This window comes from Polyodon spathula, chromosome 4, assembly GCF_017654505.1.
Source record: "Polyodon spathula isolate WHYD16114869_AA chromosome 4, ASM1765450v1, whole genome shotgun sequence".
NCBI lineage: Eukaryota > Metazoa > Chordata > Actinopteri > Acipenseriformes > Polyodontidae > Polyodon > Polyodon spathula.
In genome coordinates, this window is record NC_054537.1 from 52252339 (window position 1) to 52396517 (window position 144179).

Sequence of the window (144179 nt, forward strand, 5' to 3'; positions counted from 1 at the left end):
AATCCATAGGTGGATGAGACTGTCTGATTGGTTTATTAACGCTTGGCACCAAAGTTGCCAAATAACCTCCTCATGATCTTGCTGCCAAGAACTAAGGTAAATACGTCATCCACTGTCATTGGTTAATTTCGAGAATATTCAAATTTTGTTTAGTTGCTGTGACGAGACTGCTTGCTAATGGCACGCTAGTGGACTGAGTAAGAGTGATTGGAATGCATGCGCAGTGGATGAAAAGCACATGAAATAAGTCCTGTTTACTGAGTATCGACATTAAAATAAGTCCTGGTTACTGAGTACCAGCAGAATTTCACCCCTGCTGTAACACAGCCCAGTAAAAGAACTTTAGTGCTTTTACCCAATAGCTCTACCCAAATTGACTCGCTTTGGTTTGAGATAAATTGATGTGTTTTACTTCTAGCTCATCCCTAACATATAGAGCTACACCTCCTCCTCTCCTATCCTCCCAGTCTTTTCAGAATAGTTTCTACCCCTGTATGTGGAATTCTTCTCGATCTTCAGGACTAAGCCAAGTTTCTGTGATTCCAACAGCGTCATGCTCTTCAGTTGACATGTGTGCTTCTCGTTCTAACAACTTATTTGTGATGCTTCTGGCTTTTAGACATAGACATTTCATTTTTGATTCTATGCACCTTTAGCCCAAGCAAAACCTGATTTAGCCCTAACTAGACCCATGCCTAGATGTAATCCTTTCTTTTCTGTATTATAGCATTGTGTACACCTTTTTACAGTAAATAAATAAATATAAATATATATATATATATATATATATATATATATATATATATATATATATATATATATATATACACACACACACACACACACACACACACACACACACACACACACAGCGGAATGCAATTGACAACAAAATTACTGTGGTTAGTTTTAACAAGAACAACATACTGTCTTTACAGCAATACTATATAATATATACAGTATTCACTTGTTATACAATAGTTTGCTGTTCCAGCAATAATCTGTATTAGTGTGTTGTTTGCAAGGTTTGCAGCATATACATTAATTAGTGTTGTACAAGACCCATGTATAACAGTTATAGCTGTATAACTACAAATGTCACTTTACATATTTACATAGCTGTATAACTAGAAGTGCCACTGTATTGCTTTGTTACCTCAGCCTTGCAACCATTCTGAGTGGTTCCGAGTTCTGTTGCTCTGAAATTAACAAGCTGTCTCCCATCTTGATAGCACGCCTATTGTTTTGTCATGTTGTGTTGCTTCCTGGGTTTTAGAAAGCATGTGATTGTGATCTTTTTTTTAAAACTTGCTTTAAATGTATCTTTTGCTCACAAGGATCCACAGCTATAGAGAAAAGATCAGATGGTTACAAGGCATGTTGGGTAGATCAGTAGGTTGTTTCTTGGTGTAGAATTGCTGCTCATATGTCTTCTTTCTTCTTGTAGTTTGTCTACTTGTGTGTTCGGATCATGGGCACTGTGATCCCATCACCAAGCGATGTGTGTGCTACCCTTTCTGGATGGAGAATCTGATTCGGCGCTACTTTGGTGATGGGGAGAGTAACTGTGGTGAGTCTCAGGTGTAACATTTATATTTTTTTAGCGTATTTGGCAGTCCAAAATCCTCCCTAGGGTTCTGTTAAAAAATATATAAATTGGGGACCTCACATGTACTAAGTCCTGTGTACTGTTAGATATATAAGGATCATTCGCTTGATCTAAGCCTTTGTTTAAATCATTAAAATAGTTTTATTTTATCCCAGAATTAGTTTTGTCTTGTTTATAGTGTTGCAAGCTGCAGCAGAACTCTGAATACAACAGCATTCGGGCACAGGAATATCACGTGAGCACGTCCAGCGATCTTTTAAAAATCTGCACGAGCACGGAATAATGGGTGGATACATAATTCTGTGGGGTATTGTTACAGAAATCTGTGTAACACCTGTCAGAACAATTTGATTCTGAGATACATGCCTCGTTTCGAATGTCAGTGAGTGAAGTTTTTCCAGTCAAATCTGTATATGTTAATTAATAAATAAATATAAATAAATAATAGAAAAGACATAGGCACCCCCCCCCCCCCCCCCCCCCCCCCCCCCCCTCCCTTGAGCTTGGGCCCTAGGCACAAGCCTAGTTTGCCTATGCTTTAATCCTGCCCTGGGAACAACAATGCGGCAGCCTGCACTCTTTGCCTCCATATGTTGGAGGACTCTGGAAATCACAGCATTTTTTGTCCAGAAATCGAACTAGAGAATATTGAGCTTAGTATAGGGGAGAGTTGAGCATAAAATGTCTTAAAGAATTTGATGGGAAACCCATCCGGCCCAGGAGACTTGCCAATTTGTAACAAGCTGATTGCTCTTTTTTGAGGACTAAAGGTCAAATTCAGTCTGTAACGCTTCTTGTATGAGAAAGTGCGACTGTTATTAATTTGCGCTATATAAGAGATTATCTGCCCTCGCAAATAGACTTTCAATGTATCCCATAGAACAGTGCTTCCCAGACTTTTTGATTGCTGACCCAAATGAACACAGAAATAATGAACCCATGACCCAAAATCAAAAAGCGACATTTCATTTATTTGTAACTACACTACCCTATATAAGCATTCATGCTTTGATAGTTTTACAGGTTGCTACAGTATTTGCTTTTATCTAATTAATTATTAGTAAAAAATGGTATTAAACATATTGTAGCGTTTTAGGTTCTTGGGATAGAAAGGCTGAATTGAATGCAAAGCATCAAGCCATTTATTTCTTTACAACAATGGTTATGAAAATAAAAACATTAAGTGGGGGAAGGGAACTGGAAGTCAAAAAAAACAAAAATAAAATGATTATTTATTTCTGTTAATTTCTCTCTTTCCCACTCTCCCTCTCCATCCACACACACTCTTCACTTTCCCGCTTATTTTCACACACACCCTTGTATCCCCTTGTGGTCCGCACCCCTTATGCCAGACCCCGCTCCCCATGTCTTTTGCACCACTCCTGCAGCCCATACCCCTATACACATACACACACACACACACACACACACACACACACACACACACACACACACACACACACACACACACACACCCTGCAGCCCTGCACACACACACACAGCACGCACCCTGCAGCCCTGCACACACACACACAGCACGCACCCTGCAGCCCTGCACACACACACACAGTAAGCACCCTGCAGCCCTGCACACACACACAGCACACACCATGCAGCCCTGCACACACACACAATTACAGAATTTAATTCATTTAAAACATACCTGGGATATAACTAGGGTTGCTATTATTCGATTTTTTTTTTTTTTTTTTTTTGTCATATCGACGACTAATATCAACGTTTATTTTTTATTTCAGCACTGAGGATTCGCTATGAATTAATGGCAATGAATGAATGGTGATGATTGCTGTTGCAGATTTATGAACTGTGAAGGGCGCTCAGGGCTCGATGACTGTGGAGGGCACTCAGGCCCAAGTGAAAGATAAATATGGTCGGAGGTCTCATCCGTGGGTGCCCAACGGCTACCTGCGCAAGGCCAGCTGGAAATACATGAACATTTACATGCATCCCAGTGCCTCAGACAGGAAGTAGCTATATGCCACCACCCCCTAAAAAGACAAGCCCGCCAAGCCATGAATGGAGAATAATAAATAATGAACGCGCTCCACAGTGGCACTCTGCCACCTATCCCCCAAATATTGAATTTAATGAAAATCAGCAGCTGAGACACAGCCCATCCCACAGAGCATGACTGCGCCGGGGGAGAGAGCCCAGCCTCTCCAACCCGACCACTCACACACAGAAATAAATACAAACCTCTCATCACTCGGGTAAGGAGAAACCCCCTACTCGCATATTTTTTTTATTTTTTAGAGGGAAACAGGAAATCCGTGGCTAAGGGCAGCCCTTTCTCTAAGCGGTCAGCTCCCATTTCGGCCTCCCAGCCCTTGACTGAGCAGCTGAAACAAAAAGAAGCGACATGAAAGAATAATACACAGAGCTTTTATGCTTTGCAGTTACATACCAGTTTACATACCAGGATATTTTCTTCATCTCCTGTCCCACGTTTCTTTACAGTTTTCAGTTCAAAGTCAGGGTATTCTGCACAATACACATTTAGTGTTTTCCTCTTGCACAACATTTTTGTCAACTGTCACCGTATAGATTGCAAAAGCTTACCTGCACCTTACCCGCTCATTTCAAAGTCGCATTGAATGACAGACACTGTAGCTGGCAAGTGAAAGTGCACAGTCAGTGCTGGACTGATGATTGACAGGCATTTAAACGAATTAGAGCAGTCTATCACATCTTCAGGCAATAAGATATGCCTGAACAGGGTGAAATGACAGTGACAGTGAAACCACAGTACAAACAGGCCACTGAGTTGACTGACAGCGACGCCTAGCCATTCAGAGCGGAAATGAGATGGGACAGAAAATTGCACAAACTAGAGATGATTTCTAAATGATTATTTTTGGTAAGAAAATAAAAAATAGCAAGTGGTTTTACCAACATTTATCATATATAAATCTATTTCAGTTGAACATTTAACAAGCTTTGCTGATTAATATCGAAAAGTAGCAAGCCTAGATGTAACGTACACTCTGATATAAAGAACCAGTATTGTGGAGTCAAATAAAATCGTATTAAATCCTGTTTAAAGTACGTACTCTGATAGTGCATAGTTCATGTTGTTACGCACGCACCACAGTGGTCTGTGCTGCGCATATTGCGTACTCGTAGGCCTACTTATTGCTGTTTGAACTTGACCTTGCTCTCTATTACTGTAATTTATGCAGTATTATCATGGCCAGCGCTAAACAATCGTCAGTTTCACTTAAGGACAAACTGTACATTATTGGAGAAATCTTAAAGGAATGAAAGCAGGTCAGAATTATGTTATCAAAGAGCTCAAGTTTAAAAAGTAGCAGTTGTTGAGGCAATCGTCTAAGACCCTGCCCACATTAGAGCAAAAAAATCGACAACGAGTTTGTGGCAGAGCAAAGCTCTGCCCTTTAAATTGGCAGGGATGGGGTTAACTTCCCCTACCTGCCTGGGTTTATTATGTTCAGGTGGCTGGGGTTGATTAGTTGATTAGGTTGATTAACGATCAATCAGCGCCCAGCCACCTGATATAAAAGGAGGCCTCTGCTTCTCATTTGGGAGAGGGAGCTGAGGAAGCAGGTTGGTTTTTTTTTGGTTGTTTGGAGAGCTTGAATCCAGTGAAGGCATTGCCCAGCCTGGAGATTGTTATTTTTGTAAATTTTGCTTTTTGTCTTTCTTTGTGTTTAAATTGTTTTGTTTTGGCCCTTGTGCCCTTTCATTTTGTGTTTATTTATAATAAAAGTATATTTGTTGAACTGCAGTCTGTCTCTGGGCCTCTATCCACTCGCCAGCCTGCCACAGAGTTCAAAACCGATTTACCTGAATCCTAGCCCAAGTATTAGAGCATCCAGATTGCTGTAATGAAACCGAGTTAGTTTAACCTAGCTGTTGTTGAAAAAACACTTCGCTGGATGACTGTATCCTAGAAACCACTGTAATGTATACACGTTCTTCTTTCTTTTTTCTCCCCTCGTAATTGTTGTTGTTTATTTTCATTGAACACGGGAGCAGAACGGAGGAGCTACGAGAAAATGTCTAAGCAATTAAAAGGGGAATAATTTGTATGGGGGGAAAAAATGCCCATGCCATAGTAAATAAGTTAGATGGGCATTTGCACAACAGGAAAATCTGGGGCGGATAAGACATTCTTTAATTTAATTAATTCGAAATAAAGACCATTAACTTGCTAATATGTGATGGGATCTAAAATCATTTAAAAAGTGTTTTGAACACATTTTACGTTTTGTGTACTACTGTACATTAGCATATCTGACTGTACCAATGGAATATGACAAGAATAAATCCTCCTGTATTTTAATTCGGGCTTGTCTTTTCTTTATTCTCGTCTCATGTAACCAGGGGGATTAAGGCAACGTACTACCGCAAAGCACTAGGGAATATCAGAGGATACTGTGTAACCAGTCTCGAACACGGGTCACATCCAGATTACAGTTAAACTAGTTTATCTAGCCCAGTTATGGCGATAACCGAGTTCGAGACTACCTCTGAGTAGGTTTCAAACTCAGTTGTTGAACTCAGTAATGAACTGTGTTTAGTGTGGATGCAGATCGCTTTAAGCACTTTTAAACAGGCTTTGAACTCTTAACTCGGTTCTAAAACACTGATGTAGCCAGAGCCTAAAAGACTTCTTAAAATAGTGTACAGGCAATGATTACTGTACTCTACCTGAACTGACTGTTTGTATGGTAATGTTTATTGACTTGTTTATTATTTTTATTCTCAGTTTTATTATTTCTATAATTTATTATTACTGTACTGTATTGTTTTTTTTTTATTAATTTGTTTATTTTACTAATTACAGTGCAGTATTATTCATTACATTAATTACATGTTTTTAGTTATTTTTTATAATTCATTTAGCTGACCATCTTTATCCAAATACAGACTGTTACATACTGTATAGTAATGTGTAGTACTAGTTACACGTTACATTGTTTTGTATTGTTTCTTCTGTAGTAAACCTTTATACTACATATATTCTATATGTACATTAAGCAATTTGTACTGTACTAGGTTTAGATTTTTGTGCTGATTTGGCAAGTGTGTGCACATATCTGGTTATTGCATACCTTGGTTATAACATACGTACTGTTTTTACAATCCCAAGGCAGTACGTTGTGTCAGAGCTTCACTATTTACATTACACATCCCTGCAGCTTTATTTTGAATGCTCAAAAAATATTACCACCTTTTCCTGCAACCTGCAAGGTATGCCAGCAAAAGAAGCCAATTCATATCAGCAAAGGGGTGCTTTTTTCAGTGAGGAAGACACGCATTTCTTCTCAAAGCTCAAATAGACGCTGCAGCATCTTCCCACTGGAAAGCCAATGTATTTCAGTGTGCATTAATAGCTGTTCATGATCAAATTCTAATTCACAGTACAAAGCATTGAAGCAACATGCGTTTAAAGCACTGGTCTCAATATAGTTCACAACCTTAACTGCTGTATTTAAAACATCAAGGAGTTTGTCAGACATTTTCCTACAGGCCAGTGCTTCATGGTGTAGATAACAGTGATGCCACACAGCTTCAGGGGTACGATCTTGCACTAGCTTTAAACTCCTACCCGTCATCGCCGCAGCACCATCAGTTGTAATCCCCACGCAGTTCTGCCATTCCAAACTATGTGACTGAAGCCAGTGGTTAAAGAAACAGGTCAGCCAATGACTCATTGTATGACCCTGAGCAAGTCACTTAACCTTCTTGTGCACCGTCTTTCGAGTGAGACGTTGTTGTAAGTGACTCTGCAGCTATTGCTTAGTTCACACACCCTAGTCTCGTATCTTGTAAAGCGCTTTGTGATGATGATCCACTATAAAAGGCACTATGTAAAAATAAGGATTATTATTATTATTATTATTATTATTATTATTATTATTATTATATACATTGATACATACATGCACACACAAAAATGCATAAACACATATATATATAAAGACACAAATACACTGAGTGTACAAAATATTAGAAACACCTTGCACACTCTTTTGCCCTCAGAACAGCCTTAATTCGCTGGGCCATCTCATCCCACAGATGCTCAATTGGATTGAGATCTGGTGACTGGGCAGGCCACTGCAGTAAGCAGAATTCACTGTCATGTTCGTGGAACCATTCCTGGACAGTCCTAGCCTTGTGGCATGGGGCATTATCCTGCTGAAAAAATCCATTATCAGATGGATACACTGCTGCCATGGAGGGATGCACCTGATTGGCAATGATGTTCAGATATCCTGTGGAGTTGTGCATTCTTTTATGGGTATTTCGGCACCAATGTTGTACCGGACTGTCAGTTGACTAACTGTAGCCCGTCTGTTGCTCTGCACAATTCGTGTCAGTCTCCTTTGGCCTCATTCATCAATGAGCCTTTTTCGACCACTGGCCTGCCGTTGGCTGGATGTCCTTTGGGTGGTGGACTATCCTTGATACACACGGGAAACTGTTGAGCGTGAAAAACCCAGCAGACTTGGCACACTCAAACCGGTGCGCCTGGCACCTACTACCGTACCCCGTTCGAAGGCACTTAAATCTTTTGTCTTGCCCATTTACCCTCTGAATGGCACACATGCACAATCCTTCATTAACCGGTCTCCCCTACATCTACGCTGACTGAAGTGGATTTATATAAATATATATATATATACAGCTCTGGAAAAAATTAAGAGACCACTGCAAAATTATCAGTTTCTCTGGTTTTACTATTTATAGGTATGTTTTTGGGTAAAATTAACATTTTGGTTTTATTCTATAAACTACTGACAACATTTCTCCCAAATTCCAAATAAAAATTTTGTCATTTAGAGCATTTATTTGCAGAAAATGACAACTGGTCAAAATAACAAAAAAGATGCGGTGTTGTCAGACCTCGAATAATGCAAAGAAAATAAGTTCATATTAATTTTTAAACAACACAATACTAATGTTTTAACTTAGGAAGAGTTCCAAAATCAATATTTGGTGGAATAACCCTGATTTTCAAGCACAGCTTTCATGCGTCTTGGCATGCTCTCCACCAGTCTTTCACATTGATGTTGGGTGACTTTATGCCACTCCTGGCGCAAAAATTCAAGCAGCTTGGCTTTGTTTGATGGATTGTGACCATCCATCTTCCTCTTGATCACATTCCAGAGGTTTTCAATGGGGTTCAGGTCTGGAGATTGGGCTGGCCATGACAGGGTCTTGATCTGGTGGTCCTCCATCCACACCTTGATTGACCTGGCTATGTGGCATGGAGCATTGTTCTGCTGGAAAAAACAATCCTCAGAGTTGGGGAATGTTGTCAGAGCAGAAGGAAGCAAGTTTTCTTCCAGGACAACCTTGTAGAAAAACTGATAATTTTTTCCAGAGGTGTGTGTGTGTGTGTGTGTGTGTGTGTGTGTGTGTGTGTGTGTGTGTGTGTGTGTGTGTGTGTGTGTGTGTGTGTGTGTGTGTGTGTGTGTGTGTGTGTGTGTGTGTGTGTGTGTGTGTGTGTGTGTGTGTGTGTGTGTGTGTGTGTGTGTGTGTGTGTGTGTGTGTGTGTGTGTGTGTGTGTGTGTGATTATTTTTAGTTTTTTTTTTTTTTAAAGCATTAATATTCTACCTGATCAGGTAAATAAGCACAGCCCTATGTCTCAAGAATAATAGTAACCATAGCAAAAAAGAAAACAAATACAAATGTAAGAGTTTTAGTCAAGCAATGCAAATAGTGAAGACAAGTCCAATGTTTGGAAGGTTTGAAATCAAGCCCTGTTTCGCTCCAGGAGAAGAGTGTCAGAGGCGAGATGTGAGTCTAAATTAATGGATAAACAATTGCTATATCTAAAATATACTTGTTTAGTATTGTTAGTGTTTGTTTCACTTTGGCCAGAGTGCCCTTTTATACAGATGACCATCTCCCAATTAGCAACAATTAATCAATGAATTAACTCAGGAGATGGTCACCTTCTGCACAAGGTTTTTAAATAAATAAACAAAACACAAACGCACTGCTTTTTGCCGCCATCTTAAATAATAAATAATCATGTCAGACGCCCTTCATCCGTCAGCATATAAACACAATATATTTATATACTACTACTACTAATAATAATAATAATAACAAATGAATACCTACATAAATAAATAAAATAAATAAATAATAGAATACACACAAGGGGTGCACCCCATCACAAACTTTCACTGAAAATGGAGGTAAAGATCATACTTGCAGCACCTAATTTCCCTGACCTATCATAATAATAAGCCATTTTCTATTGCATTTGTTAGTAATCATACTTTCTGACAGAACTGGCAAATTTCTAGCTGTCGCGTCGTTTCAGTGATCGCTTCTGGTGTGCACTGTGTTTTCACTGCAAATTTGTCGTGTTGCCCCAGTAAAAATCGCGTCGAGTCTGGTGTGTAAGGGCCTTTACGATCATGGGCCACAGGAGGGACTTTTCCAAGAACTTTGAGAATTAACTCTGAGATAAAGATTGTGCCTCAGCCTCTTCTGCAGTTACAGTTATACAGAGGTTTTGTCTCCGACTTCAGCATTTTAAGTCGAGTTTGATTCGAGTTGTGAAGAGTCTGTCTATTGCAGTCGTTTACTTTATGGCTTGAACACAGCGATGTATTTTCGGAAGCAATATTAAAGCAAATTTTCAATTTACAAAGAAATAAAAATGGCAGTTTAGGCTAGTTAAATGAGTGGATGTGCAGGAGCTCCTCACAGCATGACTACTGGGCTGGCGTGCTCAACAGCACCCCCCAGGCACAGATTTGTTTTAATAGGAATTAACAGGTTCTTGCTGTGAGAAGATACCACAGACATGAGGGTTTGATGTATTGACATTGACAGGGGTCACTTCAGTTCTGTGTCTGCAATGTAAGCCTCTTAGTTACTCTAAGATGACTTGAAATAAATGATATACAAGCAATGATAGCTTCAGTATTCGGAGCAAATACCAGCAATTATTCAATCCCAAAACAACTATTCATGCTGTACTTAAGAATAAATGCTTTGATTGCCAGTGTATTCATTAACATATTTCTTAATGTTTAAATGAATCATATTTTAAATGTCCTTTCCTGTTTCCTGATCTTTAGAATGGAGTGTGCTGTACGTTGTCGTTGCTACTTTTTTTGTACTCGTACTCATAATAGCAATTAGCTGGATCTACATCTGCTGCTGCAAAAGGTACCCTACTTACACTTCATCACACACAACTCATTTTATAAAATTGTAAGAAAATGCATGCTATGAATTTTGTTTTATAGCAAAAAGTTGATCAATATATTTTACATGTTTAATGTGTATTTGGACATTTTGAAGCATAGAAACTATTAATTGGAATAAAAAGTGATAATTCCCAAATTGTAGTGTTTATTTTTAGTATAAAACATTAACCTCCTTTTTTCCCCACTTCTTGTGATGTTGTCTACTAGATTCATTGGAGACTCATTGGAGATTAGGGTTATTAGTAAAGTATTACAGTAACTGTTACAAAGGCACATCACAAGTTTCTTTTTTTTTTTTTTTTTTTTTTTGCAGGCAATGTCATGCAAATGAGCTGATATATATATATATATATATATATATATATATATATATATATATATATATATATATATATATATATATATATATATATATACACAGTCTAGAATATTTAGTTGTTAGATGTAAAATGGTAAAGCAAGAAATATATGAAGCAATTTTAAAGCAATGGATAGTGCAGTCTGTATTGTAGGCTGCATCAAGCAGTTTATGCCATTTTATATCAGCCAGTAAGCTAGTCTAACAGCCACGGTGGTAGTCCTACTATCAGGTGCCTCCACCTGTCAACTGTTATAGTTAGGCGATGAATGTTTTTTAGTGCAGCAATAAAAAGTGGACAAGTGACTTTATAATATAAATATATATTTTTTAATTATTATTATCTAATGTTCTGGTGGTGTTGTATTTCAAGGAAGAGGCGAACGAAAGTAAAGAAGAAAAACAAATACACAATTCTTGACAACATCGATGAACAGGAAAGAATGGAACCGAGGCCTAAATATGGCGAGTTAAACCATTTTGTTTTTTGTGCTGGTTTTGAATGTTGGTGGTTTTTATTGGCCAGTCATTTTCAGATATAATAAACAGACTGTGCTGCCTCTCAATACAAGAGTTCTTGTAGTTTCTCTGATACTGTTACAAAATCTGAAATATAATGCATTTATACAACATTTTGATCATGGCAATACAATTGACTGCCCAGTCAGTGTGTTCAATGTTATGTTATATTGTGGGCACTATTCACAAACCTTTCACTTATGAGTGCACAAATCCAGTCCTCGAGGTTTAATAGCTATCATTCAAAAATAACTGACTAAGACCTGGAAGGAGGTTTAATTGGATCAACAAACTAATTTAGTACTGGTAGAAAAACGACCAGGAAGGGTTCTGGACCTCAAGGACTAGAATTGCGCAACAGCGAATTAAATAGTTTCATAAAAAAAAAATTAGAAAATCATTATACACCCCTAATGTAAATGGCAACCAATTGATGTTCTGATTGTGCTGTTGTCAGGTATAAAGCACAGAAGCACAGAGCACAACTGTAGCCTGATGATGTCGGAGTCTGAGTTTGAAAGTGAGCAGGACACCATCTTCACCCGGGAGAAGACCAGCAAAGGAAACCCCAAGAACGGTGTGAATAGCCCTGTCAAAAATGGAGATGCCTTCAGTTACCGTCCCAAAGATAGATGTAACACCATGTTACAAAAATGAATGAAGAGAAATGTATTTTACATGTTATTTTGTTTTGTTTTTCCCAGCAGTTTGGTTAATTAGTCACTGGATTAGTTCTAAAAGGATTTTCAGAATCATAACAAAAAAGAGTTGTATGTCTTGATTGAAATGCCTTCCCTTAAATAGCAAACTGCCATTTCAAGCCAAGCATTTAAATGAACAGACCACTTTTATTACACAGCACATAAATGGGAATGTAGATACAATTTTATTATTTTGTCAACCATGGACACCTTGCTTACCATATTTCAAAGATCAGTTCATTGAGATGTTTATTATCAAGTGGTGGATCTAATGATTGTAAATTGGTTCCACTCAGGCAAGCAAAGGCAGAATTTTCTTTAAAAAAGGCACCACAGCAACTTCGACAATGACTTCCCTTCGAGTAGCCTGAGTTGGAACTCATCAGTAGATGTGGTTTATAGTTTCAAATTTCTGTAAACGTTTGATGTTTACAACATTTGATGTTATATGAAAAGGACTTGGTTGTAGAAGCATTCTCTTCACAAGCATAAACAGGAATGGACCCGTCCTATGAATGTACTTCCCATTGCTCTATAGCAGCTAAAGGTGAAATTGCTTTATCATTCATAATTCTTTAACTCCATGACTCGGCAGTTGATGCATAGGTTATTGAAGTGCTGCATTTTTGTGACTAAATACATGATGTCTTTGGAGCACTGTACATTTGTAAGCCATGGTTATATTTCTCTGCAGAAAACTGTTTTCTTGTTTTCCTCTGAAACAACTGCATCAGTAAAATACCTGTCAATGATGCATGCATTGCACATTATTATATTGCAGTAGACGCTCGCTAATCTAAACCACTTGGGACTGGACACTTGTTCAAAGTACTAATCGCAATCTGTACCAGTAAAATGCCTTCTCTAGTTTGTTTTTAGAATCTCCCAATTTATATTTGATCAAAAATCAGCAATAGACCTTTGGGGGACCATGTAAGTGTAAGTGTTATTTGTAACTTTAACATGCTGTTAGCCATTTAACCTTGAAATGCTGACCTACACTATACTGTACATGCTTGTGTTGGGTTGATGTTTGCAATAATATTTTAATTGATCAGTATGCATTTCAGTTTGAGGTTTGGGTTAGCAAGAGTTTATTCTGCTATTTAAATAGGTGGTCTGTTTCATTGGTTGGTAAAATAAATACCTAATCCATTATGACACTAGGTGGGGAGGGGTTTAAGTAGCTGAGTTGTGTATGCAGTGGTATCACTTTTATACAGCTATTTAAAATAGTTTCATGCTTGTAGTTGGAATTGCAATCCATGTTGTACAGGGTCATCATTGAACAGCCTTTATTTAATTTTGTGTTAGAAAGTTTGAAATCATAAGAAGAGTATGCTGTATGAGAATGTATATGAAATTAACAAAAAAAAAATAAAACAGTAAATAAATTCCATACCCAAGTCCATGACTCCTTTGGTAAACTTTACACGTTCAAATTACTTACAGTATTCTCTTTTTACATAAAGGGACAGCGGTGATCAGAGAGGGGGGGTGTTAATGCTATATGTACAGGTTGACAGCTCTCCAAAGCACATGTATTTGACTTCTAAATATTCTTTGATTCTGTACTTAGACCCCTCTCTCCCAATGTCAGATTGCTTCACACCACCAAAAGGAGCTTCAGCAGCTGACAGCAACCCTTCATTCACACCGGCAAAACCTGGCAAAAAAAAACAAAACAGAAAACAAACAAACACGGGCTGAATGATTTATGCACAACTTTGTTTTACTTTTCCTCTCTTAGCCAGAGTGACCAGGAACTATGAAGCACACAAGGGCCGGGACTGCAGTTAATCTCTTTTTACACACTTCTCTAAACCAAGTCGCTTTCGTGGATAGGGTACAGATGACTAGCCTCTCCACCAGTGGCCAGGCTAAATTGGGAATCAATTATTAGGCATGTAACAATGAACTAGTGCCACGATACGCATTGCAATAAGCAGGTAATGTATGTATGCTACACAATATAAGATCAAAATGTAATGATGGACTATTTAGTAAAAGGACAAATTAAATGAAATAGGGAGTATATGTATTCATACAAACTTATTTTTTCATTCAGAAACCATCTGGTGAACTGCAATGATCTATGTTCTGAATCTGGTCTTGTATTACAATACAAACGAATATACCTTTATTACAATATGATGCATTGTGTAAAGATAGTATCAAAATACATTGTGATGAATCGTTAAACCCCTATCAATTATCCAATTTAATTTTTTTAATTTTTTTATTTTTTTATTGTTTCCACAGTGAAAAGGCCCTCAGCTGTTAAATCTGACAGCAAAATCAGGAGCTTTTACACACACCTACTGAGGCAGAATTAGCTATTGCAAGTGCTTCTTCCTGTGTTAAATCTGTAGATGTAAAACACGTACACTTTGGAGTGTTAACTATGAAAACACTGCACATTGGCATTGCTTCACATGACTGCAAAACTGGTTAGAAAAAATTACGTTTTTAACTGAGATGCAGAAAAGAGTGAAGTCCCCATATGAATCCTAATTCTGTTATTTGATGGCCAAACCAATAGGTGTGTAAGTGGTTTCTAGATGGATAATACTATTTTTTAAATAGGGTGTCACTACTCGGGGCGAGTTTAAGCACATTATGGAATTGACACTGTTCCTCTTATGCTGCACCGCAAATATCATAATTACAGTGTAAGACCGTTAATATTATGTATACAGAGGTTAATATTGTGTTTGTGATCCTATGAGAAAAGTGAAGGAAAAGGTTGTTTTAAATTTGAACAACTTTATTCAACATCCTGTGCAAAACAAGTCTCAAGTTTTTCTCCCTTAGCTTCAATAAAAAATAAAATAGTTTTGCAGGTGGATTATCGTAGCTAAAACATAAAAGTAATACAGTTTGCCAAGCACGTCAAGAAAAAAATGGAAAAAGCAGAAGAAAAGTTAGGTAAAGCTACACAGGTTTAGCAGCATAACTTTTATTAAGGCTATTTTCACTATCAGTGCAGCATCATTATAATGAAATCATAATGCTGCCTGATAAAAGATACAGTAACACAATGTTTATTGTCTTATTTGTAGCTTTACTTATTTTAATTATTGTGAAATTATTTCTGTATTCTGATCATTGTTTTGGAGGAAACTCAGAAACACAATAAGCTTTTCAGTTATGTGCATAAATCTGTTTTTGTACAAACTTTAGATGTGGAATATTGACTTTTTAGAACATTGGAAGCTTACCTGTGCAGTGCCATTTGATGTGTAGACATAAGTCCAATAAAAGATGTCTTTTTAATAGTTTTACGATACTTATTTGGGCCCTGTGCCAAAAAATAAATAACTCTGCTCTTAAATAACAGTCTGTATTAGTAAATGTTTGTGTTTTAAGCAATATGACCGATCATTTCCTAATGTTTAAAATCAACTAAACAAAGTACTTTTGTTCTGGTTTTGTTTAGTTTGTTTTGTACTTGCAGCATCACATTGTTTTGAACAAGTGATTGATCTTAATATTGATCTTACCAACTACAGCAGTGTAAAATATATTGGACAACTTTAGGGTGTTTATTTAAAGTCTTAAAATTCTGATTGTCTATAACAAAAACATTAGTGTGATTCCTAAAATGATATTTTTGTGCAATGTTTGTTATTTCGTTTTCAGAGTAATTTACAGTATTTCTACACTTGTAGTAAGATAACTGGCAGAATTTATACTGTGATAATAAAGTTACCATAATATTGATTTGACGGATCATACCATGGACATTTTATACCACCCACCCCCTAGTCCCTAATCCAAAGTTTCCCAAAAAATGATCTAAAGTAGATTTTGGGAGGTATTGTATTTTTCTGCCTGCAACAGAGGGATGCAGTTGACAACGCCACTCAGGCGTCCAGGTTTTATTCAAATAAACAGAAACAGGTCACCGCCACTAGGGAACCAGCAATGATAGCGCTAGTGCAGGAGGACATACACAGACACAGTGTAATCAAAATAACAACTCAAAAAATGCAAAAAATGTACAATGAGGAAATAGCTAAAAACAGAAGTTTGCCAAACACTGGCTTAGCACTGCTCCCACTAAAAGGGAGGTCCCGCTCCGGAACCTACTCTGTGACACACTAAAATAAATTGGGATCAAAAGCCCATAAATTAATCCCTACACAACTCACTCAACCTGGCTCTCTACAAAGCAGTGAAGCTGCACACTTGCTGAAACTAGACCAACAGAACTGGCTTTCAAGCTCCTCTTTTATACCATGTGATTGATTGATCATCAATTAGTCAATTAGCTTCAGCCACATTCCACACATCACCCCATCCATGCCAAACTTAAATTAAAAACTTTTCAACTTTATTTACAACTGCAAAAACCTGCCATATCTAGTACACACTGGTGTTCAAAATTTTATTTAAACTATACATATAAACAATACATTATTTACACGTGCAGGGCTTTTGCCCTGCCACAGTCCCCAATAAAGTTTTTATATTTTCAGAAACAATAGCTAGTGTGCAGCCCCAGTTATTAGGCATGACAATAGATAATATCGTCAAACAGGAGTGTCATTTCTCACTTGAGAACTGGCCCCAGGCGTCCAAACGTCTCCTCAGGAGTGCACAGCATGTTTGTAGTAACATTGGAGAGGAGAGTTGGCTCCATAAAAGACCCTTTGAGACGCTTCCTTCCTTTTAGCACCATGAGACAAAGCATCTGCTATCTGCTTCTCCATCTAATACAAAAGTGACATTGTATTAAACAGCGCTGAACATCAGCACTTAACAAGACCTCCTGCCAAAGAACTGCAGTGTGGTGTGTGAATGTGTGTCAGTTATATCACAGGATAAAGGAAAATACTCCAAACTGCTGGTATAGCGTTATACAGATCAATGTGTTGCAGGAATGAGAGACAGTAGTTGTAACCAATTGTGATTGCTACAGTTCACACTGATTCACCCATCACTATTGTACTCTGTTTAAGGCAGGCTCATTTTAATATCCAAGTGTTGCTATTTTGCATTAACATGACATATCTACAGCTTCAAAATTATCAGACAAATCTTGATTTGCTCCAAATCATTGGTTGAGGGAGTCAAACACATCTCTCACTTTTGCAAAGATAAACAAAAGTGTTTACATGATTAACATATTTCATTATTATTCAGAAAAATATCTAAATATCTCACATTGGTAAGCCAGTTTTCATATGCCTTTCGTTAATCATTCATTCCTTGTATTTGTTGCCTCGTGAATGAGTCTCAACATTACAGCACCATGGAACCCGAATAATACAAGTCCTTTAATCAGTTTATGTTTAGATTGACTGTCGTTCAAGTTGTTCTAGTAATTAAAATGAGTAGCGAACTATTACATAACAAGCCGTATTTTCCACGTGGGCAAATTACTATGCGACAGAGACAGCGAGTGGGAGAAGTACAGGCGTGGAAAAGTACAGAGCAGTTTAGAAGCAGTAAGGAGAAATTGCATCTTGAATTGCTTTAATCAGAAAACAGAGGACATTGGGGAAACACAGTAGCAGCTCAAAGTCAAACAGCCGCGTGTGTTTTTCTGATAACAAACAAGCTGAAACTCGGAGCAGCTGATTCAAATTCAGCGTCGTTCTGAGACACGGGCGAGGGGAGGAGCCAACAGCACAGCAGAGCAACCCAGCTATAAACGAGGCAGTCTTCTCAGCGACAACGAGTGGGAGGAGTACAGGCGTGGAAAAGTACAGAGCAGTTTAGAAGCAGTTTGAAAGCAGGCTGACAGCTGCAGAAGAAACTAAACTTAAAAAAAAAAACCCTCAACATGGTCTTCAAGCCAGTAATCTGTGACACCTGCTTGATGTGGGAAATCCGAGAAAACCCAGCGGAGCTAAACCAAGTGTGCATAAAGTGGCGCGATCCAGGATTTGCATAAACTAGTAAGTATGCTAGAAATGGAGTTAGAAGAAGTGAGACAGCAACAGGATCTTGAGGAACTGGCACACCCACAATTCATGGAAGTCTGCATCACCCCTAACAGACTGAAAGCCACCGGGGAGATAGAAGGTCAGAACAGCTGGGTTCAGGTGGGCAGAAGCAGGGAAAAAAAGAAACTTCGTCAAACACCACCACCAGCTCAATTTTTCTATAACGTGTTGCCACGAGAGGCACTCAGATCGATAAGCCAACTATACAGCTGGTCAGTGTGCAGGAGTAAAATGTTTCAAAGTGAAAGCCAATGCAGAGTTAACCCATTCATTAATCTCTACACTTATATACTGTGTATCTATGTTTGCACCATGCCTTTTAGCACCCTAAAGGGCCCGGACATAAGAGCGCTTCATTTTTTTTTTTGATGCGCAGTAGACAGTGCCACACCAGCCTGTCTACACCCAAGCTTCAGTTACCTTTCCTGGGTTTAAAAAAAAAAAAAAAAAAAAAAAGTACTTTATACTAAGCATTAGATTTTGTGCAAAACTACCCTCCCTCCTCCACTGTTGCTCTTGCCTAATGTACAAAGAAAACATGGCTGTGTTTTGGGAAGACAGCAACAGAAGAGGAGGAAGAGATTTGTACTGTACATACATTTGAACATACATTTCCACTTGACTTGAACTTCTTAAAAAGGAAATTTAGACAGTCTTCTAAAAATAACGAACCGTGCCTATTTAAACATAGTAATCACAATATGTGCTTATGCGTAGTTGTACGTGCGTGTTTGTGTGTGTTGTGTGTGGGTGTACTTTTTATTTGCATTTTGTTTGTAAACTGTCAATAATAATACATGACCACAGTATTACAGCAACTGATTATGCAGCAAAAGATCTGTCTGGTACATCTTGTAGCTCATATAGTGATATTTTTTGTTTAATAAAGACTGAATCAGCAAAATAATTAGCGCAATGTGAATAGTGTTTCCTGAATTAATTGTACATGCTAGGTTTCTGATCGATCATTGACGTCAATGCATAAGACATTTTACAATGCTATAAAATACTTACTGTATTTTGTATACTTTGAGTAAAGACGATCTTACATAGAAAAACATAGGTTGTTTTTAAAAAAAAAAAGTTAAATGTCATTACTGACTCTATATGATTGTACAGTTTGGCCTTCATGTAAGCTTGAAACTGATTTGTCCATTCGCAGTGTCCATGGAAACATAAGCCCGGAAACTAAATGCCCTCAAAGAAGGAATGTTTTACTCGGCTTACATACTTAATGAATTGTGGAAATTGTGAGAGGGGTACTACTGCAGATCGAAGACTCCTACAGTGTAGCTCTCACAGGGTAGTGCTGCGTGCGCAACTCGTAATCATTATATGCTACCTGAGCACATGTAAGGGTGATAACAAAGTTTATTTCACAGCAACAACCTAACCCTAAACCTAAGGTTTGTGGGGTATTATGGTCACGTGGTAGGGGTGTTGAGGGACAGTGAAGTACTACATAAATTAAGAGTTGCGCACACAGCACTACCCTGTGTGAGCTACCCCATGGGAGCCTTCGTTCTGCAGCTAGATACTCTTTGACATTGCTGCTATTTTCCTGGAACGAAATAAATATTTTGAATATTATTGACTGGAATTTTGAAATAACTATATTAGGTGGAAATGAGGAGGCTGGTAACAGAATCCTTTGGTCCTTTGCAGTAAGTGGGACAACATCGCCATAGACTCGCCTAGCTTTTTCAGAAAACCACTGGAGAAAGGAGGCAGAGTATGCAACTTCACCATATGCTTCTTTTAAAGATTTCCCCTAGAAACAGGAAAAAATACAATAATTAAATATAATGGTTAGCACCCAACCCAAAATACGCCCCCATCTAGATCGGAGGCATATTTCGGGTTGAGAGCCTAACATAACCATTAAACTATATTCCAGGTGTTATGTTGTTACAATATGATTAGCTCCAAACGTTTTTTATAGATCAGCATTAGGATGTTATGACACTGCCAAGCTGTTTTATAGCAGACATCCTAAATAGGTAATATTTTATAAACTTCATTACAACATTATTGTGTAATTAAACAGTAACATCCATTTTTATGTGGAATGCTCCAGTAATGGCTGGTTACACATGTGCAATGAGGTTATGCTGTTTTTGTACAGTGGGTAACAAAAGTAAAGACCAGATGAATAGATTCTATTTTATTCCCCTTACATTCTTATTGAATAGGCAAGTGATCTCACAAGTGCAGTGGTATCCGACCCAAATATCTAGTTGGTAAGATCTAACAATGCAGAATGACTGGGACCTTTTTTTTATTTTACTCAATGAATGGGTCAGGGGAAGAAAAAATGTATGTGCACTCCATATATTACCAGGTGTTATAGTGTTTACTATGGTATCTATAGCTGATTGCTCCACATTAGAAGATCTGGGTTTCCACTCTTTTTCACTTACACATTCTGCTGTTATTAACTTTGTTTTGCATTACCAGTTTGTACCAATATTTGTATACGCTAGCTTTTCATAAATAAACAGAGAATAGTACATTTAGTTCAGTCCTGAGCCTAATCACTCCTTATTATAACTTGCAATGATTCAATTAAAAGAAAATAGTCGAATAGCCCTCTATTCTGAACACCTCTAAGATAAATGGTCTTAGGGGGTGACCCTCTGACCTTATCTGATCCAGTTGCATCTGGTTGGCAACTTCAATTGGCAGCCAGTCCACAACAACTGCCATACTGGTAGAATATGTTACATATTAAAACACAAATGAACAATTAACAGGTTGAGATTTTTTCTAGTTCATGGTCAAAATGTTCCTTTTTCTTAAGCCTATATTGATAAATTCCATATTTCATGCAATCAACTTTTTAATGTATTACATTTTTACAGCAATATACCCCTGGTAATGCCAACTATTATTTAGAATGTTGCCTAAAAACAACAATATAAGGTTAAATATACTTATTACAGAGATTTATCATATGGACTATAACACTAGCTTCTTTATTAGAAATGTTTTCTCGGCCCATGTATGTAACATTACAGTTCTTTATTAGAGATGAAACTCTTAAAGTGGCCCTCTTTAGGGATAAAGATTATACTCTGGTGAACCAGATGTACTTAGAAGCTACATTATCCAGCTACAGGTAATGGACAAAAAAAATGGAAACATCTGGGTAAATGAGGGACACCAAGTACATTGAAAGCAAGGGCTTCTACACAGGTGTGTCTCATGCATTAATTAAGCAAATAACATTCCAGCATGCTTAGGGTCATGTATAAAAAAGTTGGACAGACCTGGTTGCCTATAATTACGGCTAGCATGGCTGCAATAGGAGACCTCAGTGACTTCGAAAGAGGGGTGATTGTTGGGGCGCACTTGGCAGGAACTTCAGTGACCAAGACAGTTCAATTTGCTGATGTTTCATGGAAGACATTATCAGCAAAGGGCAACAGTGGGTGGAAGCGCATACTCCAGGATCGTGATATCCATGCATTAATTCGAAGTGCAAGGCAAAACAGGCAAGGAACTGCAGATCAACAGACTGTAAACTTCAACCTGGGGTGCGAGCAGCCAGTTTCATCAAAAACAGTCCGCCGAGAACTCCACAGAGCAGGATACCATAGTTGGGTTTCAGTGCACAAACCGCTCATCACACCTGGCAATGCATGTTTGCGACTCCAGTGGTGCAAAGAGCACAGGCAATGGACTACCAAGCAGTGAAGAAATGGGACATGGTCAGATGAATTATCCTTCACTATGTTCTTGACAAATGGACGAGTGCACGTGTGGCGCCAACCTAAAGAACTCTACAGTCCTGAGAGCTTGGTTCCAATAGAGAAGGATTCTGGTGGTTCTGTAATGTTGTGGGGCGCATTTTCCTGGCATGTTTGGTTGTACTCCTTCCCTTAGAAGGCAAGGTCAATGCTAATCGCTACTTAATGGTACTGAGTGAGCATCTTCACCCCATGTTGCAGCATTTCTTTCCTGCCGGGGGGTTTGTGTGTGTGTCTTCCAGGATCAGGATGACAATGCCCCCATCCACAGAGCATGTGTGGTCACCCAATGGTTTGATGATCATGACACTGATGTTATCCATATGTCATGGCCTTCTCAGTCACCAGATCTGAACCCAATTGAGCATTAACAGGATATTCTGGAACGATGCCTGAGACAACGTTTTCCACCTCCATCAATTACGTGAGCTAATTGACTTTCTCGTGGAAGGATGGTGCCACATCCCTCCTGCAGAATTCCAGAGGCTGGTAGGCTCTATGCCACGGCCCATACAGCCCATACTGGCCGCACATGGCGGCCCAGTGCCCTATTAAGTCACTTTACATTGGGGTTTCCGTTTTTTTGTCCACTGTCTCTATACTGGGGTCACTGGGGTGCTTTAAACTTTTGCATTTTAAAAAGTCACCAAAAAGTGACGACGGAAATTGAAAATGAGATTAATTGAATCTACAAAATATTCGTTCATATAAGTGTGATATTTAACACACGTAAGTTGTTCTTGTATGCCAAACTATTATGACGTTTTTTGTTAATTTTTATGTAACAGGTATTTACTTTACCTATATTAACGAAGTTCATTTCTGACCAAATGAAACAGACAAGACTGATGCCCCACCAGGAACAACACTAGCAATTCCAGTCCAACCACTTCTTATCATAAACCTCAGCTGCACTCTGCTACATTTTATCTTTAAAGTTGTGAGATAAAACAGGGATTGTATAGCAGTTACATTCATTCCTGGCTTGACTGAGTGTATACTCACCTGAGCTTGTTACCTATACACTGTCACTAATCAAGCTCATAGTAAAACCTGGAATGGGTGCAACTGTTATGCAAGAAGCGTCGAATTTTACATATCTATAAAATTATATCAGCTAAAATGATTACACGACGTATTGCAGCATTTAGATAATAGGGGATATTTAGTTTTCATTTTTTTAAAGTTTTAAATTAATGTTTGAAGCACTGGTAACGAACGATCAACAATATTATGTTTATACCGCAAGTTCATTCAGTATATGCAGTATACACGCTTGCAAAATTGATACAGAAATAAAAGGGATATTGCACCAATTCATTTTAAAAATATATAAAGTGTAGAATACCTACCTTAGCTTCCACGACTAATGGCTGTATAGGCAGCATTGACAGATTCTTTTGCCTTATGGGGCCCGCAATCTTCTACCATGGCAAGCTTCTTGCCGGTTGCAGGATCCAACACTGGGAAAGAAGCGAGCTCAGGCACCCAGCGACCACCAGGCTTGAGCACGGTCTCTCATTAGACATACAACGCCCATCGTAGCAGATACCGCGGTTGTTCAGTAATAGTTGTAGCCACTATCGTAAAACATAAAACCAAATATGTTGTGTTGTGCTTAACTGCTCTTGCCGTTTATTCAACAATAGATCAGTACCACAACACAAGCATCGCCGGATTTGCACAACTGTGCTGCAGAAAACACATTTCTACACTGGTGTCTGGCGCAAGTCACATAATTTGCATTAATTCGTTTTTTTTTTAGCAGCAGAAACATTGTGTCTTTTACATTTGTCAGATTTATTCTTAAAAAAATTGTATCAGTTCAATCGAAGTTCAATGAGAATAGTTGTGCAGACTAACATTGCACATAAAAAACAATTTTCTCTAGTTTTATTATCCACCAGAGTAATTGCCTTAATACTGCAAATAAAAACTGTTTATTTTTTTATTTTCTGGTTTCATTGTAATCCACCAGAGTAACTGACATTAGCAAACACAAGGCACAACATATCTACATAATCAACTTCCGTTAGAAACGATGACGTCATCAATAATATTTCCACCCTTTGTCAGTAGATTTTTTTATATGTCATTTTATGCGCATGTATTGTATTATAAAAGTATAACAATAGTTTAATTACAAGTATTTCTTGCCCTTGTAAAACACAGGTCTTTCAATATGTTTTTTTACACATACATGGTTTATTTCTATTTTGCTTCCAGTCAGTTTCCTTTAGAGAAGGAAGTGAATTCAAGGTCAAAGGTAACTGTCATTCTAGCATACAGACATTTAACTCGGAACAGGCAGGAATAAAACCAACCTTACTCACAATCTCTTTGAAATAAATAAATACTCTGAGTAAACCCTCAGACTCCCCTGATGAAAACGTCCATGCATTCAGATGCAGGTTAGTAAACTACTGGCTGTGGAGGTTTTTTGGGATTTTGATGCATCGTAATGTAATGCAATGTAATGTAATGTACTGTACTGTTGTTGTTTAATACATTTCTTTCAACCGTGCTAAGTGTTGGACATGTTGGAACTGTAGTACTGAAACAATTATAATTCAATGGTAGTGCTCTTGATGTCTTAAAATAGTGTTCAAATAAAAGCTAAGTGTCATATTTCTAAACAACGACGATAGTTTTGTGGTTTGTGTGTGTGTGTTTTTACATATTAATTAATACAGGCGTATTAGAGAAGTCATAAAAAGGGGACATGTGCTTTTACAAAGCAACGAATGATACAAAGTGGTTTAATCTGCGTTTAAATACTATTCATTATTTTAAGCAAGCGTTAATTATTCTGCGTTGTGTAGGTGAGCTTGAGCTAGCGCCCGCTGGATCGATTGGGATTTAAAAGAAGCATATTTCTTTATTGTCGTCTACGAGATTTTTTTTTAACGAAAAAAATGTTTAATAAAAACATGTGCTATATCTAAATATAAGACATTAAAATAACATTGTTTGTCTTTACAGGGTTGTGTCTGCCAACGTTTTTAAACAAACTAGGTCTATCTCCTCATAGTCTAATATGAACCCTTTTGTTGTAATGTGTTGGTGACAGAGGCAGTAGCTCACTGCAGAAGAAATTCAAAACCATGGTTTGAATCCTAGCATCAAATATTTCGGTGTGGTACACATGGTAATATTGACCAAGGGTGCAATATTTCTGCTCAGTATGGGTGTTGGTGCCTGCAATGGTGCATACAGCTTAATTTACTCTTTCTTTTGTTTAACAGACTGTGTAAATACCATGTCAAATGTAAGGGCCAGGGCCAAGAAAAAGCCAGCTGCAGTGGAGCTGCCTGGAGATCAACCTCTTAGATCCTCGGGAAGACAGGTAACAACTGAATAGCAGTTTGAGCAAGTTTTTGGTTTTTATAATTTGCCTATTTAACACTATTTCCCAGGTATGTTTGCATGGGAAAACAACTATTTAAGTAATTGAGCCAAAGGCATGATCAGTTAAGCTCAATATAAAACATGGAGTGACTCAAATTGCTATGTAGTGGGACCCCTATTTTAATCTCTGTAGAATAAAGCCTGGAATTGTTTAAATTACTATAGGCTATGTGTAGCACCCCCATGTGATTTTTATAAGTAGCTTCTTAGCTTTTAAAGAAGCATGATGACATTTGGTACCTTGTGAGGCCATGTTGGTGTTGGTCAAAATCTCCTTTTTTTTCTAGTATGTGCAATAAAAAATCTGAAGATATAATGTTTAATGTCTAACCTCCCTTTTGGCTCACAAAGAGCTCATGATAGGGGTATCCTATGGGGAAGGAAGCTTCTGTTCCTACAGTTGAAACAATTTGTTTTTCATGGTAAAGTTAAAAGAAAGCAAAAATAATGGTGACAGGAATTTAAAAGCTGTATTTATGTAAATTTGAAAATAGTTATGGAATGTTCTTCTATGTGCATGTTTTTGAGAGGGTGTGGATGGTGGTGTGTGTGTGTGTGCATGTTTTTGAGAGGGTGTGGGTGGTGGTGGTCTGTGTGTGCATGTTTTTGAGAGGGTGTGGGTGGTGGTGGTCTGTGTGTGCATGTTTTTGAGAGGGTGTGGGTGGTGGTGGTCTGTGTGCATGTTTTTTTATGAGAGGGTGTGGGGGGTGGTGGTGGTCTGTGTGCATGTTTTTTATGAGAGGGTGTGGGGGGTGGTGGTGGTCTGTGTGCATGTTTTTTTATGAGAGGGTGTGGGGGGTGGTGGTGGTCTGTGTGCATGTTTTTTTGAGAGGGTGTGGGGGGTGGTGGTGGTCTGTGTGCATGTTTTTTTATGAGAGGGTGTGGGGGGTGGTGGTGGTCTGTGTGCATGTTTTTTTATGAGAGGGTGTGGGGGGTGGTGGTGGTCTGTGTGCATGTTTTTTTATGAGAGGGTGTGGGGGGTGGTGGTGGTCTGTGTGCGTTTTTTTATGAGAGGGTGTGGGGGGTGGTGGTGGTCTGTGCGCGTGTTTTTGTGAGCGGGTGTGGGGGGTGGTGGTGGTCTGTGCGCGTGTTCTTGTGAGCGGGTGTGGGGGGTGGTGGTGGTCTGTGCGCGTGTTCTTGTGGTGGTGGTGTGGGGGGTGTTCTTGTGAGCGGGTGTGGGGGGTGGCGGTGGTCTGTGAGCGGGTGTGGGGGGTGGTGGTGGTCTGTGCGCGTGTGTTTGTGAGCGGGTGTGGGGGGTGGTGGTGGTCTGTGCGCGTGTTTTTGTGAGCGGGTGTGGGGGGTGGTGGTGGTCTGTGCGCGTGTTCTTGTGAGCGGGTGTGGGGGGTGGTGGTGGTCGGTGCGCGTGTTCTTGTGAGCGGGTGTGGGGGGTGGTGGTGGTCTGTGCGCGTGTTCTTGTGAGCGGGTGTGGGGGGTGGCGGTGGTCTGTGCGCGTGTTCTTGTGAGCGGGTGTGGGGGGTGGCGGTGGTCTGTGAGCGGGTGTGGGGGGTGGTGGTGGTCTGTGCGCGTGTTCTTGTGAGCGGGTGTGGGGGGTGGTGGTGGTCTGTGTGCGTGTTTTTTTGAGATGGGGGTGGTAAAATACACCCCTGTCACAGTTGTAAATTCAAAAATAGCACGGTATGATAAAGTAAAAGACTATGACACATATCACCATTATGTAAAGAATATTATAGAATTAGAAATGATTGCTTAATCACAAAGACTGCCACACAGTATACTGAACAATGACCAACTTTTGAACTGTAGACATCTTTCTCAACATTGAAAAAGATTTATAGTTGAAGTGTGTGCCATTTAATTTGCAAAGTTTAGTTTTAGTATTTCTAAATGTAAGGATCAAACTCAAAACACGATGAGTGTTCACTATGACAGGGTTAGGCAATTTGCTGCATCAGAATAAAGAAGGAATGCCCAGTTTAAGTTGAACATCAATATATAGTACTATATTGAAGATTACTTCACATTGTTCAACATTTAAATGTTATCTTGAAAAGAAAACTGTGAAGAAATGAAAAAAAAAGTATATAGTATGTACACTAACCTGCTGAATACAGTAATTACATGTCCTTTCTCTTAAAGAATATTTAAAGTTTTCTTTGCTTTTCTCAATGTTCTTAATGCACTGGTCGAAGTTTGTGTGAAGACAGCGAGCAGGCAACAATTGCACACGTCATGCATGATTCGCACAATAATAGGTTATCTTTGAATTATCCCACCACGGTCTTTGTTTTCATTGGGAAAATAACACATTCACACTGGAGAAAGCTCAGTGTCAGGCAGCACTGTGATTGTTGTATCTTGGTCGATCCTGTTAAGTGATTGTTCTAGTAGGGCTAATTAGCATTGAAAAAGTAGGTTCTTGTTGTTGGGGTCATTAAACACTGTTCGTTATAGTGAAGTTAGCCTTTATATTGGCAAACACCTTTGCAAAAGTTTAAAACAATTTAGCTGACCTATTATGCATTTTCTTGTGGATATCAAAGAGATGATGAGGATAATAATTAAATTATTTTTTTAGGCAATCCCTGTAAACATAATTATCTGTCTTCAGGCTAAAAGGAAAGCTACTGAGACTGAGGAAGAGGATGATATTTCTGAGAAGAAGTACAGGAAGTGTGAGAAGGCTGGATGTACTGCAACATATCCAGTGTGCTTCGCTAGTGCCTCCGAAAGGTTTGTGTGGGAGGCTAAGGGTCTGATCCATTAATGCTAGGAAGGATTTTATCACCATCTGATCCTTACAATAATGTTAACACCTTGCTAATTTGATGTCCTACTTGCAAAATGCAAAGAAAAACAGTAGGTGGGTTAAAACACAGTGCCTTGACACGATAAACTGTGCTACTAACATATGAAAAATATATATTAACATTGTATTATATATATAGTATAATATATATAATATATCGCTATTATAATTATATATATCTATATATATATACTATATATATATTCTATATTTTCTTGCATAATAAAATAAAACAAGCTATGTTAAATAAGGGTGGAATTCAAACTTTAATTTGAAATTTGTTTGGAGAGTAGAGATAACACAAGCTTTTATGCAGAAACAAAAGGTTTGGACGAGTTAAGACCAGTGGAAACAAAAGCTTGATTTTATATTGAAGAAAATTATTCAAAATCCACCGCAAAAGGACCGTGATGGTAAAAATGGTTTGCATAGATGTTCTCTTTGTTGAGAAAAAGATGCTAAACTGTAAAGTTTAGCTGCAGTTAGATAAGGCTGCTTAATTGTTTAAGTTTTTGTGGTAAAGCTAATATTATATGAAGAAAATTGCATGAAAGCATCTATTGTGCTAAGAAAATATCCATAAGTTGTTTGCAGTTTTTTTTTTAGTATTACTGGTAATACTTTTAATCTATATTGTAACTATTACAGGTGTGCTAAGAATGGTTACACATCACGGTGGTACCATTTATCCTGCGGAGAACATTTCTGCAATGAATGCTTCGATCATTATTACCGAAGGTAAACTGCTTATGATATTGTTTGTTTTAACTTTACCTCATTTTCAGGAGATCTAGTTGCCAAAATGATTCGGCAAGCTTGTGAGCATGTTCCATTTTATTTGGCTGTTGTTTATTATAAGGTTTTCTGTAGTTTGATTTTAACTGATAACCCCCCAAATAAAACATCAACTGGTGGTTTATACTGTAAGCACCAAAGGAGCACCAGAGACTATGACTTAGTGTGTTCCTGTGCAGTTTACTTCAGAACTTCAGAACAGCAAGTTTGGGCAATAGCAGACATAACGGGTCGATTCACTTTTTGGGCAATATGAAAAGGTAAAAGCCTTGATAATCAGTGGATTTTGGCCATCTACAAAGACCCCAAAATGTCTAAACATTCCAAACAAAGGGTAAAAAATACACAGAAAAACAGAAGCCTTATATATAATTATTTAAAAGAAATAGTCAGAGCAAGGTTAACCTCATGAATGAATCACCAGGTATGCATCCAGTTCTGTTTCTTTATGTGAATCACATCTATGCAAATAAGATTCTTGTATTTCAGTTTACCAAATAACTATGTTTCATTCCTTTCAATCTCTGCTTACTCCAGTCACAAAGATGGCTATGAGAAGTATGCCAGCTGGAAGAGAATTTGGACCGGGAATGGCAAAAGTGAGCCTAGTCTTAAAGCTTTTATGGCTGACCAGCAGCTTCCATACTGGGTAAGTACAAAATAACTTTGTTTTATGTGAAATCGGCAACACGTGGAACTTCCAAACTAAATCAACAGAAATATTCTACTTTGTAATTTTGTAGTGTCTTAAAATGTAGGAGGGAATTAAGACTGCGGATTGATTTTAACACTATGGATTGATTTTAAAAGACAATGCATTGATTTTAAGACTATGGATTGATTTTAAAAGACAGTGCATTGATTTTAAGACTATGGATTGATTTTAAAAGACAATGCGTTGATTTTAAGACTATGGATTGATTTTAGCTGTATCATATGCAGGGGTAGATAGTTTGTTTCACTTTTAATCATGATGAGCCTATAAATACAGTATAATTGTAAATCTCGAAAAACAACTCGCTTCTAAATCTTTTGTAGTCATTTTTGTATTACTTTAGTATAAATACATGTTAATTTGGATTCATATGTTGTTTTTTTCTGACTTTATGTGAACGAAAAGACACACATTTGCCCATTTTCCCATTGGAAATAGTGATATTTTGAAATATCACTGTCCTGGTCACAAAAGCAAAGTTTATGGGGAATAATAGCCATTTTCTATACTTTTGAGGCATAAGCAATTAGGAAATAACACTTACTACCCAGGAACAAAAATTGTGTTACATAGTATAATCAACAAAAGTTGGGACACCTGTTGGAATTGTTAGCATCAACTTTCAAGGCTTAATTTACTTCCATTGCTGCAGAACAGCTGTAAGTTGTTAACCCATTACTTGTTCCCTGAAAAGGCCTTTTTGTATAACTCTGAAATGTACATTATTTTTCAGTTTTTGGTAACCTAAACTTTTTTTTTTTAACGTCTGGCAGTTTACCGCTTACCTTTGTACCATTTCATGTTATTCACTGGACTTGAACTGCTTAAATTTCAATAGAAACTGGAAAAATGGGAGTGTTCTAAAACTTTTGACCGGTAGTGTACGAAACTTGTCAATTATATTCGTGAGCCTTAATTTTTACCTCATAAAAAAGCAGGTGTTCTTGCATTTTTCTATTGTGATTAGTTTTCCAGGCGCACAAAAAATGGTTGTTACTCTTTTGGGCTTTGATCAGAAAATGAAACCAATAAATTATAAAATAGTGTCACATCTGAGAGATTTTATTTTGTAAAAGTAGTGGCTTATGTTTAATTTTTCTATCAGTTAATCAATGATTCAAAGTGGATACTAATTTCAGTGTTTTACATTGCATGGGAAATTTAGTAAGCTATTAAATTCAGTATAGAGATTTAAATTGAATTTGTTCAATGTTGTTCAGCTATTTTAAACATATGGGGCTGATGTAAGGATCCATGCAAAGTGATTTGCGGCTGCAAAACCCCCATATTGCGGCCAAAATCAGCGTTTTGCACATGCAAAAATCATGTTGGCAGCCATAAAGTGGGACTTTAACGGCCACAAAAAATGTGTCGTGTATAAAGAATGTTTTTCATCTGGTGTTCTTCACCCGCTGTGAAATTAGCACTTTGCCATCATTAATCCATTTAAATTATATTGAAATGTATTCAGATGAAGAAAAGAGAATGGAATTGGATGGGAGCTGGAATACTAAGCGGACGTATTAAATATTCTAATGAGATGTAAGATTTTTGCCTTGCACTTGGGCAATTGCTGACCCTCCATTTGCAAACCGTTGTAGAAGCGAATAATTAAGAGCTCTATAAAAACGCACACCTGCAGAGACCTGTCATTGGCTTCAGGGTAGCTAATGCGGCAACACTTGGATCTTGTTGAGGAGAGACAGGAACACGTTCAGAGGACAAGGGCGAGACAAAGAAGATCTAGCATATTCAGTCCCAGGGTAACTTTGTTTGGGATGCTGGAGGATGCGGTGGTAAGGCGTTATCGTCTCACTCCGCAGGTAATCCTAGACCTAAACGCTGGATTTGACCTTTTCATCACCTGGTTGACTGTCCTCCTGGTAACACTGACAGCATTGACTTTCTCCACTATAGAGGACCATATGGCCTCTTTGGTAGCATAAGTAATGTTGGCTGAAACTTTTCCAAATAACTCAATTTAATGCTGAGTGAACGTAAGGCCCCTCGGCTCCTCGTCAGAAAATTTATTTTTCGGATGCCAAGAGGACTGCTGCCCTTCCTCTGACATTTTTTTGTCTGGTTTGATTTTTCATGCGCCACAAGCCTCACACGGTGCCTACTGCTCTCAGTACTCCTACCTCACCTCTGGGCTGTAAGTGCGGCTGCTAAATAGCCCAATCCTCAGGCGGTGCTCATTGCGACCCTCATAATGATTACAGCTCATTATTTGTGCGTGTTGAGTAGTTTTCATTGCTCTTAAGCTTACATAGGCTGCAGTGCAAAATAATCGCCTGGCCGCAGTGCAATGTGCAATATCTTTTTGTTGTTCTCAGGTGCAATGTACAAAACCAGACTGTGGGAAGTGGCGCCAGTTAACAAAGGAGATCCAGCTTACCTCCACACTAGCAAAAACATATCGCTGTGGAATGAAGCTGAATAACGTAAAGGTAATTCCATGGGATACAGTATAGCAAGGCTTTAGGCAGACAGAGTCATCTACTCTGGAGCCCTGTCTATTATAAAGTTATACACAGAAGGGCTACATGTTTACATTTGTGGTTTTTGTGTTATATTTTTATTATAAGCTTCTATTTTGTTCAGATATGTACATAGACAGATCACTCAGGCAGGGGGGAGTCAACACAGTAGAATCCAGAAAACAAAAGATTTGACTCAAACTTGCCTTGCCCTATCTCCTTCATTCATAAACTCAAACTTTTGAAAATGTATTTTGCATCACTACCAACATTAAAAATGTGGGCCGTGTTAGTCCTAATTGTGTATATCTGTTATTTAACAGATATTGTTCATTAAATAGCATATTTTGCAAAAATGTATTTGTTTTGTTGTAGACTATCAGTGCAAATAATGCTAGAGCATAATGATGCACTTCTATTTAATAAATATTCTGTTGCAGACATTTTACAAAGTTCTATAGAATTAGATAATGGTCCTGCCAATGCAATATACTGTAGATAAAAACATTTTGTAATTACAGAGTGAAGGTCCAGACCAGTGCTGTCAGCCAGAAGATATGGTAAGCAAATTCTACATGCCTGTAGTCTGGAATTGCATATTGTAAAAGCATACTTTTATAGTTACTGAGGTTTTATGGTGAAAGAAAAATCTATTTCATTGAAATCTTGGAAGATGCTGAAGTTTGGGAGAGAAGTATTTTCATTCATGTCAGTGTTGGTGTGTATTTTTTATTGTATGTTTGACATACTAATGAAACAAAATAATGGTATTTTTCAGGGTGTTATTTATTTATTTTCTTTCAGTGTACAACAAGGTGAGATGGCAGTACAGTTTAAGTGCATGATTATCTGTGTTTTGCACGGTAATTAATTCCTTCTGTATGTGATGATAAAGGCATATTAAAATGTGTACATTGCATATTTACTGTATGCAGTATGGTGACTAATCTGTTTGTATATTTTCTATTGACTGTGTAACTTTGTCCCTGCAGAGAGTTGCTGAAGTTATTGACAGCTGGTGGCACTCTATGCTTATTCTGCCTCCCTTGCTGAAGGACAGCCCTGCAGACCCATTCCTGGCAGCATACTACCCTGACTGTGTGGGCATGAGCCCCTCCGGCTCCCCCTGCAGCCACTCCATCCATAACATGAAGGCAGAGCACTGCAAGACATTCCAGCCACAAAGTAAGGGCCAGTGTAGGACAGTTTACAAATTGGGTGTACAGTCAGTACTCGGATATAGGACACTTAGATATACATTGTTCGCTTTTTACTGTCCTTGAATTAATAAAATCAATCCCCACAGTTGTAGTCAAAAGTTTACATACCCCAATGGAAATGTATAATTTCAAAAAAATTATCAAACAAATAATAAGAACTCTTTTGTAGCAATGGTTTTGCTTTTGTGAATGAGGAATTATAGATGTCTACAGTTACTTATTTTAGCAATTTTTTTGGCAAAACAGGAAAATGAAATGAATAGCTAGTCGAGGCACCTTTTAGCAATAATAACCTCTTTTAAACAATTAGGATATTTGTCAATGAGCTTTTGGCATGATTCTTTAGAGATTTATGACCATTCTTCAACGCAAAATTGTTCCAGTTAATTCACATTCCAAGGACTTCTCTTGTGTGTGCACAGCCTTTTTTTTTAACATACCACAGATTCTTAATTGGATTTAGATCGGGACTTTGACTAGGCCATTCCAGAACCTTGTGTTTATTCTTCTTTAACCATTCTGTAGTAGATTTTGATGTGTACTTTGGATTATTGTTGTGTTGGAACATCCAGTTGTGCTAAACCAAGTTTTGTAATGGAGGGTTTCAGATGATTGGCCAGTATCTTTTGGTATGCTGTGGAATCCATTTTACCATGTATTGGAACTAAATTTATTGTGCCATTAGAGGGAAAAGGATGATATTATCACCACCATGATTGACAGTAGGTATGGTGTTCTTTTATTTGTACGCCTATCACAAAGACGGCCGCAGTGGGTGACGACAGACCAGAAACAGGAACTGACTCAGAACACAGGTTTTGGAATGGTGAAGGCGCTAATGCGCAGTTTAATTATGAAACAGACAGAAAATAAAAGGTTTGTAACAAAAACAGCACACTGCACGTGAGGCCAAAATAAATAGACAAAAAACACAAATAGACATTGACAAAAACAGGGTGGACAAGCACTACACAAAACAATTGATCTTTATAATTACGCCTCTCTCTCTCTCTCTCAACCATTCTCCACTCTCGAACACACAACCCCGAGTATGTGAAAACATGCTGCTTTTATGCAGCTGTACCGTGACTCGACTGCTACTCAATCATTCAATTGGAGTCTCGATACAACTGCACGTGAATTAATAAAGTGCAATTCCCCGTGCAATTCCCCGTGCTCACATATTATTACTTTTTACTTGCATGTGAAGTGCTGTGCAATCCTCGTGCCTAAATACAAATATACATTTTAAACACTCGTGTTACACAGACCTGTTTATATCCCGTGTACCAATGACTATACACCAACATTCAACACACCACATGCAACATATAACAAAAAATACACGCAGGGGCGGGCACTTTGTCACAACGCCTCACGAGACTTTCTGTTTTTTGTTATGACTATCAGAGTGATCAGATAGCTCTCCACCCCCCCATCACTCCACAAAACCTTTGACCAGAACTCCTATCCATCATTCAATTGTCGTTTTGCAATTTTTAAGCGATTGTCCTTGTGACTTTTTTTTAAAAGTGGGTTTTTACGTGGCCTGTGACCATTGACACCTTCACCATGCAGTTCTCGACCTGTGGTTGAAATGGAAACCCCAGTCCCACTTGCAGCCAGTTCACTTTGAATATCTTTCATAGGGTTTCCATGCGGGTCAGTTTACACATGAAATGGCGATGTGCGTGCACGTTTGGGAGAATTATTCGGGTAAGTCAGGTTTGCGGCCGAAAAAACAGCCAAAGAGGGAGAGGGTAAATCTCATTTACTCGTGTCTACACCCAGTTTAGCATGGAAACCCGCATTTCACATGTAAATATTAATGAGCGTGTTTATTCTTAACTATAAATATTTCAAGGGAGCAGGTCACTTGTTACTGTGGATTCCAAGACGGCAGAAAGTAGTGGCTTATTGGCGATTTTATGGTTAGCAGTGGTGTAGTTCACCTTAAATCTAATGTGGACGGCTTTCTTTTTTATTACTCTGTTTTGCTGTGTCTGATCTGTCATGTTGTATATTTCTTGTGGTTTACAGTTCTGTATAAAACCACTTACAATGAACTGTGTTATGCTCGTGTTCAGTCATATTCATTAGTGTCCGCCACCTCCCTTTCGAGTGCGCGCAATCCATATTTGCCCAAGCGTAATGTTGAGTGCTTCCTCAGCAGCTGTCTGCGTTCTGGACAGGTAGGGTTTCTAAGCCAGGGTAATATACGTAGCATCACCTGATCTCCTGTATTCTGTATTGCCTGAATGAAAGGTGTGTGTGTGTATATATATATATATATATATATATATATATATATATATATATATATATATATATATATATATATATATATATATATATATATATATATCTATCTATCTATATATATATATATATATATATCTATCTATATATATATATATATATATATATATATATATATATATATATATATATATGGCAGGGAGGAGGTTAAAATCCTTCCCTGCTTAAAACATGTGAGAATGCACATTTGGGTGTTTAATGGGTTCATTGGGTTATTATTAGTTATCCCCTGCACCTGGTGTATATTGTAAATTAGAGCCAGGTGCAGGGTATTTAAAGAAAGCAGTCAGTTTGTTCAGGGCTGCTGGTGTGTGAGGAGCCCAATTTTTGAAGGTGTGTAAAAAAAAAAAAAAAAAAAAAGGTAGTGTGAGAAAGCCTTTTTGTGTGCCGTTTTGTCAATGTGTGTTACAGGTAAACATCTTAGCTGTCCTGAGTTAGTTAGGTTCCTATGTGTTGTAGTTAGTGCTCAAGAAAGAGCTAGGTGTTTGTTTTGTTTATTTCTGGTTGTGTTTATTAAAAGTGCGTGTAAGCGTTAAAAAAAAATTAATTTCTGTATCCTGGGTTTTAAAGGGAACCTTGAGAGTTGGAGGATCTATTACTATATATATATATATATATATATACACACACACACACACACACACACACACACACACACACAGACATGCTCAAATTTGTTGGTACCCCTCCACAAAAAACGAAGAATGCACAATTTTCTCTGAAATAACTTGAAACTGACCAAAGTAATTGGCATCCACCATTGTTTATTCCATATCTAATAGAAATCAGACTTTGCTTTGGATTTTTTATTCAACATAATATTGTAAATAATAAAACAATTGAAAATGGCATGGACAAAAATGATGGGACCGCTAACCTAATATTCGGTTGCACAACCTTTAGAGGCAATCGCTGCAATCAAACGTTTTCTGTAGCTCTCAATGAGACTTCTGCACCTGTTAACAGGTAGTTTGGCCCACTCTTCCTGAGCAAACTGCTCCAGCTGTCTCAGGTTTGATGGGTGCCTTCTCCAGACTGCACGTTTCAGCTCTTTCCATAAATGTTTGATTGGATTCAGATCAGGACTCATAGAAGGCCACTTCAGAATAGTCAAATATTTTGTTCTTATCCATTCTTGGGTGCTTTTTAGCTGTGTTTTTTGGGTCATTATCCTGTTGGATGGCCCATGACCTATGACTGATACAGAGCTTTCTGACACTGGGCAGTATGTTTTGCTCCAGAATGCCTTGTTAGTCTTGCGATTTCATTGTGCCCTGCACAGATTCAAGGCACCCTGTGCCAGGCGCAGCAAAGCAGCCCCAAAACATAACCGAGCCTCCTCCATGTTTCACTGTAGGTATGGTGTTCTTTTCTTTGAAAGCTTCATTTTTTCGTCTGTGAACATAGAGCTGATGTGACTTGCCAAAAAGCTCCAGTTTTGACTCATCTGTCCAAAGGACAGTCTCCCTTTTTTATGTTTTTCTTTCAGAAGTGGAGTTCTCCTGGGTCTTCTTCCATGGAGCCCACTTTCGCTCAAAAAGCGACGGATGGTGCGATCAGAAACTGACGTACCTTCACCGTGGAGTTCAGCTTGTATCTCTTTGGCAGTTATCCTTGGTACTTTTTTTTTTTACTTGTGTACTCGCATGGAAACCACATTTTCACAGAAGTTCACTAGCAATCTTCAAAAACAGTACTTTACGCACAGCTAATTTACATATCAACCCCCACCTTTCCCATTCATTTGCATGACGTCAGGTGAAAAGTCTGGTTTACTCGAGTAAAATAAACTGAGCGAATGGAAACCAAAAAAAGCATTTTACACAAGACATTTTTCTCGTAAATGTATTGAGTTTAAAAAAAAAAACTTGTATTGAAACCCAATGTTTGGCAGTCAATCTCGGATTGTATTAACCTTCCTCAAAATTCTTCTACTTGTTCTTGGCGAAACAATCTTCTTTCTTCCAGACCGAGGGAGTGTTGTGACAGTACAATGAGTCTTGTACTACTTGATAATAGAAACAATAGTTGAAATTGGGATACTGAAATGGTTGGAAATCTTTTTATGTCCTTCTCCAGCTTTATGGCAGTATGACAATAAATGCTTTTCTGCTTAAGGTCCTTGGATAGCTCTTTACTTTTTCCATATTGACTTATTCGCAGTGACACCAATGATCCTATGCCAAACCCTTTTATACTCTATAAAGAATGTTCACCTACAATCCAGCATTTTCTAGACTTTTCTAGAATTAGGTTCTGCTTTGTCATATTGAAATTTCTAGCACCTTATAAACAACACTATCAAAGGGTGTAAACAAGCCCAGATTAGACATTGTGCACTAGGTGCACTTGTACAGGGCCCCTTGCTCAAAAAAAAAACAAAACACAATACAGTACGTTAACAAGGGGGCAGCGCTAGGGGTTAAGTCCTAGCTACTGTTGTTGTTATGACGCAGATTTCGGCAGGCAGGTTGTATGGGCATTGCTTTAAACCTACAACACCTTTTTAGTCACATAGGTTGTTAACATAATGAACCAGGTCCACTGGTCGTATGTTACACAGCTTGATAAAGTGTTTTTTTTTTTTTTTTCAGCAGCTACTGGTTAAAAAAAAATAAATAAATAAAAAGGATGAAGCACATAAAAGACAAAAACAATGTGTTTTTAGTAAGTCATTTTTTGTTTTACTTTTCTGTTTAGCTTTTCACCCCCTACTCTTAAACGTACAAGCGGATTGATTTTAAATTTGATTTACAGTTGGTGCTCAGATGTTCCAACGGGAATCTACTGCTCGTGATGCTAATGCTGGAAGCCGACAGGGTGACAGTACTGAATCGTTTTCTAATTTGTATAAATTATATCATTAGTTATCATTATTGCTGTCGTTAATATTAGTATTTATTAAGTTTCTGTCCTGGTCCAGGCAGGATGCAAAATATTTTACACTATAGGCAGTAAGTAACAAAAACATGTAAATGGTATGTTTGTTTCAGCAGGTACATGGCACTTAAAGGGAGCATCCCTTATATTTTTGTGTTTGTGTGTTACATGTTCCTATAACACACACACACAGAAAACGAGTGGTTGACCCTTTAAGTAAACAGCCAGTCAGGCAGCTTCTCCAGCCAGCCAGCTTCTCCAGCCAGCCAGCTTCTCCAGCCAGCCAGCCAGCTTCTCCAGCCAGACAGCTAGCTGCCAGACAGCCAGCCAGCCAGCCAGCTTCTCCAGTCAGCCTATTTAATTTTGTTGTTTATTACTATTCATTTAAAATACGTATGTAAATTAGTACAGTTTAAGGCAAATTAGTTAATAGTGTGTAAAATGTAGAAAAAATAAAAAAATGGCTGCTTTTCTGCACTTTTTTTAATTCAGCTTTTGGCTATATTTTGTAGATTGTGGTTGAGCTTTTGGCTACAAATGTCATACAGATCAGGCAACCCTGAGCACAGGATCCCAGAATAGGTTAATCCTGGCCTGGGTATGACTACTTTTGAATTGGTATTTTTGGAGGAAAAAAACTGAAATAAATAATTGTAGACACCTATTTCTTGTAACTTTTTTTTTTTCCTCATCTACAAAAGCAAATCTTTTACTACAAAAGATTTTTCCTATAGTTTGCATTTGAGAAATTTCTACAAATGTCAACTTTTGACTACAACCATATGTAACACATTTTTCTGATACAAAGCCCATCTCTTCAGTGTTACGATTGACTTGTTTAACCATCACAGCGGCTTTTTCTTTTCTTGCATGGCAAATCAGTCTGTCTTTATTGTGCACTGCACTGAAGTGCTTCCTTCTAAAACAAAGCGAAAGAGACAACACGTTAATGTAAAAGTTAAACAGTTTAGGTACTGTGATGCATTTTGAAATCTGTGATCTTTATTTGTGTTTGTGCATTTTCATTTGCAAGTGAATTGTGACATTAGGGCCTAATGAGCACTTGTGACAGGATGGCGTGTGTGGGCACGTCAGGCCAGAATGCAGGAAGCAAAACACAGATGCAGTACTGCAGTGAAAAAGCTCTGCGGCGCCGTTTATTTTCAAACAGTAAAATAAAATGAAATATTTTAACAAAAGACACTTGCTCACAGAGCACAAAAGAAAAGGTGTAAATAAAATAAATCATGAACACTAAACCTAAAACTGAATACGTCCGGCTGGGCAATCTGCTTCACTATTCCTATGTAGTTTTAGTTTTGTATCGTTTCTATCATCTCACTCTCCCGTTCTTCCTCTGAACACCCACCCCGAGTGCCCAGAGCTGCAGGTTTATATAAAGACGACCATCCTCCGATTAGCCACAAATGAATCCCTTAATTCGGGAGATGGCCACCTTCTGCACAGGTTTTTGGTTCTTTTTTTTTTTTTTTTTTTTTAATTCTGTCAGAGGAAGTGCTACTTACCTTGCCTTTGCCAGAACATGTCTAAAATAAAAAGAAAATAAAAACAAAACAATAACAAACAACAAGGCTATGTCGTCATAAATACAGTAAATACACAAAATAAATCATAATGCAAACAAATACGACACGGGCGGAGGGGGAGACCCTGTTCTGAAAATAATTAAACAATACATTTAAACAGCAGGGCTTTGCTCGGCTCACTTTTCATGTGTAGGGCTTTTTACTGCCCTGTTAAAGCACTATATTCTGCAATTTTGAATACTGCCTTTGGATACGGTTTTATTTCTGGAGACTTGTTATTTTTTAGTCTTCTGATAAATTGCATTGCATTTATGTTTAAAGCAGTTCTGTGCATGGGTAACATTTTGATTTAATGTTGCTGTAGTGTCGAATTTTACATACTACTACAATACGTACCCGATTTGAAAGTATATGCTGTATGACAGTCCATGTGTCCAGTCTTCTCTTTTGGCAAGTTATATTTTTAGAATCCTATTGTTCTGAATGAAAATACTACTTCTTTTGAAAATATAGTGCTGTACCAACAAAACCAACTGCAGTGCATCTAAATGAAAACTTCCTTATTTTAAAACAGTCCTTTCAGCTATGTATTTTTGACCTAGCATCTTTTTTGTGTTCACTGAAAAAACGTTTTTGTCTTACTGCTGTGTTATTCCCCCAACTCGTGCGCTAACAAATTTCAATGAAAAAATCAACGTCTCCCTGTGTACAGTTCCTCAAACACAAGTCATATTTTTTCTTTGTGCAAAGTGTTTGTGTGTGCAGGGCAGGGGGTTGTTTGGGTGGCAGGCGGCAGGTTACACTGTGCTAACCTACATGCATGTCAAATCAGATGAAATAATCAGATATGTGTCATACTCGTTTAACTGTCACTGTCAAATTTTTGTCGGATATGTGAGAGCTGACTGTATTTGTAACAAAACCTTATTGCTGCTTTGACAAGGCAGAGTACTGTATGTGATGACCTCAAACTGAGCAAAAATGAACAAGGCTGATTAGCAAGCAATTCTCACAAGTCCCTGTGGAAGGGTGGTGAATTCACAGAGACAGAGAAGTGTAATTGGAACACCACTAGACGCCTGGTTTTATTCAGTTTCTTTTGGTGCTTCTTTGTGTTTAGCCCGCAGAGGGCACTGTTGTCCATGGACTGCTTACCAACTATGGTAAACCGGACCACAGGAATACTGCGAGCGGTAAACAGTACAGGTGCAGGCGAAAGTAAAAATGAAAATAAAACACAATAACCAAACTACAAATAAAAGGTGCTGCACTCGGCAGTGTCACCCCAGCTGTCGCTGCCCGCACTGCTCGGGTCTCCGTCCTACTCTGCTGCTTCCTCAGCTACCTGGCACACTATTGGGGTCTGCCCAAGGATTCCCTGTTCTCTTTCTCTTTTGCGTCTTCTCTCAGTAGTTTCATTTTTTTCGTTGTCATCTCTTTTCTGTTCCGACCACAGTCAGGACTAGCCGCTCTTCCGCAGGCTCGGACTGGTCTAAAGGGACATATCTGAGGAAATGACAGACCATTCATTTATAGCCCAGCAACCCCCCAAAGCCTGCCTCCCAGCCACTCAGAGAGAGGGGAAGCCCACACACCCTCTTCCCCACCTCTCTGTGTCATTGACATGACTATCAGGCGGATTCCCCGGGGCTGCTGCCGTCTTCCTGCAGTATCGTGCATACATCAGACGGCCAGTCCACTGTTTTGGATGAAACCAATATCTTCTTGTCAGTTCTCTATATCTGTACTACTTTACAACTATGATAGTTACAGGTACCAGGTAGGGTCATTGTCCCTGTGAACATGTAGTGTGATGGCATGGTAATCTGACTCACCCTTGAGTCAAAGTTAAAAGAAAGTGTTCATTATGTTAAGAATTATTGTAAAGCCTTGATTATTTCAAAATGTTTACGTAGCTTTTAATGGCTCTTTTTGCTGTCAGGTGATATGTGCGTTTTATTTATTTCTTTTAAAAACAATGTCTCATGTATTTAGTTGCAGGACTGAGTCCATACTTTCAACCTTTCTACCAACCCAACGAGTGTGGCAAAGCTCTGTGTGTGAGGCCGGATGTGATGGAATTAGATGAGCTCTATGAATTCCCAGAGTATTCTCGTGACCCAACAATGTACCTAGCACTGAGGAACCTCATACTGGCTTCCTGGCACAGGAACTGCAAAGTAAGCTTTTCTGACAAGCTTTTGGTTGTTACAAAGAATGTCTCTGCGGTAAATGCAGTGGGATTTAAATAGTTTGGTTACAGTTTTTTTTTTTTTTTCCTTTTTTGGTGAAATTGCCAAAGCTGCTGATTTAATAATTATCAAAATCAAGTTGTCACATTCTAGTCAGTTGTGACAAAAGGGTTCAACCTTACAGGAACTCCTTGCGAAAGCTTAAGAATGTACTGCAAGTTTATTATTTCTGACAGAATACTATTAAACTGGCAAAACAACTTGCCATAGGATTAAATATAAATGTTGGCGCTGATATCCTTAATGTACCAAATTACATAAGGATAACTATGCAAATTATTTTTTTTTTTTTTAGTGACACCACAAAATGACAAAAGAACATAATTTATGGTATTATTATCCAAGTTTTTTTTTGTACTTAAGTTGCTATAAGTATAAAGGCGCCAAAATAGCAGAAAGGTGATCTCAAAGAAAATCAGAGTTCACCTGTTACCTTAGCCAGATTCAAACCCACACCTTAAGAGGTGAAAAGTAATAGAGGTAGTGAATTAACCATATGCTCCATCTAACCCCCTGGTGGGGGTGTGATTTGTACAGTATAGGCCAGGCAATGTTTTATGTTTATTTTCTTTTTTTCTGTGTTGCTTAGGAGGTTCTCACCCCACAGAAATGTGCTCCTCATATAATTGTTCGAGGTCTGGTCCGTGTACGCTGCGTTCAGGAGATGGAGAGGGTTCTGTATTTCATGACGAGAAAAGGACTCGTCAACACAGGCATTTTAAATGTTCAACAGCCTCTGCTTCCAAAAGAATACCATAATGTATGTAGCAGCTCAATAACATAGATTGTATTAAAAAACAATTAACAAATAGAAAGGCACATTATTTTTAATGTATATGTGCTATTTATTCAGACTGTATGTATATGCAGACACATTTTGCAGACTAATGCCCTCATCAATTTGTTTTGTTTTGTTTTGTTTTTGGTTTTGTACCACTTCAGTTGCTTCATTCCTCTTTGGAAATGTCCCTTTGCTTTGGCACTTCAGAAATAAAACATTAGTTTACCTGGAAAATTGAAATGTTTGTCAAAGATTTTTGTAAGTTTTTATTAATTTTTTTCCACAGAAATCAGTAATTGTTATTGGTGCTGGTCCCTCAGGCTTGGCCGCTGCCCGACAGCTCCAGAATTTTGGCATACAGGTAAACAAGATTTACATTACACTCCGACCTTGGGGGCATCATGCATGCAGTTTATTAGCAGCTATGGCCAATCTAATACATTTAGAGCTGTCCAAAGTAACGGTCTGTGCATGCATATCATGCATGCATATATAATATATACAGTGCATTGCAAAAGTATTCAGACCCCTGACCAATTCTCTCATATTACTGAATTACAAATGGTACACTGAAATTTTGTTCTTGTTGATATTTTATTTTTAAACACTGAAACTCGGAATCAATTATTGTAAGGTGACATTGGTTTTATGTTGGGAAATATTTTTAAGAAAAATAAAAATCTGAAATATCTTCCTTGCATAAGTATTTAACCCCTGTGCTGTGGAAGCTCCCAGTTTGCACTGATGAAAGAAATTGCCCTAACGAGGACACAATTACCTTACCATTGGCCTCCACCTGTGAACCATTAAAGTTGCTGTCACATTTTCTGGATAAAAACCCCACTGTTGAGGTTCATTGGTAAGGCTGTGAATCTGAAGGAAAATGAAGACCAAAGAGCATTCTACAGCAGTTGGAGATAAAGTAATACAAATGCATAGATTAGGAAAAGGGTACAAAATAATATCCAAGTGTTTGGATATCCCAGTGAGCACAGTTGGATCAATAATCAGGAAGTGGAAGCTGCATCACACCACCCAGGCACTGCCAAGAAAAGGCCGTCTCTCAAAACTCAGCACTCAAACAAGAAGGAGACTTGTGAGAGAAGCCACAGAGAGGCCAACAATCACTTTGAAGGAGCTACAGAGTTCAATGGCTGGGAATGGAATAATGATGCACCAGTCAACCATATCAAGAGCTCTGCATAACACTGGCCTGTATGGGAGGGTGGCAAGAAAGAAGCCGTTACTCAAAAAGTACCATCTGAAAGCACGTCTGGAGTTTGCCAGAAAGCATGAGAGTGACCCAGCTGCAGATGTGGGAAAAGGTTTTGTGGTCAGATGAGGGGGGGGTGGGGGGGGGTGTGGGGGGTGGGGTGAGGGGGGGGGGTTGTGGGGGGGTGGGTGGGGGAGGGGGGTGGGGGGGGGGGGGGGGGGTAGGGGGGGGGTAAGGGGGGGGGGGGGGGGGACCTACCTCCCGTCCTCCTTCTCATCCACTCACCCCACCTGCCCCGGAGGGGGAGGGGGGGGGGGGGGAGGGGGGGGGGGGGGGGGAGGGGGGGGGGGGAGGGGTGGGGAGGGGGGGGGGGGGGGGGGGGGGGGAGGGGTGGGGGGGGGGATGGGGGGAGGGGGGGGGGGGGGGGGGAGGGGGGGGGGGGGGGGGGGGGGGGGGGGGGGGGGGGGGGGGGGGGAGGGGGGGGGGGGGGGGGGGGGGGGGGGGGGAGGAGGGGGGGGGGGGGGGGGGGGGAGGGGGGGGGGGGGGGGGGGGGGGGGGGGAAGGGGGGGAGGGGGGAAGAGGGGGGGGGGAGGGGGGGAGGGGAGGGGGGGGGGAGGCAAGATAGAGCTTTTTGGCCAAAACTCAAAGCGCTATGTGTGGCGCAAAGCTAACACTGCCCATGCCTCAAGGCACACCATCCCTACAGTGAAGTATGGTGGTGGCAGCATCATGCTGTGGGGATGCTTCTCATCAGCAGGACTGGGCATCTTCTTACAATTGAAGGAAGAATGGATGGAGCAAAATACAGGAAAATAATGCAAGAGAATCTGCTTCAGTCTGCTGAAAAACTGAGGCTTGGGAGGAAATTCACCTTTCAGGAGGACAATGATCCCAAGCACAAGGCCAAAGCAACATTGGAGTGGCTCAAGAACAAAAAGGTGAATGTCCTACAGTGGCCCAGTCAATGTCCTGATCTCAATTCCATTGAGAATCTGTGGCACTATTTGAAAATTGCGGTCCACAAGCGTCGTCCAACCAACCTGAATAACCTGGAGCAAATCTGCCAAGAAGAATGGGCCAAAATCACTCCAACACTGTGTGCAAAGCTGGTACATACTTACCCCAAAAGACTTAAAGATGTTATTGCAGCGAAAGGTGGCTCTACCAAATATTAATGTGTGGTGGTTGAATACAAGATATTTCAGTTTTTTATTTTTCTTAAAAATATTTCCCAACAAAACCAATGTCACCTTTACAATAATTGATTCTGAGTTTAAGTGTGTAAAAATAAAATATCAAACAGAACGAAATTTCAATGTACCATTTGTAATTCAGTAATATGAGAGAATTAGTCAGGGGTCTGAATACTTTTGCAAGGCACTAATATATATATATATATATATATATATATATATATATATATATATAAAAACACGGCTATATATATATATATATATATATATATAAACAGCATCACATATATATATGTGTGTGTGTGTATATATATATATATATATATATATATATAATATATATATATATATATATATATATATATATATATATATATATATATATATATATATAGCGTATACCATGGCTTGCATACTAATGAGCCACTTCACACTAAAAAAAATCACTACTCACCAATACATTCTAAATTCCATGACAAACGGCCATTTTTTTAAAATTTTAAATGAGTGGCATTTCAGTTATTTCCTTTAATATATTTGGGGATGAAAATCCACATAAATAAAATAAGTGCTCCAGCAAGAACAGACACAACAGTTGATGAGGAACAGCTAAATGAAATAGAAGAAAACAAAGACTGAAAAAACATAAATAAATTAAAAAAAACTACAGCATGGGCTGGTTAATGTACTTAAAGAAAAAAAAAATATGGACATTTAATTTTATGGAAATAAATAAAAAAAAATCTCAACAACATAAGGGAATTTTATGCCAGTGCAAGAAGTTAAACTAATGACCAGTATTCAGTCTCCAGTTTAATAATGCTGAGCTGGACTAAACAAATATTTTAACAGTAGAAGTTTTAACATCTCCGCTGACAGCAAGTTTAAAACTAGCAAAAATATATTCCTGTCAGTCAGGAAAACTCTTAGAAAAGCAGGTACTGACAAGGCCTGACACAATCCCCCTCGAATTACCGGCCTGGATTTTAAACTTCTGCGGGAAACTGAGGTACTGTCTCCTGACACCACGGTCGGATTGGTGCGTAAAGTCTGGTTCGATTGTCAACTTAATCTTGCATGATTTAGACGCGAGGGTGTCTGACAAATAACAAAAACATATTTTGAGATCCAAAAGAATGAAAACGTACTAGAATATGTGTTAACTTGATAGTAAATGCTTGCATATAACGAGTTAACAAACTCAATTCAAGATCCGGCTTCAGCTGTTCTCCTTAATTCCTTTGTGTAATTGAAACCGCCCATCATCCAGTTTGTGCTCAGCCCTCTAGTTTCTAGTGAGATGGCACTTTCGATGCAGAAATTCACAATAAACGAACATATGCAATTTATTTTTAATAAGCAATCAATGAATTAAATAAAATAAAATTTGGGACTATATTACACTGCGGATATATACACAATAAAAGTTTCTGGTTTTGTCTTACTTTAAATGTGTTTTAATTATTTGTTGTTTTTCTTCCCACAAATGACAGGTAGCCGTGTTATAAGTGGTATAAACCACTTCTGGCCGTGTGGTTCCGATGAGAGATATATATACACCACTCCTGGAGTGGTTAAAGACTCTCGGCTGATGCCTCGGGCCTTATCACAACCCCAGGCGTGGTGTATATCATGGGACCCGCATGTGGTTTATAGCTTACATATACTACTCCTCATTTACATTGTAAATACTGTATTTGTGTATTGCTGATTTGATATCTCTTTTAAATAATGAGTTCAATCAGGTACTGTTAATATAAAGTACAAGAACTGTATGGGAGCCTTTTCAAATATGTTTCTTTTTATAATAGGCAGTAAGAAAATTTGAGTTAATTGCTTTCTTTGTTTCCAGGTAATAGTCCTGGAAGCAAGAGACCGGATTGGTGGACGTGTGTGGGATGACACGTCTCTAGGAGTCACAGTGGGGAGAGGAGCCCAGATAGTTAATGGCTGCATTAACAACCCCATAGGACTAATGTGTGAGCAAGTGGGTTTCTACATTAGAGGAGCATTATACAGTTTGCTTTCTAATTTACCTTTCTTGTTATCATAAATATCACTGTGTGTACATAATGAATGCCCTCCAAAGGAATAATAATTGTGGCATTTGTGTTCCATGTAGACTTTGGTGTCTGATTTAGTATTAATTACATTTTTTTTTTTTTTTTTTTTGTCTGCCAAATGTGAGCATGTCGTTTGAAGGGTTTTTTAAAAATCTTTTTAAAGAAATGTTTCAAATTAAAAATGTTTTGGAGCTTGTTTAGTTAATAGTTAGATGTCGTATCTTATGATAGGGCCATTCTAGCTCAAATTAGCTGCGGGTTTGATCCAAACACTTTAATGAATAAGTCTGTGCTGACAAGATATATGGCAATAACTGCCATTATCGAAGTACAAACCAAACTAAATGTTAAAGCAAAAATTCTGAAAATTATGAATTTGCTTTTTGGATTGAATTTGTGCCGTATGCTGTTCATTAAGTTCTTTATCAAGATGTCTAGTAGTTAATATATGATTTAACTGCAGTGTTTAGTCTAAAAAACAAAATTAATGATTTTGAACATATGCAATATTAATAATTTGTTCTCATTTGCTTCTTTTCAAATTACATTTGTGTAAATGCCTTATTTTAATTTTAATGGCCCCACAGCTTGGCATAAAGATGCATAAACTGGGAGAAAGGTGTGACCTGATCCAGGAGGGAGGCCGGGTGACAGACCCCACAATAGACAAGCGCATGGACTTCCATTTCAATGCTATCCTGGATGTTGTGGCAGAATGGAGGAAAGTCAAAACACAGCATCAAGATGTGCCTCTTGGAGGTAGATCTCAGTTTACTTCCCACAGTGGTTTAAGGTGCAGTTAGAATACCGGAGCCAAAGCTAAATATATAATTAGGGATGTTCCAATTAACAGATTAATTGGACCGATTAATCAACTGAAGAGTTGATCACACATTATTTTTTTTTTTTTTACAATTCAATAATTCCTCATCCAAAAACAGATAGCTTTTATACTAGCTGAAGGCAGCTCAATCGGCAGCACCTGTTGCCACTTTGTTTGTTTGGTCACTGGCAACTCGTTCTGGCTCCACATGTAGCTTCTTGCTGGAGTCAGAATGGTTTCCAGTCACCACTCTCCAAGGTCCTAATGCCCTTCTGTTCCAGTTGCTAGCATGTACCCCTTCACGATATAGAAGTAGCTCTCGAGTGAAGGTGGGAGAAATCAGTAACTATAGAATTATCAATCGTTCAATCAATGTCTATTTTATATAACGCCTTTCATAGTGGAACAAGATGCAGTAAATACAAGAAAAGCCATAATACTTCAAATACATTGAAATGCATAATACATGATATACAGTAAAAAAAAAAAAAAAAAAAAAAAAAAAAGAAAACATTTCTCCTAGTAATTTCTTTAGCTGTCCCCTCTAGTAAAATCACCCTCTCTAATGTGATAGAGAGGGAACTGGCTAGATATGGGCAGCTCATGTCATGACTTAAGAGAATCCCTTAGGCTGCAAGTCACCACATCTGCGGACGACAGTGAGGTTTTTAGATTGCCGGGGAAAAAAGAGTGAATAAAACAGAGGACAGTGCTGTCACTAAAAAACGCAGCGATTCTTCTGACGGCAGCAGTGTCAATATGGAGTATGAGAGCTGTGCGGTCAGCCTGCACGCTGCGCGGCTTAGCACAGTGACAGACAATCCCTCTGTAGACAGTGGTGATGAAGGCAGTCTCACTGATTCCTCTCAACCATTACAATCGCTGGGCATGCATAAACCCTGGGGAGGGTATAGTGTTCAGAGTATAAAGATTTCCTGGCGCAGACGAAAGGATGAAGGGGAATTGATGTTGAGGATTTTTTTTCCCCGATCTTGATTTGTTTCTGAGCTCAGAGTGAGGTTTAAAACAAATTGTTTCTGCTCAGGAAACGTTTAGTACCAAGGAACTAGTGTGCCTGAAATACATATCGAGCAAACTCCATGGCAATATTAAACAGTCAGCCATGGCCAGTACACTCCTAATTCTCTGTTACTTTACTGTCTGCTTGTTTTTCTTTTCTGAATATCAGTGTGTTTCCTTTTCAAACTCTGCGATGACTAGATTTACTATATGGTGCTTTAATATTAATGGCTGTAGAAATACTATTTAAAGAGCCACAGTGTTTGAATTTATCTCGCAGAAAAGTCTTCGTTAGGTTTTTTTTGCAGGAGACTCGCATAGATGGGGGAAATCAGGTTGAATTGGGAAAAGGATTGGAAAGGAGAGGTTTTTTTTCAGTAATGGAACCAGAGTGAGTGCTGGGGTTGGCATTTTGTTTTCTGAGGAGTTTAAACCAAGCTCTGTAACTGTAACTGTCATACAAGGATGCCTACTCAGAGTCCAGGCATGTACTGAAGGTAGAGTGTTTGTTTTTATTAATGTCTGTGCACCTACTGACGGCAGGGAGAGAGTAATCTTCCTCCAGAGGCTTGAAGACATTTTGGAAAAATGTAAAACTGAAGAGTTGTTCGTTTTTTCAGTGGTGTATAGTGTGCAAGGTATATTTGTATTTTGACTAGTTTAAATTGTAGTAATCGAATACCTTGTTTTGAATTCAAATCATGTAGAACCCGACCGTTATCGAAATAATCAGACTAGATAGACCGCTTTCTAGTGAATACAAAGTTCAAAACTAAATAAAGAAAAAATTAAAGGTGCAACAACTAAACTAAGATAATATGGAAAGGAAGAATTAACTAAACTAAACAGTACAGGAAATAAGGTTCAAACAACAACAACCCAACTCCCACTGGTTGATTAGCGATTCAACGCAATCTATGGGAGATTCCCTTAAGGTTACAGCTGCATTCCTGACAGCTATTTAAGACAAAGGTTAGTCTTAAAAGGGGTATCGTAGTAACACAAATATTCACTTTCATTAATATTTGGTAATCAAAGCATCGTTAAACCAGTCTCTCATATATCGTTTCGGTTCAGAAGGCAATTCTCACTCTTGCGAGGTAAAGACGCTCTTTTCTTCCAGACAACCTATCAAGAATAATCTATTAGACAGCTAAATTTGGATTCTAGCTTCTAAACGCAGAATGATAATTGCCTTATGAAACTCACATCAATTCGTATAAGTCACATACAAACAAATACTATAGTGTTCATTAACTCAAAGCATGAATTGTAAGCAATAATACTTTTCTTACATTCCACTTTAAAACAAAACATTAATTTTACTTTAAGGTCTGCTTATTCTCGAGTTCATAAGAGGATTACAACACTACTCGTTGAATACTTAACGGATTTGCGCTGCCTCCTCCAGCTGTTCCGTGTCTTCAACAATACAGGCGCTCAAAGCTTGCCCGCCGTCTAGGTCAGCTAGATTCTGGGGTCTGCCTTCCTCGCGTTTGTCTCCCCTTCAGGGTACGAAATAAATATTTTTGAAAAGAACTAGGAGTCATTAACTGTTTAGATATTCCACTGAAACAGCAATTCCTCCACCAATATGTGCATTCTTCGTCTGGTTATGTCTGGGATATTCCACCGCAAACACCACTGACTGCTAGCTCAATAGATTGAATATACTTCAATTTATGTCAAATTCAAATGTTCATCCAACTCTCTCTCCGGTGCTCAATCGGGGCTAAGTTAGACATGTACTTTAGGATTTTAGACGTCTCACGCAGCGGACTCCCACGCCAAGGTAAACGCTCTGTCCCAGCTGCTTGCAGGCTGGATCTCCAGGTTTTCACAGTTGAAAGACTGGTTTGTGTATTGGAGCCTTGGATTTCATGTCAGGAGAGTCGTTTCAATGTTACGCTCATACTTTTGTATGTCTCTTTCTACCCCTGTGATTGGATAGTTGGGTTAATTTGGGCAGTGCCTGAGCCCACGTGAAATGTTTTTCATTGGTTGTTCTCATACCAATGAGATGCCTTGTTCTCCATTGGTCCGCTATTCTGCCCCCTGTTGGCTGGATTTATGACATAGACTGGTTCTTGTCTTAAGTGTGAACTGTTGGCTTGTGGCGCCGAATGAGTCATTCAGCGAATGTGAAGATAAGCCATGTGTCCAGCCATGTGTCCAGTATTTAGTTTACGACTCCAGTATTTAGTTTACGACTCCCCCCCCCCCCCCCCCCCCCCCCCCCCCCCCCCCCCCCCCCCCCCCACACACACACTACAGGTGATTTTAATTGCACAACTAATAGCAGGGGTGTGCTGCTTTATCTGGGTGTCCATCTTGGAGATGACAGCACAGTGCAGAGTAATTGGGAGGGGATGGTGGAGAAAGTGAAAGGCAGGTTGCAGGGGTTCGAAATTGCTGCTCCCGCATATCTCCTATGGAGGTTATCATTATTAATAACTTGGTGGCCTCTAGCTTGTGGTACAGATTCATCTGCTTGGACCCCGACAGTCATCACTGAAACAAGTTCAGGCTGTGATGCTGCATTCTGTCTGGGATGGAGCGCATTAGATCAGACGGAGTATGCTGTATCTGCCGCTGGGGGGGGGGGGGGGGGGGGGTCTTTTTTTGCTGGAAATGGGTAAACTGAAGATGGCCCGACTACCAGACTACTATAAGAGCCTGCTGAGGGCATGGCAGTGGGTGCATATTGAGCAGAGGGACACTGAAAACATTAGCCTTGATTGGCTTCTAGACGAGCCGTTAGTATACAATACTTTCTTGACGTGTGATATTGTTCAGTCTGCTACCTGTTTTCATCTTTTAGTTAAGACAGGTGTTGTAAAGCTTAAAGCCCTTTTGGATCTCAACACTTACAACTGGGTGACTCCTCATTGGTTAGCATCTGCTGAGCGTTTCCTTACCCAGGTACGTGCTGCTCTGCCCAGCGAGGGGCTGGAGCTCTTGAGACAGTTTTGCACACTGATTCCCCCTTTCCATCACTGTTAGTGTTCCCGGCATTCAGTCAGGCGTCTGATGAGCACGGTCATTTATTGACTATAGAGGGTCTGAGAGACCTCCCTCTGTGCACAGTAGAGGGGAAACAGTTGTATAAGGTGTGTGTAAAGGGCCATTACCAGCAGCAGCTCAGGGCACGACCAGACACACTCTGGAGAGAGAGGCTGGGGGCAGCAGAACAGATAGTGCCAGTTCAGAGAACTCTGTATAAGCCACCACTGCCAAAAAGATCAGGAGATCTGCAGTGGAGGATCTTGCACACCACCATTGCGTTTAACGCCTTTGTGAGCCTCATAAACCCAGAGGTGAAAGATTCCTGTCCCTTTTGCTCACAGAGGGAGACAGTTTAACATTGTTTTGTGCTCGGCACCAGATTAAAACCTTTGTTTACTGTTCTGAAGGAATTGCTTTTTGGATTGGGTTTTGTGTTCTCTGTGGTGTTTTTTATTTTTGGTTTTAAGTATTGCACAAAGAGGAAGTACTTAATCCAGCTGGTAAATTTTATTATTGGACAGGCCAAACTAGTAATTTAAAGAGCAGAATGAATGACGTTTTAAATTCTGATCCTTTCATCATTTTTAGAATGCTTGTATTAACACGGGTTAGAATGGATTTTAATTTCTATAAAGAAATTCCAAAATTTAAAATTTCTTGTTCAACCATTCTGATGTAGACTTCTCTGTGTGTTTCGGATCATTGTCTTGCTGCATGACCCAGCTGCGCTTCAGCTCACAGAGGGATGGCCTGACATTCTTCTGTAGAATTCTCTGATACAGAGCACAATTCATGGTTCCTTCAATGATGGCAAATCATCCAGGTCCAGATGCAGCAAAGCATCCCCAAATCATGACACTACCACCACCATGCTTGACTGTTGGTATGAGGTTCTTACTGTGGAATGCAGTGTTTGATTTTCGCCAGACATAACGGGGCCCGTGTTGGCCAAAAAGTTCCACTTTTGACTCATCTGTCCGTAGAACATTGTTCTAGAACTCTTGAGGATCATCCAGGTGCTTTTTGGCAAACTTGAGATGAGCATTCATGTTCTTCTTAGTGAGCACTCTCTGCCATGAATCCCATTTTTGCCCAGTGTCTTTCTGATGGAGTCATGAACACTGACTTTAGCCGAGAAGAGAGAGGCCTGCAGATCCCTGAATATTGTTCTAGGGTTCTTTGTGACTTCCTGGACGATTTTACACCTTGCTCTTGGAGAGATTTTGGCAGGACGGCACTCCTGTCCCAAAGTTTCTCCATTTGGACAATGTGGCTCTGACTGTGGTTTGGTGGAGCCCCAGAGCTTTAGAAATGACTTTGTAACCCTTTCCAGACTGGGCATCAACATCTTTTTTCCGGAGGTCTTCAGGAATTTCTTTTGATCGTGGCATGATGTGCCTCTAGAACCTGTGTGCTGACAACTTCACTCTGATGGTAAGGGCCAAAGTTAGTCACATTTATAATGAGCAGGGCTGGCCTAAATCAGGCCTGATTTTGTTAACCAAAGTATTCAAACAGCTGAACCTAATTATCCCTTTAATTGGGTTGAGTTAACTAGGGGGGCAATAACTTTTTCACACCTGAAGATTGTATGTTTGATTACCTTGCACCCCAAACAAATGAAAGAAGCACCAAATATTTGTGTCATTTTTTCTCTCAGACTCCCTCTATATACTACTACAACCCACAAAAAGATCTGACCAAATTCAATGTGAAAAATGTGCAAAAATGCAGAAGATCAGACAGGGGGCAAATATTTTTTCACAGTATCTATCTGTCTGTTTGCATTTGGTGGATGTAATGGTTTTGGTCATCAATACACAGTTAATCATTACACCCCTACCTACTGGTCAGATGCAAACTGCAAACATACTGAAGACTACCGCTGGTCTTTTAACTCTTCATTGAGAAATAAATCCTGTTTTTTCTTACAGAAAAAATCCAAGAAATCTACAAAGATTTTATTCATGAATCTGGAATCCAGTTCAGTGATTTAGAAGAAAAGGTTTTACAGTTTCATCTCAGCAATCTGGAATATGCCTGTGGAAGCAACCTAAAACAGGTAAGGCATCAAAAAAAAGCAATGTTCCACTGTCATTTGCTGGATAAAGATTGATGTAGTGTTTTGCAGAAACATATTATACTTTGCTTGAAATGTTAAGCACATAATATCCACGTTGAAAATATAATTTGTCTAAGAGTGATGCACAGAAAATAGTTGTGTGTGTTTGCTCGTTAAAGTGATTATAATTTACCCCACAAGAGGTATTTATATTTTCTGGTGTCTGCAGTGGATGTTTGTGTACTGTACATACGCATATCACATTTGTATGGTTAAGAACAGCTCCTTGAGTTCTTGAAGATATCTGAATTTAGGTGAGCGTAGATCTTGCAAATCAATCAATCAGTATAACTATGCATGGAAATGTGTGTTTTACATACTGTTTATGTTGGTCATGGTGACCTTCCATACCTTTTCACAGTAATGTGTAATCTACCATATTCTTGGTTGAGAATGTATGATATGTTTGAATCTTTATCCACAATTTTCAAACAGTTTACCATCATAAGATACATGGTCAAATCATGTTGTAACTTTTTTATTTTTTATTTTTACAGTACAGAAATATTCAAACCAAATAGCCATTGGTGTAATCTGCAAGTCTTGTTTAATCTGTCTTGTAGGTCTCTGCCCGTTCCTGGGACCACAATGAGTTCTTTGCCCAGTTCACAGGAGACCACACACTTTTCAATGCTGGGTATTCTTCTGTGATCAGCAAGTTGGCTGATGGTCTTGACATTTGTCTTAAAACACCGGTATGGGTTTTCTGTTATTTTATAGTATTTTTTTTTTTAATGGGTGTGATAGTCAGTCACTTCTGTTATGTGCAAGTTCTGTTACCTAGATATCTCTCTTGAAATTTTGAGAAATCTCTATAGGTTGTTATTGCAGGACATAGTTTCACTATCCCAAAGTACATTTTGTGTTGATGGTATGGTGCTGTGCGTCTTTCTATAATGAATCACGTTAGTAGAATTTAAACATTTTGTGTCATCTGAACCTACCGAACATTTTACATGTTTGTCAAAATGTGATACATTATAAAGAAAGGGTTATCAGTTATACATTGCATCATATTGTCTTTAAAATGTATATTGAAGGAAGTTATTATAGTGCTCTGAGGTAACATCTAATTGCATTAGTAATTAAACAATTATTGCTAACAGAAAATGTTGTTGACAGATTCAATCCATTGATTACTCAGGGGATGAAATTAAGGTAGCTACCTCCAATGGGTCCCAGTGGACAGCACAGAAAGTAAGTAGGAAATTATCTTTGACTCCCAGTTTCATCGCTTGGACAAAACACTTTTACCCACATAACAAGAAATAAAGATTATATCTTCTTTAACCATTCATTTTAGGTGTTGGTAACCGTCCCATTGGCTTTGCTTCAGAAGAATGTCATCCAGTTTAATCCTCCCCTGCCAGAGAGGAAACTAAAGGCCATCCACAGTTTAGGACCAGGAATCATTGAAAAGGTAAACCAGCCAATTTGTAAATCATATTCTCTTTTTGGGGGTGTTTCTATAATAGACAAAGCTATTCTAGTTCAAACATGAAGTTCTAGAAAGACTTACTATAATTGTATGTAAATCAATAACTACCTCTCTGATCAAAAAATTAATATATTGATTGTTCACAAGCTCTGATTTAATCAATTTGCAAAGAAAATGTCAAGAGTGAAGATTAAGTGTTACACTCTTGGCCTTTTCACACTTGCACACTAGAGCCCGAGTGATACCAAGCGGAGCCCGAGTGGAACCAAGCTGAGCCCACCCAGCGCGGCTCGGGTGTGTTCACACTACTGTTCAAAGTGCAATCTGCACTGTGGAACGTGACGTCAAATTCGGTGGACACAGGCACACAGAGGAGTGTTGTAGATTTGTTTTGAGAATGGTTCCCGAGGTCGTACTGTCCGAAATGATAGTCTACCAAAATATTTCACCCATATTGAGAAGTATGGGACTAAACCGCAGAGCCAGTGCTTAATTTGTGAAGAACGTGGTGCCGTAAGCAATGACAATAATACCGCCCTAAGAACCGCACATTCAAAGTCATAACACGTTTATTTGAAAGAGTATTGCACGTACTAGTTTTAGATGTTTACATTCAAGTATTCTACATCATCTACAAAGCAGTAGTGCTTGCAGAAAAATTAAAGTCAACCGCAGGACAAATAATAAATAAAAAAAAAAGCCTTTATACATGTTTTGTTATAGTTTTGCATTTAAATGGTTTTAATTAATTAATTAATTAAAGGCATTCAAAAGGCATTCAGAGGACTCCAACAGGGTGATATTGATTTAAAATAAATAGATAAAAAAATTTAAAAAATACGCACCCCAACACAAACATTGGTTTGACCCACAGTCTGCACTATTATAAGTGATGTGTACGCAACAGAAGCCGCTGGCAGATTACAAAAACGATTAATTAAACTTAGGCTAGGTAGTTGTTATCTTGGTATGTTTTTATTCTCTATTCATTAAATTATATTCATTGAAAAAGGTAAGAGAGAACCAGAAACTATTATTTTTTGTTGTTTTGGTTTAAATATAATATAGTAGGCTAATGATCCTATTGAAGTAGGCTACAATATATATATATATATATATATATATATATATATATATATATATATATATATATATATATATATATATATATATATATATATATATATATATATATATCATTAAAACTGTCGTTGTTCTTTGTTGAAATTTAATGTTCAGTTTTCATTTTTTGATGTGTACTACTCATTTAATCAAGCCAAGTAGTGTAAGAAGTTACTTGTATCGTTCATGACGTTTTTCAAATAAGTCAGCTTATTTGTGTATAAAAAAAAAAACCAAATGAACAAAAAAAAAAAAAAAAAAAAACACGTCAATAGAGTTGCAGCCAGTGTCATTTTAGTTAAAGGCACTCAAGCTGAAATCGTGAAGTAATTTAAAGTAGGCTACAAACGTGGCAGCGGCCTGTCTCTCTTTAGCGCACAGAAGAACTTGCAGACTTGCTACAACTGTGTTGAGAATTTATAAAGAAAGCACTTTATGAAATTTGTAAGTAGAAGTACTGGGACTATGAGTCTGCATGCCCAGAGGTTCCGGGGCTGTGCCCCGCAATCCCTGGCACAAATTAAGCACTGCGCAGCGTGAAACAGTGGGGAAAAAAAAAAAAAAAACCTTCATGTTTGTATTTGTTTTTATGCAATGCAAATACAAACCAAATAAAATTATTTCATATTATTAAAGTTACATTAACTACTATTACTAATAATATCTTTAAAATGTTACAGATAGTATTTGAAAAATTTCAGTAAACATGTCAGAAAAATTGATTAAAAGTAGGCCTATTAAAAACTAAATCTAAACGTAATGTATTTTAAGATTTTTCTTTACCACTTGTTTTTATACATGCAATGATAATATGTAATATTTCTTTTAAAAATGACCATATTGAATGTGATTTTCAGATACTTTGCACATTTCAAATATATGTATCTTAAGTATTATTTTTTTTTATTTCTGTTAAGGACTGGTTTATAAAGGAACCACAAAATAACAAGCGCAATTACGGATCACTTTATTCATTAGAAAAAATATATGGAATACAACAGCAGTAGATCTTGCAGTTAACGCCCAGTAAGATTTTTTTTTTTTGTCTCTGTTTTGAATGATACCTGTCAGTGTTAAACAATTTAAAGGAGAAATACTTAAATAAAAAAATTAATAAAAGTGGCAAAATTTAAAGAAAGTTAATGTGTAAACTCTGCTTCGTTCCGTGTGGGACTGCACATCGATTCCAGAAGATAAGTCGCCGAATTCAACATACCGGCGCTGGCCGTTGCAGGTCTGTTACCAAGGATTGCATCCATTAAATCATAATGTTTACTTTTTTTGCTATCTTACCCCGGCTTTATTGTTATGAACTTTTTTTTTTTTTTTTTTGTAATCCTGTTTTATTTATTTTAATTTTTTCACAACACTGTTTCGCGCTGTGGTTTAGTCCCGTATTTCTCCATTCCTTTGAAATCTTTTATTAGACTTTATTGTTTCGGACAGTACGTGTTAACCCCGCCGAGCCAGTACCAGATATCTTGCAAGGCCAGAGTTTCACGGTTCCGGCTCGGCTCGACAAAATGACAAGTGTGAAACTAGCTGTACCGTGAGGGCTCAGCTCGGCTCGGGTGTGCAAGTGTGAAAAGGCTGTTAGTCTAGACTGATTTTGTAACCATGCCTAAACTTTTTATATGTCTTTCTTCGTTAAAGATTGCCTTGCAGTTCCCATACAGATTTTGGGATGGCAAAATACAGGGTGCAGATTTCTTCGGTCATATTCCACCCAGCTCTGACAAACGAGGGCTTTTCGGTGTGTTTTATGACATGGATCCACAAGTGAGTACATTGCCTTTTGACAACATTTATAGTAGGTGTGTGTTTCTGACCAAAACAATTGTCTGCTTGACTTGAATAGGGAGGTCAGACTGAGGTTTTACAGTAGTGAATGAATTTCTACAATATACATTTTGAAAGGTGTAGTGTCCCATACGAGACATTACACATTCCTAACAGTTTAAGATTTTTATTTTCCATTTCTGTTTTTATCTTTTATCTTCTATTTTTAATAACACCTGCGTAAAATGTTGGGGTAAAAACTATTATTCACATTTTAAATGTAATGTATTGCTTCCTGAGTTGTAAGAAATCTGTTAAGAAACTGTATTATTTATAATCTGCTTTTGGTAATTTAAAGTATCATTCCTAATATGGGTCACAGTAAAATAACGGTAGGTCTCCTTCATGGAGGCATCTTTTGTTCCCGTAGTTATAGTAAATCCAAACTGAATACGATTGCTGCACCCTGCAGCTTTAAGACATATGTAACCCTCTGAGTGATGAAGTAACTGTTTACACGTTATCTGCAAATTTGCCAAATGTGTTACCACCTTTTACCAATGCGCAGGGAAAGCAGAGTGTGCTGATGTCTGTGATCACTGGTGATGCAGTTTCATTTATCAAAGATCTGGAGGATAAGCAAGTTGTAGACATGTGCATGAATGTCCTTCGAGAACTCTTTAAAGAACAGGTAATGCACTTTCATAAGTTTAAATATACTGTAGTGTAACTAAGATGTTTTTTTTTTTTTTTTTTTCAATTGAATTGAGTTTTCACTGTGACAAATGTGGTTGCATAAAATGTGAACTGACAGAGTGAAGTTGAGTAGAGAGATAGAGGTATGAACTGATTTTCAGTAAACTGAGATGTTTGATTTTGATGGCTGAAATGGTACAAAAAACTAAACACCATTTTTAGTGATATGATTGACTTGTTAGGCTTGTGTGTGGGGACTTTCTAAAGATAATGTATGAATATCCTCGTTAAACTAGTTACTGAAATTAATAATTGACCTGATATGTAATGGATGTAATAATACATTTTGATTTCACTGCTTGTAAACAAAGTAGCATTTAGTGTAACTCCCCCTCCCCTCACTTTCAGGAAGTTCCAGAATTAATGAAATACTTTGTAACTCGATGGAGCAAAGACATTTGGTCACAGATGGCTTATAGCTTTGTGAAGACTGGGGGAAGTGGAGAAGCATATGACATTATAGCTGAAGACGTTCAAGGCAAAGTGTTCTTTGCTGGGGAGGTAAGCCACATACTGATGTTTTCCCTGTACTACAAGAACCCCTCGTCTAATCTGCATTCAAAATTGCCTGTTAATTGCCCCAACAGTAGCTGCCCACTGGAATGTTTTAACAATAGTGTTGAGTTCATAAAGCACAAGGACATTTACAAGCAAATGCTGAAGCAGCTCCTTTTTTTTACATTTTAAAGCAAATTTCACCAAGTGATTCTAAATGAAACAAAGAATTAGTGTAATATTGATGACTGGTAGGTGTAGTGTACCATTTTAAATGGCCCAATGTCTTTGCTTAACTTATAGTTTTTTTTAAACTTTTAGCTCATAATATTTTTATATTTGCTATTTGTAAAAAAAAACATGATACGCATTGGAACTGGTTATGTGATTGTTCCAAAGTTGTGAACCTGCAGGGAAACGAGACAGGCCTTTTAAATGTGCACAGAAAGCTGTATGATCCTACTGACTGCTTGCTTGTGATTTAAATTTAGATGGAAGCTCTACATGATGTATTGCATACAGACTTTTGGTTCATTCTTTTTATTTGTTGTAGGCTACCAACAGACACTTCCCCCAAACTGTTACAGGTGCCTATCTGAGTGGAATAAGAGAAGCAAGTAAGATAGCAGCCTTGTAATACCATAACATCAACACATCTACAGGCCACCAGGACAGGTAGACGAGTTATGATCATCAGTTTTAAAGATCATGATGCTATTGACTGCAACTACTATTAGAATGGGTTGTCGATATGTCTCAAGATTGTTTGGGGACATTTTAAACAATTGAATATTATGCAAAACTCTAGTAATTAATTATACAATTTTTGTTTTATTATTCTTGGTAGTAGTTGTAATTGTAGTGATAAAGTTTCAAATCAGTTGACAGTGAACTAAGCAACCTATTTTGAGAAAAAAAAAAGATTTAGAATTGACGTGAAGGTTGATCACTTTACATGTGGGGATCCTATTACAGTAGAAACACTTAAATTTATTAAAGTACTAAGGGGTCGTCCAAAATTATCATCAGCTACAGCAAGTGTACATGGTATGCTCTTTTTCAATACCTCCTCCAAAAGCATACATCAGAAGCGAACCATAGATTTTCTAAACGTAGTTATAGTGAATGGGCAAATAGACTCTTTTGCCTGGTTTACTGTATCCTATATTGCATACGAACAAACATTGCAGAATTTGAGCACCAAAGTTTTATTAATCTTTTTTTCTCTATGGCTCGCAAGAGGATCGTAATCTGTAATTGAATTAGCTCAGAGAATTAACAAGCTGTAAACCATTTATTTTTCTGTTTCTAAAAAAAACAAAAAGAAAAAAAGATATACTATTAAGAATACTATACTAAAAAGAATACTATTGATCGCTGTCCAGTACTACTTGGCTTTACATGGTTTTCTTGGGAATCCGTCTGCAGAGAGCGGCACTCACGTCATTTTAAGGTCATTTTTATAACTTTTCACAGGGGGCAAGTCCCACAACTTGTATTTACTGTTTAAATTTAAAACCAATATTGGTGTCAAATTGGATTGTAATCTTTCCGGCATAGTTAGTTCAAAAGGGAGGGCAGAGGGGCTTTTTAACCTCAAATATATTATAAAAACTATTGCAGCACAGGGATAATATTTTCTTAATAGACTAATACATCACATTTTAAATAATAATTTGTGTTTTGATATATAATAAACCAAATTCATGCCTTTTAAAGGTGACACATACACTTTATCTGCGTACAGACGTGGTGCACTGGCACAACTGCTGTAACTGACATGCCACCCTTGCCAGTATGCCTACAGTGAGAAGTGTGTTTTTGGGAGGCTTGCTTGTACACTTAAAGATTTGGCCTTTTAATTTAAAACAACCATCTACTTAGATTTTTTTTTTATTGGTAAAGTATTTATATTTGTGTATACATATTTCAATTTTTTAAATTTATGAAGGTTGAAAATCAGCTGAGGGAATTACTCTAATCCAAAATGTCCGCTTGGTAGAAAACAGTGTGTTAAAACTACATTTTGCAGAATTGAAACATTTTGATTTCAGATATATTTTATAAGTTTGGTAAAAACTAAATGTAATCTATTTTGGATTTTGTTTGCTGAAATCTAAAATTTCATTTGACCGCCTTACTATAGTGTGTTTGCAGAAAGGTATGTGACTATTTCAAGATTTTATATTTTAAAAAATACATAATATTTTGATCAAACACTGTACACGGCCCTTGACCGGACCTCCCTTCGAGCAAACACTTTGTACGCTTTCAGAAAATGTCGATAAAGTTTGGGCGGCCCCTTACAAAATAATTCCACCATCTCTTACTAGATCTCATGTTCTCCTATATGAAAGAGGCACATAGTGTTAAATGCATATTTGATTTTTAATGGTATTTTTTCATTGCATTTATAATATAAATTAGAATGCTGTATGTAGCATGTCTCCTTGTATTAGAGGTGTCATCATGTATAGTTCTGGCTGCTTAAACTGTGCAAAATAACGTGTCTTACATAGGGCCCTGTGTAAGTCACGAGAGGATTAGAAAATGATTAACCTGCAATTCAGTCCTAAATCACAAGATGTCCATGTAGCCACTCCAGCTAAACTGATTTAAAGAATAATTAAGTAATCAACCCATACATTCTGGCTAATTAGAAAACACCCCCTGATTACATGTGTTTGCTTTTTTAGAACACAGAGATGCACCAGCAAAGTCAAAAAACATTTCTTTGAGAGGTCACACACAACAATATCCACCTGGTGTGCTGCACACTGATGAGTATAACTTATTCTGAAATATGTAACTTTAGAATTCATCAAATATATAAAGTTTCAGAATTAATAAATACATACCGAGCACTGGCATAAGAGTTGCACATCACAGGTGGCAGAATAAACAGTGTGTTGTGAAAAATGGATAAGTTACTACAACCTTTATCAATGCAGAATAAAACCATGTTTTATTTAACCAGCTCAAGTTTTTAAAGGCAGCAAGGATTTTAAACCCACAACATGTTTGCAGTTTAGATAAAGAACCTCTCCTGTTAGACTGTATTCCAGGGTTTGAGGTTACTGTAAAAAAAGAAATGGAGGGATCTCAACTATATGCAAAAGAAGACAGTAGTGGAATTTCTTTGACTGGATTTTGGAGAAATGTAGAACTATTTCCCAATTTAGCAAGAAAGGCTAAAATATATATGTTAGTTGTTCCCAATTCTGTAGATTCTGAAATAAGTGTTTCTTCACTGGACACATTTACAGAGCAACTTCAGTCCATGAAAGAAGACCGAGTTAAGCATCGTCAGTTGGTTAAGTTTAACAGCAAAATATAATGCACAGTAACTGAGAGTAACACTTCTTGTGAACAACTTTGTTTTGTTTTTTTGTTTTGTTTTTTTACATTATATTCAAAAAAACTAAGAAAAAAATACACAACTTACATATGGTAAAGAATCTGTCAAATGCCCAGACTACAGTAAATGGTTGTAATAACTATACTGTTCAGGAATTGCTGCCAAAAATGGGAAATCCATTAAAAGAAAAACGCAGTCTTTTAGTTCAATAAATATATATTTGTGCCCAGTGAGATCCAAATATGAAGATTTTTGTTTTTATTTTTACAAAAAACGTACTGATAATGAAAACCTATGAATAATTTATTTACACTGTATGTATCACTTCTCTGAAGTAACAGTGAAAAAATTCCTTTTAAAATTATTAAAAAAATATTCAGAGGGATTTAAGGTTAAATAAATGTCAATAGCCATGTGCAGCAGTCTGTTTATTAATCTGCTAATACGCACTTTGTAGGAATGGGATGAGCAATTTAAATGGTAAAGTAACGTAATGAGATTATTGTTTCATGATTTCTCATTGCATGGCTTACTGTGGCGGCTACATCGACATCTTGTGGCTGTAGGACTAAATTACAGGGTAAAAGACAAGTCGTAGAAAACACAAGGTCATACTTGTACAATAAGGGACACCCTACACACAACATAGGAACTATCTACATCACACAAATGATGACTGCATTCAGGAATACCTTTTTAAAACTAACAAACAAATATATTTTTGTAAAATAACTTTGCCCCTTCACCGGTCTTGAAATAGTCTAGAATCAAATGCCGAGGTTGTTAAAGATAGCATGTAGGCCTACATGTGCCGTGACGTGGTGAAATCTATTTACATGTGCCATTTATTTTCTTTAAAATAAGTCAAACTTCCAGAAACTAGACAAATTGGCTCACATTTGAGTACCAATTACTTAATTTCTTCGACTAAAGTTTAGAAAGCTGACCGGAAGTACGGCATTATATTCTTTAAAGGCTTCAAATAAATGACCATTAAAAAAATCAAATTTACCATAATGTGTGCATTTTTCACATAGGAAACTGACATCATTGAAGTGATAGCAATATGTAATAGGGTTACTGGAATTATTTAGCACCATGTACTTAACAAGTTGCATTCAAACAGCGAGTCTTTTGTGTAATACATCTTTTTGACATGGCCCAGTGTATGCTTTTAGTCACAGCTAGGACATACTTCCTGAGAAGCACTGGACCACATGGTAGACGGCATCAGCAAATGTGCTTTGGTTTGGATCTTCACATTAGACAGTTATTTTCTATTTATCTCGTAGAAAAATAAATGAATATGTCTTGTCCTCAGTTATTTCAGGTCTCCTGAGTAGAACTTCCCCAAAGTCCAGAAATATTGATGATAAACTGTGCATTACAACATTATGTATAACACTACATTTTTGCTCCCCCTGTTTCTGATGACTCTAAAATTTGTATTTTATAGGCTGAGAAAATGTTGATCTCCGTAGTGACACCAAACAAACATTATCCTGTTACTGCAGGTCAATGTTACAAATGCGCTTTTCACCATGCCATTTACTCATACAAGTCTTTATATTGTGCGTTTCTTTATTATGCATAGTTATTGTTTTAAGTTATATGTTGTCTTCTGGAATGTCGTATTCTCTAAGGGTGGGTTTACACCATGCAATTATTGCTAGCAATTGCAGGCAAGAATTGCTACTGAATTGCCTAGTGTAATATAGTGAGGGTTTTTTTTTTTTTTTTTTTTTTTAAAGTTAATTATGTCTTTTGGGGTAGTCCTTTTTATATATTAAAAAAAAACAACAACCTATGCTTATGCTATATTCTCAGCTTGCCTTAAAATTTAACACAACCATAAGAAGCACAATTATTTTCTAGCTTTTTATTAGTCGTTGACATTTTAATTAGCTAGTTAATCATTTTACTTTTTGTTTTCTAATTTTATTTTTATTTACTGATTATGTTCAATAATGTTATTGCAAATGTTGCATAGAGAAAACAAATAATACTTTGAACGCCGTCGATTATTTTGACAGCTGCCCCATTTCAGTGCTGAGTTAATCTATACCCCCGATAAAAGTAGATACAAAAAAATGTGGCCATTTTTAAACCATATATTTAGTTAAGTACCCAACATAAATGTTGAATATGTCTTCATATGTGTACAGAATGTTCTGGTATGCATACTGTAGCCCATTATTTAAAGTCCTCATCGCTGTTTCCAGTTGAATCACTGAATTGCCATGAAATTGCCAGCAATAAATTGACAGGTGTAGATTAGAAAAATTGCTGGTACTTAATTGATAGCAGTAATTGCCTAGTGTAAACTCACCATAAAGGTTAACAAGATATATTGCAATGTTCGATAATGTCTTTCTATTCTGTGAAATTAAAACAGGGAACAGTTTGGTCTTTTGGTTAAAGCTGAAGTTTAACCCAACCTGATTTGTACAGAACTAGAGAAACAACCTGGCATGTCCTCCTTCCAGCTGTAAAACATGGTAGTCCAAGGTGAAGAGTATGGGGACAACACCAACATGGCAATCTTGTACTGTTTCCTCAAAATATGCTGCATTGGTGTACAACATTGGTAGCAACAATTTTACATTATTCATGATGACACTAACTTCCTAAAAAGATGTACTTTTATTTCAGTAACATTTTGTATTTTATACTTTTACCAAGTGTGTAAACATTTTAAATAATTGAAAATGTGTTTCACCTTTTGTGAAGTTTTCCCAGTATGATCTGTTAAGAGCAATGTATTAAAACCTTGTACAAAATTCACCATCCATTTATGCTTGAAATTCCTTAAGAATGTGAAGCCATTGGTACCTATTCAGTCAGTTTTAACTTTGTTCTTAACCCAAAAACCAGTTACATGACCACAATTTAGCAGCCTTATGATAACATTAAGGTCACCAAAAAATGTTTATACATCCTGGAAAATGTGTGGTAAAAGAGAACATGCACAGCTGAGAATTTATAATTTTAAGAAATAATTAAAACGGAAATTCTGTAATACTGGCAGCATGTCCTAGTGACTACATTTTAAACAAAGCAATTGGGAAGGAAAATGCAAATATAATTGGATAATATGGGCATAAATAGTCACCCCTTCTGTTGTGTGGAACGATATAGGGATGCCCACCTATAACGCTTTTTGGCTAACCACAGATCGAAACCTAAGGAAAGTCTACTGCTAGAGCCCTAACAGTCTTCACACTAAATCTGCAAGCAGATCTTAATGTGGTACAGAGACACTGTGGGAAAAGCTGAAAGCAGCTTGACCCAGCATGCGCGTCCCTGTTCAACACACTACAGCTGAGCCCAGTAACTGCGTTAGTATTTCTTTAAAAAAAAAAAAACAAAAAAAAAACACAAAACAGTAAATCAATCAATTACTGATATTTGAATATATTTTTATAATGAACAATTTTATTTTATGCTTCAACCGAAGTTAGCAGCTTATGAGAGAGCACCAGTAGCTGGCTTAAGGCGTTTGATCCAGGGGAAGGGGCAGTGGAGCTGCTGGGTTCACGCAGAGCACTAGGCCGCTGAGGGACTACTGAACAACCATGGCTGATTGCACAATACGTGAAATAATTTTTACTAAAATACATAAAAACAACAATTCACATTAAGTGATAAACACGTGAACACTAATAATACAATCAGATATAACACTGTCATTTTATCTGTTCGTAGAGCTCTGTCAGGTTGGTGAAAGGCAAAAATGATGATGTTTTGAGTGTGAAGTCTCTTTTATGCCCTTGGGGACGGGGTGCAACTGTGTCACTGGCACTATGTGCAACTCTGGAATATCTATTCAGGTTAGACGGTATCGAAGGATTACATTTCATATTCAATTTCTGATTTAACAGATAAACAAGTGTTGAAATTGTTAAAAATGTGAGTGCCGTTAATGTGGATTCTTTTCTTACCAATTCAACACAGAGCATACTTTTAGTGCTCTAGATGGATCAGAGGAAGTTATCCTCAGCAGCAGTTAGCTGTGCATCTCTAAGTCAGTCAAAGATCACCGTATTCTTCGGGTCATAGAATATGATGTAGAAGGCTTGGTGGTCCAGTGGGAAGAAAAGGGCTTGATACGAGGAGGTCCTTTGTTTAAATCTCTGCTCAGCCAGTGACTAAATGTGTGTGACCCTGAGCAAGTCACTTAACCTTGTGCTCCCCGTCCTTCGGGTGAGATGTAAAACCGAGATTCTATTGTAAATGACTCTGCAGCAGCAGTTGTTGATGCATAATTCACATCCTTCTCTCTGCATGCCGCTTTGGATAAAAGTGTCTGCTAAATGACGAATTAGTAATAATAATGACAATGTGATCAGACTTAATAACTGCACAGTACATGAACTTTGTAACCTATTCTGCCGAGACATTCACAGTATTGTGCCTTTTTTGCTTAACCTGCCAAATGTATGACTTTAAAGTTGGGAGGGAATTCCTTAGGTGCTTAACTTTCCATGTAGTTGATATTTTGTTGTTCAGAAACAGTTAAGGTATGTGCTGTATGATTCTTGCATTGTAAGTGTTGTTTACATAGAGTTTTTGCATGTTGGAATAAAAGTACCACTCATTTTTAAATCGGCTTTTTGAGCTGCACTGTGTCAGAGGTGGTCACAGTTTTCATCACTTTGTTTATGGTGAACCATCAGTATGTCCCCAGGTTCAATTATGGAGTTTGACAGACACAGACAGATGAGATTTTTGCCCGAGTTAAAATGTGCAGCAAGGTTTGTTCAAATATTTAGATTTGTTTCTCTGCACTAAAGAAAAAATTATTACTATATATACACCACTGTTTTCACATCACACTACTAGTCTTCTCTTGTTGAGCAACAAATAAGCACTGACACAAACAAAATGGGCAGAGATTTGTGATGCATGCCAAGATGAAATCTGATTGGAATGAAAGCTTGGCCAATCAATATGGAGAGGTGTTGACTCAGGTAAAGGTTGATTAAGAGAGGAGTTTCTGGGGGGCTGCTGTGGCTGCACAAAATCTTGCTGGTGGCCACATTTAAGAAACGTTGATCTTGAGCATAGTACACATTTTGTAAATCGGTGAACTTACAGCAACATCATCCCCATTCTCAGAATGAGCCAGGATGCTAGCTGTACCACCTTTCCTGGATTTAAATATTCTGTTATAACAAAAAAAATAAACAACAATTTTATTCACATCCAAACTATGTAAAAACAAGATTACAAAAAAATCACGCTAGGTAATAATGGAGTTTACAACCAACAAATATAAAAACACAGTAAGCAGATAGAAAAGGCAAACTTCACAAAAAAAGCTAATTTGGAAGCAGTTTACATTAGAACTTGACAGCAGATCATCCTATTCAAAATAGTTTAAAACTCTGATGTAACAAAGTAAATACAATCATTGCTGGTATCGAATGACTCAAACTTGATCCTGTGGAACCACCAAAGTCCTGCAGAAATTTTACTCCAAATCTTTACCAGCGTTTCATCAGGAGATCAACTGCAACAAAACACAAATATTTACTGTTAAGAAAGAAAACATAACATTCTACGTCAACAAGATAGAAGAGAACACACCCATCAACTTTAAACCACTGCACCTCAAAAGGAAGATGTATTTAACGAGAAATGCTAACTGTTAAAGATGCCTTTATTAACTGCTGTAAATCTTAGTGTATTTCAAATAGAAAAACAAATAAATTTGTGCATTTCAGAATTTAATGGTATAGAGGGCTCTACCCTGTACTTTTTCTTCTAAATTTGCAGTAAACAAAGCTGCAATAAAAAATTCAGTTTGTCATGCCTATCGAATTTTACAACCTGTGAAAATAAGAAATAAAAATAAGTGTGTATGTATGTATTTATTTATTTATTTAAATGTCCTGGGGACAATTGTTTTGAGTGGTCTTTCAAATTAAATTGTACCTTTTTACGTAGAAAAAATGCTTTATTTAATTCAAATTGTAATCTTTTATTAACTAAACAGTGCAGTTGCCATGCCAAATTCCTTTACTAATGGCTTGGTACTAGGTATGGGCATCTGTAATTGATTAGAAAATGGTTAATCGTTTAGAGATTACTGATTGTATAATCTTGTATTGCAACAAATATAAAATGGTCTGAGCAGACAGACCCATTAACCACACTAAACCTGCCGCAGCAGCCCAACGCATTACCAGAAATATTAAATAAATCATTCACTTTTATGGCTCTAAATTACTCAAGCTCCTGACAGAAAAAAAAAAAAAAACAGGTTTCTTAAACGTGCAGGGTGATACCAATACTGTAGCTGTGCTTAACAGAGGTGGTTGGAATGCACCATTGTATGTATTAAAGCTATATTTAATTATTCAATTTAATTAATACAATAGGCTATTTTACAAAAAAATATATATCTCTCATACAATGTGGTATTACCAGTGGTCACGGTAAAATTATTTAGACTTAAACTGCTGTGGTTAATAGTAATAAGCAAGCCAATACCAAACGGAACATGAATGAGATTGCAGCCAATAAGCTTTTCAGAAATGTCTGTCTGACAAAGTAAAATTCACACGGAAAACAACCACCACCTACGACACAAGCATGTATCCACCTACCTACAGAGAAATGATCATTGATGATACATTGACTATCGGCACTGTTGAAGGACAGGATTAATTAAATAAATAAATAAATAAAACAAATAGATTAAAAAAAAACAAAAACACTATTATCATAACCCTGGTTCCCTGAAATAGAAATTTAACCATTACTGTCAAACCTCAATAGAGCTATCAAAGCTGCACTGTGATTGTGACGTAGAAGTGCCCATCCCCAAGGGCATAGACATACTTAAGTATTGTCATCGTTTTTCCTTCCAAGACTGCTGCACTCATGAACGCAGCGAACTTGAAGGTTAATGGTTTTATTTCTATTTCAGGGAAACAGGGTTATGATAATAACCCAACGTTCCCTATCAAGTAGAAATGTAACCATTACCTCATGGTAGAAATACCAAAGCTATCTATCTAAAGGCAATATTGCAGGCCAACTGGAATGCTACAAGGCTCAGCCAAGGCCACCTTGCACGTTACCATGAGGAACCCAGTACAAGAGACATGGCTACAAAACGGAGGGAAAACTCCCCTCTATGTTGATGCTGCAAGGGTCGAGCTCAAGGCCGCCTTTAACACTTGTTCTAAAACCAGGATTTTGTGGATCCACGACTGATAGAACCGCGTAGAAGTATGGGGAGTAACCCACACTGCTGCATCGCAAATGTCCCTGAAAGATTCGCCCTGGAACAAAGCCCACGAAGTAGCCATGCCCCTGGTAGAATGGGCAGTGAGCTTCTCTGGAGGGAGCACATTGGTTCAGTCATAAGTAGTCTTAACTGTGTATGTAATCCATCTTGACAGCATCTGTTTAGACAGAGCTTTCCCATGGGACAAAAAACTGACAGACTGTCTCTGCACCGGGCAAAGCATATGAAGCTGCTATTCTCTATCAGACCGGAAAGGAGGCGGATGAAAAGTCTCTAGTTCCACCGTCTGATTGATGTGGAAAGCCAAGATGGTTTTGCAGCAAAAAAGCAGGATTAGTGAGACGTGTAACTTTCGCCCTGGCTTCTGCAAACATTAGCCCTTTCCAGTCCAATGTCGGACTCTGTCTGACATCATCGAAAAGATGTAAAGCACAGGTCTCTAGTCGTTTTTTCTCTAGGAAAAGCAGAGAAAACCATTCAATGGCCGAATGAAACTGAATAAAAAAAAAAGAGGGAGGGGGGGCGTGTGAGCAATAGCAGCTGTGCCAGAGATGAAAGGACATAAACAAAGGAGGTAGCTGCTTCTGTATCCAGCACTCAAAGAATATCACAGACATTTGCACAGCTTTTTGAGATTTTGTAGTAATAAAATGACTTGGATCGCATTACTGAGGAGTTAAAATGAGTAATCGGGAGAGGATTTATCAGTATGCACGACTATAAAGAGGTGTGAAATATTATATATACATACTATAATATACTATATTATATATATATATATAATATATATATATATAATATATATATATATATATATATATATATTATATATATATATATATATATATATATTTCTTTGCATTTTAAACAGCGCGTGCTTGTGTGAAAATAAATTGGACCTGACGAGCGCTGAATAAATGGACTGCAAAGGGTTAAAAATTTATAAACTATTGTTATCTCTGACGCTGCCAAAGGTCAACAAATTAAAAAACAAATATTAATCCCGTCTGTTAGCCTCACGCCTTTCTGCCCTGATACATATTCATGTGTAAGATGACCACTGAAACCTTTGATCCTGAACCCAGCATCCTTGACGGGTGCAGATCGTTTTGAAAATGGGTGCTAAAAACTGTTTTGAAAGTTTAAATTCAGATTAAAAGATTAAATACAAAGCTAAACCAAGTCTGCCTTGTGCGTTACCATTCGGAATCCCAGTAAAAATTGAGGGAGAACTCTCCCCTAATGTTTATACTGTAAGGGTCAAGCTTGAGGCCGTCCTTTGCACTCTTGTTCCAAAACCATGGTTTTGTGGATTTACAATATTCATTGCAAATGTCACTGACAAATGCACCCTGGAATAAAACCCACAAAATTGCAATACCCCTGTAAGGAATGAGCAGTGAGTTTTAATGGAGGGGACAAATTGGCCAGGTCATAGGTAGTCTTTACTGTGTCTGTGATCCATTTGGACAGCCTCTGCCTAGACAGGGCTTGATCATAGACAGGGCTTGATCATGGAACATTGTTCCAGAACAGACAACACATTGTCCAGACTGCCTCCAACTTTTTATCCTGTCAACACAGCATGCCAAGGCCTGTACTGGGCAGAGCATATGGAGCTGCAGCTTTCCATCATACTTGAAGGAGGTGGAAGAAGCCTCCAAATCCACAGACTGATTGACATGGAATGCCAAGATAGTGTTCTGGAAAAAAGCAGGATTAGTACGAAGCGTAACCTTTGTCCTGGCTTCTGAAAAAAATTAAGCAGGCTTTCGCAATCGAAAATGCTTGCATCTCACCCAACCACTTACAGATGCGATTGCAAGCAAGGAAGCCGCTTTCAAAGATAAATATTTCAGCTCAGCTGAATACAAGGGCTCAAGGGGAGGCTTCATAAGTGCTTCAAGCACAACGTTAAGCCTCCAGCTAGGGACAATCTCCATAATTTGCTCCGCCAGAAAGCTGATCTCCTGGGGAGACTGAATAGCTGACAAATAGACCTTTAAATGTAGAGGGGGATTCCGCTGAACAGGTCCTGCAAAATATAAATAAATTGCAGTATAACTGCCATGGGACAGGTCATGGGGTTAAAGACCTTAGGCAAGCACCTTGTCTGAAAACTCCCCACTTGTACCCATACAGGGAATGTGTGGACGCTGCTCTGACCTTCTGTAGGGTGTCAATAACCTTGCCAGAAATCCCTGGATGGCTCAAATGTTGCCGTTCAGGGGCAGGACCCAGAACCGCAGGATTGATGGTTTGGGATGCCACAATAACCCCTGCACCTACCCGGTCCTGTGTGATTTTCTCAAGAGACAGCAGGAGCATGGAATACTTCCAAACCGTTATATGGATAGCCTAGGCTGGATGCATTCATGATGATGGCCTCCCTTTATTTTGGTGACGCTACAGCAAGGTGCAGATGGGCAGGCTGCTTGCACCAAGAGTGCCCTTGGATAGCGAAGAACACAGTCAGCGGGCAGTCTCGGTTGAATGCTGGCTGCAAAACCCTGCTATTGAAACCAGGCTTGTGCAGTTGCATGCGCGGTAGGGTCTGAGAAGACGCTGCCCTCAAGCCCAAAAGTTCTGGAATGTCATTACCATGGAGCACTCTGTTGAGCTAAACAGCTCTAACAGGCAGCTATTCTCTGCACTCTATCCGACAAGAGTGGACAGCATGGGCCCAGAGTCCAAGCACACTCCTAGATAGGAGGCTGTCTCCGAAGGTGCGAGCTGGCTGGGATAAGATCCAGTCATTATGCAAACAAGCAATGTACAGTAAAAAAAAAAAAAAAAAAAAAAAAACGCAATACTAATACGCAGTAAATGAATGCATTTTGTATTAACATGACATGTCTGACGACAGGCTAATCTTTTTCACTTGTTTGTTTACACTTGCGTTTTCATAATTAAACTCCCATGCCATTATTCTCCAGTCCAGTAGAATGTGCTCACACCCTCAGCACTGTATATATGCCTACAATACGTCTTGCATTGAGAAAACACCACTGGAATCGGAATAAAGGAAATGATTATGTAAAACAGTTCATGAAAAACATGAACATTTTCAAAGCCATATCATTATATGCAGTATTAAAATATGTTAAAATATATCAAATCCACAAAACCAACAAAATATATATTGTATACTTTTTTATTTTTAGTGTTCTGTGTAACACGGGCCATCGTTTAACCTTGAAAAAAAATTAAATACAGTATCTGAAGCAGATATACACGGCTATCATATCAACAACATCGTGTGTTGAAAAAAAAGCAAAAATTGTGGGGGTATGCAAGAAAAATTCTGAAATGGTGGACAACGCATTTTATTTAGTACCACTTGCCAAGCTATTGCAAACTTTTGTCATGTAATCAACATTTAAATCTCTAACACCAGACTGATGTGTTGTGAGACAGTGTTCAGTACACATGGACTAATTTACATATTTAATATGTACATTTTAAATAAGCCCTGTTTAAATGTCATATAAACAGTTGGACGGTTACTGCAGTTTCTCTTTGGGATAAAAAAACAAAACATTTTTTAAACTAAATGACTAGCCTTTAACTAATTTTATTTCCTGTGTGCGTTCATGCCTACAAATCGATATTTTTATTTTTTTCAATGACCAGATTAAAAGTTTATTGTAACTTAAATACTATACAGAATGTATGGCCAGTCAGAAACTGAAGTATTGCCATGCAGTCTAATTTGACAAGCAATTACGTCTGGTGTGAGAATGTGAATTTTTAGCTTTCAATCTGTGAAAAAATATGGACTGTTGGCACAGTACTAGTACATTACTAGCAAAGGGTGATCACGACGAAATTAAAAACGCCCAAAATGTCTTGCGACTGAAGCTCTCTTCAGTTTCCTTGCCATCATCAGTGGTTTTTGTGGTAACAAGCAGGGATATCCATCACACTGATACTAGGTACTTAATTAATTAGTAATTACAATAAAATGATGTTGATATTTCTAGAAACCTGTTAAGGTACTATTTTTATCGAAAAATTAATTAATAATTTTCCATTACAATACTGTAACTTTATAATTGTATCCATCACACATCCCAAGGCTTGTGTGTTTTGTTGTATCATGTTATTGTAGACCTTTTTTTCTGTTCTCATTTTATTCTGACTCTCAGATGGGGGTGGACTAAAGTTTTTGGAAAGGGGTACACAACTTTAAAAGATTGAAAACCCCTGTTATAATGTGATTTGGTACAATGAATATCCTCTCCTCAGTGATACACCAGCATCACTGTGACACGCTATTATCACTGACATGAGTATTGTAGACACCTTGGTTGTATCTACAGCTTTACTGTTTTATTTTTTGTTCAGAAACAAAAGGTCAGTAAACTCTGTTGGCATATTTAAAACAACAAGAAGAAATGGTGGTTGGTTCTGAATTAAACATATTGACCCCCTCACTGAAGAAAATGTCTCCCTAAAATTTTGAGAGGGGGCCACATTGACCCTCAGTCTGTAAGTCCGGGAGCAAGCACTTGTCCGTATGGCCATCACTACCACGGTGGTTCATATAACCCACCAGGGCGGCCTCGGGTCTCCCAGTCTCCATCGCGTAGCCTGCAAGCTTTTGCTCTGGACCCACGAGAACCTCCTGTCACTGTGGGTAGTACACCTGCTCGGGATGATAAACTGGCGGAGGTGGTGAGCCTCATTTGGGAGAGGTTCAGGAGAGCAGAGATAGATCTCTTTGCCTCCCAGGAGTCGATCCACTGTCCCCTGTGGTTCTCCTTAACTGATGCCGGGGACCCGCTGGTGATAGATAACCTGCAGCTCTGGATTTGGCCCCTGAAGGGCTGCATTTAAGCCGTCTGGGTCTAATAGGGTAATTTTGACACCCTGCAAAATGGCAGGAGCAGTGCCCACATGTTCCCAGTATGGGTAGGAGAGGCCCGTCTTTCAGAAGTGGTAGCTGCCTCAGGGTTCTGACCCCACGACCTGCCACATGGCAGTTATACTACAATTTTTGCAAGACATGTTTGGCGAGGAAAATCCCCTTCAACTTTAAAGGTTTATCTGGCAGCTATTTCAGCTTGCCATGTCAAGATTGACTCTGTTTCCCCAAGAGCTCACTTACTGGCGGGGCCATTTTTTAAAAGGAGCTTGGCGGCTTCGACCACTTATGAAGGATATTGTTCATAACTGGAGGCTTAACGTAGTACGTGGCGTTTGATGCACTCATGAAGCCTCCATTTGAGCCCTTGTATTCAGCTGAGCTCAAATGTTTATTGCTCAAAGCAGCTTTCTTGCTTGCAATCACCTCTTTGTGCTGTGTAAATCAATTTCTTCTTCGTCTTCTTCGTCTTCTTCTTCTTCATAGTAGTAGTAGTCCTATTTAAGGTCTGTTTGACGGGACTACACCAGCTGTCCAAAGACAGCTGGAGGAAAATTCATATTAGCACCCTTGTGGGTGCTAAAAAAGACGAACTAATTAAACAAAATCCGGTGGAAAAAGGCTGCAAATTAAATATTCAAAACCAAAGGGGAGGTGATTCAGAGCACGCCCCCTAGAGTCCACTGGTCGACAAAGGCGGCCGTGTCGCCAGCAGACTCCGTGTGGGCGTGCTCCAACTGAACCCGGGAACGGACGAGGGCCCTGAACATGGCCCCGCAGTCAAAGCGACCTTCCCCGCTCATCTTACGCTTCCTGGTCTTGGAAATGGCTAGTTTAGCAAGAGCCAGGGCAGATTGACGAGGAGGTCTCTCTTCTTGCTGGAGCCACGAACAGGGTACCCAAATATGAGGAGGGTGGGGGAAATGCAGCCAGAACTGCAGCAGGAGGTTCTTTAGCAGCAAGAAGAACGGCTGCAGCCTGGCACAAAAAAAATAAATGTGAAATATCGACTCGGACTGCCTGCAAAAATGGCAAGCGGTGTCCGAGTCGGTAAAGTCACGCAGGATCTCTCCGTGCAGGACCCTCCACCCCAGGTTCCCGGCTCCCCTGGAGACCAGTGGGTAGTACTGGGCCTCGGTGTCTCGGGGGGAGATGAGGTCGGGGAAGTGGAGGGTGTGGAGCATCATCAGGGTCCATCAACAGGGTCCTCCTCAACGCCGATCGCAAGGGGGTCGAGAAGAACTGCGAGATCCTGCTCAGGTTGTTCTTGAGGGGAGGCCGGGGGCGGGGGCTCGGGCCTTGGGTTCGATCAGCAGGACCAGAGAGCCGGGGATGGGGGAGATGGGGGAGATGGCTCGCCGGTCCTGAGAACTCCCTCGAGATACCTGACAGAGTCTGGGTGCAATGCTGCTTTGCACTCCCAGATCGCTCAGCCGGCTGTCCGGATGGTCGCCCGAGCCGCCCTGGCTGCGAGCGACTTGGGCATCAACCACGCCGAGCGCTCACGATCCAGGAGATCCCTGACTCTGGTCACCTTGGCCGAGATCAGTGCGTGCCGCACCGAGGGGGACCCCAACGCCTGCGCATCTAGGTGCAGCAGGGGCTCCAGAAGGAATCCTTGGTCCTCGAGAGGCATGGCGTCTCGGCCAACGTTGACCATGCTCCGGGTCCTGAGCAGGTCCTGGTAGAAGACTAGCAGCTTAGGGAGACTGATTCCCCGGAGGTCGATCCAGAAGAGCTGCCGGTCGTAGCCTAGGTCGTGCAGCTGGCGCAAAAGGAGGGACGCCAGAGTGCACCACTGCGGGGCCGGGTCTGCGTACAGGTATCTCTGCAGGGTCTGATGGCGGAAGGTGTGCACCTGGCTCCTGATGCACACCAACCCCTGCCCTGCCTCGGTAAGAGGGAGGCTCAGAACTGCCGCAGAGACCCAGTGCTTTCCGGCCCAGAAGAAGTCTGTCAGCTTCCTCTGGACCCTGGTCACAAACTGGCCCGAATCCGAACACTCACAGTGTTCCGAAGAGATACTCGTGATCCACCTGGTCGAACGCCTTCTCTTGATCCAGAGAGAGGAAGGCGACCGACCGACCGGTCCTCCTGTAGTAGTGCAGGAGGTCCTGAACCAGGAAGATATTGTCAAAGATCAACCCGTTCGAGACTGTGTAGGACTGGTCGAGGTGGATCACGTCTACCAGCATGGACTTGAGCCTCAGGGAGGCGGCCTTGGCCACGATTTTGTAGCCGTGCAGAGCAGCGAGACCTGGCGCCAGTTCTTGAGGCAGCGCAGATCCCCTTTCTTGGGCAGGGGTGTGATTAAGGCCCGCCTCATTGAAAGGGACATCTCCCCGGTCTTGTAGGCTTCGACCAAGGCCCGCGCAAATGCGGGCCCCAGCAAGTCCCAAAACTTTTTGTAGAACTCCACGGTTAGCCCATCGATGCCCGGCGATATGTTGTAGGGCATCTGACTGAGGGCGTCGGTGAGCTTGGCCAGAGTCAGGTGGCCCTCAAATTCATCCTGCACGCCCTCGCCGACCGTGGGAAGCCCATCCCATAGAACTCTGCATGCGTCGGAGTCGACGGGATCTGAAGAGAAGAGGGCAGAGTAGAAGGCCCTGGCCCTCTCGTTCACGCTCTCCGGATCCGTCAGAAGGGAGCCGTCCTCCGCCAGGAGGCAGGTGATGTTCTTCTGGTCCCCCTTCTTTTTCTCCAACACGTAGAAGTAGTGGGTGCCGCGGTCCATCTCCCGAAGGAACTGGACCCGCGAGCACACAAATCCTCCCCGGAACCGCTGGAGCTGCAGGTTCCGCAGGGTGCTCTTCTTCTCCTCGTACGCGCTCTGCTCGACTTGGTCCCCGCGAGCCAGGCGGCTCTCCAGATCGAGCAACTCCCTTTCCAGGCGCTCGATCTGTGAGTCCCTCCGCCTGCTCGTGCCCCTCGTGTACTCCTGACAGAGGATCTTAATCTGTGCTTTCCCCACGCCCCGCCACTGACGCCAACTGGGGAAGCGAGATTGCCTGCCATGCCAGGCCGCGCCAGGCCGTCCAAAAGTCCCGGAAGGACCACTCAAAGCGCTCATCCTCCAACAGACTGTTGTTAAAGTTCCAGTAAGCCGCGGCGTGCCTAGCAGGCACCACGGACACCGTCACGGCCACCAGGTTGTGGTCCATTAACGGCGCCGGCTTGATGTCGGAAGTGCGAACGCAGTGAGAGTGGTTCTGCGAGACGTAGAACCTGTCGATCCAGGACTGAGACACTCGCCCCTCCCTCACCCGGGTGTAGGTGAAGGCCTAGAGGTCCGGGTGTTGCCACCGCCAGATGTCCACTAGAGAGAGCCGAGTGATCAGCTCTCTCAGCGCTGCTGACGAGAGCGGGTAGGGTTCTTGACCTACCCTGTCCGCGGCCTCGAGGGTGCAGTTGAAATCCCCCCCCCGAGGACCACGAGGTCGTCGGCGTCGATGGTGTTCAGGTGATCGGACATCCGGCAGAAAAACTGGACCCTTGCCGGACCCTTGGATAGAGCATACACTTTCAAGAGGTGAACGGTAGCGACCCTGTCCCAGATCTGGTGGTGTAGCAGATGACCTGGGAAAGAAGGACCCAGAGAAGAGCGTCGCCACCCCACAAGATGTCGCGGCGAAGTGGCAGAACAACACCCCCCCCCCCCACTCCAGCAGCCAGTTGGCCTCAGCCTGTGGAGTCGAGTGGGTTTCCTGTAGGAAGCACATCGAGTAACCTCCCTTTTTCAAATAGGAGATTACCTGGGACCTGTGGAAATGGTCCTTACACCCGTTGACGTTGATGGTACAGATGGAATACATGGTCCTCTGTCAGGAGTAGTTGGCGACACTCACGGGAGATCCTGAGATCTCCTGAAGTTCACCAACTGGTCGTGAAACTTTCGGGCATGAATGTGCATGCACTTGCCCGAAGATTTGTTGGTGTGGCTAGCCCTGAGGATCCCTATTAGCTATTAGCGGGGTATGCATTTTGTGCTATGTAATGTAAATCAATTTCTTCTTCTTCTTCTTCTTCTTCGTCGTAGTAGTTGTTGTTGTCATTTTAGCCTGGGATTTCCACAAGGTTAGGTGGTTCAGTATTAACAAAATGCCATGCATGATGATGCAGCTGTCGCTTAATTAAAAATAATAATAATAAAAACAAAAATCGTAATCTTGTGTCTAGTTTATAAAGCTTACATGCCAAAGTACTGTAATCTGTTTGGAATACTTATTTTACCAACACTCCTGTAGTATGTTAAACTTGCTAGGCTTGTTGCGAATGTTGTGTTTTCTTTTTCTTTTTCTGTTGACACTACCCAGGCGTAATTACCCCATGCATTCAGTTGTTATGCATAAGCTTTTACTGAACTGCAATTATATTAAAATGATAACGCCGTGGGAAGATCAATGCACTGAAAATGTATGGTACAATCATCGATATTTACTAGAACGATTATATTTTGTGTGCCCAATTAATCGATTGCTATTTTGAGGCTTAACTGACAGCCCTAGTGTGTACTTTCACTACCAAAAATATATATAGTGGGGAAATGCAGTATCATAGGATGTACGAATGTGGCAAAAGCACAACAAAGAAAGCAGGAACAACTACAAACACGCCCTTCTGTACTCGGCCCCCGGTGGAGTTAAAAAACATCAGCAGTCAACAAGCAAGGTCACTTTAATAACATACTTTTTTTTGCCTCCCTATACTGTCCTTTGTTCCACTCTCAATTATCGTATATAATTTCAATAAGTTCATTAAAGTGTACACGTTATAGGCTATTATGCCACCAGAAAAAACGGCTACCTCAGGCAAAGTTGTTAATGGTATTGAAATGTGTTTTTGTAAAGTTATAAATGAAATAACAACAAAAAAGGAATATGGATAAAGAACATCATGCCCATACTGCTCTATTCCATACTTACAGGTTGTATAGTACAATATCATTTATTTATTTTGCAGACTATTTGAAAAATAATTGAGAATAGTTAACAGTATGTGTGTAAAGCAAGTAATTTAAATATATTGAAAGAAATATAGATGCTTCATATTTTGTAATTATGTACTGTTTCTAAGTGCATTTAAATACTTGTGTAAATAAATCAGGACAAAAAAGCTTGCAGTCCCATTTTGACAGACTTAAATAAAGGTATTATGTTTTGAAACTATTAGATGTTAACATAAGGACCATTTCATTAAGATAGTTTTTCTTCCATCTGTGTGCTAGTAATTTTTTTCATTTTTGCTAGAATCTTGCTCTTTTTTTAAAGTCTGTAGCTTCCTTGTGTTGCAGACCATATCCCACAGAGAAAAAAATACATAACTTGTTATTTTTTCTTTTTTTCGTGGACATTTACTATTGTTTCATCCCTGCACATGGTATTTAGAAATGAACAACCCCAATAAAAATACTTCAACACTGATTTATTTTATTATTTTTTTTTTAAATTTGGAATTCTATTTATTCTGGATTTAAATATTAGAAATGAAGAGTAAGTGACATACAACCTGGACTGAAATGTTCAACCTCAAAACTTATAAAAATAACAACACCTCAAGAAAGACTTAACAGTTTTTTATTTACATTTTTACTACTCTGCAACTAACAAAACACTGTGCAGTATCTAATAATTAATTTCTTAAAGCTAGTTAAACCTCAAAACCCATTTGCACAAACACAGTAATTGGGAGTCTACTTATTGCTGGTATTTCTTTGTACATACGTGAGTGATACAGTCATGACGCCCACCACGTTTTACAGAGAAGTCTGTCTGGCAGTATTCACAGTAGACTTTAGATTGAGACATTTGACTTCTATTAAATTAATGGCCAATTTATGGTAAATTCCTCTCGATATTTCTGACAAGCCAACCTTGATCTTTTTGTTTGAGGAGAGTGACATTTTTTGTTTGATTTGTGATTTCTATTTCAATAACAGATAAGTAAGACTGGGATTTTGTTGCGGAAATTTGTACAAAAAATCAGAGGAAGGAGGGAAATGGTGCGTGAAGTCACAGGGATAAAAATTCAACTTTCACTTTTTAAATACAATATACAGTACCTACATAAACATAAAATTGGTCTGTCTATAGAAGTAGGAAAGGTGGAAAATTAATCTAAATATTTATTATGATTGTCACAACATCAGGTTCAAGTTTTAATCTGTAAATCAGTAAGCTTCACAGCATATATAACTATAAACAAAAACGGTAGGTTTTACATACCTTTAAAAAATAGTTTGCAGTTGAAAGACTGTGTGCATCTGGTACTTGTGCTGTGTGGTACAGTTTGCAGTTATTTTACGTTTTTTTTCTTTCTGGCGTGCCAGTCATCCCTAACTACATTTTTTTAATGCAGAAAATGATTACAGCAAGAATCAAATCGTAGCAGTTGGCATCTCTGTTGGATGCTTTCCATCCCCCTCCTTTCCAGTCTGACGAAGTGGCAGCTCCATACGTTGTGCCCTGTGCGGGGTGTGTCCGTCACAGACATTTGCAATGCAGTGGTGTGGACTACTCCCCATACTTTTACGAGGTTCTACGGAATGTCGTGGATTCGCAAAACCTGGCTTTGGAGCCAGAGCATTAAGGGTGGATTTAGGGTTGACCTTTACAACATAGACAGAGGTGAGTTTCTCCCTAAATTCTTTAGCCCTAGGTACTGGTTACTGGCTTCCCAGTGGTAACACACAAGGTTGCCTCTGGCTTAGCCTAGGAGCATTCCAGTCTTTCTGCAATATTGCCTTGCAACGGCTTGGGTATACTTACTCATTAGGTAATGGTTACATTTCATACTTGATAGGGTACGTTAGGTTATTATCATAACCCTAGTTTCCCTGAAAATAGAAATGTAAACATTAACCTTTAAGGTCGCTGTGTCCACGACTGCAGCAGGCTTGAAGGAAAAGTTATGCTGTGATCTGTCCAGGCAGTCCTTATATGTCCTTGGGGGCGGCATGACTGTGTCACAGGCATTGCGTGCAGATTTGATATATCTATTTCATGTTTTGGGTATTGAGGAGGTAAATACCCATGAGGTAATGGTTATATTTCTAATTTCAGGGAACCAGGGTTATGATAATAACCTAACATTTATAATATCTTTTAATTACAGAATTTCTATTTGCCTACAAAAAGACAAGTAAACCTAACCTAAACAATATAAATAACACACTTCAGAATCAGATGGGGAAAATAAAAATGCCATAAAGATCAAGCAAGTAACATATTTTACAGACAGCTGAAAAAGATAAAATGCCATGTTAATTTTACTCACCTCTTTAACTGTCTTTTTAATGTAGTCTTTTCTGTCAGTCAGGTCAGTCAAATTAGAAATGGTTGTCTTTGAGGACAAATAAATAAAACCCCAGGCGACTAAACATCTAATGGTTTGTAAATATGAATTAAAATAACCCAGCGATTAAGTAATGTGATAGTGAAATAGTTCATGTAAACTGGACACTGGTACTGGTAACTTCAATGACAAAAATCTTGGAGCGAGACTTTTAATGAATAAATCCTATCAGAAGATTTGGTGATGGCACTCACATTGTAAAGAGACTTTGTGAGCGCTGGAAACATCTCTGCACTCTTCAATTGTTAATCTAACAGCTTTAGGTTTCTCAAATGAGCAACTGAAGACCAATGATTAAGGTACAAGAAGAAAACAGTAACTGTTTTGATTTCACTTCAAGGACAGCTGGAAACCACTTGCCTGTAAAAGAAGATGAGGATCTACAGTACAGTTGTGGACTTTCTGTAAAAGACTTTATTATTTCTGTTTTTTCATCTCATTCATCTAAACATCATTTATTATTTTTGCTCCAAATAAAAACACATACAAGACTACTTTTTAGTCCAGGTCATATTTTGTTTTTATATTCTTTAACATATACTGGTGTCTGATCTTTTATATTTGTGATTGAAATGGTAGACAGGCAATCACACCTTAATTGGGACTTGGGATAATTAGAGAAGGGAAAAGTCAGCTATGTTTTTAGTAATTGTTCCTACACTCCCCCATCACTCAGGGTATATCGTATGCATAACATTACTGCCAGTGTTCAGTTTTCTTATCCAATACCTACATGGTAATTTTTTCTTGTATAAACTTGACCTAGTCAATCATAGAATACAGCCAAGTACCAAGTATGATGCCTAAGAGTGCAAAACTTACTTTCTTGCATTTATGTTTCTTTGTGACTTCCTCCAGGTTTGCCTTTTCTAGCAGTTTTTTTTACTGTCTTTCAAGTCGTTATCAGTTGGTGGCTTCATCAACCTTTTTATCAGCGGTTCATTATCTGAATAATTTTCTGAAGTGTATACATGTAAAAAGATATAGACCAATTAATTTTAGAGGCACAACCTGTTCCAGCAACACTTCCTTAATTTGAGCTCCAACTTAAACAAACAGTTACATTACCTTGTTTTGCACTTCTCTGTTCTATCTTTGTACTGTCCTGGCTGCTGTCAGCCTTCTTCACATTAGCTAGCTTGGTGCTCTGTTTTTCCTTTGGCTACAGATTCTTCTGTTTTTACTACCTTTTTGGGAGGCTGCCAACAGAAGATACATCATTAAAAAGGGAATTGATAACAAAATGTTGATCACATAGCTTACTTAAACCTCAATGTAAAATATGTAAACAACAAATATCACGCACAGTAAAACTAATTTGTTTTAATAGTTCTGGTGTGCACGGAAAACTTAAAGACATTTGATAAAAGATAAAACTGTAAAGCCATAAATATTTTGAACCTTTTATGTATTTTCTTATGAAAAAAGCTGCAAACATTTTTGGCACAAAATCAAATTCCACTAACAATATATACTTGTTATATTGCAATAGGTTGCCAACATTTCTGGAGCAAAACAGGTTTTATGGGTGTGATTGGCCAAATATTTATGGCTTTACAGTAATCATGCACAGTAGGACTTCAAATTATCATTGACAAAACATGTATTTACCACTGTGATGAACCCTTTAATTGGGGCTTTTACCTTTAAGAGAACAAGACTTGAGCCCAAATCAAAACACGGTACATGTATTTAGTATTTGTTCCAAAACTACGAACACACAGTTAGTGCTCTGAACTGTTACGAAACAACAAATGAAAGCATTGCAGTTTATAAAGTCACAAGATCTTGATCTTTCTGGAAATATTCAGCACAAGTAGTTGGCTTTGTGGCAGCGTGAAAGTTTTTTTGTTTGTGTTTCTCGACAGTACAAGTTTCATCAACATGTCACTGGCAAGAAACAATGCTTACATACTAACAAAATGATAGTAATATCAGAAAAACAACAAACTCAATATGACACTACTTCAATAAATAGCTTTTAACACCCTGACTTTGCATAATTTCCAAACAGCAATTAAAGGCAACATAAAACATAGAGATTACAGTGAATAAATACATTCTCTTCCATGGACAACTATAAAATACAAATACATTTTTACATTAAGGAACAAGTTAAAAAGTACAAAACCTTTTTTTGTTGTTTTTAATGTTTTTAACTCTGTCCTTCAACAGTGCTGATAGTCAGTGTCTCTTTAGCAATCATTTCAACCATTAGGTTTGTTATTTGCCCCTTGGGGGAGTGCACTTGGTGGAGTGAGCTGTAATGCTTTGCTGTGGTTTACCAGTGCTTCTGCTGCTTGTGCAAGACATACTCTCAGCCTGGCAGTGAACAGAGCCTGATGCTTGCAGCTGGGCCTCTCTGCAGGTAGGTAAATACATCATGCTTATATCGCAGGTGGTAATCATTGTCTACTTTGGTAAAATGTCCCCAAACAAAACTTTTTCAAATCAGACTGGAATTTTTGAGGTTACGTGGCTGCACTATTAAATACATCATTATTTCTTTCTATGGCTGTAAATTTCTCAAGCATCTGACAGTTCTTAAAAGTGCAGTGATACCAATACTGAAGTTATGGGTAACGAAGGTGGCTGACTCAGTCATGTGTCATTGCTTCCAAACGTGTGGACCTGTCTCTCGCCAATGAAGTTCAGATTCTCCAGGCCCTATGTGAACCCTGTGCTAAGCAACTGTGAGTAGCAGAAAGAATTTGAGACATCACGCATTCTAAAGAATAGTGATGACATTCTGAAGACTTAAGAGATCAGCACTAACCGAGGCTGGAAGCACCAACAAGCTATCAAGGAAACAGATGTTCATGATGCCTTGTGGCTCGCCTCTCCAGGTCGATGCTGAAACAGGAAGCAACTCAGCTGGCAGCAGAGCAGGGGAAGGAGTTCAACCACTCAGATGACTGGCTAAGTCATTGGAAAGCCAGACACCATGCAACTACCCAGCATTCTGGACGAGTTCCAACTACGTAACATTTCCATGCAGGCAAATAACTGATACTGCTTTCTTAATACACAAACCTGACATTTAAAAATGCAGCAATCTAGTAAATAAAAAAAAAGAAAAAAACACAACACACTAGTCACTAAAGTATTAGCTGATTAGAAACTTTGTGGCCAAGCAAGTACTTGTTTGGATTTAAAAAAAAAAAAAAGAAAATTTGAAGTTTAAGGTTTAGAAGTTTACTGTAGTGACTTTTTTCTTTTGATTTTAGTGTTACTAAACTAGGTTTGCCATTTATCATTACCCATGTTTTTTTTATTTAAAAACAAAACAAAAAAAAAATTGAACTAGGATCTGAACAGAAGCAATATTAGTTATTTATTGGACATGCACAATCCATCGATTTGTGAAACTTAAAACATGAAGATTGACAGACATGTTTATAATGATAGAAATGAAATGTTAATATATGAGATTATCTGTACAATCCTGTATTTTAAAATGGCAGGTGTCTCCTCCGGTACACCCGGATTTCCACTGCCTGTCCACTGAATTTTGATAAACGAAGCTAGTTCTTATTCAGCAGCCACAGTCCCTCAAGCTGTTGTGGTGTGGGGCTGTGATAAGCTTTGGTAAGCCACAAAGATTCTGTTATAATTGCCCAGCCGTGCAGCAAAAGCACCAGCTGAGTAAGCCTTTTTAAACACTATCTTTGGGGCTTGCACCAATGATGCGATAGCAGCATCTACTGGTGGAAAATCAGCCAAGCCAAGCTTTTCCACCTAATGCAGGCTGTACAGCGCTCCCGAAGAAGTGAAGCAGCAGGTGCTGTAGCCAGGTGACCCCAAGATGAATGGACCTGAAAGAGGAAATCCAGACGTACCAGAGGAGACACCTGAGAGGGAGTGGGGATCATCCTCAAAAATTGTTTTTGAGTTTGTGAGTGTTTCTGCCAGTCATCTTCAGGCCATGGAACATTCAAAACGTCCGTGGCCCTCTTAAATCAGTGGCAAAAGCTCTGCTGATAATGACACATGCTCTACTGGTGTTGCGTCATCTGAGTCACCCTCCTCAGGATGGGAACTCTTGATCGACTGCCTCCTCAGAAGCAGCGACAGACAGCAGATCCTGCTATTTTTCGTGTATTACTCCCTGCGACTTGTGTTATCCTTGAAAGTCTTTCAGGGTAAAATGAAGAGAAAATATTATACCCAGTCATTCTGCATTGGCAGTAAGTAGATTATACTGTGGGGCAGACCACTCAATCTTTTGCATAAACTAAATAGGAGACAAGGTATTTAGTGAGCAAATAGTTCATGTTATCCAGCAATGAATTCCCCATGCCTAGTTTTATCACTTTCCTAGAAAAAGGGAAACATTTTGGGATACCAATACACTTGTAAGATGAATTGCTCAATCTTTACGTACTTTTTAAGTGGAGACAATTACCTATTCAGATATACCAAGGTTTTACTAAGTTTAGTGTCTGAATGAGGAAAAATGGCAATACAATCCACAAATCATTTGTTTCCATAATGTGTTGTTACCAACTCATTTGCATTAAAAAAGTATTCTGATAAGATTTCCCTTTCTGTTTCAGGTGTTTCATATAATCAAAACAACCTACAAAAATGTTTTAAACACAAGCATAACTCTTCCCTTGCCTGAAGATTTTGGCTTCATTAGGAAAGTCATTATTCTTGAGATCATCGTTTTTCCCAGACTTCTCAAGGTCTAGGGTACCACAGATGGTCTTTAGTACAGCATTTGTTTATCTATGAGAGATGCATACTTTGATATTTATATTTCCTACTCTTCTTTTTGCTGCACATAACAGCATTGTTACCAGTAAACTATTGTAATGTGTACAAAACTATCTAATGAATAATTACTTGTTTTGTCAGAAGAATACTCTTTCGTCATTCATTGTTAAATTAAACCAACTTTATCAGACTGAGCAATCAATGGTGTTTTTACTGGATAATCAGGACAAGAGTACCCAATACCTCAAAATACCACCAAAGTAAATTCCTGATGCCTTTCTGGTTTCTTCCAAAAGCAAGCAAGCTTTCCAGCTACTCACCTTTTCAGAACATCACACTTTTTCTTGTACTGGTCATTTTCCTCTTCAAATGTAAACCCACTGAAATGGCGAATATTTTTCTTTAAAGATGAAATCTAATGAGGGAACAAAAAACACAGGATGGTACAGTTGGTCACAAACTTTGCCTTCCCAAGCCATGGAAGTGGCAGGCCTCTGCAACACTCACTGTGGAATCTGCCAAAAGCAGCAACGTGGCACAGTAAGGACGCACACGGTCATTTCTTTACAAAGCTAGTCACTCAGGAAAAAATTACCGTTGTCATCTGAAGTAACTTAAAAAAATGATGGTGATTAAGTAGATTCAAGAAAATGCACAGAGTCCTTTTCTTCAATCAGTTGCCAGGTTTATTGAAATATGCAGGGAGTCTGGTCCCAGGTACAGGACAAACAGAATACTCATCATTACAATGTTTGCATAACATAAAATACCCTTCTGTATAGATGGTCCATCTCCCCTTTCTCTGACACTTAACCAATGGTCAAGGTAATTTAATTTATTGTGTGAGTGTGTGTGTCTGTGTGTGTAGTCTAGTGTGACAACCTCTAAACTAGGTGCATTCTTCACACTCCTGGAGACAAAAGGTCCATACATCTGTCTTTTGTTATCTTCTTGCGACCCCCTTTGATCCTAGTGGCATTATCTCTTTCGATCTCTCTGAAGTCTTTAGAGCCTGTTCCCTTCTAGTCCACAGCATTGTTATCTCGTTAGCTTGCAGTCAATGCTGGGCAAGAAACTTGTAGACACAAGGTCTCTATCAATTGTAAGCAGTACATGCAATTTGAACCAAACAGTCTGCTATCTGCAATATTAGTCTCTTTTCAGAAAAGAACACCAGTATAGCTCTGCCAGTCCACATGCGTAGCAAACTGCTAATCAATTCTCGATCCATGTTTTCCAGCATCTTCATATACACCCACCCCATCATGATACTCTCAATAAATTGTGCAGAATTCCTAGTTCTGTACATAAAAAACATGACAAATGGAAAGAGTAAAAGCAAGTTCAGTAGAGAATAGGGATGCAAGTCAGTTATAAAATAGACTCTTTTTTTTATTCACTCTTCCCGCCATGTTTCATTGCCAATTGGTTTGATAAAACCAAAATGACATTTTAAAACTGAAAAACATAACCTCCATTTATGCAGCTGTGGGAACAGAACATACCAATATTACATACACGCAGCGGATCAGATGAGCTGCGCACCAATTTCAACATTGCTTTAGAAATTCCGATTGATTGATAACGTGTTTATATACAGCATTAGAGTATTTATAACAGAACTAGCTGACAAGTAAAATGTTACTGACAGTGGTATTACTGAACCGCCACACAGGCCTATGTGCAGTGTAAGAAATAACGCTGCAATACCACATTGTTGTGTATCTTGGCTTTTTTAAATTGATTTGTTTATGATGGACTTATTGAATTATTAATATAAAGTAGGTGCCACAGCTCGTCCTTTGATGGCGAGGTCAACAATGTGCAGTACTAGCCTTTATTTTTGTTGTGTGATGAAAGTAACACCAAGCAACTGATTATGCTTTGCTGTCATGCAAAATCAACTACAGTACACCTGCACCAAATCAGCCACCTACAGTACAATAAGAAAGAGAGAATTGAATTTTGAAGCATGTCATGGTTGCTTTGCTGTTTGATATTCCTTTTTAAAAGCAATTAGGAGCGCAGCATCATAATCTATCATTCTACCAAATAATAGTGGAATAGTTGTAAGCCTTTGTCTTATGTAGGTATTCACTTCAATTCAGGCCACTAAGATTTCTATTTACAAAAGCCCTTATTTGCAAAAAACCCTCCCTTATTTTGAAAACTCAATGTTGACAGGTACAAAAATGGTTTGGAAACATCTAATATATATGACAATGTGTTTGCTGTGGTGTATATCATATTGTAAATAACAAAAAATTCACTCAAACTTGTTTTTACTAAACAAATAAACGGTAGAATGTAAACATGCTCTCAGATCAGGACTTTACTAACACTGAGTATGAAAGCTGCAGCATGCCGTTTCCCATATTCCATTGTACACAATTAAAAGGAGCACTCACCAAATCCATACGCAACACAATATAAACATCTATAATATAACATTTGAACGACCACACAATACTAATGTGGTGTTACCAAATTCTGTTCAATAGAGGAATCTGCTTTTGCAAAGAGGCATTTTCAAAACGCCCTTAACATCTGATAACTCCGGTGGACTGACAGAGGGCAATTCTGGTTACCTTTGTCATCTTCCTCCTCCCCCTCTGATGCATCTTCCCTTTCTATTTCCTTCTCTGTGGCTTCATTCTTTTTTCTTCTGTCTCTGTGTTCAAACTTGTATCTCCATCACCAGACATGACTGCAATCTGATTAAAATAAACCATTTTATTATTTTTTTCCACAGTTCATTCATTCCTTTGCAACTACCAAGTGCAGCTGGTTACAGTATCAGTGTGTTCTCGTTCAATTGGCTTTATTTAAAGCACAGGTTATTCTGGATAACAAGCTTGTGAGCAGAACTTTCAAAGCACATGGTTTTTGCATGAGAAACAATCAATAATGTTTGAATTCTGTGTGAAAGCAAGTTTATTCTGTATAATGTACATTTGTTAACTTTTGCCATTCAAGTCATCAAATTAGACAGTACAAGCCAATACTAGTACATTCAACAGTTTGTTGATTGATTGTTTTCGTAAAAATAATGCTGTAGTTATTTTATTAATTCTTATTTCAGTCGAACTATACCTTGGGTCACTGAGCTAGTGTTTTTACTGGCCCGGATGCAATTTTATCTGGCCCAATATATTTATATATTTTTTCATGATGGATTTTATTTTCAATATGTTTCTAACTGTGTATGGTAACCAAAGAGAGCCCACGAAGCCTTTTAACATGCACACATTTATGTGCTTGTCAGAAAATGAAAAAATTTAAGGTTTGAAAATGTATGTGTATAAATGATACTCATTTTTTTACAAGCAAACCCGCATGCAAGCTATTACCATATGGTCACAGCAATGCTAATAATAATAATCCTAATTAGGGATGGGTCAGTGTAATCAAATACACGATTGAAAAAAAAAAAAAAAAAAAAAAAAAAAACTTTGAATAGCATATTACATATTCGAGTACACAAAAATGTATACATTAGCTACTAGTAGAACCAAATGCGTCTTTTTTTAACATTTAACACACGGTGTCAATCTTAAACCTGTTATTTGAATATTAAATATAAGGACCCTAATTATGCAGTGCTTGTAATAGCAACATTCTACAGTAATCGTATTCTGTTTGAAAATATTGCCAATTTTATTGCCTTGTTTTTAGCTAATCTTAACAGATCCCTGCATGAGTTCCGCTGTAATGACTGTACACAGCAGCTTCTGCAGCTGTTGATAGCCAGTTATGAAACAGCTTCTGGAAGCATGGCATCTGCGAACTTTGAACATGTGAACTGAAATAAAATAATGTATATAGCAAGTGCTAAAAGTAGTAATCCAAACTTGGGTAACAATCGAAATTAGAAAGGTAATTTAGCATTATGATGAACATAAAAGACATACTAAGTGTTAAGCAGAACAACGCAGTGTCTAATAAGAAAGGGCAAGATACTTGGGGAGTTGGAAAGGAGTTATTTTTTAAACTCTGGACTGCAGTTCAATGTAAAACATCTGTTGACTTTCTGTGAATGAATGGAGTAACGTCAACATTTGCACTGACCATTAAAAGTACAACCAGATATCCTTGTTTTGAATTATTTTCAGGTTATTGAATAAACAAAGTAATTTGACTTAAATTCATCCGATGTGAGTATTTGATGCTTAGTTGTAATTAGTAATGTTAAAAACTATTGTAATGTTGGAATGTATTTTCTATTGTTTTGGCCAGGTAACAATATTTACACTATTAAGATTATTTTATAAATATTATTTGTTAAAATTAAACAGATGTGAATATTTTGGTTGCTATATGATGTGTGTAATTGTATACACTAAACCAAAATATGATTTGTTGGTTTGTGCAATATTATGCTACTGTTGCTTTAATTGGAAGAGATACACGCTGTGATGTTGCTGCTCATTGAGTTCTGTATTTTACTTCAGTAAACAAAAGGAAAAACATGTGCCTAAGGAAATAGGGTATTGAACGAAGAAATCTAATCCTGGACATTATTTGTACACTTTGAACCTGGCTAAACTTTACCAGCTTACACTGGTACATGCAGTCTGCTTGTGACATGCATTTGCCTTTACTCTTTGTAGCGTAAAGGACCAGAGTTCAGGTAATTGAATACACAAAAATGTTGCACCGTGTATTCAAATAGGAAACTATTCAAAATTCCCATCCCTAATCCTAAACACTATAAAAACAATATTCATAATACAACATAATAACAATTCTTCTCAGAGCGATGTCGCTTGTGTAGCCTCTCCAAGTCAGCGCCATCTTATTGGTTGTTTAGTTGTAGAAAACCCAATTTGTAAAAGATCTGCCATGTCGCAAGAACGAGTACCACCAACACAGAACTTCGGTACGCAGTCTCAGATTCTGACTGTACAGCAAATATGACATGCGACGGGAAAGTTAGGGTTAGTTCGTATTACCTTTTTAAAAAACGTTTGTAAATAAATGTTCAGCTTTTTGGCACACTGGCCCATTTTCCTGGATTCATCAAACAGAAGCCATGTTTACAATATATATTAGCTAAAAGTAACCAGCCCAAACTACCAGCCAAACTGTGCTCTCTACTGGCACTGGGCTGCCAGGCAATGGTTAATGTCGAACCCTGCCCTTGCTGTAAAAACTAAGCTAGAGTTAAACACAAAATGCAAGTGAGTAGCTTAAATGTAACTGAATTCATTCCTGTCCTTTTTTTTTTTTTTTTTTTTTTTTTTTTCTCCCAGCTATGTCCAAAGACAACGCGCGTCTGCACTCCACATTAATAAATAGTTAGTGAACTGGATGTCATGAGCCAGCTCGATCGCCCAAAACAGCGCAACAACATCCAACAAGTTGTTGCTGCCCTCTCAGAACTGACCAAATAAACTGCAAATGAAGGTATTGATTGTGTTTTACTTGTTTGCATCATTAACATGTAACAATGGTAAATCCAACACAACTTAAAAGAGAGAATCTCTGACAGCACAAGCCTCCTCAGATTGCTGCTGTCAAATTTAAACTGGCAGCTGAGGTAAACTTCACAGTTGCCAAGTCCACTTATAACAAGTGGAATTCGGCTTGTTTTTGAGTCGGTTGTAATTTGCATTTAAACCCACTAACTCTAATGGGTTGCGCTTGTTTAACTAATTAATGCACTTCAGTCTGTTTCATCAGTATCTGCCACCTCCCTTTCAAGTGCCCACTACCCATATTTGCCCAAGCATAGTGTTGAATCTCCATCTGCTGGTTTTCAGCCATAGTGATCTGCAATACATGTTGGTCAGTTTCATTTTATATCTCTGAATTTATTTTTAATTAATGAGTCGTAAGATACATTAGTTGAAACAGTATTCCCTGCTAATGACACTTCAAAAACAATTTGGGCAAGAGTTGTAAAACACATTAACCAGCAAGTCACCAGGTATTTTGCTTTGTTACATCAGCTTAGACTTAATCCTGCATGAGTTCTCTGCACATGGAAACCACATTCTCAAAAAATGTCACAAGCAATCTTCAAAAACTGCACGACTATTTTAGGCATAGCTAATTTACATATCATCTCCCACCTTTCACACTCATTTGCATGACGTCGGGTGAAAAGCCTGGTTTACTCGAGTAAACTAAACTGAACGAATGGAAACTCAAAAAAGCATTTTACACAAGACATTACTTGTGTAAGTGTCTCCAGTTAAAAAAAAAATAAAATAAAAAACTCGCATGGAAACCCCATGACTGATCCCGTTAGGGATACTGTCTATACATTCTGGTCTTTCCACCACTCATGCATGCAATTTAAAAAAGAAATAAATATAAAATAAAAATAAAAAGTTATTCACAGCTATCACATTACATCCACACAAAATACGTATTAACAAAAAATCCCAAAAACAAAAAAAACATCGATAACATTGTTTTAATGACAAGTCGGCACATCTAGCTTCAGTCTCCGGCATTCGCCAAGACTGTTGTGGTAATTTTATTTTCCCTGACCGCACAGGGCAGTTGGCCACTTCCGCTAAGCGGAAATGAGTTAGTAGTTAATATTAGGTGCGTTCATGTCGAACAGACTTTTTATCGTCTGCGTACGTCCTACGTAAAAACGACACTGGTATGCGCGCATACCCTGTCCAAGTTTGGCAACCTGCGTAACCGCAGACAGATCTGACAACAGACGTCACGCATCCTCCGGGCTCAGAGTCTGCGACTACCCTGCAGATTCTAAAACGAGCCGCACTGCAGCAGACCCGTCTTCAACACAATGGAAGAGCGCCACATGCAGGCTTAGTGATCGTGGTAGCGCCATCTGGAATGGGGGTGTGAATAACAAGAAAAATAGCTTGCACAAATTGCAACTATGAATTTTGAATGACAAATGCCGGTGCAATTATGCTTTTGTGTTTAATTTTCAAACGAGACTAGTAAAACTATGGATGGTATTCATTGCCAAAATTAAAAATAAATAAATACAGGAATGAATGAATAAATAAATAAATAAACAAATAAATGTCCATGCATGTATTTATTCATGTATTTATTTCAACATTTATTGTATTTATCCATGTATGTATTTATATGGAAATGGAATATCCTCTATAAAACTGATGCTTAAAATTAATTGCTTAAATAAATTCATAATAAAAGAAGGTCTTGGGGTTACTGAAATAAGACCTTGGTAAATAAATCATACAGTCTAGATATGATGGAGCCGTATGGGAACAGTGAAGAAAAAAAAAACTGTAGTCTTCTGCAATCGTAAAATCAGTCAAGTCGGTCTCCATGTTTGCTCAATCGACTGTGATGGGAAACCTCCCAAAGCTGTCCAAGTGCAGTCTGCCTTGACCGGTGACGTCAGTCGCAGACCCATTCTTTGTGCAGGCGGCGAAAATGCATCGTGAACGCACACATTGTTTTTAAAGCTGACAATTAAGAGTTTTGTTTTAAAAGAGAGATATATACATCGTAGGAAAAAAAATCAAATTGAGTTATTTGTACCGTAGGTTCCTGGTGCGATTGTTAGCTTGTTTCAATTAAAAAAAGAAAAAAAAAAACTCATGAACTGGAAATGGGGTTAATGATTTACACTTAACTACCAATAACTGGGCTCTTCACTGATTCGTAGTCGGGTTTCGTATGACATACAGATCTCAACTAGTAGTACCATTTTAAAATGTGTCCAAAATACTTCAAAACGTGCTATAATCATTACTGCAGCGGATCGTGTAAAAATAATATGGAAGCCAAATATATACCAAATATATGCAGGGCAAAAACAAATAAAATATGTCAGTAATTTCAGAGACTTAACGTTTACATTTTTTAGTCTCTGGATATATTGTTCAGCTTCAGACCCGTCCCCAGCTCGGCGCTCTGTCAATTCCAGCAAACTCCGTGGAAGGGCAGGTATTTACACCGCAGACAGGGAATGAAGAAAAACAGCATTTCAGGATAGTTTTTGAGACTGCTGCATACAATGACGTTTAAAACCATAACAGTTTATAAATAAACAAAAGAAAAGTAAACAACAATCATAGCGTGAGCCTGATTTCAGTTTCATTTTCTCTTAGCGTTTCTATTTTGTTAGTCACGTGCTTCTGTTAACGTCAGGGATTTAAATGTTTTTCGTTTGCCGTTAACTGCACGTTAATACTCTGCTAAACCACCGTGAAACTTAAGATTGAAATAGTGAAACCGTGCGATTTAACATTTTTAAAATGTTATCGTGAAATTTATGAAAATGTGGTAGATCCCTAGCAACCAAGCAAAGACACTAGTGGTTTGCAACAACACAATACAACATTGGAGCGTGTTCCATGCATTGCTGAAAACTGAAATATACATACATAAACAAGTGACATTATATACATATATATATACACACACGAGTTTAACATACAGCCTGCAGCACTCAGTATTCCCATGGTTAGATTAAACAAAGTAAACACTAATTTCAGGCAATATCAAACCCCCCTTTCACTTGTTTGCACTGCTCATAATTTTAAAATGGCGGGTTACAAGGGAGGCGGGAAGACATTAACCTATTCGAGAGGGGGGGGGGGGGGGGGGGGGGATGGGCGAGAGCCAATCCGAGGCAACAGAGATTTTTTTTTTTCCTACCCATATACCTGAAGAGACACGCCCAATGAATCTGGGAGATTGATGAGGGTGTGTGTTTCAACTGAGAGACTTCTGTGATTGGATACAAACTGAGAGGCTACGGCTGCTGTAATTGGGCGCGGTTTTGAAGCAGCGAGGGAGTGGAGGCGAGAGAGAGGATGGCAACAGACAGTGAGAATATCAAATTATATAAATATTAGTTCATTTTTACCTAAGAGTATAATATTGTGGTTTTACACATCTTTTTTTTTTTTTTTTTTTTTTGCAAACGGATGCACTTCTGTTTCAAAACCTCCGCCTCATTCGCTCTTAAGCGGCTGCAGTAGGGCTGGGAGACGAGCTGATTCTGGAACAAACCATTCAATATACGAGATGGGGGAGTGTTACGCATAGGATTATTATTATTATTATTATTATTAATATTATAATATTATAATAATAATAATAATAATAATAATAATAATAATGACAGCGTTTTAATCATGTGTGTATTAGTTTATGAAACTCGTTGTGAAAATATTGTATCATGCACAGGGGAAGGCAGCAGCAGGGCTGGTAGGTGACGTAATCATATACAGATATATGCCTGATATACGCTCCTTACAAAGGTATCTGCGCTATGCTTTAGTGCGAGAGGGCCCGGGCTTGGACTCGCCCTCTGCCTGTGTGTAGATTGCTTCGCCATGTGGGATGCGCCTGCCTGCGTTAACCTATTTCTCTACATTGGTGTCAGCAGCGGACACAGGTACCCCGGCATGCACTCGTCGGACTGTACCTTGGTGAGTAAGTCCGGGAAAGACATGAGGCTGGCAGGGGAGAGTGTAGCGTTCATGGGGGTTGGCTGCAGGTCCTGGATTCGCGCCCTCCGTCTGCCTGTGTGTGGAACATAATATTAGATATATCTAGTATAGATTATTATACATAAAAATGCCACCATAAAAATTGTATTAGATTCCAAGTGTAAAAATGAACTAGTATTTGTATAGTTAGATATTATCTCTGTCTTATTATGCTGTGTCTACTCTTTTGCCTCCTCTCCCTCCCTGCTTCAAATTCCATGGCCAATAATAGCAGCCAAAGCTTCTCAGTTTGTATCCAATCACAGCAGTCTCTCAGTTGAAACCACACCTTCATCACACCACTGGCTTTATTTGGGCGTGTCTCTTCAGGAATACGCATATGAACTAAGTGACACACTACGAGCTCATCCAGCATGCCTCATCGCGGGTATGTCACTCATGGTACCCCAGCATGTGCAGTTTTTAATTATAATCCTTCTAGCGGTACAGCACAATCACGACGAGGGTAATCGCAACAGGGTGTTGCTATTGACTAACAATCGGTGGGTACATTAGGTTAAAAAATAAATACAAAATAAATAATACATTTATATTTAGCCATAGGTATTATCCCGCTTAAACATTATACATGTGTTTACTAATAAGTGATTTATTTAAGTTTATAAAATGGCTTGGATAAATTAAGTGTGTGATTGGCTGAACAAGATTACATGACCACAGGGACATCGCTAGGCCTATTTTAGGGGGGCTTTAGGGCTTTAGCCCTAAAATATTCATTAGCCCCCCCCTAAATAAATCAATATATCAGTCAATATATTTTCTCTGTGATTTCTTTTTTTTTTGTCAACCGTTCCATCACATGTTAAACTGCTTTCCGGGCGGGCACTAGGACCTGGGGGAGGCTGCTGCTACAGAGGCTGCTGCACGCGCTAGTGACTGTTAGGCCTACTTGTAGCTAACTTGTAGCTTGAGACTGCTAGCTAACAGTAAACGGACAGGAAAAGGCTCTGACAGGTCGGATTCATGCGGATAGACTACGATGTGAATTTGTGGTAAGTTAGAACAGAGAGAGAGAGAGAGAGTATTCACTACTATAGACTTTGGTCGTATTCAAAGCTTTGTTAACCAGTACGTTTTTATGTGAGTCTGCCTGTAAGTTACAGTGTAACAGACGTTGCGAGTTAGCTAACGGTAACGTTAACGGTGTCTTTTAAATTCGACATAAGTTATGTGGCGATGACATCTAATTAACGTTGTATTTAATGTAGTTTTGCTATCTCTGCCAGGCTGTAAATGAGACAGATGATGTAACATCATGCACAAAATTTTTCGAGAGGCAGTGCCAGCAGCTCTGCCGGAGGTCAATCCTGTGAGAAATTCTCTGCTGGAGGTCAATCCTGTAAGATTTTACCAGTTCAAACAAACAAATTAAAACTTAAACTGATTAATCACCTATTAAGCCTTGAGTTATTGTAAATATGAGTTTAGTAACAATACATGTCAAAACACAGCAGACAAGAATGAGGGAAAGAAGCTGGAGGCTGACAGAGCTGAGGGAGCATGTCTGATGAAGGTTAGTGATAAAAAAAGCGAGTAGATGTTTAAGCTTTCAGTTAAATTTGTACAGCATATGACAGCATATGTCTTACTTTTGTTAGGCATAAATAAATGATGTTCATGATATCTTAAAGGGTCATGCAGAAAGAGAGGCTTCTGTGCAAGGCAGAGATCAACATGCGAGCTGTATAAGAGAGAGAGAGCAAGCATGCCCAGAGAAAGAGGGACAAGAAACAGATCCAGAGTGGGAGGAACAGCGAACAAATCCAGAGAGGGAGGAACAACAAACAGATCCAGATCGGGAGGGACAACAAACAGATCCAGAGAAAGAAAGTAATCAAGCCGCTGCAGCAAGTCCTTCCAGAGATAAGAGTGATTTAGGTGACAAAGACACTGGGCCAAGACAAGTGAAGCTGAATAGCTTCCCACATGAAAGTTTTGGTACACAGAAAAGGGCATTTCAGCACTGCTGGTTTGAGAAATACAATTGGGTATTGTCAGTAATGGCTGCAAAAATTGGAAAAAAGCTTTTTTTTATCTTCGGTAAACATGAGATGGCACAAACACAGAGACAGTGTTGTGGCATGGCAAAGCTACCATGCAACTAGCAATCATGGGAACATTGCTCAGATGTCAACATCTGCCCATGCTAGTGATATGGCAGAGAGAAGGGAGTATCTGAGGAGAATTGTTGCGGTCACCTCAATATTAGGAAGACGGGACTCTTTCCGTGCCAATGATGAATCTAGTGAAAGCACAAATAGAGGGAACTTTCTTGACTGTATGGAGTTTTTGAAGGAGTTTGACCCTTTCCTGCAAAGGTACAATACCCCATCAAATGCGACGTATCTCTCTCCAGAATCTCAGAATGGCATGATCGAATGCTGTGCTCGAGATTATGGACACAATAGCCTCTGAGATGTCAAAGTCTGGAATGTATGCCATTATGGCGGATGAGGCCAGGGATGGGCAGTCTGAACAGTTGGCTCTGAGTGTTAGGTATGTGACAGAGGGGACAGTTAAGGAGTGTTTACTAGCACTAGCAGAAATCAAGTCATTTGATGCCCGATCGATAGCAAATGAGTTGCAATAGCAGCTCCAAATGAGAGGGGTAGCAGGCCTAAAGTGTGTTGCACAGACCTATGATGGTGCAGCTGTCATGAGTGGGTCCAAAGGAGGTGCAAGCACATTTCAGAGTGCTGCATCCGGAGGCAATTTATGTACATTGCTATGCTCATGAGCTTAGTTTGGTGTTGTGTCATACTTGCAGGGCTATTCCAGAGGCTGCTGAGTTTTTCGGTTTCTTGGAGAATGTGTATTTGTTTTTCAGTACATCCCTAGTTAACTACCACAAGTTCAAAGAAGCTCAGTCCAAACTTGGAATAGCATCAGCTGAACTTGTACAGCTCTCAAACACTCGCTGGGTATGCCAGCTGCGGTCCATAAATGCAGTCCTGGACACTTTAACTGCTATTTTTAATTATCTAGCTGCCATTGGATCCCACGTGGCTGTTGGTCTGAGAGCTAAGTTCTCCACTGTGTATTTGCTACTGATGTTTCAGTCCCTTCTTTCTATAACTGAGGGACTACACAAGTTCCTCCAGAAAGAAACTGTAGACCTGGTAGAAGCTTGTTTCGGCAAACAAGCTGTATGTGACTGTAACAGGGAGAGATCTGTGCTGACTCTGCTGGCGTGTTCACGGACTGCAGGAAGAGGGCGACAGTTGTCCAACAACCGCCTGTGAGTCATGGCAGTGACACGGGGAGGTGGAAAAGTGGGTGTGTGGACTTTCCCCCTCTCTGAGTGGCTGAGAGGCAAGTCTTGGCAGATTGCTAGCCCTATAAAAAAATGCTCTGCTGTTTCCTCAGGTCTGCCCACTTAGACGCAACGAGAGTGCGGAAGCTCTGATCCAGGACTGGGAATCAGGCGAAACAAAGAGTTTCATAGCGAGACAGAGAGAGCGGGGAAACCTTGGGCAGACCCCGGCATATTGTGAAATAACAGGCTAGTTAGCCTACAGAGCAGGACGGTGATCCGGGTCGTGCGGGTAGCGGCGACCGGGATAACGCTGCCGAGTACAGCACCTTTTATTTGTAGTTTTATTACTGTTTTATTTTTCCATTGTTCTTTTCGCCTTCTGTTTTCATTATTATTTCTTTGAGCACCTGCGAGTGCACTTGCTGTTCGCGTACCAGCTGTGGTATTTCCATGGTGCTGTCTATCATCGTTGATAGGCAGCCCACGGTCAACAGTGCCCTCTGCCGGAAGAAGCAAGAACTGTTTGTAAATAAAACTGGACACCTGTGTGGTGTTTTCAAGTACACTTGTCTGTCTCCTAGTCAGTGAATTACCCACACCCCTTCCACAGTGCCACACTGATAGGCAAACGCACAGATGCATTTGCCACAGAACTTTATGACAGAGCTTTATGACAGAACGAAAGCACTCTGTGAAATTCACAATATTCCAGAGGCAGATGCAGCAAGAAAGTGCAAACAAAGGAAAATGGGAAATTTTATGGTGGAGACCTCCTTGGGTTTAGGCACAGAATTGTCATGTTCCCAAACAATGAAAACAGAGTTGTTGCTCCCCTGCTTGGACAGGATGGTTTGTGAGCTTGACCGGCGATTCTCGACTAGATCTGGTCTGCTCAAAGACATACAGGCATGCAGCCCCAACTCAAAAAACGTCCTAGATACATCATGCTTAACTGAGTTTGCCAAGCACTACGGTATTGATGTTAAAACAGAAGAGATGTTGGTGGCCAGAAACTTTCTTGCCTGGAAAAGAGAGGCTGAATGTCCTCCCAAAGATATGCTTGCTGTGCATATGATGATGATATGTTTCCTTCTCTGAAGGAAATCATTCAGGTTGCCCTCACAATTCCTGTGAGCAGCTGCTCCTGTGAAAGGTCCTTTAGTGCACTGCACCAGTTGCACTCCTGGTTGCATAAGACAATGGGTCAGAAAAGGCTTGCAAATCTTGCAGCCATGTCCATTGAGGGTGAAGTGCTTGGACCACTAAGCCACAGTAGTGTCATTGACCGCTTTGCCACCTTTAAAAATAGGAGATACACTTTGATGCGTCCACCCACAAAATAAACATCAAAAGAGAGAAGCAGGAGGAGCAGTTCTGTAATATAGGTTCTAATATTTGTTTGGGATCTTACTATTTTATCAGATTTTATTCCTAATTATTTTTCAGTTTTTTTTTTATTTAGTTGAATTTAGTTTTGCCCCATTGTGGGTGATACTGTTTAAGATGTTCCATGTGTCTGAATTATTGGGTTAATTTTGAGCAACAATTAACAAAAGGGTGAAACTTAAATACATTTTTTTATCTAATTTTATAATATGACCTGCATGTCTTCTCATTTCTCTCTCTCTCTCTCTCTTCTCTCTCTCTCTCTCTCTCTCTCTCTCTCTCTCTCTCTCTCTCTCTCTCTCTCTCTCAGCCATTTTTGTGCCTTTTGTTGGTGTTGGATGGATGGGGACAGAGTGTACTTTAATTTCTTTATTTGAATAGAATTTAAGTAAGTCATATTAGTGTCTAACACAAACTATGGGACAGGTATACTTTTAGCCAACCTTGACCAAAAATAACCTTATTTTGATAGATTTTACACCCATTGTTACTCTAAAAATACATGATGAAAAGACTTTTTGGAGGCTTTAAAAAAAATCCTGGGGGAGTATGCCCAGAACCCCCTAAAAGAGGCTTAGCCCCCCTATCCATGAATCTCTAGTGACATCCCTACATGACCATGCAGTAATAATTGTCTTACCTCACGACTACGACATCATAGACCAACTTACTTACCTGATCTATAAATATTACTACACCTTAATAGTAACAATTATCTAAACAGTGTTTCTGCAAGTAAAAATGTCAACATACAACTGAAACAGCATGCACATTATTATTATTACTAATATATTGTGTTTTGGGCAGCCGGATGAAAGCCGCCTGTCATTGTTTGCTGTTTTAGACCGGCGGAAAGCCAGTCTCAAAGTGTGGATGGGGTTGAATCCTCATCCCTGTAAAGCTTCTGGGAATGTGGCTGGAGCCTTAATAAGGTAATGGGTAATTAAGGCTCCAGCAACGATATAAAAGACACACTCCAATCTCATTAGGGAAGAGGGTTCAGTGTGGAGAACGAGTGAGGAGTTGAGAGGTAAAACTAAAGTCGAGAGATAAACAATTGCTATACCTGTTGGCTAAAACCAGCACGATTCTTTTTTCGTTACTGTTTTAGTTTATTTGTTTGGCCAGTGCGCCTTTTTGTTTGGTCTCTTCTATGTTTGTTTAAATATTTGTTATATTATTTAATAAATATACTGAGCAACCCTGTGCCTCAGTTTCACCCGCCATTCCTTGTTTTGGAGTCTGTTTCTGGTCTGACGTTACCACTGCAAGCCACCCTTTCACAATCTGTCACTAAGAATTACAGAAAAATTGGCAAATATACTGTGGTATTTATTTAGTCAGGGAACAAACAGAACAAAAAAAAACCTCAAAGGTAAGCAGTAGCAGTAACACTACAGTACTGAGAAAACCCTTAGGATTTTCACATATTTCAAACCTAAAATGTTATTATATTTTAATCTAAGTCATAATAATAGATCAATATAACCTGATTAAACAAATTAGACAAAAACATGATACTTTTTCAACATTTATTTATCCACAAATGTTTCAACATTCAATATCCATGTGTGAAAAAGTATATGAACCTTTAGATTCAGTAACTAGTGGCACCCTGTGGCAGAGTGTCCCGCCCCTTTATGTTTCTTAGTGTTTTATGTTGTATGTAGTGTGTTAATGTTGGTGTTTATGTATAAATATATAATACATAATAATTATATACACGGGATATAAATATGGGTTACAAGTGTTTAAAATGGATATTTGTATTTAGGCACGAGGATTGCACAGCACTTCACGTGCAGGTAAAATGTAATAATACTTGAGCACGGGGAATTGCACTTTATTATTAATTCACATGCAGTTGTACCGAGACGCCAATTGAGTGATTGATTAGCAATCGAGTCTCGGTACAGCTGCATAAAAGCAGCATGTTGTCACTCACTCGGGGTTGTGTGTTCGGTGAGTGGAGAACTGGATTGGAGACGGAGGTAACAGTTATAATAATAGTTAAATAGGCAGCAGGAGAAAGCAACAGCAGCGCAGGGCCAGTCGCAGGTCCCGTCGTATCTCTACCACGCCGGATGTTTGACTCGCCTGTCTGGATGAGGAAGGGTGGTGCTTCCTGTGTGGCGAGGTCAGGTACCGCCCACTCAGCCAGAGCCACGTATGGCAGGAGATGGAGGCGCCTGAGCGTCCAGCATCAGTGGGAGTGGTCCCACTGGCTCAGAGGGTGACAAATTCCCTTTCTTCTAAGGGAATCTGGGGATGGCTGGTGGAGCCTGGGAGGAATGCTGAAGAGGCCATCCCTGATGTGATCAACCTCCTGTGGGCCAGAGATGGAGAGTGATGGGAAGCCTGGGAAAAGCAACATTTACAAGGACATGGTAATCCGTTACCTGGCTACAGATATGGCAGGGCTACCGGTATCTCCAGCTCCATCTGAAAAAGACCTGCCGCTGCCATCTCCAGTGCAAGAGGGAGAGGAGCCATCGCTGCCGTCTCCAGCGTCAGAGGGAAAGGAGCCATCGTTGCCGTCTCCAGCGCCAGAGAGAGAGGAGCCATCATTGCTGTCTCCAGTGCCAGAGGGAGAGGAGCCATCGCTGCTTTCTCCAGTTCCAGAGGGAGAGGGGCCAACACTGCCGTCTCCACAAGCAGAGGGAGAATGCCTGCTGGTTTCGCCTCCACAGCCTGAGGGGCAGGAGCATGAACATCCACAGCCCAAGAGGGAAGACGCAGAATGTCCGCAGCCCAAGAAAGGGGAGCCCCCAGGCCCACAGCTCAGGATGAGAACAGCGGAGGAAAAGTGCCTGCTGTTCCCACCTCTGCCAGCAGAGGGTGAATGCCTGCTGGTTCCACCTCCACCACTGTGGGAGGACTACATGTCAATCCCACTACCACAAGCAGAGGGAGAATGTATGCTGGTACTTCCACCACCAGCAGAGTATACCTGCTAGTTTCACCACCACTCTCACAAGGAGAGGAACAGGAGCTGCCTCTGCCTCCATCCCTACCACGCAGGGAAGAGAACCAGGAGCTGCCGCCACAGAGCCAGCACTACCCCCTGAGCACTATCTTCCACAGCACAGCATAGCACTGATACAGGCACCACTTTACCGGGATTAAAGGGAGAGCCACACCAGTTCCCTGCAAGTGAAGAAGAGCCGCACCAGTCCCCTGCAAGTGAGGGAGAGCCGCACCAGTCCCCTGCAAGTGAGGGAGAGTCGCACCAGTCCCTTGCAACAGGGGGAGACTACACGCTGCTCCCACCTTGATCACCAGGAGACTACACGCTGCTCCCACCTTCTTCGCCAAGAGACTACACACTGCTCCCACCTCCACTGCCGCCACTGCTAGGAACAGAACAGCAGGAGCTGCCTCCACCACTGCCAGGAGCAGAGCAGCAGGACCTGCCTCAGCCACTACCATAGGAGTACTGCTTGTAGCTCCCACCTCCACCAGCAGAGGGTGAATTCCTGCTGGATCCGCCTCCACCACTATGGGAGGACTGCTTGCAGCTTCCACCTCCCCCAGCAGAGGGTGAATTTCCACTGGTTCCGCCTCCACCGCTATGGGAGGACTGCTTGCAACTCCCACTTCCCCCAGCTGAGGATGAATTCCTGCTGGTTCCTCATCCACTGCCATGGGAGGATTGCTTGCAGCTCCCATCTACACCAGCAGAGGGTGAGTACCTGCTGGTTCCATCTCGACCGCCCAAGGTTGCCTGCCATGCATCGCCTGGGGTTGCCTGCTGCTCCATATCGCCTGGGGGACTACCGGTTACAGGGTACGAGGGAGAAGTGGCACTCCCGCTGTTGCCTCTATGGCCAGAGGCTCCCTTCCTGAGTTCGCCTCCCAAGGGTCCGCTGCTGCCATCGCCTCCCGAGGGTCTGCTGCTACCGTCGCCTACCGAGAGTCCACTGCTGCTGCTGCCATCGCCTCCCGAGGGTCCGCTGCTACTGTCACCTCCCGAGAGTCCACTGCTGCCTTCGCCTCCTGAGGGTCAGCTGCTGCTACTGTCGCCTGGGGTCGCCGGAACTGCTTCGCCTGGGGTTGTTGTCAGCCCTGCTTTTCTGCAGGAAATACTGTGGCTGGAGCCCAACAAAGGGGAGCTGTCAGTTATGAAGAAGGGGGGATTGGTCAGGAGGCCACCTGCGACCGGGACTTTGGGACTGAAGGGGGAGGTGGTATAAAATACAAGGGATATAAATATGGGTTACGAGCGTTTAAAATGTATATTTGTATTTAGGCACGAGGATTGCACAGCACTTCATGTGCAGTAAAGTGGAATAATATGTGAGCATGGGAAATTGCACTTCATTAGTTCACATGCAGTTGTACCGAGACTCCAATTGAATGATTGATTAGCAATCGAGTCTCAGTACAGCTGCATAAAAGCAGCATATTTTCACTCACTCAAGATTGTGTGTTCGATGAGTGGAGAACGGGATTGGAGACGGAGGTAACAGTTACAATAGTAGTTAAAGTAAGAACAGCTCACTGTGATTGTCTGTGTAGTCTGTTTTGTTTGTATATTTATTTTGGCTAAAGTGCCGTGTCCTGTGTTTTGTTTGTCTTGCAGCCTTTTATTTTCTGTTTGTTTAATCATTAAATGCTGAGCTCAAGCAAGCGCTCAGCTTCACCAAAACTCCACGTCTCTGTCCTGTGTGTTGTTCCTCCAGGTCTGACGTCACCATTGCAGTCATCCTGGTCACACCCCCCCTTGACCATCAATGACTTCAACTAAGCGTTTCCTGTAACTGTTGGTCAGTCTCTCACATTGGTTTTGACGAATTTTGGCCCATTCCTCCTTACAGAACTACTTCAACTCTGTGTCATTTGAGGGCTTCCTTGCATGGACAGCTCGCTTCAGGTCCTGCCACAACATTTCAATGGGGTTTAGGTCCAGACTTTGACTAGGCCATTTTAAAACCAGAATTTCTTTGTCTGCAGCCATTCTTTTGTAGATCTGCTTGTATATTTAGGATCATTGTTTTGCTGCATGACCCACTTGCGGTTCAGCTTCAGCTCAAAGACAGATGGCCTGACATTCTGCTCTAGAATCTTCTGATACAATGTAGAATTCATGGCTGTGTCAATGATGGCAAGCCATCCAGGTCAAGCGGCAGCAAAGCAGCCCCAAACCATCACACTCCCACCACCATGCTTGACGGTTGGGATGAGGTTCTTCTGTTTGAATGCAGTGTTTGGTTTTCACCAAACATAACGTTTCTCATAGAGGCCAAAAAGTTCTACCTTTGAATCGTCAGTCCAGACAACATTGTTCCAGAAGTCTTGTCTTTGTGCTCTTTGGCGAACTTCAGACGGTCAGCAATGTTCTTTTTAGACAGCAGTGGTTTCCTCTTGACTATCCTTCCATGAACACCGTTCTTGTTCAGTCTTTTTCTAATAGTTGAGTCATGAACACTCACATTAGCCAAGGCGAGAGTGGCCTGCAGATCCTTGGATTTTACTCTGGGGTTCTTTATGACTTCCTTGATGATTTTTTGGTTTGTTCTTGGGTAGAGTGACTGGGTAGAGTGACTGTGGTCTTGAACTTTTTCCATTTGTAGACTGACTGTCTAACAGTGGACTGGTTGAACCCCAAATCCTTAGAAATGGTTTTGTAACCCTTTCTAGACTGTTGAGCATCAAAACATTTTCTGAGGTCCTCAGAGATTTCTTTTGATCGTGGCATGATGTGTTTCCACACACCTGTATGGTGAAGACCAAACTCACAAAGTTTCTGATGATTATATAGGGTGGGGCCTCCCAAACTAACCCCTGAAGATACACCTAATTATTTAAACACCTGATTCTAATTATCCCCTTAATTGAGCTGATAAAACCAGGGGTTCACTTACTTTTTCACATACCCTGAATCTTAATTACTCATTGTTTGTCTAATTAATACAACAAGGAATTGGTTAATATGAACCCTATCGGATATTTAAGAAAAGACTTTTGATTCAAGAAAGCTATCGTGGTAGAACTATGGAATTTCCATAATTATCATTGGGTTCACAAACTTTTTCTCAGCACTTTATATATATATATATATATATATATATATATATATATATATATATATATATATATATATATATATATATATATAATATATATAAGATTATACTTTGATTAATCAATTTGCTTAATTGAGTGGAATGTGGATATGTCTTGTTTTGCAAGAAAACAGCCCATGGATACATAACCTGCTGCTGCAAAACAAAAAAATGAACAATTTTTAGAGATTCGGTAAATTTAGATTTTGTTTCATTTAAAAATCTTATTTCTTTAGTTTTTCTATTTGAAAAACACCTAATGTGGAATCAATTTATTTATTCAGAAAAGCACAATAAAAAATGATCATTTACCAAAAATAGGAAAAATTGATATATCTGGTTTTGCATCTAAACTCTTATATATATATATATATATATATATATATATATATATATATATATATATATATATATATATATATATAGCGCCTTTCATAGTGGAACACCATCATAAGGCGCTTTACAAGAAAAAAAGAAGCCAAGTTAGAAGCAACAATTGTGTGAATGTTGGGCCCCAGCACTTTCCAATTGTGCCTATTTCTTTGATGCTTGACAAGGTTACTACAATTACTTCTCCTAACTTGGGCTTTTGTGTTTGATATCCCCACTTTAAACGGCTGTTGTGTTTTTCTAACTTGTTTTTTTTTACATTGACAATGTTTTTTTATAGATAACCAGTATAAAAGATTTTTACTACAACATTAAAACCTTTCAACTTAAAGCAAATTCTTGACACTATTGCTGATTTCCATTACATGAGAGTAGATTAAACTTCATGCTGATTTGAACTCGGCTTTCGCAAGATAAGCACCAACTAAGATGTAGCTTTACAGTAAATTAATGTGATCCATCTGCATCTCCATCCACTTGCGTTGCTTTCCATCTGATGATGTAGATATCCTTCAGTTGGTGTTGATTGCTGAAGTGTAATGCTGGCTCCAGGGATCAGTTTATTTTGCCTCCCCAGCGCATCAGTACACACAACAGCTGTGATGCTGGCTCCGGGGATTAACCCAATGCGGTATCCCCAGCGCATCAGCATGACAACCGTCTGAATTGAGCTAAGTAGGATACATCTCTGGGGTGTTCAAGTGGGCACCTTCCATCCTCGGTGTTTCGTCGACTAGCCCACAACACCTCAAGAGGGCTCAACAGTGATTCTGGCGTCTCAGCATCAGCCCCATCCATCCCCCACTCAGCTCAGCCCAGCTTACTTACCCGTACATCAGCGTTGCTTTCTTTCTATTGTGCTTGAGATCCCCATCCAGAATCTTTTCTTCTCAACCACAGACAGTTGCTGCTCCTTCTGCTTTAGTTAAGTTCTTCACTGTGCGACGCAACTCTTGGCCACTGAACCCAACATCTCTAAGAAAGTGGAATAATATGTGAGCATGGGAAATTGCACTTCATTAGTTCACATGCAGCTGTACCGAGACTCCAATTGAACGATTGATTAGCAATCAAGTCTCAGTACAGCTGCATAAAAGCAGCATGTTTTCACTCACTCCAGGTTGTGTGTTCGATGAGTGGAGAACGGGATTTAGACGGAGGTAACAGTTACAATAGTAGTTAAAGTAAGAACAGCTCACTGTGATTGTCTGTGTAGTCTGTTTTGTTTGTATATTTATTTTGGCTAAAGTGCCGTGTCCTGTGTTTTGTTTGTCTTGCAGCCTTTTATTTTCTGTTTGTTTAATCATTAAATGCTGAGCGCAAGCCTGAACAAACTGGGTTGTAGAGTGTGCCACAAATCCTCGATAACCCACTTCCACTGGGTAAACTCGGACTCTCCATCCTCACTGTTCCGCTTCAGCAGCTAGTTTAGCATACCGAAGTTTCTTCCTCTCATACACCTCATCCACAGCATCCTCCCATGGCACTGTTAACTCTACCAGATGAACAAGGTATGCTGATCCACACCACAAGATAATGTTTGGTCAAAGGTTAGTGGTGGCAATCTCAGGTGGAAAAATAAGCTGTTGACCAACATCTGCCAGCATCTTCCAGTCTCTAGCAGCTTCCAGTTTTCCCTGGCAAGGCTTAATTTTAATACCTTTTCTTGATGGTTGCTCTCCTGGACGGAGGGATATTGTCTTTTATGTGTATTGCTTTGATGGAACTGGTGGCAACTTATTGGTTAAGTTACGATTGTCCTCTAATGCTAAGGCCAAACATTGCAACACCTAGTAATGGCGCCAAGTAAACCTTCCTTGGCTAAGACCCACCTTACATTCTGTCAAAATGTGCCTTAATGTTGCAGGTGATGAACACAAAGGACAAGAGGGATCCTCACTCACCCAAAGGTTTAGGTTCCACTCGCTGTCGCTTCCACTCGCCCAGCGGCAGCGAGTGGAAGCGACAGCGAGTGGGAGAAGTACAGGCGTGGAAAAATACAGAGCAGTTTCGAAGCAGAAAGGAGAAATTGCATCTTGAATTGCTTTAATCAGAAAACAGAGGACATTGGGAAAACATAGCAGCAGCTCAAAGTCAGACAGACGCGTGTGTTTTTCTGATAACAAACAAGCTGAAACTCGGAGCAGCTGATTCAAATTCAGCGCCGTTTTGAGACACGGGCGAGGGGAGGAGCCAACAGCACAGCAGAACAACGCAGTTAAACGAGGCAGTCTTCCCAGCGACAGCGAGTGGAAGCGACAGCGAGTGGGAGAAGTACAGGCGTGGAAAAGTACAGAGCAGTTTCGAAGCAGTTGGAAAGCAGGTTGACGGCTGCAGAAGAAACTAAACTTCAAAAAAAAAACCTCAACATGGTCTTCAAGCCTGTAATCTGTGACACCTGCTTGATGTGGGAAATCCGAGAAAACCCAGCGGAGCTAAACCAAGTGTGCGTAAAGTGCCGCACGATCCAGGATTTGCATAAACTAGTAAGTATGCTAGAAATGGAGCTGGAAGAAGTGTGACAGCAACAGGATCTTGAGGAACTGGCACACCCACAATTCATGGAAGTCTGCATCACCCCTAACAGACTGAAAGCCACCAGGGAGATAGGTCAGAACAGCTGGGTTCAGGTGGGCAGAAGCAGGGAAAAAAAGAAACTTCGTCAAACACCACCACCAGAAATCAAAACAACCAACAGATTTGAGTCACTTCAGAATTGTGATGAGCAGAACCAACAACAAGAGAATGAAAGGAACAACATCCAGGACCCTATTGACAGTGGTGACCAGACAGCAAAAAGAAGGGAGGTCATGATTGTTGGGGACTCCATATTGAGAAACACAGCAAGTTCAGTTCGCAGTTTGGACCCCCTTACTACAACAGTGTGCTGCCTTCCGGGAGCCTCGGTCAAGCACATCACTGAGAACGTGGACAGGCTCCTAGAACGAACAGGAGACGACCCGGTAGTAGTCGTCCACATCGGTACAAACAACATTGGAAGAGACAGACCAAAATCCCTGCAAAATAAATTCAGAGAGCTAGGAAGGAAATTAAAAGAGAAAACCAAAACTGTGGTATTTTCTGGTATACTACCCGCACCTTGCAAAGGACCATATGGACAGCTGGAAATAATTAATCAAAACGAATGGCTGAAGACGTGATGCACACGGGAAGGCTTCACCTATCTTGATCATTGGACCACATTCTACAACGAGGACTATCTGTATAGACGGGATGGACTGCATTTAAATAACAAGGGAACTAGTCTACTCGGAGAAAAGATCCTCGAGCAGGTTCGGAAGCATTTAAACTAGAAAGGAAGGGGGGAGAAATCAACAAAAAAACAGAAGGGAGACCGCATCAAAACAAGAACAACAACTCAGGTAAGACAACCATTAAATGTATTTATCTAAATGCTAGAAGTATCAGAAACAAAATTCTAGAACTTGAAGCTACTGCACTAACAGGTAACTATGATGTGATAGGTGTTACAGAAACGTGGTTATCTGAGAGTGATGGGGACGAATATAATATTTGTGGGTATACACTGTATAGGAAAGACAGGCAGGACAGAAGAGGAGGAGGGGTAGCGCTATACATAAGAAACAGTCTTGAAGCCCAGGTGTTAAACCTGGACAAAGAAAATAAAACCGAATCAATATGGGTCAGAATAACAGACAAAAATTCAAAAGGCATAATAATAGGAGCATGCTATAGACCGCCAGATTCAGACGGTGTGATGAATATTCCAGCAGGCTGGAAGCCTATCAACAATCAGCTTCAATATATGTTTATTAAAACTGTAGATAAAACCCCTTTTCTATAATGCAATTGCCAAAGGGTAAACAAATTTCACCTGAAGGAGTCAATTAGACAAAATAATCATGTATATTGTACGTCTACAAAACATACACATGTCCTGTTTCTAGTCCTGTCTCAGATTGTATCTGCTCAGTATCTACCATCATAGTTACGTCCTGCTTCCCTGCATCACGCATCCATTCCTGTGACTTATTCCTCTTCCCAGATTCGTGTTTCCTCATCTGGCGCTGCTCCCCCAATCCGACCAGCTTCATCAAAGTCATAATTTCATCAACACGAGCCGCTAGTCAGTCATGGAACCATGTCCTATGATTTATCAACGTTCCAGTCAATGTCCTCCTATCCTCACTAGACAATAAACTGCTCCCGACCAATCAATAGGTTTTGCAGACGCCTCGGAGCAACACATTCTTCATCCTCTCTGGTTCTGCAGCGGTCTCAGATCTCTGCAATCTTCATCTCTGCCCAAAAGCTCCCCATCTCTGGCTCCATCTAAATCTGCCTTAACACTGAAAGACCAATATCTACTGCATTCAGCTGATCCCTACTCTCTGCAGCAGACCAATGCACTCTACCAATGGTAGTCCTCTGTTCTCTATTGCAGATCTCTGCTTCAGCAGATCTTTGCTCTCACAGCTGGGTCTCTGCACACTACTGACAGCACTTTTTTTTTTCTTCCTCAGACCTCTGCTCTGTTCAGCAGATCCCACCCTCTACTGTTAATTTCTCCTCACTACAGCAGATCTCCACTCCCTCTTCAGATCAGTTCGCTACTGCAGCTGCAAAAGTCGCTCTAGTTTACTGTTTAAATCTGCAGCTGCACTTCTCCAGAGCCTACAATGCTCCAGCCTTCCTCCAATATGCAGATCGTGGCAGCATTCTCACAATCAAGGCTAACGCTAATCCCCATCTAATCAAAATACAGGGCACTTCCTCAGCAATCCTATTCATATCTCTGCTCATCCTCCCAAATGTTATAGCATTAATACTTGGTTTGAGACGTGGTACGAGACTGGAAATCTGTCTTGATTATGCACTAAGGATTTCCGCTATTAAGAGAATAACTGGCGTTGCAAAACCCAAATCTCTGAATGTGAGTTTACCTTTTCCATTTCAAGCAGACATAACAGTAGCAAACCGCTGATCGATCCTGTATTAACTAACACATAGAAAGGTGGCATCTCATCTCTGCCCTCATTTCTAGAATATATGGCACAAAGGCGCCGTGCTTCCCCAGTAGCCAATTCATGTTCGTTCAGTCCAGCTGCCACCTCAGCCCTCAGTTCCAGCTCTCCTTCTGCCTCTACTTTTGGTATCCAAGTTCAGTCAGTCGGTCCCATTTGATTCCACAACCTCCATCCAAAATCCTCAGCTTCTCCAGATGCTATTTGACTGAAACCTACTCTCAGTAACCTCCTTCAATCTGCTCAGCATTACATGTCTGCAGCCCTCCACCTTGTTCAAGAGCTCCTATTCTACAGCCTGCCCAGTGTCTTCAATCCTCTGCGCCCAGATTCGAATAATCATAGCCCTTCAATCAAAACCTGGCTCTCATGGTCCGTGCTAGGGATTCTCTCCAAATCCCTCCAGTCTCTCCATATCAACATTCCACCTGACCTTTCCCCCTGCCCCACCTTCCTGTCTGTCTATATCAACATATATTCTCCATTTGCTAATTTCCACTCTTCAGAAAAGCCACTTCTCCCCCTACAATGATTTACCCATGGAGATTAGCTGCCTCTCGGCCACCTTCCATGCTTACTCCATCACTTGGCAACACACCTCAAGATGGATCAATTCAGCGCGGTCAGTCCACTCACACATCAAGTATCAAGTCCCCTATCTCCCTTTTCAAGGTATCTCCACAGCAGGAACCCCCCCCCCCCCTTCTCTCTTCCACCCTCACCTCCGAGCAGACCTCCCTCTTCTCCACCCTCGCCTCCGAGCAGGCCTCACACCTCGACTCCACCCTTGCCTCCTCACAGGCCTCTCTCCTCTTCACCCTCGCCTCCTCACAGGCCTCCCTCCTCGACTATCCCCCCTATTGTTTCGGTTGCTGGGTCCTTCGCCCCTGGGTTGTGTTGGCATCGCCGCCCTCAGTCAATGACCACCTTCTATCCTAGCTTCCATGTCCAGCTTTGCTGGTCTGCTACTAGAGTGGGCCTCTCCTGCTCTTCTATCCTAGATCCGGCCCTTTCTAGCCGGCACTCTGTCTTACTTACCGCTCCCTTCTGCTTCTTCTGCCCTATCCCTACCCCCCAGCTCACGCCCCGTGAATAAATTTATTTGATACATTTTTCTTTCATTATGGCGATCAGGCTGTCTAATTTCATAATTCAACTTTCCTATAGCCTGAATCACTTCATATGACCCCTGCCATTTAACACATAATATCTATTCTGAGGAGGAAAGTAGCAGCATTACTTTGTCTCGTGGTTGAAAAGTTAAATTTGTGCATTTTGATTGTAATGCTGCTGTTGCTGATGCTGAGCTGATTTGAGGTTGTCCTGGGCCAAACGACTGACCAAACCTAGGCGATCTCTGAGTAGGAGCACATTCACTACAGTACAAGAGCTCGACGGGGGATAACCCTGTCAACCTCTGCGGTACCTCTCTCACTGTAAAAAGTAGGTAGGGAAGAAGTGATGACCAATGTTTTTGCTCTTGATTCACAAATCGTCTCATCATATGCTTCAAGGTCTGATTAAAGCTTTCCACCAAACCATCTGTCTGTGGATGATAAAGAGATGTCCTGATGGGACGTATTCTTTTTTAATTTCATATATGTGCTGTAACATATTAGACAGGAAGTTAGTTCTGTGATCAATTAGGATTTCATATCCACACTTGGGTCTCAGGGCCAACCACATGGCAAAACTGCTGAATCACAATTGCCTCTCCCATCTGCAGGCTCGTTTTCTGGGCGGGGTTGAGCCAATGTACCATGTGGTCACATAACTTTTGTGCAACCACCCTGGGGCATGTATATGAGGACCTCTTGTACTCCCGGAGCCTTACACTGTGGGTTTCCTCTGTAATGTTGAGACGGCGGAGAATGGCTAGCTTCACCAGGTCGTATTGAGCGGCGTCATCATCAGCCATAGCCTAGTAGGCTGCCTATGCTTTCCCAATCAGGCAGGGTCCCAGTTGGCTTGTCCAAAACTCTCAGGGCCATGACGCAGTGGTAGCCAGCAGCTCAAATGCAACTAGGTAAGCCTCTGGATCATTCTTCACTGTCATTTTGTGCATCCTCGCTTTTTGGGCCTTCATTACGGGTCACATTGATGCTGTGGGTGGTATTGCCAGCTCGACCCTCTTGATCATCGCCGTATACCTCTCCTCTCTCCATCTTTCCTTGGCCTCCTGTTTTCTGTCCAGCTGCTCCAGCAGCACTGACAATGCTGTGTAGTCCAACCCAGTTCTAACAACCACATGTGGCAAAGTGGGTAAGTGTGTGCAGGTTAAGGCAATACAGTAGTGCAGAAGAAACAGACAGACAATGATATCCAGGTACAAGGGTGTTTTTTGATTTGTAAATGTCCAGAGCCTGATGGCAAACAACAGTAAATAATAATGTTGTAAAGTGATACAGCGGCATGTATCACTTTAGTTATAATCCCTGGGTTTGACCCGTAACAAAAAGTCCCGTTCTTTTAACACCCACAAGTAACACAAAACACATACACAGTTCTTTTAGTGAGTGATTTTAGTGCTCGTGGTACAAAATACTTTTGGTTCTGATAAAGGACGTGCTTGTGTCTGGGTTTGATCTCAGTTACAGCTCCAAATCATGTTAGTAATCTTAGAAAACAAACAAAACAAACAGTTTACTAGACAAACGAACAAACACACGGGTTCTCCTCTTAGTTTGTTTTAACCATTTACAAAGGAACAGATTACTTTCACTACGACCCCTATTTATACCCTGCCTCATAACCCCTTGGTTAATGAGCACATCCGCTCATCCAATCCGCGGATGCCACACCATTTCCCGTCCGGGTCATTGAGTTTGGGTACCATAGCTCTGCCCCTTTTCTAAATGGCTGACTTCCACCTAACCCTGGGAATAAACTGTCATGCCATTTAGTCCAGGGTACTTTGTTCCCTTTACACAGCAGCCTCGTAGGTCAGAAGGGAAATCTAACACCAACAATCATTCGATCTCTGTCTCAAGTCCCCAGCATTTTTGTGCCAGAGCAGCAGTACTAAATCTGTCAGCACATGGGTCCCAACATCCATGTCACAATTTCTCATGGCACTTTTCTGATGAAGTCCACTTGATGTTTTTGTGTCATTGTGATAACATGCATGAATGTCCCTAAAACAATCAAACTCATGTCTCCAACTATATGTAGAGAATTCTACCAATTTTTCTGATATTGGCATTCTGCATTTCATTGGTATTAATGGTAAATATTAACACCTGCTATCTGCTAGTTACTAAAATAATTTATTTAGGATTTCTGGATCTGCCTTAGGACATTTATACAACTATGGCATTATCTAAAAAACCACCTTATTTTATCATACTGCTGAACATTCTACACTTTGTACATATTGCGTCCCCAAAGCCAAACTGCTGCTTTTCATTAACAGATAGATATGAAATGTTGTGTTAGTGGTGCAATACATAAAGTACAAAATATTCTTTAATTTATTTTAAGAAACAACAATTTTCAAAATGTAACATTACTTATAGTGTAGTCACCACTGCTCTTTTATAATGTTAATGCATAATTAATTTATGCTGCATTATCCCTGCTTTCGGAATCTACTGAAAATCATTGCCTCTTAAATTTTATTAGGTTAAAACTGCCCAACCACAGAAAAATTGCAAAGTTGAAGAAAGTCTAGTCCAGCAAAACAGCACTGCGATGTCCAGCCTATGCCTTATGATAAACAAAAGTACATTTTAGAGCGACAACAATTGCTAGATTATGGGTGTTAATTGATCCCTCATTACTGCTGCTGAGCCCTGTAACTGCAGATTTGCAGATCATGGCCCTTTTTATTGCTATCTGGCATTAATGCACGTGTGTGACGTCCATAAATATATTGTATACTGTTAATGCAAGCCCAGACTAATGGGGCTAATGCTTCCTGAGGAGTAGCCCAGAGCTGCATTAGGCACGGATGTTTGATTGATTTAAAACAAAGAGTCTGACCACCAAGCAGCTCTATATGGGCTTGTGACAGGAAACAAGCCCACAGGGTTATCTCTGAAATGCAATTAAGATGCTTAAAACTAAAAGCACATTTTCAGGAAGATGCGGAATTGATGAGAGAGAAGCTCTGCCAATGGATAGTCTCTGATAGTTGGGGCCTGTATCGTGCTCTATAAAGGAAAAGGACAGGCCAATAAAAAATCTAAATTTTATAAATTTATAGATTTTATTTATAGCAGCCTTTATAATAACAGATTTCATATAGTGGATTATATCATTTCCCATATATAAACGCTATGCAATAGTTATATATTTTATAAAACCACTTCCCTTGGTTTGGGCTAATTGGCATCTGTGGGTTTTTTTTTTTCATTTATTGGCACCTGCCAATCAGCAATTGACATATTTACAGTTAGCAAAAAGCAACCAAGCCACTCTACCACTGTAAATAGGATCTCAAGTTCTAACGCATTAGAGACATAAATATCGATATGAATCTAGATTCAAAAGTGCATAACATTTTGTTGTGAAGTGATTTTGATGTGGCGCAAAGCTGGTGCTGAGTGCTGTTTGTGTTTTGAAAGAAACATATCAGTCAGGCTTAAACATGGGAAAACAAGTGATGCAGAACATAATGCCAAAATGTAAGTATCATATTACTTACTGTAATTACAATTTGGAGCCGCCCTCGAATTAAAGACGCCCTCATATTGATGCCACAGTCATATATCAGCTTTATAATAGAGGCCGTCTTCAAATAAATGCCGCTATCAATAAAGAAACATTAAGGTTTTTTTTTTTTTTATCCTCCTACTAAAAAAACACAAACAATAAACAAATAAACGCGCAACACTGATTATGTAGATGTAACGCCCTCGAAGAGACAGGAGCCTCAATCTAGCACCTAAATAACAAACTAACATACACACACATAGTAAGCACATTTTATTTTACAGTAGTACAGTTCTGAAAGAAAATGCAGGATAAACTACGTACTACGTATTAATGAATAGCAAGCTGGAAACACTAAAAGCAAGATGGTCAGGAAATAGGCAGTGTAAATACCCCGGGTGGAACTATGTTTCATGGTGATGTGGGCTGAGGCAAACCTGAAAAGCCTCCTCTAGATCAAGGATAATATATTATGTCTGTTTTTATAGTATTATCCAAAATGGGTCTCTCCTTTTTTGTGATTGGATGCTGCAGATTTAGAGAGAATTTTTTGTAGAGAGAATGGACTATGCATCAGCATTCCTGCATCGAAGGGAGAGAAGAAGCAAACAGCCAAATACAGTTTTCCGAACCTGTGTCTCTTTTTCACGGCTATCAGACAGAGAATGCATTAATCACCTCTCACTAAAGGCCTGGAGACACCAGTGCATGCATCGCTTTGCTTTTTTCTGATGCATGGTAGTCAGTGCCACACCAGAGTGTCTATACCCAAGCGTCAATTCCCTTTCCTGGGTAAAAAGTAATTTATAGCATTCCATTTAGCATGAAAATCCCTTCCCTCCCCCACTGCTGCTCTTACCTAATACAAAGGAAATATGGCTGTGTTTTGGGAAGACATGGAAAATGTGACATCAACAGAAGAGGAGGAAGAAGAAATTTATATTGTACATAAGTTTGAACATACATTTCCATTTGACTTGAGCTTCTTAAAAAGGGAATTTAGATAGGCTTTTAAAATAAAGAACCTTAATCTTTAATCATCTTTAGTACCATTGTAGTGTTATAAAGTGGTACATCATTACAATGTGGTATGCATACCAAAACCTGACCTCTGTAATGTTAGAAAGTGGCACACAGATTTTGGTACAGGTGCAATCAATTGCAATGTGATGTGTTTTCCTATTGTCAAACAGAGGTACATTTAATATTAATTATACATTAGTTTTTTGCAAACCATTAATTAAGCATTATGTTTTTGCAAACTTAAAGGAAACAGACAATCAATTTCTCTAATAAGAAAAAAATAATTAATGACAAACAAGACAAAATGAGAAGTCCACCGTAAAGTTGCAGAAGTCAAAAAAATGTACAAGCCCCAGTGTATTGCATATGATAAATATTCACATACTATTTTCTTAATGTTGGAAAAATATGATATGTTCAATTAAAAAGACCAAAAACAGCATAATGTCCCAGATTTGAATGGGTACTTCCATGCTTTCTTAGTGGAAGCTTGTTTAGAAGATGTTTTGGCAGCGCGAGCAAGTCCAGTGTGCTGCGTACCACTTTTTACCCGCAGACCTGAAAATAACACTACACTGGTATAGCTTGAGATTTTTCATTTAATAAAGACTGAATCAGCAAAAGAATAGCACATACATATAAGATAACCAACAGTCATATTAATTAATTGCACAATGCAAATACTGTTTCCTGAATCAATTGTATATGTTTTTTCAGATCGATTTTCTAAGTCAATGCATAAGATATTTTACAATGCTATAACATATACTCACTGTATTTCGTACACTTTGAGTAAAATTAGAAAACGAAGGCTGTTTGTTTTTTTTTTTTTTTTTTTTATTACGTATGGTATGGTTACTAACTCAGGTGTATGATTGTACTATACTATATATAAGTATCCTCTCTGAGCCAGAAATGGAAAGAGAGGAAAATTGTTTCAGCAGAATTCATTTGAACCAGGATGTATTTATATATAATTTATTTTAAAAGAAGTCAAGTGTACAGAACACTATAAAGAATAGAGAATAAAGAACAAAACAACACACAGTATATGAAACAGACTGGGATGTCGATAATTCACAGTAGTGACTTTTTTTTTTTTTTTTTTACTTATATCAGCAATGACATGATAGCAATTTTTCAGTTTTAACACACCTTTCAACTTCTCATTTCATAGGATTGCAGTGCAGAGTGTGTGACATTAATGACAGGCTTTAGTTTTAGCTGTGTTTATGGATTACAGTTTTATGAAAGATGGAGGAGGCAGATGATGTGACAAAACCCCATTCAATTTCCCAAAGTAATTACAGAACTATAAATAACTCGCCTGGAATGTCCATCTCTGAAAGTCACATCATGGTGAAGTCACTGCCACAGTCAGGTGAGTCAGTGTCATGGTGAGGCAACTTCTAAGGCTGGGCGCACAGCACCCTCGAGGACATAGAGTTAGTAAATAGTGAATACATATAGAAAAGGGGTCCCCGTCTCTTGGGGGACCTGACATACACAAAGGATCGCCATCTTCCCCATCCCCCATCATTCTAAAAACTGAAAGTGGGTTAATGAATACCCTGGTAAATGATAATGGTTTGTTAAATAAGGGTGATTAAAAGTAGTTAAATCTGGTTTAAAATACTTAATGTGCAGAGACCATACATGGGGGGCATTAGGACCTGGAGGTGGTTACAGGAGTCAGGATCAACTGTAGGTTTATTTAATTGACTAATTAGGAGATTAATTAATGTTTAAAAGGGTGTGAGTGTGTGTGTTTGGTGAGGGTGATAGTGGGGGTTTGTTTTGGAGAGTTGGAGAGCAAGTGGATTATAGTGAGACTGGAAAAACGAACTATTGGAAAAGGTATTTGGGATTACGATTTGTATTGTGAATTGGTTTTGATGACGAGGAAAAAGGATTAGCCTGCCTCATTATTATATGGAGAAAGAACTGTTAGCTAGGGCCCAAGAATGGGTTAGGTTTTGTTTTCTTTATTTTTCTTTTTAATATTGTAAACAATAAATATGCGCTACGGCGTTTCTTGGCATCCTGTGTTTAAAGCATTTATTTGAAGAAGGAAAATGAGTGATTGGAGGGCAAGCCATCACAATATATGAACAAAGAAAACAATTAACACAACAAAGAAGGTTAGTAACTGGCTCCCTACTATCTACGTAAAGACCCTCCACTCAGGTAAGGAAAAAAAAAAAAAACTTTTTAGGGAAAAACCTTGGTGGTCCCGGCGGAAAGGATGTCCCCACTCCAGACATTCTAGCAATAGACTGTGCAGATGATATCTCAGAGGGGTAAGAATGTATGTATTAGGGATGCACCGAATCCAGCTCTCAACTCCCTAAATTACTGGTGGTGCACAGACTAAACACACTCAGCTGCTGAATGCAAACACCCCCCTGTATGCAACAGCACCTTTTCATGGCGTAAAGTTATGCAGTAAACCTGTAATATATAGTAACAGCAAACTTGTGTAGATTTTTGTACTTTGTCTGTTAAACATGTTCTATAGATCAAACTGAAATAAAAAAATTGGTGCACAGAAATTATATTTTTTTTGTAACTTTACAACTGTCAGATGTGCAAGAGTAAATTAAATTTTACGTTATTGCAATGTGCCAATACAAGTTGAACCATATGGGAACTGCTGTGTTTTATTAAAATATTTTTAAACTGTTTCATAGCTTATTTGATATGTGTTACATATACATACACTGTGCATTTAAATCTATGTGGGTTTTATTCTGGTCACTCATCACGGTAATATTTTCCTCATAGCTCTCAGTCTCAGATCAGGTGAGACGGGTTGAAACATCATTAAAGAAAATAATAGGTTATGAGCAGTGGGGTAGTCCTAAATCGTAAAGTACAGGGACACCAGTTAAAATATAGATTTTTCTAACACAAATTATTGGAATTCAATTTTATGTGTAGATTGAACTTGAGGGAACATTTGTTTTAATAGGTAATGCGTCCGTCTCGCTTGCGACGTTGGGCTACTCTCCCAGTGCTGAAAGTGCCCTTATTCCAGTCAAATTTGACCTGTTTTAAAAGCATCTAGCGGGTTAATGTTGTCTTTGGTGGTTTGGTTTTTTTAGCTATTTGTATCATGCATGTTTTGTGTTCTATTCTTTTCTATTATGTCAAGTCCAGTGCAGAACTTCAATCGCCACGCTGTAGTATACGTTCTCCCCCCGTCTTTTTTTCTGGTGCTGTGCATCCAATACAATTATGAATCACTTATGCTCAGTATTTTTAGTCGTCACAAATTTAAGAACTGTACCAGCACATTTTTTAAAAATGTATTTTTAAAGAATATTTGCCGACAGCTTTAAACAATTTAATTTAATTCTAAATTAGCTAAAAAAAAATACAAATAATAAACAGCAGTTCTGGTATTGTAAGTTGACCTACCAGTGATTTTTTAAAATTTTTATTTTAAATACACGTGTAGCACTTATTTATGGTTTTGTAATATATATTAAATCTTAAATGCAAGAGCAGTCGTTCAACCCCCTGGTCTGTGACCGATGTACAAAACAGCTTTAAACCCATGTTTACAGCCACAAGCGTAGCATGCACTTCTGCTGTCAGCTGTCGTTGTCAGCATTTTACAAAAAAAAAAAAAAAAATAGTACTGTAGTTTGTAATAGAAGTACTAGTGTTCCCTTCAGTGCATCACAAGGACGACTGAAACATAATTGTGCGGGAGATTTGACTACACTCATTTAGAATACGCACTATTCAGAGACTCGATTTCTGAATGTACCATCAAAACTAGTATGTAGGGAATCGAGGACACTGATTTATTTGTTCCTAGTGCTTTTGGAAAGTCAAAAAATATATTGCTTCATTGTTGCTTAGCCACTGAAATTAGAGTGGTCTGGCTCTATATAAGTTAATTCTTAAGTCAAGATTCTGCCTATAGAAAAGCAAGTACCGGAACGTTTTTCTGGAGGGTTCCGGCTCGAGTACACCACTGGTTACGATGATGCTCTCCTTTCTTGTAACAGTAAAGTAAACAGTTCTTTATTTTGACATTTCTATTGTGGGCGGTGGGGGCTAGCGGTAAATTGTGTATGTTTCAAACTGAAATCTTATTCAGGGATATATTTCCATTCAGTAATAAAAATACTATAAACTAAAAGGCTCAAAAGTATAGATTGTGCACGTCCCTTGTTAGTAGCTGCCAGTCTATTTTTCATTCAACAGTTTCCTTCAATTTTCTTGACAGTTTATGCAGATTCAGTATTCGGCCGAATCCCAAAAACTTGGATTTGGTGCATCCCTAGTATGTATGATTCAACTGCTGATGAGGTCCAATGACCCATTTTTTAAATAAGGTTAATCTTTGTTCTTGTTGCCCTGGAAACCAATATAGACAGATGAGATGTGAACTAATGACTGGATATAACAATCCAGCTTGAATCGATGAACAGGGGGTCAAGCATATGGGCATAGAGGAGAGTCAATTTTTGATAGTTGAATAAATTGACCTTGCTGAACCTGTTTTGGAAATGCTTAGGAAGAGGATAAAGTGTGAATCTAAGATTAGCGTGAGATCACTGCAGTGAATACCTAGCATATGAAAGCTGGTAATAGAAGGAACTACATATTCTGAGCATCTTAAAAAACAAAAAAAAAGTGCAGTTAGACATATAGTTTCCATTGTTAGGTCATCAAATTTAGAAAATATCTTTAGCTATTAAAATATCTATGCTCAGAATATCTATAGAGATAGAGGCAGACGATAAGGAAAAGCAGTTGGAGAGCTCTTAGAGATTCTGCATAGGAGGAGATGGACAGCTGGCATTGATAAGAGAGTTGGGGAGGTAATGGACATCAAGCGAAATTGTATTGTATTCCTGACAGATAGGATTTGATTGTAGCTGGTGCAAGATGTAAAGAGTCCTTTGCTTGTACTGTAAAAGCCATAATCCAGTCCTGGTTGAATGGGGTGGATTAATCCTGCTTTGAGAGCAGAAAGTCAAATAGGTGGTTTAGCCAATGGAATAAGAGGATCTGGTGGAAGGAAAGAGTGCTGTGCATTAAGTAGTCCGCTGATTGTTGGGTTCAGTTGAAAATTAGCTGGCTAAACTGGGGTGTCACTGCTGGAGTTAGCAGAGCTGTAGGGACCAGACTGTGAACTCTGGAAATCTGAAAACGAGAAAGAGCATCAGCTGCATTATTATATATATATATATTATTGATCACGTTTCATATCAAAATGTAAGAATTAATTCAACTTCCCATTCAGAATGGAATCCAACATTCCAATAACTAATTCATCAAATTAGTTTTACAGTGTTAATTTAGTTTAGACATGATCTGTCAAACTGACAATATGTTATCAATCTCAATTGTTTCTATATTCAAATTAACTCAGAAATGGGCAATGATCAAATTCTCTGTATTTATGTGTCAAACAAAATACATTCCTCGCACACTCCAAAAGAGGAAGTTATATTCTATTCCTAGAACAATGTATCCACTAACTAACAACATTTGCTACAGTAAATGTCTCAAGTCATAAAATGTTTAATTTTTGATATGGTTGAATACTTATCGATTTTCAACAAAGGAGTCAATCTCCTTAGCAGCTTCTGCCATCTCTCTGGGTCTGACATTCCACCAAAGGAAAAGAAGACATACTTTGCTTGTTGTAGGCATTGTATTGCGTCGTTCAGACATGCTCACAGTTCAATGAATGCCTTGCAATTGAGAAGTTATGTAGTTTGTAACAATGTTCTTGTTGCAGTTCTTTGGTAAGGCTAATAGCTCTTCCAGAGGTACAGTTGCTGGCTAGTTGCTTCAGTTCGTCTTGTCGTTGATTTCAAGCAGCAAATTAAAACAAAGACAAGCTTTTGGATCTCTGTTGTTTCCTGGTTCAGTCTTTCGCAGGGCAGAGAGCAGGGCTCTCTTCAGAGCTGATTTCAGCCTTCTCTGGACATGATTTTAAAAGAACCGCATCTAAAAGAACCACTTTTAGACCGACTTCTCTCTCATCTGACCATTTTCTGAACTCTTTCAGAACAGCCCATTTCTTTCTCAGCCAGCTTCCTTTTCTTGACCACTTTCAGCCCACTTTCCAGACCGTTCCAGCCTTTTTGAATTAATCCTCGACCTGTTTTGATTGGATTGTTGAATTCATGGGTGGTGTTTAACATCATGCAAGGTGCTTAAACACTGGTTAACAGTTTGTTCAAAGTTTCTGCGTTCTCGAGGAGGGAAGAGGACTGGTTCATGTCAATGTTTGCAGAGATCTCAGTTTACGCAAAGACATTTTTACGTCTCAGCTTCACAAAGCTGCATTTGTCTAACTTTGACCAAGAGATGGGAGGGAAGAGAAAAAACATTAGCTTGCAAGTTTAAACAGTGTATATTACATCCAGCAATAACTTGATTTGACTGCACTGTCCACAACACTGATAATAGTAACTAGATTTGTTGTTACAAAAGAAAAGTATTGATTTCTTTGACCAAAGATGACCCCATTGATTTGGTGCCACAAGTATTGGGTACATTTCAAGAAGAGCTGTGGATTTTAGATGTGGTGATAGGTTTTCAATTTCTAGTGGCCATGCATTTGAAAATCATTGACTGTTTAAAAGACCTCCGATTCCCGTAAATGAAGTGTCCACAAATAAAGCCATATCGTGCCGTGCTGAAATTTTAAACCCCATAGAACATTGACGGAGTGTTCTTATGCTGTATAAGAACAGACCACATTTTAATGTCTTTCTTGGCTTCTGATGAAATATTGATGTAGGAATGTGGCAGTGTGACCCACCCATGTGTGTGTCATATGTTGTGTTGCGTGTGGTGTTTTAATGTAGGTGTATAGATATTGGTGCACGGGATATAAATGGGTCTGTGTAGCACAAGTGATTTAAAATATATAGTTGTATTTAGGCACAGGTGTAGTGAAAAAATTAAGCTGACAAATGTTTTTTGATCCACAAACACTTTATATACAAGAAAGGTATACCTCCAATACTATCATATAAGCACCAGATTTAAACTGACTTCTGATAAGGCTTCAGTACAGCTCAGTGCATACGTTCGAAAGAGATGAAAAGACTGACAACACTTTACAATGTTGGGTATTTATACCTTTGTAAACAAGTGTTGACTCCACTCCCATTTGTCTTACTTCTGTCCAATGACAGGGGTTTCCACTCTCCTGTGAAAAGGGGGAGGGGAGGGGGGGTTGCATATCAAGTTGTGCCTAGCAGGGTGCATCCATCTTTTCTTTCAGTTCCCCTCCCCCATCTCACACTATCTGTGTTAATCTCCTGCCTTTTGGCGTTTAGCTCAAGACAGCTATCTGTGACAGAATCGTGTTGGGCTATGCAAAACTGCACACAGCTGGTTTTGCCGATGGAAAATGAAAGAACTCACTATATAGAAACTTAATATAAAAGCATATTAAAGAAACTGAATTAGTAAGTACATTAAAACGACTATAAAAACACATTCAAACACAAATTAAACATAATGATTAAAAACAAAAACTTACCTATAAAGACACACACGTAAAACTTATAACTATTAATATGATCAATACCTCATTCAGAAAGTCATTACTACACGGGGATTGCATAATCACTTAGCATGCTGATAAAGTATGTGAGCACAGGGTTGCACAAATTAGTTCACGTGCTGGGATTCAAGTGAATAATTAATTAGTAATTGAATCCTGGCACAACAGTATATATAGATCCACGTTTTACTCACTCGGAGTTGTGTGTTCAGGGAGAAAGAACAGAAGAGAATTTGGAGGTAAAAGTAATAAATAAATAATAATAATCAATTGCAACATCATGCTGGAGGACCAGCACGATCCTTGTTATAATAATAATCTTTATATAGCGCCTTTCATAGTGGACCACCATTACAAAGCACTTTACAATCAATGACTGGATATAACAGTCCGGCTTGAATCGATGAACAGCATATGGGCATAGAAGAGAGTCAATTTTTGATAGTTGAATAAATTGACCTTGCTGCACCTGCGTAGGAAGAGGATAAAGTGTGAATCTAAGATGAATGTGACATTACTGTGGAGGTTTTTGCTTTGAAAGGAGGAGGGAGGGATTTTACTGAGTCCAGTTGAAAACCTGTTTTTTAGACACAGGGAAGCTTCAGGCGGTGGCAAAGGCGATGATTGACCTAATAGGGGAGTTAGAGCAGGCATCAGGTAGGTCGCTTGCGGCGATGGTGGTCGCTCGCCGGCATTTGTGGCTGACGCAAGACAAGGTCTTAGAGACCGAAAAGGTGGCGCTACTGGATGCCCCCATTACACCAGGGCAGATTTTTGGGGTGGCCATTGATGTGTCACCTCAAAGTTCTTCCGGCTGACAGTCAGCTCCCAGGGTGGTATGCACAGCCTGCTGTTGTAAAAGGGTCTGAACACCTCCATCCACCCCAGAGTAGGCAAGCAGGCAGTGGAAGAGGCAGGGCCAGCGGCAAGGGACCACCGCAGGCCAGGGGCAGCCGTTTCTCCTGCTGGAGACCCGTCCACTCCCAAGCCAAAAGGAGACCGCCCCTGAGGGGCCCCGGCTGCCACCAAATGCCCCACTTTGCCTTTCAAGGCAACGCATATGAATTTTGTGTGCTGCCATTTGACCTCTCACTTGTGCTCCGCACATTTTCAAAGTGCATGGATGCAGCACTGGCTCCACTCAGGCTGCGGGGTATTCGGATACTAAACTATCTGGATGATTGGTCGGTTTGCATGCAGTCAAAAGCATGCAGAGACGCGCACACAAAACAGGTCATAGATCATGTGGCGAAGTTAGGGCTCTCAATTCATCAACAGAAGAGCAATTTCATACCGTCTCAGTCCACAGTGTTCCTGGGGATCAAACTGAACTCTGTGAGCATGCTTGCCTCACTGTCGGAAGACAGGATTCGGTCGTTGGAGACCACACTCTCCCTATTCAGAGAGGACGCTCTCCTACAGGTCAAAGTATGTGAAAGGTTGTGGGGCTGATGGCAGACTCCTCGAGAATCCTTCCACTAGGGCTGCTGAGAATGTGCCCACTTCAAGACTTATACGAGTGTCCAGACAATACCGGAAGACACTGGAGTGGTGGATCCGTCCCGGTAATCTGCGCCTTGGATCTACCATCGGATCCACTCATAGAATGGAAGTGATCACTACAGATGCCTCCAGTCTTGGCTGGAGAGCGATCTGGAACGGGAGAAGAATAAGAGGTCAGTGGAAGGGACATTGGCAGCAAGCACACATAAATGCGCAAGAGCTGCAAGCAGTGAGCCTGGCGTTATCTCCTTTTCGCCAGCAATTAGCAATAATACCACAGTGGTAGCCTACATAAATCACCAAGGAGGCCTGCGCTTACCAGGCCTTCACCATGCAGGCCTGTTATGGATGCACAGAAACTTGCGATCCATCAGGGTAGTCACCTCCCCGGGGTGGACAACAAGGCAGCAGACCTCCTGTCCTGTCCAGACAGCTCGGAGTGGAGGCTGCATCCTCAAGTGGTGAAACAGATTTGGGAGAGGTTTCGACCGGCATGAGTCGACCTCTTTGCCACAGCCGAGTCCACTCATTGCCCCCTATGGTTCTCCATGGAGAGAAACGGGGGCCCCCTGGGAGTCGATACGCTAGATCATCCCTAGCCACAGGGACTATTGTATGTGTTCCCTCCACTACAATTACTAATCTTGACCGAGACACCCTTGGTTTGCTGTCCTCTCCGACATGTTGTCCTGAGCCAAGCGGAGGGGCTATAATGGCACCCGAACCCAGCCCAGTTCCAAGTCAAGTCTGGCCATTGAACGGAGCCATCTATTCAGATGAGGCAGTAGTAGAAAAACTATAGTCTGCTAGGGGGCCGAGCACTACAGCCCAGTACTCATATAAATGGAAAGTTTTCAAAGACTGGTGCCTTGCCGAAAGTCACGATCCTGTGACTTGCCCTATTGAGACGATATTAACCTTCTTACAACAATTGTTTGACGCAGGAAAATCAGCGTCCACTTTGAAGGTATACCTGGCAGCAATATCAGTATGCCATGACAAAATTGACTTGGTGTCCCCTGGGGCACATTTCCTGGCAGTGCAATTTCTTGAAAAGTATGGTCCCCAAGTGGGATCTAGAACTGGTACTGTGGGCCCTTATGGGTCCCTCATTTGAGCCTATGGCATCAGCAGAACTGCGCCTTGTTTCATTGAAAGTGACATTTTTAATAGCCATTACGTCTGCCAGATGTGTAAGTGAGCTCCATGCTCTGTCAATGACATGACATCAATAACACATGTATGGCTTTCACTGGGAATGACTCGCAGGTAATATTAAGAACAAATCCATCCTTTTTGCCAAAGGTGGTATCCTCATTCCATATTAACCAATCGGTGGTTTTGGAAACTTTCATACCTCCCCTGCATGAGTCAAAGGAGGACAGTAGACAGCACATGCTTCGCCCAGTCCGAGCTGTGCGCTGTTACCTGGATAGGACAGCGTCCTGGAGACAGTCCAACCAGCTGTTTGTCTGCTATGGGTCCTGCTCTAGAGCTCAAGTCCTGTCAAAGCAATGTCTAGCGCACTGGGTGACAGATGCGATACGCTTGGCGTATGAACAGACGGACTCCCCATTACCAGGGGACATTATGGCCCATTCTACCAGGTAGTCAGACATTTGTGCGTTTTTACCGCCTTGATGTTACAAACTGAACGAGACCCACTCTGGGCTCTAGAGTTTTGCAGGTGGCGTCATGTGGGCTCTGTTGCTATCGCAGTGGGGCTGTACTGTCAGTAATCTGGAGCCACGACAGCTTTGGTACAGCTTTCCATTCGGTAGTGGTTGTCATTCAAATTGAAAGGGAACGTTAGGTTATTATGGGTTCCCTGAAAAGAGGTTATTATCGAATGACAACTATTACCCTTTGAGGTCGTGTCCCCAGCTGACCTCTGTTTTTGAAAGAAAATGGCAATGTGCTACTGTGAGGACGTCCCTCTTCAACAGGAGGTGGGCGGGACTTTCCCCTCACAGCAGGGCCCTGATAGGGCAGCTTTTGTATATATGCTCAGTGATTGATGGTCAGAGAGGCTCTTCCCATTTGGTAATGGTTGTCATTCTCTTTTCAGGGAACCAGGGTTATGGTAAACTGGTAACATTTTCATAAAAAACTTGTTGTTATTAAAAATGTTGTTTATTGAAATCAATGTTCAACTTTCATATTTTGTTGTGTACTACTCATTTAATCAAACCAAGTAGTGTAGGTATTTGCTTGTATTGTTCAATCCGTTTTTCAAATCAAGTAAGCTTATTTCATTTGTGTATAAAAAACGAGAATAGCGTCACCGTCTTTTTTTCGCAGCCAGTGTCATCTTTACGGCACATAAATAGTAAAGTAATTAAATGTCCCTGGCAGTGGACTGTCTCCGTTTAGCGCACACAAGAAGTTGCAGAATGGATAAAACTGTGTTTACAATTGTAAGAAAATGTATTTGAGAGAAAAACATTTAATGACATTTTTAACTTTCATATCTGAAGAGGATGCGGGAGCCACATCAAGCCCAAATAATGCATCTTTATTTTGCAAAAAGTTATGATGGTTATATACCTCGAGAGAGTTGAAATTGATTTTCTGTGTCTAATTAATTTATTAATTTACGCACCGCTGTGATAATTGCAGTTTCTCCTTTTAGATTTCACTCAGAGTTGCGAGAAAGATGAGAAAAATTGCAAGATCTTTGAATATTTGCCCCATGGTTCCTACATATCTGACAGACAGCTCGACTATGTAGAATTTGTAAGAATGTAATTCTTGTCTGTGGTTTGGGTATACTGAACACATCTCCGTATATAGCAAAGGCAAGGATGAATTCTCCCAAAGTTACATTTTCAGGGGTCTCTTGATTTCACGGTGACTGACAAGTCTCTGCAATCCACCACTCTATGGTCCAGAATCTCCAATGTAGCCATGTGACAATGTGGCTGAGTGAATGCAGGTGCAGGGGTGATGCAGTGCGGTAATGAATAGACAGAGAGGTTTTATCCAGGTTGGAAAAGTGTTGTTTATTTAGTTTTATCTAGGTCTGGTGACTGATTATAAATGATAATGTGTTTGCAGACCCAAACAATAACAACAACCCAATATGTATTCGCCCCACAGTAGCACATACACGGTCACCAGTCCTGGGTGAGTGCAGTAATGCTCATGGTGGGTGATACAGGTTATTTGTGACAGTAGTGCAATGCTGTTCCAGTTTAAGTGCTGGACCTCGGCGTCAGCTCCGAAATTGTGTTAGCGATCTAGTGTGGTGTAACAAACAAGACAATTACACAAAGACAAACAAACAAAACACTCACAAACATTATTTCTCTCGGGGTCTCTCACAGTCCTTACAGTTTCAAAGCTCAAACCAAATGAAGGAACAGATTGCGATTGTCCATCCTCTTTTATGCTGTCATACATGACCCTTGGTAAACAAGTGCAACCGCCTCTCCAATCTATGGGTGCCACTTTGTTTGCTTTCCAAGTCAATATGTTATTCCAATGGAGCCTCGCCCCCTTCCAGACTGGCCGACTTCCTTTGAACCCTGGGAAAGAACTGTCAGACCAGCCTTTCCAAGAACTCTGTTCTCACTGCTTAGCGCCCTCACGGGTCGGGAAGGAGATTTACAACCAACAATCATTGTATTTCTGTCACAAGTGTAAGCAAATTAGCTATGTTTTATTATTATTATTATTATTATTATTATTATTATTATTATTATTATTATATTGCAGGAATTACACACTTGACAATAACCACCAAAACACTGCATTAAAAGGTAAATATATGCAGTATTATCTGTAATCCTTGAACACAATTGAAAGCTAGTTTTTATGTACTGTATGATGTTGAAATCAGATACTATTGAATACTAGTTTGTTATACTTATGTACAATAAGATTGAACGTAAGAACGCAAAAGCATTAGTCACACATGCTGTGGTACATTTGACAATCATCTAGTCGCAGCGTGAGCCTAGACTGAGTGGAGCCAAGCTCTGTAGTATTTTGACCAATCAGAGAGTTTTGAGATGGATGCCTAACCTTCTGTAGGTTGCCTGCTACAGGGACTAGGGGCAGAGCTAGGGCTATTTAACCCTGGGAAATGTGAATGAAAGCATGTACTGAGGTCATTGTCTGGAGTCAGATCCAGGGATCCTTTTGATTCCTGTATTGAAGATTGTTATTTTGTGTGTCTTTTACTATTTGAATAAAGCATTTTAGAAACCAAACAAGATAAAGAGCTTTCCACTAAACTCAAGGGTGTAAAGAAGAGTTCCAGAATCCAGTGTTCCCTGAGTCAGAGACAGGGTGGTGTGGTAAGGAGCGGCAGTAGCGGATCCAACGCGTGAGCAGAGTAAGCAGCCAGCGTTTCGTGAGTCTGAGAAGGCACATGTGGCGATGCGACTCAGCAGCAGCGGATCCAGAGTGGAAGCAAATTGAGCAGTCAGCAATTCTTGAGTCAGAGATAGGAAGGGTGGCGACGCAACTCATCGGCAGCAGGTGAAGCAGCAATTCCTGAGTCGGAGACGGAGCGACGCCCATGCAGTTCTCATTAGAAATACAACACAAAACACAATAAGCAGCAGATCCAGCGTATGTGCGGTGAGGGAGTAATTCCAGAGACAAAATGGCACCGGATCCTGAGTCAGAGACGGCATGGCACTATTCCTCATCAGCAACAACACGCAATAAAATAATATAAGTAAATACACCACATCTAACAACAATATCACACTACACAAGCCATTAATAGAGAAACCAGATTAATGTCCTTACCTTCAATTATGATGTGCAGGAATTGCGGGGATATTGGGCTGAACCATATGCTGTTGAGGCTCTACTGTAGGGTAGTATATGTAACCAGAAGTGATGGTAGCTACTGCAGTCACTGCGTTTATGGTAGGCATGGAGGAAAATACTGAAACTGCCAACCTTGCTTCTCTCGCTTGATGTTGGACACCTGTTTATCCAAATTGCTAAGTTTGGTATTGACTGAGGATAAGGTATCTGAGACTGGTTGCATGAATGCTTTTATTTAATTGAAAATCTGAGAATGTTCCTGCTGGGTATCGCTGACTGGAGAGGCTGCCTGCTGGTCTGATGTGCAGGCTGCTGGAGTAGCTTCCTCTGAGATAGTCTGCCTGCTGTCTAATCTGGGCCGCTGAACAGCCGAGTGAGTCTGGGGAGTTTTCTTCGGTGGAAAAATTGGTTCTGTCGAGATGGAATTACAATAAAGAATGAAAAGAGATTCCCGATGTAGTTTTTGAGGAGGGTTTTTATGAGCTTACTGAGGGTCCATTCGTTAAAGTACAGTTACTCAGAGAGGTATCCTGAGTTCGGAGCCGCTTGGATCGGTGAGGATTAACTCCTTGGATGGCAGGTAGTGGTATGGTATCCTGCTCGGGAAGCACATGTTGCAGAGATACCTGATAGAAGATAGAGTGGTGGGCTGATCAACCCCTGAGTTGAAGCTGCTGGAGAGTGCTCTGATACAGATGTTTATCCTCAGAATCCGAGGCAGAGAGGTGGTGTGAGTATTCCATGTTTAATTCTTGCTCTTACACAAGAAGGTTTTTATATGGATCTTGCAGTAGCTCTTCCCTACCTCTCTGTGTCACTGCCATGATGGGCAGGCAGATCCCACGGGGTTGCTGCCCTCTTCCTGCAGCATCATGCATATGTCAGATGGCCAGTCCAGATCTCCCTGGTTACAGTTAGTAAAGTCAGCCATATTGTCTTTTTCAATTGATAACATGACTAAAGCATTTAATCGTTCAGTTTCCATACATTAAAAAAAAAAAATGTGTATACAGTGCCTTGCAAAAGTATTCAGACCCCTGACCAATTCTCTCATATTACCGAATTACAAATGGTAAATTGAAATTTCGTTTTGTTTGATATTTTATTTTTAAACACTGAAACTCAGTATCAATTATTGTAAGGTGACATTGGTTTTATGTTGGGAAATATTTTTAAGAAAAATAAAAAACTGAAATATCTTGCTTGCATAAGTATTCAACCCCTGTGCTGTGGAAGCTCCCAGTTTGCACCTATGAAAGAAATTGCCCTAACAAGGACACAATTACCTTACCATTGGCCTCCACCTGTGAACCATTAAAGTTGCTGTCACATTTTCTGGATTAAAACCCTACTGTTGAAGAATCATTGGTAAGGTTGTGAATCTGAAAGAAAATGAAGACCAAAGAACATTCTACAGAATTTAGAGATAAAGTAATACAAATGCATAGATTAGGAAAAGGGTACAAAATAATATCCAAGTGTTTGGATATCCCAGTGAGCACAGTTGGATCAATAATCAGGAAGTGGAAGTTGCATCACACCACCCAAGCACTGCCAAGAAAAGGCTGTCCCTCAAAACTCAGCTCTCAAACAAGAAGGAGACTTGTGAGAGAAGCCACAGAGAGGCCAACAATCACTTTGAAGGAGCTACAGAGTTCAATGGCTGAGAGTGGAGTAATGGTGCACCAGTCAACCATATCAAAAGCTCTGCATAACACTGGCCTGTATGGGAGGGTGGCAAGAAAGAAGCCATTACTCAAAAAGTACCATCTGAAAGCACATCTGGAGTTTGCCAGAAAGCATGAGAGTGACCCAGCTGCGATGGGGGAAAAGGTTTTGTTGTCAGATGAGACCAGGATAGAGCTTTTTGGCCAAACCTATCACTGCCCATGCCTCAAGACACACCATCCCTACAGTGAAGTATGGTGGTGGCAGAATCATGCTGTGGGGATGTTTCTCATCAGCAGGGACTGGGCATCGTGCTACAATTGAAGGAAGAATGGATGGAGCAAAATACAGGAAAATACTGCAAGAGAATCTGCTTCAGTCCGCTAAAAAACTGAAGCTTGGGAGGAAATTCACCTTTCAGCAGGACAATGATCCCAAGCACAAGGCCAGAGCAACATTGGAGTGGCTCAAGAACAAAAAGATGAATGTCCTACAGTGGCCCAGTCAAAGTCCTGATCTCAATCCCATTGAGAATCTGTGGCAGTATTTGAAAATTGCGGTCCACAAGCGTCGTCCAACCAACGTGAACAACCTGGAGCAAATCTTCCAAGAAGAATGGACCAAAATCACTTTGACACTGTGTGCAAAGCTGGTACATACTTACCCCAAAAGACTTAAAGCTGTTATTGCAGCTAAAGGTGGCTCTACCAAATATTAATGTTTGGGGGTTGAATAATTAAGCAAGCAAGATATTTCAGTTTTTTTATTTTTCTTAAAAATATTTCCCAACATAAAACCAATGTCACCTTACAATAATTGATTTTGAGTTTAAGTGTTTTAAAATAAAATATCGAACAGAACGAAATTTCAATGTACCATTTGTAATTCAGTAATATGAGAGAATTGGTCAGGGGTCTGAATACTTTTGCAAGGCACTATATATATATATATATATATATATATATATATATATATATAAGGACACTGAATGAACTTGTTTATTAAAATGTGTGATTTACTTATATTTAAGTTTACTCAGAATCTAAATATAAATCCAACAGTTCTTAGGATTTAGGAACAGGAAAAAGTTTCCTTGGTCCTTGGAAGTCATTTGGAATTTACAAAGTGGGAATTCCGGTTTCCCCTTTTATAATTAACATGAATTGTTACTACCATATATATATATATATATATATATATATATATATATATATATATATATATATATATATAATTTTTTTCAAAGTCTTTTAAATACATTTTCCCATAAATAGCCAATGGACAAGTAAAAGGCTGATCTTTTTCGACAAACTAGTAAAAATTAAATAACTGTATGATACTTGCACACGGCATTGTACATCACCTCCTATAAAACCACTCCTTGTGTAAAAATTGCTATATTATTGTATGTGCCCGCTGATATATATTGTTATAAATTTCACTCATATAATGATTGTAACAAAGTCAGCCCCTGTGTATTATCTGTTAAAGTGATAAATATAAAGGGTCACCTGTAAACGGGTCTGAACACGAGTGTTTAAAAATGTATAAATGTATTTAGGCATGAGGATTGCATAAATTCAATATTAAAATAATACAAAGATAAGATACAAATTATAGACATGTGACATTAGACATGTGAATTTTACTTTAATATTTAAACAGCTTAAACGTTCTCTGTCTTTCTGCAAAGTAACGTACTATGCAAGACTGAGAAGAGCCGAAGTCGTGCTGCTCATATTTATAGCCTGTGTTGTCTTGGCTCATGCATGCTGATCTCCGATCACCGTGTCGCTAACTGGCTGTGCTCCAGTCTAGACATTTTTAAAGTGCCGTGTAATGTGGAAGGGTGGTGGGTAATTCACTGACACACCGGAGACAACAGGTGTCTTCATCATATTTGAAACACCACACAGGTGCCCAGTTTTTATTTCACCCGGGTCAAATGTCTTTCTGCACGAAAGTAACGTACTTATGCAAGTCGAGAATTGTATTTACTGCTATAATTTATCCAGTCTGATGTTTTAAGCTTGTGAAATGCCTGTACTGTAATCTGTACACTTAAATGAAACAGGTAAATTTGTGTCGAATTTGCAAGAGTACACCCACAGGTTCATTGCAGAAGTACGGTTCTTGATCTCGTCTCGGCTCAGCACGACGAGTTATAACTTCGGACAAACACCACAGAGGTTGACACGACTTGTCCAGTGGGCTGGCTCCAGGTTGGAGACACGAGGTTCTGTAAGATAGACATTTTTAAGCTGTGGAAGGTTGACCATGGTTTGCCTATCAACGATGGTAAAAGCAAAACCACGGAGATACCACAGGCGGAATAGGCCAAGTGCAGACGCACTTACAGGTGCTAAAAACAATAATCAAAAACCAAAGGCGAAAGAATAAAGGAAAAGAAAACACAGTAATCAAAACTACAAATAAAATGTGCTGCGCTCGGCAGCATTATCCCAGCCGTCGCTACCTGCACGGCCTGGGTCTCCATTCTACTGTGACTGTTCCTCACCCTATTACAAAAATACTCAAGGGTCTGCCCATGGCTTCCCTGCTACCACAGGTGGTTCTCTTCTTTTTCCGTTTTGTTCCCGGCCGTTCTCAGTTCTCAACCCAAGCTTCTGTAACTCTAGAGACTGGGGGTTCAACGAGCAAGCGAACACTGTTAACCTACTGCCCCTGAGTAGTTGCTAAGCTTAAAACTGTGAAACTTGTTGTTAACTGTCACTGCGGTCGGATTGGTAATACATGCTGGTGCTACATTAATCTTGCTGAAAGGACCTGAAAAAAGTGAAAATCCCAAACTAAGCGATTCCAATACATTTTGTAATTTATTTACCTTTTGCACTACACAACAAACAGTTGAAAACTTTTTAAGGCTTGAAGAACTCTGAATGTCTGAAGGAGTTTCGGGTTGTCAATTGGTTTGTAATCCCACTGAGAAAGAAATTAATGTAATGTATGTCTTTGCTATACATGAATTACCAACAGGGACATATTCAATAATCAGGAGCCTGCAGTACTGGCACTGAAACCAGTGAGCTCTCTAGTTTGTATTGCAGCATTGATTTACATTTATAAATATATTCCTGGTCCTAATGATTTAAAAAGTCGCAGAGCCAAGTACAGTTAAAATATGGTTTAGTTAAATCGAGCAACTCTAACAGTGCTGTCTTCCCAGTGTGTCAGTAAGGTTTTTTTTTGTTTTTTTGTTTACAATGCCAGTAGTGCTTATATAAAGTCATTTATAGAGATCTCCTTTCAATACTTACTATTACATGTTTTCTCTGGTTTTTACATTCAAATGGTTTTCATAATTTGCCCTCTGGTTTGTTTGTGGCTTGTCTCCTTTGGTTTTATGTTCCAGCATATATTGATGAATGTGGCATTATAACATCAAGGGCTTTATTCTTAAAATAGTTTGTCAAAGGAGATAAAAATAACAAAGTAATTAAATCATGTGTTGCAGAAAGATGTTACTTCTAAGTAAGAATGAGGGATGTTTGCTGGGGGGGTATCTGCTATACAGTTCTGACAGGTTTGGTGTTTGGGGCTAGGGGTTAAAGATATCTGAAGTTTCCTTGTTTTCTTCACTTCAGCTCCCTATGGCTAAGTGTTTGGCAGAGGAACCAGGGATGGTGATTCAGCTATTTATTTTATCTGAAGAATGCATTCATTTGTTGCTGTAGTAGAAAATCTATTGCTATTCAAAATCCAGTGCTATTCTTAACATTGTGATACAGCTGTAGTGTCATTTTCATTAGGGGATTGCATCTTTATAAAAATACATTATTCTGTCATATAATATTACCAAATCATGTAGTATCCATAAACTGGAGTATTTTTGGGGAAACTTTAGCATTATTTAAAACCTATAATATTTTTTTTTTCTGCATGAGCATCTCTGCTTTTTTGGGATTCCACTTCAATTAACCTTTAGCTGGGAAAAACATTTAGGAAGATAGCCATTCATGCAATAAGCAACACGTTTGAGAATTTTTTTTTTTTTTTAAACTCTGTAGTGTTCAAATACATCCAAATCCTCAATCCTAGACTGTTTAACAGCACTAACCTTTGCCTTGTGCCAACAACATCATATTTGAACACTTTCGTATCCACCACCATAATGATACACTTCTTGAATTACTTAAATCAAAGCACACAATGAGTCGTGGTACCTTGTTGTCTAATGTGATTTTATTAGCAGTTTTTACATGTTTTGCCCTAAAATGCTATTAGTATAAAAACACCAGAAGGCTCTTTTTAAAGGTGGTTGCAGTAAACAGAGACAATTTATACCTCTCATTGCCAGGATTACATTATCACATGTCTCTTACTGTAGTTTTTCTGTTTATCTTTTTGTTTTCTTGCACTTTATTTGAGGTGAAGGCCATGTATCCTGCCACAACACTGTAAGTGGATATTTAACATTTATATACTGGTTTATATAGGTATTGAACAAAAGGGATTGTATAATGTTTCAATTGGTATTTAGCTGGATTCACTTGTACAAATTGTGCATTTTACTGTTATGTGTTATGTTTCATTCAACTCATGGGCTTTATAATATTGAAATACTGTAGATAGTAAAGCTTTAGAATTAAACAAAATAAATGTATAATTACAAATTGTGTAGAGTTTTTCTCTCCGTACCCACTTAAAAGGGATGATGCAATATGTTTCTTCCTCTTTTCTGTTCAGGAAACACACAATGTCTATAACTTATTTGAAATGCTTGAATTACTTGGAGACTTTAAAAACATCCATACTTGCTGCTGATGAATTACAAGGTTAAATCATTAGCAGGCAAGTTCTCCAGCAAGTACTTAGGAGACATCCTCCCTGTTAAGGAATTCTGTCAAAAGTATTCCTTTTGTTTTGAAATACCATGTATTCAGTGTGTAAAAAAGTGACAAAAGAAAATGCCTACAGAAAAATGCTTTTTTGAGATGTTACAAAAAAAAAAAAAAAGCTTTGTAAAGGTTTTTTTATGCTTCACCTACACACCCCTAAGATATTTCTGTGTTTGTTTGAAAACAATTTTCAGCATTGTTGTTTATCCTTGTATCCTGTGGGTGGATTGCCTCGCCCTGTGTAATGTGCCTGCCTGCGGGAACCTAGATCGCTGCAGTACACATATGGTGTGTGACAGTGGGATGTGGAGACCAGTCAAGAAGGAACCTGGAGAGGAGTCAGAGTTGCCAAACAGGCAGAGAGCAGTAAGACCCCGGGAGCATATCCGATGGGGGACCGGCTGCGGCAATCCCGGAACTGCCTTGCGGCAGATGGAGCGTTGTAAAGACCCACTGGTTCAATGGGAAAGTGGACTGGGACTCATTCCATGCTCAGTTCAATCTGGTGGCCCGCCTGGAAAGATAGACCGAGGAGGAGAAGGCTGTCCAACTCGCTGGATGTGTGGCGGAGGATGTGCTACCCTGCCTGCTCACTCTGGCTCCTGAGCAACAAGCGGTCTTCGTGGCACTGAGTGAGGTGCTCCAGAGCTGGTTTGGCAGCAGCCAACAGCCAGAGCTGCTGTGCAACGAGCTCCAGGGAAGAACTTAGAAGCCGGGTGAGACCCTCCATGAGCTAGCCATGACGATAGAGGTCTTGACACGCCTGACCTTTGCCCACATGCCTCCCGCAGTGCAGGAAGAGCTGGTCAGGGTCCCGTTCATAGAGGCCATTGGGACCGGAGAACTGTGAGTACAGGTGGAACTGCCGTATGAGAGGGAGGTGGACTGGGCCATGGAGCGGCGGGAACCCACGGGAGGGGGTCCACCATGAGTCTGGACAGCATAGATAGAGACAGAGAAGGCTGTGCCATGTGAGGGTCTGTATGACTGGCTCCCCAAGGTCGTCACTCTTCTCAGAGCGGTAGCGACCCAGAGCTCAGGAGTCAGTCTGCGACCACCCCTCTTGTACTGGAGATGTGGACAGACTGGCCATCGGTGCGCTGAGAGTCGAGAGTCACTGTGGCGTGAACGCCAGCAACTGTCGGCCAGCATCGGGAAAGCGCCCAGGGGTCCGCTTAACTAGGGGAAAGAAACCCCATCACAACGAAGCAGGGTCCCTCAGTGATGGTGGTCGGGAGGACCATCGTGGATGACCATTGCCATGTTATGGTCTCTGTAGAAGGAGTGACCTCTACTACCTTGGTGGATACCGGTTCAACTGTAACCATTGTGCGGGCAGACGTCTTGAAAAGGCATCAAGGGAGATCGTGGCTGATGGAAGAAACCACTTGGGTACGAACTGTGACAGGGGAGATGGTGCCAATGGAGGGAAAAGGAACAGTGACGATCCGCATTGGGGGGCAGTTGCTAAAGCACCCTGTGTGGATTGCACCAGTCCAGGACTCTTGCATTCTTGGACTGGATTTCCTCCGTCACATCGGGGCCCAGGTGGACTTACGGGTGGGTGTGTTGCGTCTTTCTGGAGTTCCAGCCCTTATGCTGGCTGCACCTAGAACATTGGGTCTGTTGGCCAACGAAGCACAGCCTCCGAAATGCCCCCTCTCCCCCGACTCGTCAACTGTGGCTAATCCCTGTTCCGGCTCTGGTGGTGTGCAGCAAGAGGAAGCGGCCGCCCCGACGATCGCCCCGGAAAAAAGGTACCCTGACTTCTCCCCCTCTCCCCCCTGCCGAATTCCTGTCACCGGTCCTCGCCACCACTGAGTCCAGCTGGCCACCGCCACCTGTTCCTAGGCTCCAAAGAGGGGAGGAGTAACTCCAGTGTGGCAATGCAATTGTGAGGGGTTTTGCCCGGAACAACGAAGCCACAGCTTCGCCACCAAAGCCGAGCAAGTAGGGCAGACACACCTGGTCCAGCACAATGTCAACATGGGAGACGCTGTGCCAATAAAACTGTGACCTCGTCGGATGCCGCTGGCTCAGCAACCAGAGGCGGAAAATATTCTGCGGGGAATGGTGGACGCTGGCTTGGTGGAGCCTTCTGAAAGCCCTTGGACGGCCCCAATAGTCATGGTGCGTAAAAAAAATGGCAAGTAGAGGGTTTGTGTTGTCTACCGGCGGCTGAACGGGGTGACTAGGAAGGACTCTTACCCCCTTCCCCGCATTGACAAGTCCATGGACCTTGTGGCTGGATTGTCCTGGTTCAAGTCCCTAGACCTGCGAAGTGGCTACTGGCAGGTCACCCTTACCCCTGAAGCCCAGCCAAAGACTGCCTTTTCCACCAGGCAGGGACTGTGGCGGTTCCGCATGATGCTGTTTGGGCTTTGCAAAGCCCTTTATACTTTTGAACGGCTGATGGAAAGAGCTCTGGTTGACATTCCCCGGCAGTGCTGCCTTGTCTACCTGGACGACTTGCTGTTGCATGGCCCCAGCTTTGAAGAAGCCATTGTCTGCTGGTGGCAGGTGTTGCAACACTTGGAGACAGCAGGGCTGAAGCTGAACCCAGACAAGTGTAGCTTCCTACGGAAGGAAGTTACTTTCTTGGGACGCCGGGTTGGGGGCAATAGCATCAGCACTGAGGCAGACAAGGTCAACATGATCCGGAATTGGCCCACCCCCACTAACCAGCAGCAGCTGCAGTCATTTCTGGGACTGGCATCCTACTACCAATGGTTTGTGGTGCATTTCGCAGACATTGCAGCTCCCCTAAATTGCCTGCTGAAGAAGGGTGAGTCTTTCTGCTGAAGCCCCAACTATCAGGCCACATTCAGATGACTGAAGGACGCCCTGACCAGTACTCCCATGCTCTCCCCGCCTGATCCAGAGCTGCCGTACCTGCTGGATATGGAAGTGTCAGAAAGTGTTTAATTTAGTTTAGCCTAGTGCTGCTGTGTGTAAGGACGTCTCCCCTATGTTTCACACTGCATCATCACAGTGCGACCAGCCCGACTTAGTTAGTTGTTAACCCGCACGTTCCTGCTGGCAGTGTGTTCTTTTGTTTGTTTTATTCCTCCGTCTTTGGAGAAAATAACCACAGATCACGGTAGTACATTTCTAACTATCCTTAAGACATTGTTTGTTAGTACAGATTTTACCGTTGCTATAACATAAAGGAGAAGTGAATCTCTTATTTTAGTTATACCGTATTATTATTTCTGACAGTCTGTATACTACCGCGTGGACCGTCCGTGTAATAAATAAAGAAAAGGAAACTGCATTCGGAATCTACCTTCCTCTCTTTATCCAGTCAACTGACCGTGGCTCCTATCCTGTTGTCACTGTTTAAAACCTAACTTAGAACCAGAACTCCCTAAGAAATGTTCCTGTCCCTTTCTTACAGCCAGCAACTTGGCGATCAGGGCAGTCCTCTCCCAGCAGGGGCCTGATGGAGAGCGCGTCTTGACGTACTACAGTCAGGGTTTGTCCACAGCAGAGAGGTGATACTGTGTCACCCGACGGGAGTTTCTGGTCATGGTGGCGGGGGTGCACCACTTCCACCATTACCTCTGCAGCCTTCCATTCACCATACTCGCAGACCATGCTTCACTGCAATGGTTACTGACACTCAAGGAGCCGGAGGGCCAGGTTGCTCGGTGCATTGAGCAACTGCAACCCTTTGACTTCACGGTGCAGCAATGTGCCGGGATCTGCCACACCAATGTGGATGCCCTGTCATGGTGGCCCTGTGCGCAGGAAGGCTGCCAGCACTGTCGGGAACAGGAGTTGCTCTCCGAGCAGCAGGGGGAGGAGTCCCGCTGGCTCCCAGCTCATCTAGCAGTGGCTTGGGACCTACCTGCAGGCAGCTGACCATCACCGATGCAACAGAATGGCATCTCCAGGAACAGGATCCCGACATCATCCCTGTGTTGCAGTAGGTCAAACAACGGTGGCACCCCCCCCTTGAGAGGCCATCACCTTGCATTCCATGGCCACCAAGGGGCTCTGGTCACAGTGGCCCCGCATTGCAGTCAGCAGTCTCACTGGCAGGTGATTGTTCCCTGGGGCCTTCAGACCACCATGCTGCAGGTGCACCATGGCACCCCTGGTACAGGCCACTTCGGAGTCAACAAAACATTGCAGTGACTCCAACAGGGCTTTTACTGGGGGTGATGCCGCCGCGATGTGGAGGACTACTGCCACTGTTGTGACAGCTGCACTGCTAAGAAGGGAGCAGCAGATTAGTCCCATTCTCCTCTCCAGCAGTTTCCTGTTGGCAGCCCTATGGAGCGGGTTGGGGTTGACCTCCTGGGCCCGTTTCTCCACGGTGGCCAGAGGGTGGTGCTCCATCGCAACTGGCTTGCTCTCTATCGTGTACCAGCCAGCGATGTGCAGGGGACTGTGGATGCACCTGCTGGCCAACCCAGCGGCCTGCTTGCCGAAGCCACCCCAGCAGCGGACTCTCCCAGTCCGACAGCTGCCTTATAAGGAGCTGTTACACCAAGGCCACAGAGGGTGAGAACAAGATCTCGCCGTTCCCTAGATTGAGGAGCCTCTTGGGACGATGAGGACTGTGTAACGGCAGATGACGCCCACTTCTACTAGCAGGGACTTTCCAGGATCCCTGGGCTGGGGAGTGTCCCCACAGCTGCCAGGCAGGGACTTTCCAGGATCTATGGGATGGTAAGTTTCCCCACAG

The 144179-nt window shown here is 40.0% G+C and overlaps 2 protein-coding genes across 3 annotated transcripts in view; both read left to right on the forward strand.

The window, feature by feature from the left end:
- kiaa0319 (KIAA0319 ortholog) overlaps positions 1-17867 on the forward strand; it is a 92401-nt gene extending 74534 nt beyond the window's left edge. Inside the window, exons 18-21 of the mRNA XM_041248073.1 lie at positions 1448-1570; positions 10700-10790; positions 11563-11654; positions 12166-17867. Coding sequence (XP_041104007.1) covers positions 1448-1570; positions 10700-10790; positions 11563-11654; positions 12166-12365 — 506 coding nt within the window. The 3' untranslated portion in view covers positions 12366-17867. The remainder of the gene's footprint in view (positions 1-1447; positions 1571-10699; positions 10791-11562; positions 11655-12165) is intronic.
- A 6523-nt stretch (positions 17868-24390) lies between these two features.
- LOC121314624 (lysine-specific histone demethylase 1B) lies at positions 24391-86457 on the forward strand. Of its 2 annotated transcripts, XM_041248075.1 has the most exons (22): positions 24391-24523; positions 25358-25458; positions 28090-28211; positions 28936-29025; positions 29620-29731; positions 32134-32247; positions 32799-32837; positions 33270-33462; positions 42239-42423; positions 43085-43255; positions 43563-43637; positions 47535-47669; positions 48333-48504; positions 54529-54656; positions 55280-55411; positions 55839-55913; positions 56020-56136; positions 58930-59055; positions 59624-59746; positions 60160-60312; positions 60860-60981; positions 82147-86457. In XM_041248075.1, the coding sequence occupies exons 1-21, from the start codon at positions 24496-24498 to the stop codon at positions 60941-60943; spliced, it is 2475 nt and encodes an 824-aa protein (XP_041104009.1). In that variant the 5' UTR covers positions 24391-24495; the 3' UTR covers positions 60944-60981; positions 82147-86457. The 2 variants fall into 2 exon arrangements, with proteins under 2 accessions (XP_041104009.1, XP_041104008.1); XM_041248074.1 differs by lacking the exon at positions 82147-86457 and having other exon boundaries at positions 60860-69503.
- The last annotated feature ends 57722 nt before the right edge of the window (positions 86458-144179 follow it).

Coding starts and splice junctions, on each gene's coding strand:
- LOC121314624 (XM_041248075.1), top strand. CDS start 24,496: ATGAAAACGTCCATGCATTCAGATGCAG. Junction 29,732..32,133: donor ACCAGCAGCTTCCATACTGG/GTAAGTACAAAA, acceptor TGTTGTTCTCAG/GTGCAATGTACAAAACCAGA. Junction 56,137..58,929: donor GACCAGGAATCATTGAAAAG/GTAAACCAGCCA, acceptor TCTTCGTTAAAG/ATTGCCTTGCAGTTCCCATA.